We start from the raw sequence: 142,176 nt of genomic DNA, 5'->3' as shown, positions 1-142,176 counted from the left end.
TGTCAGCACTGGAGAGGAATCCTCAGGTCCGGCCCCGACTATACACAAGGTCTTAGGCCCCGGCATCGACGGGAGAGGAATCCCGCGAGGCCCCCGAGGAACTCGCATGGGAACTGGCCTTTCCTGAGGCCACCAGAGAGGGTCCCCGAGGTCCCCGTCATAACTCGAGAGCACCTGCCGCAACTCGAGAAAATCCAGGAAGTTTTGCCCTCCAGGTGAGATGAGGCCCATTTCCGATGAGGCTTCTCGAGGCTAATCACATCAAACCACTGGAACTCCCAAAGGGTCCTTCACACCCTTGCTGCAACTCAAGCAGTTCCGCGACATACCGGTCTCCACTCGAGAGGAAGCACGTGGGGTCCCGCACACATCCAGGGGAGCCCCGTTTCTGCCTCCTAGTTCGAGATGAGGGATCCTTTCCCTGTTTCATAGGGAAAGAATTCCCGGCGTTCCCATCGCATCTCAAGAGGAGTCGCTCTCCACAGGAAAGGCGAGAGGAACTCCAGGGTCGTGCCACCATTCCAAGAGTCCCCCAGATGTGTCAGTCCATTCCAGAGGAACCTGTTTTCCCTGCACTGCCTTGAGGTTCAAGCCGAGGATCGACTCCCACCACGTGTGCACGTGGGACAGCCCTGTGGGAAAGCCTCGTGGGAAAGCCTCGTGGGAAAGACTCGAGGGAAAACCATAGATCCTTTAATCTACGAGGCGGACTGCGTGACACTGCTGCTACCGCTCTGGAGGAAAGCGCAAGTGCATGCCCGCATTCGAGACGAGGACTGACTCCGCTGGTTAAACTCCAGAAGTACCCCAAGATCCATGTCAGCACTGGAGAGGAATCCTCAGGTTCCGGCCCCGACTCCACACAAGGTCTTAGTCCCCGGCATCGACGGGAGAGGAATCCCGAGAGGCCCCCGAGGAACTCGCATGGGGACTGGCCTTTCCTGAGGCCACCAGAGCGAGTCCCTGTGGTTCCCGTCGTAAGTCGAGAGCACCTGCCGGAACTCGAGAAATTCCTGGAGGATTTGCCCTAAAGGCGAGATGAGGCGCATTTCCGCTGAGGCTTCTCGAGGCTCATCACATCTAACCACTGGAACTTCCAAAGGGTCCTTCACACCCTTGTTGCAACTCAAGAAGTTCCCCGACATACCGGTCTCCACTCGAGAGGAAGCACGAGGGTCGCGCACACATCCAGGGGAGCCCGGTTTCCGCCTCCTAGCTCGAGATGAGGGATCCTTTCCCTGTTTCATAGGGAAAGAATTCCCGGCATTCCCGTCGCATCTCAAGAGGAGGCGCTCTCCACAGGAAAGGCGAGAGGAACTCCAGAGTCGTGCCACCATTCCAAGAATCCCCCAAACGTGTCAGTCCATTCCAGAGGAACCTGTTTTCCCTGCACTGCCTTGACGTTCAAGCTGATGATCGACTCCCACCACGTGTGCACGTGGGACAGGCCTGTGGCAAAGCCTCGTGGGAAAGCCTCGTGGGAAAGACTCGAGGGAAAACCATAGATCCTTTGATCCACGCGGCGGACTGCGTGACACTGCAGCTACCCCTCTGGAGGAAAGCGCAAGTGCATGCCCGCATTCGAGACGAGGACTGACTCCGCTGGTTAAACTCCAGAAGTACCCCAAGATCCATGTCAGCACTGGAGAGGAGTCCTCAGGTTCCGGCCCCGACTCCACACAAGGTCTTAGGCCCCGGCATCGACGGGAGAGGAATCCCGAGAGGACCCCGTGGAACTCGCATGGGGACTGGCCTTTCCTGAGGCCACCAGAGCGGGTCCCCGAGGTCCCCGTCGTAAGTCGAGAGCACCTGCCCCAACTCGTGAAAATCCAGGAGGTTTTGCCCTCCAGGCGAGATGAGGCCCATTTCCGCTGAGGCTTCTCGAGGCTAATCACATCTAACCACTGGAACTTCCAAAGGGTCCTTCACACCCTTGCTGCAACTCAAGAAGTTCCCCGACATACCCGTCTCCACTCGAGAGGAAGCACGAGGGTCCCGCCCACATCCAGGGGAGCCCCGTTTCCGCCTCCTAGCTCGAGATGAGGGATCTTTTCCCTGTTTCGTAGGGAAAGAATTCCCGGCGTTCCCGTCGCATCTCAAGAGTAGGCGCTCTCCACAGGAAAGGCGAGAAGAACTCCAGGATCGTGCCACCATTCCAAGAGTCCCCCAGATGTGTCAGTCCATTCCAGAGGAACCTGTTTTCCCTGCACTGCCTTGACGTTCAAGCCGAGGATCGACTCCAACCACGTGTGCACGTGGCACAGCCCTGTGGGAAAGCCTCGTGGGAAAGCCTCGTGGGAAAGACTCGAGGGAAAACCATTGATTCTTTTATCCAGCGGCGGACTGCGTGACACTGCTGCTACCGCTCTGGAGGAAAGCGCAAGTGCATGCCCGCATTCGAGACGAGGACTGACTCCCCTGGGGAGACTCCAGAAGTACCCCAAGATCCATGTCAGCACTGGAGAGGAATCCTCAGGTTCCGGCCCCGAATCCACACAAGGTCTTAGGCCCCGGCATCGACGGGAGAGGAATCCCGAGAGGCCCCTGAGGAACTCGCATGGGGACTGGCCTTTCCTGAGGCCACCAGAGCGAATCCCTGAGGTCCCCGTCGTAAGTCGAGAGCACCTGCCGCAACTCGAGAAATTCCAGGAGGTTTTGCCCTCCAGGCGAGATGAGGCCCATTTCCGCTGAGGCTTCTCGAGGCTAATCACATCTAACCACTGGAACTTCCAAAGGGTCCTTCACACCCTTGCTGTAACTCAAGAAGTTCCCCGACATACCCGTCTCCACTCGAGAGGAAGCACGAGGGTCGCGCACACATCCAGGGGAGCCCCGTTTCCGCCGCCTAGCTCGAGATGAGGGATCCTTTCCCTGTTTCGTAGGGAAAGAATTCCCGGCGTTCCCGTCGCATCTCAAGAGGAGGCGCTCTCCACAGGAAAGGCGAGAGGAACTCCAGGGTCGTGCCACCATTCCAAGAGTCCCCCAGATGTGTCAGTCCATTCCAGAGGAACCTGTTTTCCCTGCACTGCCTTGACGTTCAAGCCGAGGATCGACTCCCACCACGTGTGCACGTGGGACAGCCCTGTGGGAAAGCCTCGTGGGAAAGCCTCGAGGGAATGACTCGAGGGAAACCATAGATCCTTTGATCCACGCGGCGGACTGCGTGACACTGCTGCTACCGCTCTGGAGGAAAGCGCAAGGGCATTCCCGCCTTCGAGACGAGGACTGACTCCACTGGGGAGACTCCAGAAGTACCCCAAGATCCATGTCAGCACTGAAGAGGAGTCCTCAGGTTCCGGCCTCGACTCCACACAAGGTCTTAGGCCCCGGCATCGGCGGGAGAGGAATCCCGAGAGGCCCCCGAGGAACTCGCATGGGGACTGGCCTTTCCTGATGCCACCAGAGCCGGTCCCCGAGGTCCCCGTCGTAAGTCGAGAGCACCTGCCGCAACTCGTGAAAATCCAGGAGGTTTTGCCCTCCAGGCGAGATGAGGCCCATTTCCGCTGAGGCTTCTCGAGGCTAATCACATCTAACCACTGGAACTTCCAAAGGGTCCTTCACACCCTTGCTGCAACTCAAGAAGTTCCCCGACATACCCGTCTCCACTCGAGAGGAAGCACGAGGGTCCCGCACACATCCAGGGGAGCCCCGTTTCCGCCTCCTAGCTCGAGATGAGGGATCCTTTCCCTGTTTAGTAGGGAAAGAATTCCCGGCCTTCCCGTCGCATCTCAAGAGGAGGCGCTCTCCACAGGAAAGGCGAGAAGAACTCCAGGGTCGTGCCACCATTCCAAGAGTCCCCCAGATGTGTCAGTCCATTCCAGAGGAACCTGTTTTCCCTGCACTGCCTTGACGTTCAAGCCGAGGAACGACTCCAACAACGTGTGCACGTGGGACAGCCCTGTGGGAAAGCCTCGTGGGAAAGCTTCGTGGGAAAGACTCGAGGGAAAACCATAGATCCTTTGATCCACGCAGCGGACTGCGTGCCACTGCTGATACCGCTCTGGAGGAAAGCGCAAGTCCATGCGCGCATTCGAGACGAGGACTGACTCCCCTGGGGAGACTCCAGAAGTACCCCAAGATCCATGTCAGCACTGGAGAGGAATCCTCAGGTTCCGGCCCCGACTCCACACAAGGTCTTAGGCCACGGCATGGACGGGAGAGGAAACCCGAGAGGCCCCCGAGGAACTCGCATGGGGACTGGCCTTTCCTGAGGCCACCAGAGCGGGTCCCCGAGGTCCCCGTCTTAAGTCGAGAGAACCTGCCGCAACTCGAGAAAATGCAGGAGGTTTTGCCCTCCAGGCGAGATGAGGCCCATTTCCGCTGAGGCTTCTCGAGGCTAATCACATCTAACCACTGGAACTTCCAAAGGGTCCTTCACACCCTTGCTGCAACTCAAGAAGTTCCCCGACATACCCGTCTCCACTCGAGAGGAAGCACGAGGGTCCCGCACACATCCAGGGGAGCCCCGTTTCCGCCGCCTAGCTCGAGATGAGGGATCCTTTCCCTGTTTCGTAGGGAAAGAATTCCCGGCGTTCCCGTCGCCTCTCAAGAGGAGGCGCTCTCCACAGGAAAGGCGAGAGGAACTCCAGGGTCGTGCCACCATTCCAAGACGTCCCCCAGATGTGTCAGTCCATTCCAGAGGAACCTGTTTTCCCTGCACTGCCTTGACGTTCAACCCGAGGATCGACTCCCACCACGTGTGCACGTGGGACAGCCCTGTGGGAAAGCCTCGTGGGAAAGCCTCGTGGGAAAGTCTCGAGGGAAAAACATAGATCCTTTGATCCACGCGGTGGACTGCGTGACACTGCTGCTACCGCTTTGGAGGAAAGCGCAAGTGCATGCCTGCATTCGAGACGAGGACTGACTCCCCTGGGGAGACTCCAGAAGTACCCCAAGATCCATGTCAGCACTGGAGAGGAATCCTCAGGTTCCGGGCCGACTCCACACAAGGTCTTAGGCCCTGGCATCGACGGGAGAGGAATCCCGAGAGGCCCCGAGGAACTCGCATGTGGACTGGCCTTTCCTGAGGCCACCAGAGCGGGTACCCGAGGTCCCCGTCGTAAGTCGAGAGCACCTGCCGCAACTGGAGAAAATCCAGGAGGTTTTGCCCTCCAGGCGAGATGAGGCCCATTCCCGCTGAGGCTTCTCGAGGCTAATCACATCTAACCACTGGAACTTCCAAAGGGTCCTTCACACCATTGCTGCAACTAAAGAAGTTCCCCGACATACCCGTCTCCACTCGAGAGGAAGCACGAGGGTCCCGCACACATCCAGGGGAGCCCCGTTTCCGCCTCCTAGCTCGAGATGAGGGATCCTTTCCCTGTTTCGTAGGTAAAGAATTCCCGGCGTTCCCGTCGCATCTCAAGAGGAGGCGCTCTCCACAGGAAAGGCGAGAAGAACTCCAGGGTCGTGCCACCATTCCAAGAGTCCCCCAGATGTGTCAGTCCATTCCAGAGGAACCTGTTTTCCCTGCACTGCCTTGACGTTCAAGCCGAGGATCGACTCCAACCACGTGTGCACGTGGCACAGCCCTGTGGGAAAGCCTCGTGGGAAAGCCTCGTGGGAAAGACTCGAGGGGAAACGATAGATTCTTTTATCCAGCGGCGGACTGCGTGACACTGCTGCTACCGCTCTGGAGGAAAGCGCAAGTGTATGCCCGCATTCGAGACGAGGACTGACTCCGCTGGTTAAACTCCAGAAGTACCCCAAGATCCATGTCAGCACTGGAGAGGAATCCTCAGGTTCCGGCCCCGACTCCACACAAGGTCTTAGGCCCCGGCATCGACGTTAGAGGAATCCCGAGAGGCCCCCGAGGAACTCGCATGGGGACTGGCCTTTCCTGAGGCCACCAGAGCGGGTCCCTGAGGTCCCCGTCATAAGTCGAGAGCACCTGCCGCAACTCGAGAAAATCCAGGAGGTTTTGCCCTCCAGGCGAGATGAGGCCCATTTCCGCTGAGGCTTCTCGAGGCTAATCACATCTAACCACTGAAAATTCCAAAGGGTCCTTCACACCCTTGCTCCAACTCAAGAAGTTCTCCGACATACCCGTCTCCACTCGAGAGGAAGCACGAGGGTCCCGCAAACATCCAGGGGAGCCCCGTTTCTGCCTACTAGCTCGAGATGAGGGATCCTTTCCCTGTTTCGTAGGGAAAGAATTCCCGGCGTTCCCGTCGAATCTCAAGAGGAGGCGCTCTCCACAGGAAAGGCGAGAGGAACTCCAGGGTCGTGCCACCATTCCAAGAGTCCCCCAGATGTGTCAGTCCATTCCAGAGGAACCTGTTTTCCCTGCACTGCCTTGACGTTCAAGCCGAGGATCGACTCCCACCACGTGTGCAGTGGGACAGCCCTGTGGGAAAGCCTCGTGGGAAAGCCTCGTGGGAAAGAGTCGAGGGAAAACCATAGATCCTTTGATCCACGCGGCGGACTGCGTGACACTGCTGCTACCGCTCCGGAGGAAAGCGCAAGTGCATGCCCGCATTCGAGACGAGGACTGACTCCCCTGGGGAGACTCCAGAAGTACCCCAAGATCCATGTCAGCACTGGAGAGGAGTCCTCAGGTTCCGGCCTCGACTCCACACAAGGTCTTAGGCCCCGGCATCGACGGGAGAGGAATCCCGAGAGGCCCCCGAGGAACTCGCATGGGGACTGGCCTTTCCTGATGCCACCAGAGCGGGTCCCCGAGGTCCCCGTCGTAAGTCGAGAGCACCTGCCGCAACTCGTGAAAATCCAGGAGGTTTTGCCCTCCAGGCGAGATGAGGCCCATTTCCGCTGAGGCTTCTCGAGGCTAATCACATCTAACCACTGGAAATTCCAAAGGGTCCTTCACACCCTTGCTGCAACTTAAGAAGTTCCCCGACATACCCGTCTCCACTCGAGAGGAATCACGAGGGTCCCGCACACATCCAGGGAAGCCCCGTTTCTGCCTCCTAGCTCGAGATGAGGGATCCTTTCCCTGTTTCGTAGGGAAAGAATTCCCTTGTTCCCGTCGCATCTCAAGAGGAGGCGCTCTCCACAGGAAAGGCGAGAAGAACTCCAGGGTCGTGCCACCATTCCAAGAGTCCCCCAGATGTGTAAGTCCATTCCAGAGGAACCTGTTTTCCCTGCACTGCCTTGACGTTCAAGCCGAGGATCGACTCCAACAACGTGTGCACGTGGGACAGCCCTGTGGGAAAGCCTCGTGGGAAAGCTTCGTGGGAAAGACTCGAGGGAAAACCATAGATCCTTTGATCCACGCAGCGGACTGCGTGCCACTGCTGCTACCGCTCTGGAGGAAAGCGCAAGTCCATGCGCGCATTCGAGACGAGGACTGACTCCCCTGGGGAGACTCCAGAAGTACCCCAAGATCCATGTCAGCACTGGAGAGGAATCCTCAGATTCCGGCCCCGACTCCACACAAGGTCTTAGGCCCCAGCATCGACAGGAGAGGAATCCCGAGAGGCCCCCGAGGAACTCGCATGGGGACTGGCCTTTCCTGAGGCCTCCAGAGCGGGTTCCTGAGGTCCCTGTCGTAAGTCGAGAGCACCTGCCGCAACTCGAGAAAATCCAGGAGGTTTTGCCCTCCAGGCAAGATGAGGCCCATTTCCGCTGAGGCTTCTCGAGGCTAATCACATCTAACCACTGGAACTTCCAAAGGGTCCTCCACACCCTTGCTGCAACTCAAGCAGTTCCGCGACATACCCGTCTCCACTCGAGAGGAAGCACGTGGGGTCCCGCACACATCCAGGGGAGCCCCGTTTCCACCTCCTAGCTCGAGATGAGGGATCCTTTCCCTGTTTCGAAGGGAAAGAATTCCCGGCGTTCCCGTCGCATCTCAAGAGGAGGCGCTCTCCACAGGAAAGGCGAGAGGAACTCCAGGGTCGTGTCACCATTCCAAGAGTCCTCCAGATGTGTCAGTCCATTCCAGAGGAACCTGTTTTCCCTGCACTGCCTTGACGTTCAAGCCGAGGATCGACTCCCACCACGTGTGCACGTGGGACAGCCCTGTGGGAAAGCCTCGTGGGAAAGACTCGAGGGAAAACCATATATCCTTTGATCCACGCGGCGGAATGCGTGACACTGATGCTACCACTCTGGAGGAAAGCGCAAGTGCATGCCCGCATTCGAGACGAGGACTGACTCCCCTGGGGAGACTCCAGAAGTACCCCAAGATCCATTTCTGCACTGGAGAGGAATCCTCAGGTTCCGGCCCCGACTCCACACAAGGTCTTAGGCCCCGGCATCAACGGGAGAGGAATCCCGAGAGGCCCCCGAGGAACTCGCATGGGGACTGGCCTTTCCTGAGGCCACCAGAGCGGGTCCCCGAGGTCCCCGTCGTAAGTCGAGAGCACCTGCCGCAACTCGAGAAAATCCAGGATGTTTTGCCCTCCAGGCGACATGAGGCCCATTTCCGCTGAGGCTTCTCGAGGCTAATCACCTCTAACCACTGGAACTTCCAAAGGGTCCTTCACACCCTTGCTGCAACTCAAGAAGTTCCCCGACATACCCGTATCCACTCGAGAGGAAGCACGAGGGTCCCGCACACTTCCAGGGGAGCCCCGTTTCCGCCTCCTAGCTCGAGATGAGGGATCCTTTCCCTATTTCGTAGGGAAAGAATTCCCGGCGTTCCCGTCGCATCTCAAGAGGAGGCGCTCTCCACAGGAAAGGCGAGAGGAACTCCAGGGTCGTGCCACCATTCCAAGAGTCCCCCAGATGTGTCAGTCCATTCCAGAGGAACCTGATTTCCCTGCACTGCCTTGATGTTCAAGCCGAGGATCGACTCCCACCACGTGTGCACGTGGGACAGCCCTGTGGGAAAGCCTCGTGGGAAAGCCTCGTGGGAAAGACTCGAGGGAAAACCATAGATCCTTTGATCCACGCGGCGGACTGCGTGACATTGCTGCTACCGCTATGGAGGAAAGCGCAAGTGCATGCCCGCATTCCAGACGAGGACTGACTCCCCTGGGGAGACTCCAGAAGTAGCCCAAGATCCATTTCTGCACTGGAGAGGAATCCTCAGGTTCCGGCCCCGACTCCACACAAGGTCTTAGGCCCCGGCATCGACGGGAGAGTAATCCCGAGAGGCCCCCGAGGAACTCGCATGGGGACTGGCCTTTCCTGTGGCCACCAGAGCGGGTCCCTGAGGTCCCCGTCGTAAGTCGAGAGCACCTGCCGCAACTCGAGAAAATCCAGGAGGTTTTGCCCTCCAGGCGAGATGAGGCCCATTTCCGCTGAGGCTTCTCGAGGGTAATCACATCTAACCCCTGGAACATCCAAAGGGTCCTTCTCACCCTTGCTGCAACTCAAGAAGTTCCCCGACATACACGTCTCCACTCGAGAGAAAGCACGAGAGTCCCGCACACATCCAGGGGAGCCCCGTTTCCGCCTCCTAGCTCGAGATGAGGGATCCTTTCCCTGTTTCGTAGGGAAAGATTCCCGGCGTTCCCGTCGCATCTCAAGAGGAGGCGCTCTCCACAGGAAAGGCGAGAGGAACTCCAGGGTCGTGCCACCATTCCAAGAGTCCCCCAGATGTGTCAGTCCGTTACAGAGGAACCTGTTTTCCCTGCACTGCCTTGACGTTCAAGCCGAGGATCGACTCCCACCACGTGTGCACGTGGGACAGCCCTGTGGGAAAGCCTCGTGGGAGAGCCTCGTGGGAAAGACTCGTGGGAAAACCATAGATCCTTTGATCCACGCGGCGGACTGCGTGACACTGCTGCTACCGCTCGGGAGGAAAGTGCAAGTGCATGCACGCGTTCGAGACCAGGACTGACTCCCCTGGGGAGGCTCCAGAAGTTCCCCAAGGTCCATGTCAGCATGGGAGAGGAATCCTCAGGTTCCGGCCCCGACTCCACACAGGGTCTTAGGCCCTGTCATCGACGGGAGAGGAATCCCGAAAGGCCCCCGAGGAACTCGCATGGGGACTGGCCTTTCCTGAGGCCACCTGAGCGGGTCCCTGAGGTCCCCGTCGTAAGTCGAGAGCACCTGCCGCAACTCGAGAAAATCCAGGAAGTTTTGCCCTCCAGGCGAGATGAGGCCCATTTCCGCTGAGGCTTCTCGAGGCTAATCACATCTAACCGCTGGAACTTCCAAAGGGTCCTTCACACCCTTGCTGCAACTCAAGAAGCTCCCCGACATACACGTCTCCACTCGAGAGGAAGCACGAGGGTCCCACACATACAGGGGAGACTCGTTTCCGCCTCCTAGCTCGAGATGAGGGATCCTTTCCCTGTTTCGTAGGGAAAGAATTCCCGGCGTTCCCGTCGCATCTCAAGAGGAGGCGCTCTCCACAGGAAAGGCGAGAGGAACTCCAGGGTCGTGCCACCATTCCAAGAGTCCCCCAGATGGGTCTGTCCATTCCAGAGGAACCTGTTTTCCCTGCACTGCCTTGACGTTCAAGCCGAGGATCGACTCCCACCACGTGTGCACGTGGTACAGCCCTGTGGGAAAGCCTCGTGGGAAAGCCTCGTGGGAAAGACTAGAGGGAAAACCATAGATCCTTTGATCCACCCGGCGGACTGCGTGACACTGCTGCTACCGCTCTGTAGGAAAGCAAAAGTGCATGCCCGCATTCGAGACGAGGACTGACTCCCCTGGGGAGACTCCAGAAGTACCCCAAGATCCATGTCAGCACTGGAGAGGAATCCTCAGGTTCCGGCCCCGACTCCACACTAGGTCCTAGGCCCCGGCATCGACGGGAGAGGAATCCCGAGAGGCCCCCGAGGAACTCGCATGGGGACTGGCCTTTCCTGAGGCCACCAGAGCGGGTCCCTGAGGTCCCCGTCGTAAGTCGAGAGCACCTGCCCCAACTCGAGAAAATCCAGGATGTTTTGCCCTCCTGGCGAGGTGAGGCCCATTTCCGCTGAGGCTTCTCGAGGCTAATCACATCTAACCACTGGAACTTCCAAAGGGTCCTTCACACCCTTGCTGCAACTCAAGAAGTTCCCCGACATACCCGTCTCCACTCGAGAGGAAGCACGTGGGGTCCCGCACACATCCAGGGGAGCCCCGTTTCCGCCTCCTAGCTCGAGATGAGGGATCCTTTCCTTGTTTCGTAGGGAAAGAATTCCCGGCGTTCCCGTCGCATCTCAAGAGGAGGCGCTCTCCACAGGAAAGGCGAGAGGAACTCCAGGGTCGTGGCACCATTCCAAGAGTCCCCCAGATGTGTCAGTCCATTCCAGAGGAACCTGTTTTCCCTGCACTGCCTTGACGTTCAAGCCGAGGATCGACTCCCACCAAGTGTGCACGTGGGACAGCCCTGTGGGAAAGCCTCGTCGGAAAGCCTCGTGGGAAAGACTCGAGGGAAAACCATAGATCCTTTGATCCACGCGGCGGACTGCGTGACACTGCTGCTACTGCTCTGGAGGAAAGCGCAATTGCTTGCCCGCATTGGAGACGAGGATTGACTCCCCTCGGAAGACTCCAGAAGTACCCCAAGATCCATGTCAGCACTGGAGAGGAATCCTCAGGTTCCGGCCCCGACTCCACACAAGGTCTTAGGCCCCGGCATCGACGGGAGAGGAATCCCGAGAGGCCCCCGAGGAACTCGCATGGGGACTGGCCTTTCCTGAGGCCACCAGAACGGGTCCCTGAAGTCCCCGTCGTAAGTCGAGAGCACCTGCCGCAACTCGAGAAAATCCAGGAAGTTTTGCCCTCCAGGCGAGATGAGGCCCATGTCCGCTGAGGCTTCTCGAGGCTAATCACATCTAACCACTGGAACTTTCAAAGGGTCCTTCACACCCTTGCTGCAACTCAAGACGTTCCCCGACATACCCGTCTCCACTCGAGAGGAAGCACGAGGGTCCCGCACACATCCAGGGGAGCCCCGTTTCCGCCTCCTAGATCGAGATGAGGGATTTTTTCCCTGTATCTTAGGGAAAGAATTCCCGGCGTTCCCGTCGCAACTCAAGAGGAGGCGCTCTCCACAGGAAAGGCGAGAGGAACTCCAGGGTCATGGCACCATTCCAAGAGACCCCCAGATGTGTCAGTCCATTCCAGAGGAACCTGTTTTCCCTGCACTGCCTTGACGTTCAAGCCGAGGATCGACTCCCACCACGTGTGCACGTGGGACAGCCCTGTGGGAAAGCCTGGTGGGAAAGCCTGGTGGGAAAGACTCGAGGGAAAACCATAGATCCTTTGATCCACGCGGCGGACTGCGTGACACTGCTGCTACCGCTCTGGAGGAAAGCACAAGTGCATGCCCGCATTCGAGACGAGGACTGACTCCCCTGGGGAGACTCCAGAAGTACCCCAAGATCCATGTCAGCACTGGAGAGGAATCCTCAGGTTCCGGACCCGACTCCACACAAGGTCTTAGGCCCCGGCATCGACGGGAGAGGAATCCCGAGAGGCCCCCGAGGAACTCGCATGGGGACTGGCCTTTCCTGAGGCCACCAGAGCGGGTCCCTGAGTTCCCAGTCGTAAGTCGAGAGCACCTGCCGTAACTCGAGAAAATCCAGGAGGTTTTGCCCTCCAGGCGAGATGAGGCCCATTTCCGCTGAGGCTTCTCGAGGCTAATCACATCTAACCACTGGAACTTCCAAAAGGTCCTTCACACCCTTGCTGCAACTCAACAGGTTCCCCGACATACCCGTCTCCACTCGAGAGGAAGCACGAGTGTCCCGCACACATCCAGGGGAGCCCCGTTTCCGCCTCCTAGCTCGAGATGAGGGATCCTATCCCTGTTTCGTAGGGAAAGAATTCCCGGCGTTCCCGTCGCATCTCAAGAGGAGGCGCTCTCCACAGGAAAGTCGAGAGGAACTCCAGGGTCATGGCACCATTCCAAGAGACCCCCAGATGTGTCAGTCCATTCCAGAGGAACCTGTTTTCCCTACACTGCCTTGTCGTTCAAGCCGAGGATCGACTCCCACCACGTGTGCACGTGGGACAGCCCTGTGGGAAAGCCTCGTGGGAAAGCCTCGTGGGAAAGACTCGAGGGAAAACCATAGATCCTTTGATCCACGCGGCGGACTGCGTGACACTGCTGCTACCGCTCTGGAGGAAAGCGCAAGTGCATGCACGCATTCGAGACGAGGACTGACTCCCCTGGGGAGACTCAAGAAGTACCCCAAGATCCATGTCAGCACTGGAGAGGAAACCTCAGGTTCCGGCACCGACTCCACACAAGGTCTTAGGCCCCGGCATCGACGGGAGAGGAATCCCGAGAGGCCCCCGAGGAACTCGCATGGGGATTGGCCTTTCCTGAGGCCACCAGAGCGGGTCCCTGTGGTCCCCTTCGTAAGTCGAGAGCACCTGCTGCAACTCGAGAATATCCAGGAGGTTTTGCCCTCCAGGCGAGATGAGGCCCATTTCCGCTGAGGCTTCTCGAAGCCAATCACATCTAACCACTGGAACTACCAAAGGGTCCTTCACACCCTTGCTGCAACTCAAGAAGTTCCCGGAGATACCCGTCTCCACTCGAGAGGAAACACGAGGGTCCCGCACACATCCAGGGGAGCCCCGTTTCAGCTTCCTAGCTCGAGATGACGGATATTTTCCCTGTTTCGTAGGGAAAGATTCCCGGCGTTCCCGTCGCATCTCAAGAGGAGGCGCTCTCCACAGGAAAGGCGAGAGGAACTCCAGGGTCGTGCCACCATTCCAAGAGACCCTAGATGTGTCAGTCCATTCCAGAGGAACCTGTTTTCCCTGCACTGCCTTGACGTTCAAGCCGAGGATCGACTCCCACCACGTGTGCACGTGGGACAGCCCTGTGGGAAAGCCTCGTGGGAAAGCCTCGTGGGAAAGACTCGAGGGAAAACCATAGACCCTTTGATCCACGCGGCGGACTGCGTGACACTGCTGCTACCGCTCTGGTTGAAAGCGCAAGTGCATGCCCATATTCGAGACGAGGACTGACTCCCCTGGGGAGACTCCAGAAGTACCCCAAGATCCATGTCAGCACTGGAGAGGAATCCTCAGGTTCCGGCCCCGACTCCACACAAAGTCTTAGGCCCCGGCATCGACGGGAGAGGAATCCCGAGAGGTCCCCGAGGAACTCGCATGGGGACTGGCCTTTCCTGAGGCCACAAGAGCGGGTCCCTGAGGTCCCAGTCGTAAGTCGAGAGGACCTGCCGCAACTCGAGAAAATCCAGGAGGTTTTGCCCTCCAGGCGAGATGAGGCCCATTTCCGCTGAGGCTTCTCGAGGCTAATCACATCTAACCACTGGAACTTCCAAAGGGTCCTTCACACCCTTGCTGCAACTCAAGAAGTTCCCCGACATACCCGTCTCCACTCGAGAGGAAGCACGAGGGTCCCGCACACATCCAGGGGAGCCCCGTTTCCGCCTCTTAGCTCGAGATGACGGATCCTTTCCCTGTTTCGTAGGGAAAGATTCCCCGCGTTCCCGACGCATCGCAAGAGGAGGCGCTCTCCACAGGAAAGGCGAGAGGAACTCCAGGGTCGTGCCACCATTCCAAGAGTCCCCCAGATGTGTCAGTCCATTCCAGAGGAACCTGTTTTCCCTGCACTGCCTTGACGTTCAAGCCGAGGATCGAGTCCCACCACGTGTGCACGTGGGACAGCACTGTGGGAAAGCCTCGTGGGAAAGCCTCGTGGGAAAGACTCGAGGGAAAACCATAGATCCTTTGATCCACGCGGCGGACTGCGTGACACTGCTGCTACCGCTCTGGAGGAAAGCGCAAGTGCATGCCCGCATTCGAGACGAGGACTGACTCCCCTGGGGAGACTCCAGAAGTACCCCAAGATCCATGTCAGCACTCGAGAGGAATCCTCAGCTTCCGGCCCCGACTCCACACAAGGTCTTAGGCCCCGGCATCGACGGGAGAGGAATCCCGAGAGGCCCCCGAGGAACTCGCATGGGGACTGGCCTTTCCTGAGGCCACCAGAGCTGGTCCCTGAGGTCCCAGTCGTAAGTCGAGAGGACCTGCCGCAACTCGAGAAAATCCAGGAGGTTTTGCCCTCCAGGCGAGATGAGGCCCATTTCCGCTGAGTCTTCTCGAGGCTAATCACATCTAACCACTGGAACTTTCAAAGGGTCCTTCACACCCTTGCTGCAACTCAAGCAGTTCCGTGGCATACCCGTCTCCACTCGAGAGGAAGCCCGTGGGGTCCCGTACACATCCAGGGGAGCCCCGTTTCCGCCTCCTAGCTCGAGATGAGGGATCCTTTCCCTGTTTAGTAGGGAAAGAATTCCCGGCGTTCCCGTCGCATCTCAAGGGGAGGCGCTCTCCACAGGAAAGGCGAGAGGAACTCCAGGGTCGTGCCACCATTCCAAGAGTCCCCCAGATGTGTCACTCCATTACAGAGGAACCTGTTTTCCCTGCACTGCCTTGACGTTCGAGCCGAGAATCGAGTCCCACCACGTGTGCACGTGGGACAGCCCTGTGGGAAATCGTCGTGGGAAGCCTCGTGGGAAAGACTCGAGGGAAAACCATAGATCCCTTGATCCACGCGGCGGACTGCGTGACACTGCTGCTACCGCTCTGGAGGAAAGCGCAAGTGCATGCCCGCATTCGAGACGAGGACTGACTCCCCTGGGGAGACTCCAGAAGTACCCAAGATCCATGTCAGCACTGGAGAGGAATCCTCAGGATCCGGCCCCGACTCCACACAAAGTCTTAGGCCCCGGCATCGACGGGAGAGGAATCCCGAGAGGCCCCCGAGGAACTCGCATAGGGACTGGCCTTTCCTGAGGCCTCCAGAGCGGGTCCCTGATGTCCCAGTCGTAAGTCGAGAGCACCTGCCGCAACTCGAGAAAATCCAGGAGGTTTTGCCCTCCAGGCGAGATGAGGACAATTTCAGCTGAGGCTTCTTGAGGCTCATCACATCTAAACACTGGAACTTCCAAAGGGTCCTTCACACCCTTGTTGCAACTCAAGAAGTTCCCCGACATACCCGTCTCCACTCGAGAGGAATCACGAGGGTCGCGCACACATCCAGGGGAGCCCCGTTTCCGCCTCCTAGCTCGAGATGAGGGATCCTTTCCCTGTTTCATAGGGAAAGAATTCCCGGCATTCCCGTCGCATCTCAAGAGGAGGCGCTCTCCACAGGAAAGGCGAGAGGAACTCCAGGGTCGTGGCACCATTCCAAGAATCCCCCAGACGTGTCAGTCCATTCCAGAGGAACCTGTTTTCCATGCACTGCCTTGACGTTCAAGCCGAGGATCGACTCCCACCACGTGTGCATGTGGGACAGCCCTGTGGGAAAGCCTCGTGGGAAAGCCTCGTGAGAAAGACTCGAGGGAAAACCATAGATCCTTTGATCCACGCGGCGGACTGCGTGACACTGCTGCTACCGCTCTGGAGGAAAGCGCAAGTGCATGTCCGCATTCGAGACGAGGACTGACTCCCCTGGGGAGACTCCAGAAGTACCCCAGGATCCATGTCAGCACTGGAGAGGAATCCTCAGGTTCCGGCCCCGACTCCACACAAGGTCTTAGGCCCCGGCATCGACGGGAGAGGAATCCCGAGAGGCCCACGAGGAACTCGCATGGGGACTAGCCTTTCCTTAGGCCACCAGAGCGGGTCCCTGAGGTCCCCCTCGTAAGTCGAGAGAACCTGCCTCAACTCGAGAAAATCGAGGAGGTTTTGCCCTCCAGGCGAGATGAGGCCCATTTCTGCTGAGGCTTCTCGAGGCTAATCACATCTAACCACTGGAACTTCCAAAGGGTCCTTCACACCCTTGCTGCAACTCAAGCAGTTCCCCGACATACCCGTCTCCGCTCGAGCGGAAGCACGACGGTCCCGCACACATCCAGGGGAGCCCCGTTTCCGCCGACTAGCTCGAGATGAGTGATCCTTCCCCTGTTTCATAGGGAAAGAATTCCCGGCGTTCCCGTCGCATCTCAAGAGGAGGCGCTCTCCACAGGAAAGGCGAGAGGAACTCCAGGGTCGTGCCACCATTCCAAGAGTCCCCCAGATGTGTCAGTCCATTCCAGAGGAACCTGTTTTCCCTGCACTGCCTTGACGTTCAAGCCGAGGATCGACCCCCACCACGTGTGCACGTGGGACAGCCCTGTGGGAAAGCCTCGTGGGAAAGCCTCTTGGGAAAGACTCGAGGGAAAACCATAGATCCTTTGATCCACGCGGCGGACTGCGTGACACTGCTGCTACCGCTCTGGAGGAAAGCGCAAGTGCATGCCCGCATTCGAGACGAGGACTGACTCCCCTGGGGAGACTCAAGAAGTACCCCAAGATCCATGTCAGCACTGGAGAGGAAACCTCAGGTTCCGGCACCGACTCCACACAAGGTCTTAGGCCCCGGCATCGACGGGAGAGGAATCCCGAGAGGCCCCCGAGGAACTCGCATGGGGATTGGCCTTTCCTGAGGCCACCAGAGCGGGTCCCTGTGGTCCCCTTCGTAAGTCGAGAGCACCTGCTGCAACTCGAGAATATCCAGGAGGTTTTGCCCTCCAGGCGAGATGAGGCCCATTTCCGCTGAGGCTTCTCGAAGCCAATCACATCTAACCACTGGAACTACCAAAGGGTCCTTCACACCCTTGCTGCAACTCAAGAAGTTCCCGGAGATACCCGTCTCCACTCGAGAGGAAACACGAGGGTCCCGCACACATCCAGGGGAGCCCCGTTTCAGCTTCCTAGCTCGAGATGACGGATATTTTCCCTGTTTCGTAGGGAAAGATTCCCGGCGTTCCCGTCGCATCTCAAGAGGAGGCGCTCTCCACAGGAAAGGCGAGAGGAACTCCAGGGTCGTGCCACCATTCCAAGAGACCCTAGATGTGTCAGTCCATTCCAGAGGAACCTGTTTTCCCTGCACTGCCTTGACGTTCAAGCCGAGGATCGACTCCCACCACGTGTGCACGTGGGACAGCCCTGTGGGAAAGCCTCGTGGGAAAGCCTCGTGGGAAAGACTCGAGGGAAAACCATAGACCCTTTGATCCACGCGGCGGACTGCGTGACACTGCTGCTACCGCTCTGGTTGAAAGCGCAAGTGCATGCCCATATTCGAGACGAGGACTGACTCCCCTGGGGAGACTCCAGAAGTACCCCAAGATCCATGTCAGCACTGGAGAGGAATCCTCAGGTTCCGGCCCCGACTCCACACAAAGTCTTAGGCCCCGGCATCGACGGGAGAGGAATCCCGAGAGGTCCCCGAGGAACTCGCATGGGGACTGGCCTTTCCTGAGGCCACAAGAGCGGGTCCCTGAGGTCCCAGTCGTAAGTCGAGAGGACCTGCCGCAACTCGAGAAAATCCAGGAGGTTTTGCCCTCCAGGCGAGATGAGGCCCATTTCCGCTGAGGCTTCTCGAGGCTAATCACATCTAACCACTGGAACTTCCAAAGGGTCCTTCACACCCTTGCTGCAACTCAAGAAGTTCCCCGACATACCCGTCTCCACTCGAGAGGAAGCACGAGGGTCCCGCACACATCCAGGGGAGCCCCGTTTCCGCCTCTTAGCTCGAGATGACGGATCCTTTCCCTGTTTCGTAGGGAAAGATTCCCGGCGTTCCCGACGCATCGCAAGAGGAGGCGCTCTCCACAGGAAAGGCGAGAGGAACTCCAGGGTCGTGCCACCATTCCAAGAGTCCCCCAGATGTGTCAGTCCATTCCAGTGGAACCTGTTTTCCCTGCACTGCCTTGACGTTCAAGCCGAGGATCGAGTCCCACCACGTGTGCACGTGGGACAGCCCTGTGGGAAAGCCTCGTGGGAAAGCCTCGTGGGAAAGACTCGAGGGAAAACCATAGATCCTTTGATCCACGCGGCGGACTGCGTGACACTGCTGCTACCGCTCTGGAGGAAAGCGCAAGTGCATGCCCGCATTCGAGACGAGGACTGACTCCCCTGGGGAGACTCCAGAAGTACCCCAAGATCCATGTCAGCACTCGAGAGGAATCTTCAGCTTCCGGCCCCGACTCCACACAAGGTCTTAGGCCCCGGCATCGACGGGAGAGGAATCCCGAGAGGCCCCCGAGGAACTCGCATGGGGACTGGCCTTTCCTGAGGCCACCAGAGCTGGTCCCTGAGGTCCCAGTCGTAAGTCGAGAGGACCTGCCGCAACTCGAGAAAATCCAGGAGGTTTTGCCCTCCAGGCGAGATGAGGCCCATTTCCGCTGAGTCTTCTCGAGGCTAATCACATCTAACCACTGGAACTTTCAAAGGGTCCTTCACACCCTTGCTGCAACTCAAGCAGTTCCGTGGCATACCCGTCTCCACTCGAGAGGAAGCCCGTGGGGTCCCGTACACATCCAGGGGAGCCCCGTTTCCGCCTCCTAGCTCGAGATGAGGGATCCTTTCCCTGTTTAGTAGGGAAAGAATTCCCGGCGTTCCCGTCGCATCTCAAGAGGAGGCGCTCTCCACAGGAAAGGCGAGAGGAACTCCAGGGTCGTGCCACCATTCCAAGAGTCCCCCAGATGTGTCACTCCATTACAGAGGAACCTGTTTTCCCTGCACTGCCTTGACGTTCGAGCCGAGAATCGAGTCCCACCACGTGTGCACGTGGGACAGCCCTGTGGGAAATCGTCGTGGGAAGCCTCGTGGGAAAGACTCGAGGGAAAACCATAGATCCCTTGATCCACGCGGCGGACTGCGTGACACTGCTGCTACCGCTCTGGAGGAAAGCGCAAGTGCATGCCCGCATTCGAGACGAGGACTGACTCCCCTGGGGAGACTCCAGAAGTACCCAAGATCCATGTCAGCACTGGAGAGGAATCCTCAGGATCCGGCCCCGACTCCACACAAAGTCTTAGGCCCCGGCATCGACGGGAGAGGAATCCCGAGAGGCCCCCGAGGAACTCGCATAGGGACTGGCCTTTCCTGAGGCCTCCAGAGCGGGTCCCTGATGTCCCAGTCGTAAGTCGAGAGCACCTGCCGCAACTCGAGAAAATCCAGGAGGTTTTGCCCTCCAGGCGAGATGAGGACAATTTCAGCTGAGGCTTCTTGAGGCTCATCACATCTAAACACTGGAACTTCCAAAGGGTCTTTCACACCCTTGTTGCAACTCAAGAAGTTCCCCGACATACCCGTCTCCACTCGAGAGGAATCACGAGGGTCGCGCACACATCCAGGGGAGCCCCGTTTCCGCCTCCTAGCTCGAGATGAGGGATCCTTTCCCTGTTTCATAGGGAAAGAATTCCCGGCATTCCCGTCGCATCTCAAGAGGAGGCGCTCTCCACAGGAAAGGCGAGAGGAACTCCAGGGTCGTGGCACCATTCCATGAATCCCCCAGACGTGTCAGTCCATTCCAGAGGAACCTGTTTTCCATGCACTGCCTTGACGTTCAAGCCGAGGATCGACTCCCACCACGTGTGCATGTGGGACAGCCCTGTGGGAAAGCCTCGTGGGAAAGCCTCGTGAGAAAGACTCGAGGGAAAACCATAGATCCTTTGATCCACGCGGCGGACTGCGTGACACTGCTGCTACCGCTCTGGAGGAAAGCGCAAGTGCATGACCGCATTCGAGACGAGGACTGACTCCCCTGGGGAGACTCCAGAAGTACCCCAGGATCCATGTCAGCACTGGAGAGGAATCCTCAGGTTCCGGCCCCGACTCCACACAAGGTCTTAGGCCCCGGCATCGACGGGAGAGGAATCCCGAGAGGCCCACGAGGAACTCGCATGGGGACTAGCCTTTCCTTAGGCCACCAGAGCGGGTCCCTGAGGTCCCCCTCGTAAGTCGAGAGAACCTGCCTCAACTCGAGAAAATCGAGGAGGTTTTGCCCTCCAGGCGAGATGAGGCCCATTTCTGCTGAGGCTTCTCGAGGCTAATCACATCTAACCACTGGAACTTCCAAAGGGTCCTTCACACCCTTGCTGCAACTCAAGCAGTTCCCCGACATACCCGTCTCCGCTCGAGCGGAAGCACGACGGTCCCGCACACATCCAGGGGAGCCCCGTTTCCGCCGACTAGCTCGAGATGAGTGATCCTTCCCCTGTTTCATAGGGAAAGAATTCCCGGCGTTCCCGTCGCATCTCAAGAGGAGGCGCTCTCCACAGGAAAGGCGAGAGGAACTCCAGGGTCGTGCCACCATTCCAAGAGTCCCCCAGATGTGTCAGTCCATTCCAGAGGAACCTGTTTTCCCTGCACTGCCTTGACGTTCAAGCCGAGGATCGACCCCCACCACGTGTGCACGTGGGACAGCCCTGTGGGAAAGCCTCGTGGGAAAGCCTCTTGGGAAAGACTCGAGGGAAAACCATAGATCCTTTGATCCACGCGGCGGACTGCGTGACACTGCTGCTACCGCTCTGGAGGAAAGCGCAAGTGCATGCCCGCATTCGAGACGAGGACTGACTCCCCTGGGGAGACTCCAGAAGTACCCCAAGATCCATGTCAGCACTGGAGACGAATCCTCAGGTTCCGGCCCCGAATCCACACAAGGTCTTAGGCCCCGGCATCGATGGGAGAGGAATCCCGAGAGGCCCCCGAGGAACTCGCATGGGGACTGGCCTTTCCTGAGGCCACCAGAGCGGGTCCCTGAAGTCCCCGTCGTAAGTCGAGAGCACCTGCCGCATCTCGAGAAAATCCAGGAGGTTTTGCCCTCCAGGCGAGATGAGGCCCATTTCCGCTGAGGCTTCTCGAGGCTAATCACGTCTAACCACTGGAACTTCCAAAGGGTCCTTCACACCCTTGCTGCAACTCAAGAAGTTCCCCGACATACCCGTCTCCACTCGAGAGGAAGCACGTGGGGTCCCGCACACATCCAGGGGAGCCCCGTTTCCGCATCCTAGCTCGAGATGAGGGATCCTTTCCCTGTTTCGTAGGGAAAGAATTCCCGGCGTTCCCGTCGCATCTCAAGAGGAGGCACTCTCCACAGGAAAGGCGAGAGGAACTCCAGGGTCGTGCCACCATTCCAAGAGTCCCCCAGATGTGTCAGTCCATTCCAGAGGAACCTGTTTTCCCTGCACTGCCTTGACATTCAAGCCGAGGATCGACTCCCACCACGTGTGCACGTGGGACAGCCCTGTGGGAAAGCCTCGTGGGAAAGCCTCGTGGGAAAGACTCGAGGGAAAACCATAGATCCTTTGATCCACGCGGCGGACTGCGTGACACTGCTGCTACCGCTCTGGAGGAAAGCGCAAGTGCATGCCCGCATTCGAGACGAGGACTGACTCCCCTGAGGAGACTCCAGAAGTACCCCAAGTTCCATGTCAGCACTGGAGAGGAATTCTCAGGTTCCGGCCCGGACTTCACACAAGGTCTTAGCCCCCGGCATCGACGGGAGAGGAATCCCGAGAGGCCCCCGAGGAACTCGCATGGGGACTGGTCTTTCCTGAGGCCACCAGAGCGGGTCCCTGAGGACCCCGTCGTAAGTGGAGAGCACCTGCCGCAACTCGAGAAAATCCAGGAGGTTTTGCCCTCCAGGCGAGATGAGGCCCATTTCCGCTGAGGCTTCTCGAGGCCAATCACATCTAACCACTGGAACTTCCAAAGGGTCCTTCACACCCTTGCTGCAACTCAAGCAGTTCCGCGACATACCCGTCTCCACTCAAGAGGAAGCACGTGGGGTCCCGCACACATCCAGGGGAGCCCCGTTTCCTCCTCCTAGCTCGAGATGAGGGATCCTTTCCCTGTTTCTTAGGGAAAGAATTCCCAGCGTTCCCATCGCATCTCAAGAGGAGGCGCTCTCCACAGGAAAGGCGAGAGGAACTCCAGGGTCGTGCCACCATTCCAAGAGTCCCCCAGATGTATCAGTCCATTCCAGAGGAAACTGTTTTCCCTGCACTGCCTTGACGTTCAAGCCGAGGATCGACTCCCACCACGTGTGCACGTGGGACAGCCCTGTGGGAAAGCCTCGTGGGAAAGACTCGAGGGAAAACCATAGATCCTTTGATCCACGGGACAGACTGCGTGACACTGCTGCTACCGCTCTGGAGGAAAGCGCAAGAGCATGCCCGCATTCGAGACGAGGACTGACTCCCCTGGGGAAACTCCAGAAGTACCCCAAGATCCATGTCAGCACTGGAGAGGAATCCTCAGGTCCGGCCCCGACTATACACAAGGTCTTAGGCCCCGGCATCGACGGGAGAGGAATCCCGCGAGGCCCCCGAGGAACTCGCATGGGAACTGGCCTTTCCTGAGGCCACCAGAGAGGGTCCCCGAGGTCCCCGTCATAACTCGAGAGCACCTGCCGCAACTCGAGAAAATCCAGGAAGTTTTGCCCTCCAGGTGAGATGAGGCCCATTTCCGATGAGGCTTCTCGAGGCTAATCACATCAAACCACTGGAACTCCCAAAGGGTCCTTCACACCCTTGCTGCAACTCAAGCAGTTCCGCGACATACCGGTCTCCACTCGAGAGGAAGCACGTGGGGTCCCGCACACATCCAGGGGAGCCCCGTTTCTGCCTCCTAGTTCGAGATGAGGGATCCTTTCCCTGTTTCATAGGGAAAGAATTCCCGGCGTTCCCATCGCATCTCAAGAGGAGTCGCTCTCCACAGGAAAGGCGAGAGGAACTCCAGGGTCGTGCCACCATTCCAAGAGTCCCCCAGATGTGTCAGTCCATTCCAGAGGAACCTGTTTTCCCTGCACTGCCTTGAGGTTCAAGCCGAGGATCGACTCCCACCACGTGTGCACGTGGGACAGGCCTGTGGCAAAGCCTCGTGGGAAAGCCTCGTGGGAAAGACTCGAGGGAAAACCATAGATCCTTTGATCCACGCGGCGGACTGCGTGACACTGCAGCTACCCCTCTGGAGGAAAGCGCAAGTGCATGCCCGCATTCGAGACGAGGACTGACTCCGCTGGTTAAACTCCAGAAGTACCCCAAGATCCATGTCAGCACTGGAGAGGAGTCCTCAGGTTCCGGCCCCGACTCCACACAAGGTCTTAGGCCCCGGCATCGACGGGAGAGGAATCCCGAGAGGACCCCGTGGAACTCGCATGGGGACTGGCCTTTCCTGAGGCCACCAGAGCGGGTCCCCGAGGTCCCCGTCGTAAGTCGAGAGCACCTGCCCCAGCTCGTGAAAATCCAGGAGGTTTTGCCCTCCAGGCGAGATGAGGCCCATTTCCGCTGAGGCTTCTCGAGGCTAATCACATCTAACCACTGGAACTTCCAAAGGGTCCTTCACACCCTTGCTGCAACTCAAGAAGTTCCCCGACATACCCGTCTCCACTCGAGAGGAAGCACGAGGGTCCCGCCCACATCCAGGGGAGCCCCGTTTCCGCCTCCTAGCTCGAGATGAGGGATCTTTTCCCTGTTTCGTAGGGAAAGAATTCCCGGCGTTCCCGTCGCATCTCAAGAGTAGGCGCTCTCCACAGGAAAGGCGAGAAGAACTCCAGGATCGTGCCACCATTCCAAGAGTCCCCCAGATGTGTCAGTCCATTCCAGAGGAACCTGTTTTCCCTGCACTGCCTTGACGTTCAAGCCGAGGATCGACTCCAACCACGTGTGCACGTGGCACAGCCCTGTGGGAAAGCCTCGTGGGAAAGCCTCGTGGGAAAGACTCGAGGGAAAACCATTGATTCTTTTATCCAGCGGCGGACTGCGTGACACTGCTGCTACCGCTCTGGAGGAAAGCGCAAGTGCATGCCCGCATTCGAGACGAGGACTGACTCCCCTGGGGAGACTCCAGAAGTACCCCAAGATCCATGTCAGCACTGGAGAGGAATCCTCAGGTTCCGGCCCCGAATCCACACAAGGTCTTAGGCCCCGGCATCGACGGGAGAGGAATCCCGAGAGGCCCCTGAGGAACTCGCATGGGGACTGGCCTTTCCTGAGGCCACCAGAGCGAATCCCTGAGGTCCCCGTCGTAAGTCGAGAGCACCTGCCGCAACTCGAGAAATTCCAGGAGGTTTTGCCCTCCAGGCGAGATGAGGCCCATTTCCGCTGAGGCTTCTCGAGGCTAATCACATCTAACCACTGGAACTTCCAAAGGGTCCTTCACACCCTTGCTGCAACTCAAGAAGTTCCCCGACATACCCGTCTCCACTCGAGAGGAAGCACGAGGGTCGCGCACACATCCAGGGGAGCCCCGTTTCCGCCGCCTAGCTCGAGATGAGGGATCCTTTCCCTGTTTCGTAGGGAAAGAATTCCCGGCGTTCCCGTCGCATCTCAAGAGGAGGCGCTCTCCACAGGAAAGGCGAGAGGAACTCCAGGGTCGTGCCACCATTCCAAGAGTCCCCCAGATGTGTCAGTCCATTCCAGAGGAACCTGTTTTCCCTGCACTGCCTTGACGTTCAAGCCGAGGATCGACTCCCACCACGTGTGCACGTGGGACAGCCCTGTGGGAAAGCCTCGTGGGAAAGCCTCGAGGGAATGACTCGAGGGAAACCATAGATCCTTTGATCCACGCGGCGGACTGCGTGACACTGCTGCTACCGCTCTGGAGGAAAGCGCAAGGGCATTCCCGCCTTCGAGACGAGGACTGACTCCACTGGGGAGACTCCAGAAGTACCCCAAGATCCATGTCAGCACTGAAGAGGAGTCCTCAGGTTCCGGCCTCGACTCCACACAAGGTCTTAGGCCCCGGCATCGACGGGAGAGGAATCCCGAGAGGCCCCCGAGGAACTCGCATGGGGACTGGCCTTTCCTGATGCCACCAGAGCGGGTCCCCGAGGTCCCCGTCGTAAGTCGAGAGCACCTGCCGCAACTCGTGAAAATCCAGGAGGTTTTGCCCTCCAGGCGAGATGAGGCCCATTTCCGCTGAGGCTTCTCGAGGCTAATCACATCTAACCACTGGAACTTCCAAAGGGTCCTTCACACCCTTGCTGCAACTCAAGAAGTTCCCCGACATACCCGTCTCCACTCGAGAGGAAGCACGAGGGTCCCGCACACATCCAGGGGATCCCCGTTTCCGCCTCCTAGCTCGAGATGAGGGATCCTTTCCCTGTTTAGTAGGGAAAGAATTCCCGGCCTTCCCGTCGCATCTCAAGAGGAGGCGCTCTCCACAGGAAAGGCGAGAAGAACTCCAGGGTCGTGCCACCATTCCAAGAGTCCCCCAGATGTGTCAGTCCATTCCAGAGGAACCTGTTTTCCCTGCACTGCCTTGACGTTCAAGCCGAGGAACGACTCCAACAACGTGTGCACGTGGGACAGCCCTGTGGGAAAGCCTCGTGGGAAAGCTTCGTGGGAAAGACTCGAGGGAAAACCATAGATCCTTTGATCCACGCAGCGGACTGCGTGCCACTGCTGATACCGCTCTGGAGGAAAGCGCAAGTCCATGCGCGCATTCGAGACGAGGACTGACTCCCCTGGGGAGACTCCAGAAGTACCCCAAGATCCATGTCAGCACTGGAGAGGAATCCTCAGGTTCCGGCCCCGACTCCACACAAGGTCTTAGGCCACGGCATGGACGGGAGAGGAAACCCGAGAGGCCCCCGAGGAACTCGCATGGGGACTGGCCTTTCCTGAGGCCACCAGAGCGGGTCCCCGAGGTCCCCGTCTTAAGTCGAGAGAACCTGCCGCAACTCGAGAAAATGCAGGAGGTTTTGCCCTCCAGGCGAGATGAGGCCCATTTCCGCTGAGGCTTCTCGAGGCTAATCACATCTAACCACTGGAACTTCCAAAGGGTCCTTCACACCCTTGCTGCAACTCAAGAAGTTCCCCGACATACCCGTCTCCACTCGAGAGGAAGCACGAGGGTCCCGCACACATCCAGGGGAGCCCCGTTTCCGCCGCCTAGCTCGAGATGAGGGATCCTTTCCCTGTTTCGTAGGGAAAGAATTCCCGGCGTTCCCGTCGCCTCTCAAGAGGAGGCGCTCTCCACAGGAAAGGCGAGAGGAACTCCAGGGTCGTGCCACCATTCCAAGAGTCCCCCAGATGTGTCAGTCCATTCCAGAGGAACCTGTTTTCCCTGCACTGCCTTGACGTTCAACCCGAGGATCGACTCCCACCACGTGTGCACGTGGGACAGCCCTGTGGGAAAGGCTCGTGGGAAAGCCTCGTGGGAAAGTCTCGAGGGAAAAACATAGATCCTTTGATCCACGCGGTGGACTGCGTGACACTGCTGCTACCGCTTTGGAGGAAAGCGCAAGTGCATGCCTGCATTCGAGACGAGGACTGACTCCCCTGGGGAGACTCCAGAAGTACCCCAAGATCCATGTCAGCACTGGAGAGGAATCCTCAGGTTCCGGGCCGACTCCACACAAGGTCTTAGGCCCTGGCATCGACGGGAGAGGAATCCCGAGAGGCCCCGAGGAACTCGCATGTGGACTGGCCTTTCCTGAGGCCACCAGAGCGGGTACCCGAGGTCCCCGTCGTAAGTCGAGAGCACCTGCCGCAACTGGAGAAAATCCAGGAGGTTTTGCCCTCCAGGCGAGATGAGGCCCATTCCCGCTGAGGCTTCTCGAGGCTAATCACATCTAACCACTGGAACTTCCAAAGGGTCCTTCACACCATTGCTGCAACTAAAGAAGTTCCCCGACATACCCGTCTCCACTCGAGAGGAAGCACGAGGGTCCCGCACACATCCAGGGGAGCCCCGTTTCCGCCTCCTAGCTCGAGATGAGGGATCCTTTCCCTGTTTCGTAGGTAAAGAATTCCCGGCGTTCCCGTCGCATCTCAAGAGGAGGCGCTCTCCACAGGAAAGGCGAGAAGAACTCCAGGGTCGTGCCACCATTCCAAGAGTCCCCCAGATGTGTCAGTCCATTCCAGAGGAACCTGTTTTCCCTGCACTGCCTTGACGTTCAAGCCGAGGATCGACTCCAACCACGTGTGCACGTGGCACAGCCCTGTGGGAAAGCCTCGTGGGAAAGCCTCGTGGGAAAGACTCGAGGGGAAACGATAGATTCTTTTATCCAGCGGCGGACTGCGTGACACTGCTGCTACCGCTCTGGAGGAAAGCGCAAGTGTATGCCCGCATTCGAGACGAGGACTGACTCCGCTGGTTAAACTCCAGAAGTACCCCAAGATCCATGTCAGCACTGGAGAGGAATCCTCAGGTTCCGGCCCCGACTCCACACAAGGTCTTAGGCCCCGGCATCGACGTTAGAGGAATCCCGAGAGGCCCCCGAGGAACTCGCATGGGGACTGGCCTTTCCTGAGGCCACCAGAGCGGGTCCCTGAGGTCCCCGTCATAAGTCGAGAGCACCTGCCGCAACTCGAGAAAATCCAGGAGGTTTTGCCCTCCAGGCGAGATGAGTCCCATTTCCGCTGAGGCTTCTCGAGGCTAATCACATCTAACCACTGAAAATTCCAAAGGGTCCTTCACACCCTTGCTCCAACTCAAGAAGTTCTCCGACATACCCGTCTCCACTCGAGAGGAAGCACGAGGGTCCCGCAAACATCCAGGGGAGCCCCGTTTCTGCCTACTAGCTCGAGATGAGGGATCCTTTCCCTGTTTCGTAGGGAAAGAATTCCCGGCGTTCCCGTCGAATCTCAAGAGGAGGCGCTCTCCACAGGAAAGGCGAGAGGAACTCCAGGGTCGTGCCACCATTCCAAGAGTCCCCCAGATGTGTCAGTCCATTCCAGAGGAACCTGTTTTCCCTGCACTGCCTTGACGTTCAAGCCGAGGATCGACTCCCACCACGTGTGCAGTGGGACAGCCCTGTGGGAAAGCCTCGTGGGAAAGCCTCGTGGGAAAGACTCGAGGGAAAACCATAGATCCTTTGATCCACGCGGCGGACTGCGTGACACTGCTGCTACCGCTCCGGAGGAAAGCGCAAGTGCATGCCCGCATTCGAGACGAGGACTGACTCCCCTGGGGAGACTCCAGAAGTACCCCAAGATCCATGTCAGCACTGGAGAGGAGTCCTCAGGTTCCGGCCTCGACTCCACACTAGGTCTTAGGCCCCGGCATCGACGGGAGAGGAATCCCGAGAGGCCCCCGAGGAACTCGCATGGGGACTGGCCTTTCCTGATGCCACCAGAGCGGGTCCCCGAGGTCCCCGTCGTAAGTCGAGAGCACCTGCCGCAACTCGTGAAAATCCAGGAGGTTTTGCCCTCCAGGCGAGATGAGGCCCATTTCCGCTGAGGCTTCTCGAGGCTAATCACATCTAACCACTGGAAATTCCAAAGGGTCCTTCACACCCTTGCTGCAACTTAAGAAGTTCCCCGACATACCCGTCTCCACTCGAGAGGAATCACGAGGGTCCCGCACACATCCAGGGAAGCCCCGTTTCTGCCTCCTAGCTCGAGATGAGGGATCCTTTCCCTGTTTCGTAGGGAAAGAATTCCCTTGTTCCCGTCGCATCTCAAGAGGAGGCGCTCTCCACAGGAAAGGCGAGAAGAACTCCAGGGTCGTGCCACCATTCCAAGAGTCCCCCAGATGTGTAAGTCCATTCCAGAGGAACCTGTTTTCCCTGCACTGCCTTGACGTTCAAGCCGAGGATCGACTCCAACAACGTGTGCACGTGGGACAGCCCTGTGGGAAAGCCTCGTGGGAAAGCTTCGTGGGAAAGACTCGAGGGAAAACCATAGATCCTTTGATCCCCGCAGCGGACTGCGTGCCACTGCTGCTACCGCTCTGGAGGAAAGCGCAAGTCCATGCGCGCATTCGAGACGAGGACTGACTCCCCTGGGGAGACTCCAGAAGTACCCCAAGATCCATGTCAGCGCTGGAGAGGAATCCTCAGGTCCCGGCCCCGACTCCACACAAGGTCTTAGGCCACGGCATCGACGGGAGAGGAAACCCGAGAGGCCCTCGAGGAACTCGCATGGGGACTGGCCTTTCCAGAGGCCACCAGAGCGGGTCCCCGAGGTCCCCGTCGTAAGTCGAGAGAACCTGCCGCAACTCGAGAAAATGCAGGAGGTATTGCCCTCCAGGCGAGATGAGGCCCATTTCCGCTGAGGCTTCTCGAGGCTAATCACATCTAACCACTGGAACTTCCAAAGGGTCCTTCACACCCTTGCTGCAACTCAAGAAGTTCCCCGACATACCTGTCTCCACTCGAGAGGAAGCACGGGGGTCCCGCACACATCCAGGGGAGCCCCGTTTCCGCCGCCTAGCTCGAGATGAGGGATCCTTTCCCTGTTTCGTAGGGAAAGAATTCCCGGCGTTCCCGTCGCATCTCAAGAGGAGGCGCTCTCCACGGGAAAGGCGAGAGGAACTCCAGGGTCGTGCCACGATTCCAAGAGTCCCCCAGATGTGTCAGTCCATTCCAGAGGAACCTGTTTTCCCTGCACTGCCTTGACGTTCAAGCCGAGGATCGACTCCCACCACGTGTGCACGTGGGACAGCCCTGTGGGAAAGCCTCGTGGGAAAGCCTCGTGGGAAAAACTCGAGGGAAAACCATGGATCTTTGATCCACGCGGCGGACTGCGTGACACTGCTGCTACCTCTCTGGAGGAAAGCGCAAGTGCATGCCCGCATTCGAGACGAGGACTGACTCCCCTGGGGAGACTCCAGAAGTACCCCAAGATCCATGTCAGCACTGGAGAGGAATCCTCAGGTTCCGGCCCCGACTCCACACAAGGTTTTTGGCCCCGGCATCGACAGGAGAGGAATCCCGAGAGGCCCCCGAGGAACTCGCATGGGGACTGGCCTTTCCTGAGGCCACCAGAGCGGGTCCCTGAGGTCCCCGTCATAAGTCGAGAGCACCTGCCGCAACTCGAGAAAATCCAGGAGGTTTTGCCCTCCAGGCGAGATGAGGCCCATTTCCGCTGAGGCTTCTCGAGGCTAATCACATCTAACCACTGGAACTTCCAAAGGGTCCTTCACACCCTTGCTGCAACTCAAGAAGTTCTCCGACATACCCGTCTCCACTCTAGAGGAAGCACGAGGGTCCCGCACACATCCAGGGGAGCCCCGTTTCTGCCTACTAGCTCGAGATGAGGGATCCTTCCCCTGTTTCGTAGGGAAAGAATTCCCGGCGTTCCCGTCGCATCTCAAGAGAAGGCGCTCTCCACAGGAAAGGCGAGAGGAACTCCAGGGTCGTGCCACCATTCCAAGAGTCCCCCAGATGTGTCAGTCCATTCCAGAGGAACCTGTTTTCCCTGCACTGCCTTGACGTTCAAGCCGAGGATCGACTCCCAACACGTGTGCACGTGGGACAGCCCTGTGGGAAAGCCTCGTGGGAAAGCCTCGTGGGAAAGACTCGAGGGAAAACCATAGATCCTTTGATCCACGCGGCGGACTGCGTGACACTGCTGCTACCGCTCTGGAGGAAAGCGCAAGTGCATGCCCGCATTCGAGACGAGGACTGACTCCCCTGGGGAGACTCCAGAAGTACCCCAAGAACCATGTCAGCACTGGAGAGGAATCCTCAGGTTCCGGCCCCGAATCCACACAAGGTCTTAGGCCCCGGCATCGACGGGAGAGGAATCCCGAGAAGCCCCTGAGGAACTCGCATGGGGACTGGCCTTTCCTGAGGCCACCAGAGCGAATCCCTGAGGTCCCCGTCGTAAGTCGAGAGCACCTGCCGCAACTCGAGAAATTCCAGGAGGTTTTGCCCTCCAGGCGAGATGAGGCCCATTTCCGCTGAGGCTTCTCGAGGCTAATCACATCTAACCACTGGAACTTCCAAAGGGTCCTTCACACCCTTGCTGCAACTCAAGAAGTTCCCCGACATACCCGTCTCCACTCGAGAGGAAGCACGAGGGTCGTGCACACATCCAGGGGAGCCCCGTTTCCGCCGCCTAGCTCGAGATGAGGGATCCTTTCCCTGTTTCGTAGGGAAAGAATTCCCGGCGTTCCCGTCGCATCTCAAGAGGAGGCGCTCTCCACAGGAAAGGCGAGCGGAACTCCAGGGTCGTGCCACCATTCCAAGAGTCCCCCAGATGTGTCAGTCCATTCCAGAGGAACCTGTTTTCCCTGCACTGCCTTGACGTTCAAGCCGAGGATCGACTCCCACCACGTGTGCACGTGGGACAGCCCTGTGGGAAAGCCTCGTGGGAAAGCCTCGTGGGAAAGTCTCGAGGGAAAACCATAGATCCTTTGATCCACGCGGTGGACTGCGTGACAGTGCTGCTACCGCTTTGGAGGAAAGCGCAAGTGCATGCCTGCATTCGAGACGAGGATTGACTCCCCTGGGGAGACTCCAGAAGTAATCCAAGATCCATGTCAGCACTGGAGAGGAATCCTCAGGTTCCGGGCCGACTCCACACAAGGTCTTAGGCCCCGGCATCGACGGGAGAGGAATCCCGAGAGGCCCCGAGGAACTCGCATGTGGACTGGCCTTTCCTGAGGCCACCAGAGCGGGTACCCGAGGTCCCCGTCGTACGTCGAGAGCACCTGCCGCAACTGGAGAAAATCCAGGAGGTTTTGCCCTCCAGGCGAGATGAGGCCCATTCCCGCTGAGGCTTCTCGAGGCTAATCACATCTAACCACTGGAACTTCCAAAGGGTCCTTCACACCATTGCTGCAACTCAAGAAGTTCCCGGACATACCCGTCTCCACTCGAGAGGAAGCACGAGGGTCCCGCACACATCCAGGGGAGCCCCGTTTCCGCCTCCTAGCTCGAGATGAGGGATCCTTTCCCTGTTTCGTAGGTAAAGAATTCCCGGCGTTCCCGTCGCATCTCAAGAGGAGGCGCTCTCCACAGGAAAGGCGAGAAGAACTCCAGGGTCGTGCCACCATTCCAAGAGTCCCCCAGATGTGTCAGTCCATTCCAGAGGAACCTGTTTTCCCTGCACTGCCTTGACGTTCAAGCCGAGGATCGACTCCAACCACGTGTGCACGTGGCACAGCCCTGTGGGAAAGCCTCGTGGGAAAGCCTCGTGGGAAAGACTCGAGGGGAAACGATAGATTCTTTTATCCAGCGGCGGACTGCGTGACACTGCTGCTACCGCTCTGGAGGAAAGCGCAAGTGTATGCCCGCATTCGAGACGAGGACTGACTCCGCTGGTTAAACTCCAGAAGTACCCCAAGATCCATGTCAGCACTGGAGAGGAATCCTCAGGTTCCGGCCCCGACTCCACACAAGGTCTTAGGCCCCGGCATCGACGTTAGAGGAATCCCGAGAGGCCCCCGAGGAACTCGCATGGGGACTGGCCTTTCCTGAGGCCACCAGAGCGGGTCCCTGAGGTCCCCGTCATAAGTCGAGAGCACCTGCCGCAACTCGAGAAAATCCAGGAGGTTTTGCCCTCCAGGCGAGATGAGGCCCATTTCCGCTGAGGCTTCTCGAGGCTAATCACATCTAACCACTGAAAATTCCAAAGGGTCCTTCACACCCTTGCTCCAACTCAAGAAGTTCTCCGACATACCCGTCTCCACTCGAGAGGAAGCACGAGGGTCCCGCAAACATCCAGGGGAGCCCCGTTTCTGCCTACTAGCTCGAGATGAGGGATCCTTTCCCTGTTTCGTAGGGAAAGAATACCCGGCGTTCCCGTCGCATCTCAAGAGGAGGCGCTCTCCACAGGAAAGGCGAGAGGAACTCCAGGGTCGTGCCACCATTCCAAGAGTCCCCCAGATGTGTCAGTCCATTCCAGAGGAACCTGTTTTCCCTGCACTGCCTTGACGTTCAAGCCGAGGATCGACTCCCACCACGTGTGCACGTGGGACAGCCCTGTGGGAAAGCCTCGTGGGAAAGCCTCGTGGGAAAGACTCGAGGGAAAACCATAGATCCTTTGATCCACGCGGCGGACTGCGTGACACTGCTGCTACCGCTCCGGAGGAAAGCGCAAGTGCATGCCCGCATTCGAGACGAGGACTGACTCCCCTGGGGAGACTCCAGAAGTACCCCAAGATCCATGTCAGCACTGGAGAGGAGTCCTCAGGTTCCGGCCTCGACTCCACACAACGTCTTAGGCCCCGGCATCGACGGGAGAGGAATCCCGAGAGGCCCCCGAGGAACTCGCATGGGGACTGGCCTTTCCTAATGCCACCAGAGCGGGTCCCCGAGGTCCCCGTCGTAAGTCGAGAGCACCTGCCGCAACTCGTGAAAATCCAGGAGGTTTTGCCCTCCAGGCGAGATGAGGCCCATTTCCGCTGAGGCTTCTCGAGGCTAATCACATCTAACCACTGGAAATTCAAAGGGTCCTTCACACCCTTGCTGCAACTTAAGAAGTTCCCCGACATACCCGTCTCCACTCGAGAGGAATCACGAGGGTCCCGCACACATCCAGGGCAGCCCCGTTTCTGCCTCCTAGCTCGAGATGAGGGATCCTTTCCCTGTTTCGTAGGGAAAGAATTCCCGGCGTTCCCGTCGCATCTCAAGAGGAGGCGCTCTCCACAGGAAAGGCGAGAAGAACTCCAGGGTCGTGCCACCATTCCAAGAGTCCCCCAGATGTGTAAGTCCATTCCAGAGGAACCTGTTTTCCCTGCACTGCCTTGACGTTCAAGCCGAGGATCGACTCCAACAACGTGTGAACGTGGGACAGCCCTGTGGGAAAGCCTCGTGGGAAAGCTTCGTGGGAAAGACTCGAGGGAAAACCATAGATCCTTTGATCCACGCAGCGGACTGCGTGCCACTGCTGCTACCGCTCTGGAGGAAAGCGCAAGTCCATGCGCGCATTCGAGACGAGGACTGACTCCCCTGGGGAGACTCCAGAAGTACCCCAAGATCCATGTCAGCGCTGGAGAGGAATCCTCAGGTCCCGGCCCCGACTCCACACAAGGTCTTAGGCCACGGCATCGACGGGAGAGGAAACCCGAGAGGCCCCCGAGGAACTCGCATGGGGACTGGCCTTTCCAGAGGCCACCAGAGCGGGTCCCCGAGGTCCCCGTCGTAAGTCGAGAGAACCTGCCGCAACTCGAGAAAATGCAGGAGGTTTTGCCCTCCAGGCGAGATGAGGCCCATTTCCGCTGAGGCTTCTCGAGGCTAATCACATCTAACCACTGGAACTTCCAAAGGGTCCTTCACACCCTTGCTGCAACTCAAGAAGTTCCCCGACATACCTGTCTCCACTCGAGAGGAAGCACGGGGGTCCCGCACACATCCAGGGGAGCCCCGTTTCTGCCTCCTAGCTCGAGATGAGGGATCCTTTCCCTGTTTCGTAGGGAAAGAATTCCCGGCGTTCCCGTCGCATCTCAAGAGGAGGCGCTCTCCACGGGAAAGGCGAGAGGAACTCCAGGGTCGTGCCACGATTCCAAGAGTCCCCCAGATGTGTCAGTCCATTCCAGAGGAACCTGTTTTCCCTGCACTGCCTTGACGTTCAAGCCGAGGATCGACTCCCACCACGTGTGCACGTGGGACAGCCCTGTGGGAAAGCCTCGTGGGAAAGCCTCGTGGGAAAAACTCGAGGGAAAACCATGGATCTTTGATCCACGCGGCGGACTGCGTGACACTGCTGCTACCTCTCTGGAGGAAAGCGCAAGTGCATGCCCGCATTCGAGACGAGGACTGACTCCCCTGGGGAGACTCCAGAAGTACCCCAAGATCCATGTCAGCACTGGAGAGGAATCCTCAGGTTCCGGCCCCGACTCCACACAAGGTTTTTGGCCCCGGCATCGACAGGAGAGGAATCCCGAGAGGCCCCCGAGGAACTCGCATGGGGACTGGCCTTTCCTGAGGCCACCAGAGCGGGTCCCTGAGGTCCCCGTCATAAGTCGAGAGCACCTGCCGCAACTCGAGAAAATCCAGGAGGTTTTGCCCTCCAGGCGAGATGAGGCCCATTTCCGCTGAGGCTTCTCGAGGCTAATCACATCTAACCACTGGAACTTCCAAAGGGTCCTTCACACCCTTGCTGCAACTCAAGAAGTTCTCCGACATACCCGTCTCCACTCGAGAGGAAGCACGAGGGTCCCGCACACATCCAGGGGAGCCCCGTTTCTGCCTACTAGCTCGAGATGAGGGATCCTTTCCCTGTTTCGTAGGGAAAGAATTCCCGGCGTTCCCGTCGCATCTCAAGAGGAGGCGATCTCCACAGGAAAGGCGAGAGGAACTCCAGGGTCGTGCCACCATTCCAAGAGTCCCCCAGATGTGTCAGTCCATTCCAGAGGAACCTGTTTTCCCTGCACTGCCTTGACGTTCAAGCCGAGGATCGACTCCCACCACGTGTGCACGTGGGACAGCCCTGTGGGAAAGCCTCGTGGGAAAGCCTCGTGGGAAAGACTCGAGGGAAAACCATAGATCCTTTGATCCACGCGGCGGACTGCGTGACACTGCTGCTACCGCTCTGGAGGAAAGCGCAAGTGCATGCCCGCATTCGAGACGAGGACTGACTCCCCTGGGGAGACTCCAGAAGTACCACAAGATCCATTTCAGCACTGGAGAGGAATCCTCAGGTTCGGGCCCCGACTCCACACAAGGTCTTAGGCCCCGGCATCGACGGGAGAGGAATCCCGAGAGGCCCCCGAGGAACACCCATGGGGACTGGCCTTTCCTGAGGCCACCAGAGCGGGTCCCTGAGGTCCCCGTCATAAGTCGAGAGCACCTGCCGCAACTCGAGAAAATCCAGGAGGTTTTGCCCTCCAGGCGAGATGAGGCCCATTTCCGCTGAGGCTTCTCGAGGCTAATCACATTTAACCACTGAAAATTCCAAAGGGTCCTTCACACCCTTGCTCCAACTCAAGAAGTTCTCCGACATACCCGTCTCCACTCGAGAGGAAGCACATGGGGTCCCGCACACATCCAGGGGAGCCCCGTTTCCGCCTCCTAGCTCGAGATGAGGGATCCTTTCCCTATTTCGAAGGGAAAGAATTCCCGGCGTTCCCGTCGCATCTCAAGAGGAGGCGCTCTCAACGGGAAAGGCGAGAGGAACTCCAGGGTCGTGCCACCATTCCAAGAGTTCCCCAGATGTGTCAGTCCATTCCAGAGGAACCTGTTTTCCCTGCACCGCCTTGACGTTCAAGCCGAGGATCGACTCCCATCACGTGTGCACGTGGGACAGCCCTGTGGGAAAGCCTCGTGGGAAAGCCTCTTGGGAAAGACTCGAGGGAAAACCATAGATCCTTTGATCCAGGCGGCGGACTGGGTGACACAGCTGCTACCGCTCTGGAGGAAAGCGCAAGTGCATGCCCGCATTCGAGACGAGGACTGACTCCCCTGGGGAGACTCCAGAAGTACCCCAAGATCCATGTCAGCACTGGAGAGGAATCCTCAGGTTCCGGCCCCGACTCCACACAAGGTCTTAGGCCCCGGCTTCGACGGGAGAGGAATCCCGAGAGGCCCCCGAGGAACTCGCATGGGGACTGGCCTTTCCTGAGCCACTAGAGCGGGTCCCGAGGTACCCGTCGTAAGTCGTGAGCACCTGCCGCAACTCGAGAAAATCCAGGAGATCTTGCCCTCCAGGCGAGATGAGGCCCATTTCCGCTGAGGCTTCTCGAGGCTAATCACATCTAACCACTGGAACTTCCAAAGGGTCCTTCACATCCTTGCTGCAACTCAAGAAGTTCCCCGACATACACTTCTCCACTCGAGAGAAAGCACGAGGGTCCCGCACACATCCAGGGGAGCCCCGTTTCCGCCTCCTAGCTCGAGATGAGGGATCCTTTCCCTGTTTCGTAGGGAAAGAATTCCCGGCGTTCCCGTCGCATCTGAAGAGGAGGCGCTCTCCACAGGAAAGGCGAGAGGAACTCCAGGGTCGTGCCACCATTCCAAGAGTTCCCCAGATGTTTCAGTCCATTCCAGAGGAACCTGTTTTCCCCGCACTGCCTTGACGTTCAAGCCGAGGATCGACTCCCACCACGTGTGCACGTGGGACAGCCCTGTGGGAAAGCCTCGTGGGAAAGCCTCGAGGGAAAGACTCGAGGGAAAACCATAGATCCTTTGATCCACGCGGCGGACGGCGTGACACTGCTGCTACCGCTCTGGAGGAAAGCGCAAGGGTATGCCCGCATTCGAGAGGAGGAATGACTCCCCTGGGGAGACTCCGGAATACCCCAAGATCCATGTCAGCACTGGAGAGGAATCCTCAGGTTCCGGCCCCGACTCCACACAAGGTCCTAGTCCCCGGCATCGACGGGAGAGGAATCCCGAGAGGCCCCCGAGGAACTCGAATGGCGACTGGCCTTTCCTGAGGCCACCAGAGCGGGTCCCTGAGGTCCCCGTCGTAAGTCGAGAGCACCTGCCGCAACTCGAGAAATTCCAGGAGGTTTTGCCCTCCAGGCGAGATGAGGCCCATTTCCGCTGAGGCTTCTCGAGGCTAATCACATCTAAACACTGGAACTTCCAAAGGGTCCTTCACACCCTTGCTGCAACTCAAGAAGTTCCCCGACATACCCGTGTCCACTCGAGAGGAAGCACGAGGGTTCCGCACACATCCAGGGGAGCCCCGTTTCCGCCTGATAGCTCGAGATGAGGGATCCTTTCCCTGTTTCGTAGGGAAAGCATTCCCGGCGTTCCCGTCGCATCTCAAGAGGAGGCGCTTTCCACAGGAAAGGCGAGAGGAACTCCAGGGTCGTGCCACCATTCCAAGAGTCCCCCAGATGTGTCAGTCCATTCCAGAGGAACCTGTTTTCCCTGCACTGCCTTGACGTTCAAGCCGAGGATCGACTCCCACCACGTGTGCACGTGAGACAGCCCTGTGGGAAAGCCTCGTGGGAAAGCCTCGTGGGAAAGACTCGAGGGAAAACCATAGATCCTTTGATCCACGCGGCGGACTGTGTGACACTGCTGCTACCGCTCTGGAGGAAAGCGCAAGTGTATGCCCGCATTCGAGACGAGGACTGACTCCCCTGGGGAGACTCCAGAAGTACCCCAAGATCCATGTCAGCACTGGAGAGGAATCCTCAGGTTCCGGCCCCGACTCCACACAAGGTCTTAGGCCCCGGCATCGACGGGAGAGGAATCCCGAGAGGCCCGCGAGGAACTCGCATGGGGACTGGACTTTCCTGAGGCCACGAGAGCGGGTCCCTGAGGTCCCCGTCATAAGTCGGGAGCATCTGCCGCAACTCGAGAAAATCCAGGAGGTTTTGCCCTCCAGGCGAAATGAGGCCCATTTCAGCTGAGGTTTCTCGAGGCTAATCACATCTAACCACTGGAACTTCCAAATGGTCAATCACACCCTTGCTGCAACTCAAGAAGTTCCCCGCCATACCCGTCTCCTCTCGAGAGAAAGCACGAGGGTCGCCCACTCATCCAGGGGAGACCCGTTACCGCCGCCTAGCTCGAGATGAGGGATCCTTACCCTGTTTCGTAGGGAAAGAATTCCCGGCATTCCCGTCGCATCTCAAGAGGAGGCGCTCTCAACTGGAAAGGCCAGAGGAACTCCAGGGTCGTGCCACCATTCCAAGAGTCCCCCAGATGTGTCAGTCCATTCCAGAGGAACCTGTTTTCCCTTCACTGCCTTGACGTTCAAGCCGAGGATCGACTCCCACCACGTGTGCACGTGGGACATCCCTGGGGGAACGCCTCGTGGGAAAGCCTCGTGGGAAAGACTCGAGGGAAAACCATAGATCCTTTGATCCACGCTGCAGACTGCGTGACACTGCTCCAACCGCACTGGAGGGAAGCGCAAGTGCATGCCCGCATTCGAGACGAGGACTGACTCCCATGGGGAGACTCCAGAAGTACCCCAAGATCCATGTCAGCACTGGAGATGAATCCTCAGGTTCCGGCCCCGACTCCACACAAGGTCTTAGGCCCCGGCATCGAGGGGAGAGGAATCCCGAGAGGCCCCCGTGGAACTCGCGTGGGGACTGGCCTTTCCTGAGGCCACCAGAGCGGTCCCTGAGGTCCCCCTCGTTAGTCGAGAGCACCTGCCGCAACTCGAGAAAATCCAGGAGGTTTTGCCCTCCAGGCGAGATGAGGCCCATTTCGGCTGAGGCTTCTCGAGGCTAATCACATCTAACCACTGGAACTTCCAAAGGGTCCTTCACACCCTTGCTGCAACTGACGAAGTTCCCCGACATACCCATCTCCACTCGAGAGGAAGCACGTGGGTTCCCGCACACATCCAGGGGAGCCCCGTTTCCGCCTCCTAGCTCGAGATGAGGGATCCTTTCCCTGTTTCGTAGGGAAAGAATTCCCGGCGTTCCCGTCGCATCTCAAAAGGAGGCGCTCTCCAAAGGAAAGGCGAGAGGAACTCCAGGGTCGTGCCACCATTCCAAGAGTCCCCCAGATGTGTCAGTCCATTCCAGAGGAACCTGTTTTCCCTGCACTGCCTTGACGTTCATCCCGAGGATCGAGTCCCACCACGTGTGCACGTGTGACAGCCCTGTGGGAAAGCCTCGTGGGAAAGCCTCGTGGGAAAGCCTCGAGGGAAATCCATATATCCTTTGATCCACGCGGCGGACTGCGTGACAATGCTGCTACCGCTCTGGAGGAAAGCGCAAGTGCATGCCCGCATTCGAGACGAGGACTGACTCCCCTCGGGAGACTCCAGAAGTATCCCAAGATCCATGTCAGCACTGGAGAGGATTCCTCAGGTTCCGGCCCCGACTCCACACAAGGTCTTAGGCCCCGGCATCGACGGGAGAGGAATCCCGAGAGGCCCCCGAGGAACTCGCATGGGGACTGGCCTTTCCTGAGGCCTCCAGAGCGGGTCCCTGACGTCCCCGTCGTAAGTCGAGAGCACCTGCCGCAACTCGAGAAAATTCAGGAGGTTTTGCCCTCCAGGCGAGATGAGGCCCATTTCCGCTGATGCTTCTCGAGGCTAATCACATCTAACCACTGGAACTTCCAAAGGGTCCTTCACACCCTTGTTGCAAATCAAGCAGTTCAGCGACATACCCGTCTCCACTCGAGAGGAAGCACGAGGTTCCAGCAGACATCCAGGGGAGCCCCGTTTCCGCCTCCTAGCTCGAGATGAGGGATCCTTTCCCTGTTTCGTAGGGAAAGAATTCCCGGTGTTCCCGTCGCATCTCAAGAGGAGGCGCTCTCCACAGGAAAGGCGAGAGGAAATTGAGGGTCGTGCCACCATTCCAAGAGTCCCACAGATGGGTCAGTCCATTCCAGAGGAACCTGTTTTCCCTGCACTGCCTTGACTTTCAAGCCGAGGATCGACTCCCACCACGTGTGCACGTGGGACAGCCCTGTGGGAAAGCCTCGTGGGAAAGCCTCCTGGGAAAGACACGAGAAAAAACCATAGATTCTTTGATCCACGCGGTGGACTGCGTGACACTGCTGCTACCGCTCTTGAGGAAAGTGCAAGTGCATGCCCGCATTCGAGACGAGGACCGACTCCCCTGGGGAGACTGCAGAAGTACCCCAAGATCCATGTCAGCACTGGAGAGGAATCCTCAGGTTCCGGCCCCGACTCCACACAAGGTCTTAGACCCCGGCATCGACGGGAGTGGAATCCCGAGAGGCCCCCGAGGAACTCGCATGGGGACTGGCCTTCCTGAGGCCTCCAGAGCGGGTCCCTGAGGTCCCCGTCGTAAGTCGAGAGCACCTGCCGCAACTCGAGAAAATCCAGGAGGTTTTGCCCTCCAGGCGAGATGAGGCCCATTTCCGCTGAGGCTTCTCGAGGCTAATCACATCTAACCACTGGAACTTCCAAAGGGTCCTTCACACCCTTGCTGCAACTCAAGAAGTTCCCCGACATAACCATCTCCACTCGAGAGGAAGCACGTGTGTCCCGCACACATACAGGGGAGCCCCGTTTCCACCTCCAAGCTCGAGATGAGGGATCCTTTCCCTGTTTCATAGGGAAAGAATTCCCGGCGTTCCCGTCGCATCTCAAGAGCAGGCGCTCACCACAGGAAAGGCGAGAGGAACTCCAGGGTCGTGGCACCATTCCAAGAGATCCCCAGATGTACAGTCCATTCCAGAGGAACCTGTTTTCCCTGCACTGCCTTGACGTTCAAGCCGAAGATGGACTCCCACCAAGTGTACACGTGGGACAGCCCTGTGGGAAAGCCTCGTGAGTAAGCCTCGTGGGAAAGACTCGAGGGAAAACCATAGATCCTTTGATCCACGTGGCGGACTGCGTGACACTGCTGCTACTGCTCTGGAGGAAAGCGCAAGTGCATGCCCGCATTCGAAACGATGACTGTCTCCCCTGGGGAGACTCCAGAAGTACCCCAAGATCCATGTCAGCACAGGAGAGGAATCCTCAGGTTCCGGCCCCGACTCCACACAAGGTCTTAGGCCCCGGCATCCACGGAAGAGGAATCCCGAGAGGCCCCCGAGGAACTCGCATGGGGACTGGCCTTCCTGAGGCCTCCAGAGCGGGTCCCTGAGGTCCCCGTCGTAAGTCGAGAGCACCTGCCGCAACTCGAGAAAATCCAGGAGGTTTTGCCCTCCAGGCGAGATGAGGCCCATTTCCGCTGAGGCTTCTCGAGGCTAATCACATCTAACCACTGGAACTTCCAAAGGGTCCTTCACACCCTTGCTGCAACTCAAGAAGTTCCCCGACATACCCGTCTCCACTCGAGAGGAAGCACGTGGGTTCCCGCACACATCCAGGGGAGCCTCGTTTCCGCCTCGTAGCTCGAGATGAGGGATCCTTTCCCTGTTTCGGATGGAAAGAATTCCCGGCGTTCCCGTCGCATCTCAAGAGGAGGCACTCTCCACAGGAAAGGGGAGAGGAACTCCACGGTCGTGTCACCATTCCAAGAGACCCCCGGATGTGTCAGTCCATTCCAGAGGAACCTGTTTTCCCTGCACTGCCTTGACGTTCAACCCGAGGATCGAGTCCCACCACGTGTGCACGTGTGACAGCCCTGTGGGAAAGCCTCGTGGGAATGCCTCGAGGAAAAGCCTCGTGGGAAAGACTCGAGGGAAAAGCATAGATCCTTTGATCCACGCGGCGGACTGCGTGACAATGCTGCTACCGCTCTGGAGGAAAGCGCAAGTGCATGCCCGCATTCGAGACGAGGACTGACTCCCCTGGGGAGACTCCAGAAGTACCCCAAGATCCATGTCAGCACTGGAGAGGAATCCTCAGGTTCCGGCCCCGACTCCACACAAGGTCTTAGGCCCCGGCATCGACCAGAGAGGAATCCCGAGAGGCCCCCGAGGAACTCGCATGGGGACTGGCCTTTCCTGAGGCCACCAGAGCGGGTCCCTGAGGTCCCCGTCGTAAGTCGAGAGCATCTGCCGCAACTCGAGAAAATCCAGGAGGTTTTGCCCTCCAGGCGAGATGAGGCCCATTTCCGCTGAGGCTTCTCGAGGCTAATCACATCTAACCACTGGAACTTCCAAAGGGTCCTTCACACCCTTGCTGCAACTCAAGATGTTCCCCGACATAACAGTCTCCACTCGAGAGGAAGCACGTGGGGTCCCGCACACATCCAGGGGAGACCCGTTTCCGCCTCCTAGCTCGAGATGAGGGATCCTTTCCCTGTTTCGTAGGGAAAGAATTCCCGGCGTTCCCGTCGCATCTCAAGAGGAGGCGCTCTCCACAAGAAAGGCGAGAGGAACTCCAGGGTCGTGCCACCATTCCAAGAGTCCCCCAGATGTGTCAATCCATTCCAGAGGAATCTATTTTCCCTGCACTGCCTTGACGTTCAAGCCGAGGATCGACTCCCTCCACGTGTGCACGTGGGACTGCCCTGTGGGAAAGCCTCGTGGGAAAGCCTGGTGGGAAAGACTCGAGGGACAACCATAGATCCTTTGATCCACGCGGCGGACTGCGTGACACTGCTGCTACCACTCTGGAGGAAAGCGCAAGTGCATGCCCGCATTCGAGACGAGGACTGACTCCCCTGGGGAGACTCCAGAAGAACCCCAAGATCCATGTCAGCACTGGAGAGGATTCCTCAGGTTCCGGCCCCGACTCCACACAAGGTCTTAGGCCCCGGCATCGACGGGAGAGGAATCCCGAGAGGCCCCCGAGGAACTCGCATGGGGACTGGCCTTTCCTGAGGCCTCCAGAGCGGGTCCCTGAGGTCCCCGTCGTAAGTCGAGAGCACCTGCCGCAACTCGAGAAAATTCAGGAGGTTTTGCCCTCCAGGCGAGATGAGGCCCATTTCCGCCGAGGCTTCTCGAGGCTAATCACATCTAAACACTGGAACTTCCAAAGGGTCCTTCACACCCTTGTTGCAACTCAAGCAGTTCCGCGACATACCCGTCTCCGCTCGAGAGGAAGCACGAGGGTCCAGCACACATCCAGGGGAGCCCCGTTTCCGCCTCCTAGCTCGAGATGAGGGATCCTTTCCCTGTTTGTAGGGAAAGAATTCCCGGTGTTCCCGTCGCATCTCAAGAGGAGGCGCTCTCCACAGGAAAGGCGAGAGGAACTCCAGGGTCGTGCCACCATTCCAAGAGTCCCCCAGATGGGTCAGTCCATTCCAGAGGAACCTGTTTTCCCTGCACTGCCTTGACGTTCAAGCCGAGGATCGACTCCCACCACGTGTGCACGTGGGACAGCCCTGTGGGAAAGCCTCGTGGGAAAGCCTCGTGGGAAAGACACGAGGGAAAACCATAGATTCTTTGATCCACGCGGCGGACTGCGTGACACTACTGCTACCGCTCTGGAGGAAAGTGCAAGTGCATGCCCGCATTCGAGACGAGGACTGACTCCCCTGGGGAGACTCCAGAAGTACCCCAAGATCCATGTCAGCACTGGAGAGGATTCCTCAGGTTCCGGCCCCGACTCCACACAAGGTCTTAGGCCCCCGCATCGACGGGAGAGGAATCCCGAGAGGCCCCCGAGGAACTCGCATGGGGACTGGCCTTTCCTGAGGCCTCCAGAGCGGGTCCCTGAGGTCCCCGTCGTAAGTCGAGAGCACCTGCCGCAACTCGAGAAAATTCAGGAGGTTTTGCCCTCCAGGCGAGATGAGGCCCATTTCCGCTGATGCTTCTCGAGGCTAATCACATCTAACCACTGGAACTTCCAAAGGGTCCTTCACACCCTTGTTGCAACTCAAGCAGTTCCGCGACATACCCGTCTCCACTCGAGAGGAAGCACGAGGGTCCAGCACACATCCAGGGGAGCACCGTTTCCGCCTCCTAGCTCGAGATGAGGGATCCTTTCCCTGTTTCGTAGGGAAAGAATTCCCGGTGTTCCCGTCGCAACTCAAGAGGAGGCGCTCTCCACAGGAAAGGCGAGAGGAAATCCAGGGTCGTGCCACCATTCCAAGAGTCCCCCAGATGTGTCAGTCCATTCCAGAGGAACCTGTTTTCCCTGCACTGCCTTGACGTTCAAGCCGAGGATCGACTCCCACCACGTGTGCACGTGGGACAGCCCTGTGGGAAAGCCTCGTGGGAAAGCCTCGTGGGAAAGACTCGAGGGAAAAAAATAGATCTTTTGATCCACGCGGAGGACTGCGTGACACTGCTGCTACCACTCTGGAGGAAAGCGCAAGTGCATGCCCGCATTCGAGACGAGGACTGACTCCCCTGGGAAGACTCCAGAAGTACCCCAAGATCCATGTCAGCACTGGAGAGGAATCCTCAGGTTCCGGCCCCGACTCCACACAAGGTCTTAGGCCCCGGCATCGACGGGAGAGGAATCCCGAGAGGCCCCCGAGGAACTCGCATGGGGACTGGCCTTTCCTGAGGCCTCCAGAGCGGGTCCCTGAGGTCCCCGTCGTGAGTCGAGAGCACCTGCCGCAACTCGAGAAAATCCAGGAGGCTTTGCCCTCCAGGCGAGATGAGGCCCATTTCCGCTGAGGCTTCTCGAGGCTAATCACATCTAACCACTGGAACTTCCAAAGGGTCCTTCACACTCTTGCTGCAACTCAAGAAGTTCCCCGACATACCCGTCTCCACTCGAGAGGAAGCACGTGGGTTCCCGCACACATCCAGGGGAGCCTCGTATCCGCCTCCTAGCTCGAGATGAGGGATCCTTTCCCTGTTTCGGAGGGAAAGAATTCCCGGCGTTCCCCTCGCATCTCAAGAGGAGGCACTCTCCACAGGAAAGGCGAGAGAAACTCCACGGTCTTGTCACCATTCCAAGGGACCCCCAGATGTGTCAGTCCATTCCAGAGGAACCTGTTTTCCCTGCACTGCCTCGAGGTTTCTCGAGGCAAATCACATCTAACCACTGGAACTTCCAAAGGGTCCTTCACACCCTTGCTGCAACTCAAGAAGTTCCGCGACATACCCGACTCCAGTCTAGAGGAAGCACGTGGAGTCCCGCACACATCCAGGGGAGCCCCGTTTCCGCCTCCTAGCTCAAGATGAGGGATCCATTCCTTGTTTCGTAGGGAAAGAATTCCCGGCGTTCCCCTCGCATCTCAAGAGGAGGCGCTCTCCACAGGAAAGGCGATAGGAACTCCAGGGTCGTGCCACCATTCCCGGAGTCCCCCAGATGTGTCAGTCCATTCCAGAGGAACCTGTTTTCCCTGCACTGCCTTGACGTTCAAGCCGAGGATCGACTCCCACCACGTGTGCACGTGGGACAGCCCTGTGGGAAAGCCTCGTGGGAAAGCCTCGTGGGAAAGACTCGAGGGAAAACCATAGATCCTTTGATCCACGCGGCCGACTGCGTGACACTGCTGCTACCGCTCTGGAGGAAAGCGCAAGTGCATGCCCACATTCGAGACGAGGACTGACTCCCCTGGGGAGACTCCAGAAGTACCCCAAGATCCATGTCAGCACTGGAGAGGAATCCTCAGGTTCCGGCCCCTACTCCACACAAGGTCTTAGGCCCCGGCATCGAAGGGAGAGGAATCCCAAGAGGCCCCCGAGGAACTGGCATGGGGACTGGCCTTTCCTGAGGTCACCAGAGCGGGTCCCTGAGGTCCCCGTCGTAAGTCGAGAACACCTGCCGCAACTCGAAAAAATCCAGCAGGTTTTGCCCTCCAGGCGAGATGAGGCCCATTTCCGCTGAGGCTTCTCGAGGCTAATCACATCTAACCACTGGAACTTCCAAAGAGTCCTTCACACCCTTGCTGCGACTCAAGAAGTTCCCCGACATACCCGTCTCCACTCGAGAGGAAGCACGTGGGGTCCCGCACACATCCAGGGGAGCCCCGTTTCCGCCTCCTAGCTCGAGATGAGGGATCCTTTCCCTGTTTCGGAGGGAAAGAATTCCCGGCGTTCCCGTCGCATCTCAAGAGGAGGCGCTCTCCACAGGAAAGGGGAGAGGAACTCCAGGGTCGTGCCACCATTCCAAGAGACCCCCAGATGTGTCAGTCCATTCCAGAGGAACCTGTTTTCCCTGCACTGCCTTGACGTTCAAGCCGAGAATCGACTCCCACCACGTGTGCACATGGGACAGCCCTGTGGGAAAGCCTCGTGGGAAAGCCTCGTGGGAAAGACTCGAGGGAAAACCATAGATCCTTTGATCCACGCGGCGGACTGCGTGACACTTCTGCTACCGCTCTGGAGGAAAGCGCAAGTGCATGCCCACATTCGAGACGAGGACTGACTCCCCTGGGGAGACTCCAGAAGTACCCCAAGATCCATGTCAGCACTGGAGAGGAATCCTCAGGTTCCGGCCCCGACACCACACAAGGTCTTAGGCCCCGGCATCGACGGGAGAGGAATCCCGAGAGGCCCCCGAGAAACTCGCATGGGAATTGGCCTTTCCTGAGGCCACCAGAACGGGTCCCTGAGGTCCCTGTCGTAAGTTGAGAGCACCTGCCGCAACTCGAGAAAATCCAGGAGGTTTTGCCCTCCAGGCGAGATGAGGCCCATTTCCGCTGAGGCTTCTCGAGGCTAATCACATCTAACCACTGGAACTTCCAAAGGGTCCTTCACACCCTTGTTGCAACTCAGGAAGTTCCCCGACATACCCGTCTCCACTCGAGAGGAAGCACGTGGGGTCATGCACACATCCAGGGGAGCCCCGTTTCCGCCTCCTAGGTCGAGATGAGGGATCCTTTCCCTGTTTTGTAGCGAAAGAATTTCCGGCGTTCCCGTCGCATCTCAAGAGGAGGCGCTCTCCACAGGAAAGGCGAGAGGAACTCCAGGGTCGTGCCAGCATTCCAAGAGACACCCAGATGTGTCAGTCCATTACAGAGGAACCTGTTTTCCCTGCACTGCCTTGACGTTCAAGCCGAGGATCGACTCCCACCACGTGTGCACGTGGGACAGCCCTGTGGGAAAGCCTCGTGGGAAAGCCTCGTGGGAAAGACTCGAGGGAAAACCATAGATCCTTTGATCCACGCGGCGGACTGCGTGACACTGCTGCTACCGTTCTGGAGGAAAGCGCAAGTGCATGCCCACATTCGAGATGAGGACTGACTCCCCTGGGGAGACTCCAAAAGTACCCCAAGATCCATGTCAGCACTGGAGAGGAATCCTCAGGTTCCGGCCCCGACTCCACACAAGGTCTTAGGCCCCGGCATCGACGGGAGAGGAATCCCGAGAGGCCCCCGAGGAACTCGCATGGGGACTGGCCTCTCCTGAGGCCACCAGAGCGGGTCCCTGAGGTCCCCGTCGTAAGTCGAGAGGACCTGCCGCAACTCGAGAAAATCCAGGAGGTTTTGCCCTCCAGGCGAGATGAGGCCCATTTCCGCTGAGGCTTCTCGAGGCTAATCACATCTAACCACTGGAACTTTCAAAGGGTCCTTCACACCCTTGCTGCAACTCAAGAAGTTCCACGACATACCCGTCTCCACTCGAGAGGAAGCACGTGGGGTCATGCAAACATCCAGGGAAGCCCCGTTTCAGCCTCCTAACTCGAGATGAGGGATCCTTTCCCTGTTTCGTAGGGAAAGAATTCCCGGCGTTCCCGTCGCATCTCAAGAGGAGGCGCTCTCCACAGGAAAGGCGAGAGGAACTCCAGGGTCGTGCCAGCATTCCAAGAGACACCCAGATGTGTCAGTCCATTCCAGAGGAACCTGTTTTCCCTGCACTGCCTTGACGTTCAAGCCGACGATCGACTCCCACAACGTGTGCACGTGGGACAGCCCTGTGGGAAAGCCCCGTGGGAAAGCCTCGTGGGAAAGACTCGAGGGAAAACCATAGATCCTTTGATCCACGCGGCGGACTGCGTGACACTGCTGCTACCGCTCTGGAGGAAAGCACAAGTGCATGCCCGCATTCGAGACGAGGACTGACTCCCCTGGGGAGACTCCAGAAGTACCCCAAGATCCATGTCAGCACTGGAGAGGAATCCTCAGGTTCCGGCCCCGACTCCACACAAGGTCTTAGGCCCAGGCATCGACGGGAGAGGAATCCCGAGAGGCCCCCGAGGAACTCACATGGGGACTGGCCTTTCCTGAGGCCACCAGAGCGGGTCCCTGAGGTCCCAGTCGTAAGTCGAGAGCACCTGCCGCAACTCGAGAAAATCAAGGAGGTTTTGCCCTCCAGCCGAGATGAGGCCCAATTCCGCTGAGGCTTCTCGAGGCTAATCACATCTAACCACTGGAACTTCCAAAGGGTCCTTCACACCCTTGCTGCAACTCAAGCAGTTCCGCGACATACCCATCTCCACTCGAGAGGAAGCACATGGGGTCCCGCACACATCCAGGGGAGCCCCGTTTCCGCTTCCTAGCTCGAGATGAGGGATCCTTTCCCTGTTTCGTAGGGAAAGAATTCCCGGCGTTCCCGTCGCATCTCAAGAGGAGGCACTCTCCACAGGAAAGGCGAGAGGAACTCCAGGGTCGTGTCACCATTCCAAGAGACCCCCAGATGTGTCAGTCCATTACAGAGGAACCTGTTTTCCCTGCACTGCCTTGACGTTCAAGCCGAGGATCGACTCCCACCACGTGTGCACGTGGTACAGCCCTGTGGGAAAGCCTCGTGGGAAAGCCTCGTGGGAAAGACTCGAGGGAAAACCATAGATCCTTTGATCCACGCGGCGGACTGCGTGACACTGCTGCTACCGCTCTGGAGGAAAGCACAGGTGCATGCCCGCATTCGAGACGAGGACTGACTCCCCTGGGGAGACTCCAAAAGTACCCCAAGATCCATGTCAGCACTGGAGAGGAATCCTCAGGTTCCGGCCCCGACTCCACACAAGGTCTTAGGCCCCGGCATCCACGGGAGAGGAATCCCGAGAGGCCCCCGAGGAACTCGCATGGGGACTGGCCTTTCCTGAGGACACCAGAGCGGGTCCCTGAGGTCTCCGACGTAAGTCGAGAGCACCTGCCGCAACTCGAGAAAATCCAGGAGGTTTTGCCCTCCAGGCGAGATGAGGCCCATTTCCGCTGAGGCTTCTCGAGGCTAATCACATCTAACCACTGGAACTTACAAAGGGTCCTTCACACCCTTGCTGCAACTCAAGCAGTTCCGCGACATACCCGTCTCCACTCGAGAGGAAGCACGTGGGGTCCCGCACACATCCAGGGGAGCCCCGTTTCCGCCTCCAAGCTCGAGATGAGGGATCCTTTCCCTGTTTCGTAGGGAAAGAATTCCCGGCGTTCCCGTCGCATCTCAAGAGGAGGCGCTCTCCACAGGAAAGGCGAGAGGAACTCCAGGGTCGTGCCACCATTCCAAGAGTCCCCCAGATGTGTCAGTCCATTCCAGAGGAACCTGTTTTCCCTGCACTGCCTTGACGTTCAAGCCGAGGATCGACTCCCACCACGTGTGCACGTGGGACTGCCCTGTGGGAAAGCCTCGTGGGAAAGCCTCGTGGGAAAGACTCGAGGGAAAACCATAGATCCTTTGATCCACGCGGCGGACTGCGTGACACTGCTGCTACCGTTCTGGAGGAAAGCGCAAGTGCATGCCCACATTCGAGACGAGGACTGACTCCCCTGGGGAGACTCCAAAAGTACCCCAAGATCCATGTCAGCACTGGAGAGGAATCCTCAGGTTCCGGCCCCGACTCCACACTAGGTCTTAGGCCCCGGCATCGACGGGAGAGGAATCCCGAGAGGCCCCCGAGGAACTCGCATGGGGACTGGCCTCTCCTGAGGCCACCAGAGCGGGTCCCTGAGGTCCCCGTCGTAAGTCGAGAGGACCTGCCGCAACTCGAGAAAATCCAGGAGGTTTTGCCCTCCAGGCGAGATGAGGCCCATTTCCGCTGAGGCTTCTCGAGGCTAATCACATCTAACCACTGGAACTTTCAAAGGGTCCTTCACACCCTTGCTGCAACTCAAGAAGTTCCACGACATACACGTCTCCACTCGAGAGGAAGCACGTGGGGTCATGCAAACATCCAGGGGAACCCCGTTTCCGCCTCCTAACTCGAGATGAGGGATCCTTTCCCTGTTTCGTAGCGAAAGAATTCCCGGCGTTCCCGTCGCATCTCAAGAGGAGGCGCTCTCCACAGGAAAGGCGAGAGGAACTCCAGGGTCGTGCCAGCATTCCAAGAGACACCCAGATGTGTCAGTCCATTCCAGAGGAACCTGTTTTCCCTGCACTGCCTTGACGTTCAAGCCGACGATCGACTCCCAACACGTGTGCACGTGGGACAGCCCTGTGGGAAAGCCCCGTGGGAAAGCCTCGTGGGAAAGACTCGAGGGAAAACCATAGATCCTTTGATCCACGCGGCGGACTGCGTGACACTGCTGCTACCGCTCTGGAGGAAAGCACAAGTGCATGCCCGCATTCGAGACGAGGACTGACTCCCCTGGGGAGACTCCAGAAGTACCCCAAGATCCATGTCAGCACTGGAGAGGAATCCTCAGGTTCCGGCCCCGACTCCACACAAGGTCTTAGGCCCCGGCATCGACGGGAGAGGAATCCCGAGAGGCCCCCGAGAAACTCGCATGGGGACTGGCCTTTCCTGAGGCCACCAGAGCGGGTCCCTGTGGTCCCCGTCTTAAGTCGAGAGCACCTGCCGCAACTAGAGAAAATCCAGGAGGTTTTGCCCTCCAGGCGAGATGAGGCCCATTTCCGCTGAGGCTTCTCGAGGCTAATCACATCTAACCACTGGAACTTCCAAAGGGTCCTTCACACCCTTGCTGCAACTCAAGAAGTTCCCCGACATACCCGTCTCCACTCGAGAAGAAGCACGAGGGTCCCGCACACATCCAGAGGAGCTCCGTTTCCGCCTCCTAGCTCGAAATGAGGGATCCTTTCCCTGTTTCGTAGGGAAAGAATTCCCGGCGATCCCGTCGCATCTCAAGAGGTGGCGCTCTCCACAGGAAAGGCGAGAGGAACTCCAGGGTCGTGCCACCATTCCAAGAGTCCCCCAGGTGTGTCAGTCCATTCCAGAGGAACCTGTTTTCCCTGCACTGCCTTGACGTTCAAGCCGACGATCGACTCCCACCACGTGTGCACGTGGGACAGCCCTGTGGGAAAGCCTCGTGGGAAAGCCTCATGGGAAAGACTCGAGGGAAAACCATAGATCCTTTGATCCACGCGGCGGACTGCGTGACACTGCTGCTACCGCTCTGGAGGAAAGCGCAAGTGCATGCCCGCATTCGAGACGGGGACTGACTCCCCTGGGGAGACTCCAGAAGTACCCCAAGATCCATGTCAGCACTGGAGAGGAATCCTCAGGTTCCGGCCCCGACTCCACACAAGGTCTTAGGCCCAGGCATCGACGGGAGAGGAATCCCGAGAGGCCCCCGAGGAACTCACATGGGGACTGGCCTTTCCTGAGGCCACCAGAGCGGGTCCCTGAGGTCCCAGTCGTAAGTCGAGAGCATCTGCCGCAACTCGAGAAAATCAAGGAGGTTTTGCCCTCCAGCCGAGATGAGGCCCAATTCCGCTGAGGCTTCTCGAGGCTAATCACATCTAACCACTGGAACTTCCAAAGGGTCCTTCACACCCTTGCTGCAACTCAAGCAGTTCCGCGACATACCCATCTCCACTCGAGAGGAAGCACATGGGGTCCCGCACACATCCAGGGGAGCCCCGTTTCCGCTTCCTAGCTCGAGATGAGGGATCCTTTCCCTATTTCGTAGGGAAAGAATTCCCGGCGTTCCCGTCGCATCTCAAGAGGAGGCACTCTCCACAGGAAAGGCGAGAGGAACTCCAGGGTCGTGTCACCATTCCACGAGACCCCCAGATGTGTCAGTCCATTACAGAGGAACCTGTTTTCCCTGCACTGCCTTGACGTTCAAGCCGAGGATCGACTCCCACCACGTGTGCACGTGGTACAGCCCTGTGGGAAAGCCTCGTGGGAAAGCCTCGTGGGAAAGACTCGAGGGAAAACCATAGATCATTTGATCCACGCGGCCGACTGCGTGACACTGCTGCTACCGCTCTGGAGGAAAGCACAGGTGCATGCCCGCATTCGAGACGAGGACTGACTCCCCTGGGGAGACTCCAAAACTACCCCAAGATCCATGTCAGCACTGGAGAGGAATCCTCAGGTTCCGGCCGCGACTCCACACAAGGTCTTAGGCCCCGGCATCCACGGGAGAGGAATCCCGAGAGGCCCCCGAGGAACTCGCATGGGGACTGGCCTTTCCTGAGGACACCAGAGCGGGTCCCTGAGGTCTCCGACGTAAGTCGAGAGCACCTGCCGCAACTCGAGAAAATCCAGGATGTTTTGCCCTCCAGGCGAGATGAGGCCCATTTCTGCTGAGGCTTCTCGAGGCTAATCACATCTAACCACTGGAACTTCCAAAGGGTCCTTCACACCCTTGCTGCAACTCAAGCAGTTCCGCGACATACCCGTCTCCACTCGAGAGGAAGCACGTGGGGTCCCGCACACATGCAGAGGAGCCCCGTTTCCGCCTACTAGTTCGAGATGAGAGATCCTTTCCCTGTTTCATAGGGAAAGAATTCCCGGCGTTCCCGTCGCATCTCAAGAGGAGGCGCTCTCCACAGGAAAGGCGAGAGGAACTCCAGGGTCGTGCCACCATTCCAAGAGTTCCCCAGATGTGTCAGTCCATTCCAGAGGAACCTGTTTTCCCCGCACTGCCTTGACGTTCAAGCCGAGGATCGACTCCCACCACGTGTGCACGTGGGACAGCCCTGTGGGAAAGCCTCGTGGGAAAGCCTCGAGGGAAAGACTCGAGGGAAAACCATAGATCCTTTGATCCACGCGGCGGACTGCGTTACACTGCTGCTACCGCTCTGGAGGAAAGCGCAAGTGCATGCCCGCATTCGAGACGAGGACTGACTCCCCTGGGGTGACTCCAGAATTACCCCAAGATCCATGTCAGCACTGGAGAGGAATCCTCAGGTTCCGGCCCCGACTCCACACAAGGTCTTAGGCCCCGGCATCGACGGGAGAGGAATCCCGAGAGGCCCCCGAGGAACTCGCATGGGGACTGGCCTTTCCTGAGGCCACCAGAGCGGGTCCCTGAGGTCCCCGTCGTAAGTCGAGAGCACCTGCCGCAACTCGAGAAAATCCAGGAGGTTTTGCCCTCCAGGCGAGATGAGGCCCATTTCCGCTGAGGCACCTCGAGGCTAATCACGTCTAACCACTGGAACTTCCTAAGGGTCCTTCACTCCCTTGCTGCAACTCAAGAAGTTCCCCGACATACCCGTCTCCACTCGAGAGGAAGCACGAGGGTCCCGCACACATCCAGAGGAGCCCCGTTTCCGCCTCGTAGCTCGAAATGAGGGATCCTTTCCCTGTTTCGTAGGGAAAGAATTCCCGGCGTTCCCGTCGCATCTCAAGAGGAGGCGCTCTCCAAAGGAAAGGCGAGAGAAACTCCAGGGTCGTGTCACCATTCCAAGAGACCCCCAGATGTGTCAGACCATTCCAGAGGAACCTGTTTTCCCTGCGCTGCCTTGACGTTCAAGCCGAGGATCGACTCCCACCACGTGTGCACGTGGGACAGCCCTGTGGGAGAGCCTCGTGGGAAAGCCTCGTGGGAAAGACTCGACGGAAAACCATAGATCCTTTGATCCACGCGGTGGACTGCGTGACACTGCTGCTACCGCTCTGGAGGAAAGCACAAGTGCATGCCCGCATTCGAGACGAGGACTGACTCCCCTGGGGAGACTCCAGAAGTACCCCAAGATCCATGTCAGCACTGGAGAGGAGACCTCAGGTTTCGGCCCCGACTCCACACAAGGTCTTAGGCCCCGGCATCAGGCGAGAGGAATCCCGAGAGGCCCCCGAGGAACTCGCATGGGGACTGGCCTTTCCTGAGGCCACCAGAGCGGGTCTCTGAGGTCCCCGTCGTAAGTCGAGAGCACCTGCCGCAACTCGAGTAAATACAGGACGTTTTGCCCTCCAGGCGAGATGAGGCCCATTTCCGCTGAGGCTTCTCGAGGCTAATCACATCTAACCACTGGAACTTCCAAAGGGTCCTTCACACCCTTGCTGCAACTCAAGCAGTTCCGCGACATACCCGTCTCCACTCGAGAGGAAGTCCGTGGGGTGCCGCACACATCCAGGGGAGCCCCGTTTCCGCCTCCTAGTTCGAGATGAGGGATCCTATCCCTGTTTCGTAGGGAAAGAATTCCCGGCGTTCCCTTCGCATCTCAAGAGGAGGCGCTCTCCACAGGAAAGGCGAGAGGAACTCCAGGGTCGTGCCACCATTCGAAGAGTCCCCCAGATGTGTCAGTCCATTCCAGAGGAACCTGTTTTCCCTGCACTGCCTTGACGTTCAAGCCGAGGATCGACTCCCACCACGTGTGCACGTGGAACAGCCCTGTGGGAAAGCCTCCTGGGACAGCCTCGTGGGAAAGACTCGAGGGAAAACCATAGATCCTTTGATCCACGCGGCGAAATGCGTGACACTGCTGCTACCGCTCTGGAGGAAAGCGCAAGTGCATGCCCGCATTCGAGACGAGGACTGACTACCCTGGGGAGACTCCAGAAGTACCCCAAGATCCATGTCAGCACTGGAGAGGAATCCTCAGGTTCCGGCCCCGACTCCACACAAGGTCTTAGGCCCCGGCATCGACGGGAGAGGAATCCCGAGAGGCCCGCGAGGAACTCGCATGGGGACTGGCCTTTCCTGAGGCCAACAGAGCGGGTCCCTGAAGTCCCCGTCGTAAGTCGAGAGCACCTGCCGCAACTCGAGAAAATCCAGGAGGTGTTGCCCTCCAGGCAAGATGAGGCCCATTTCCGCTGAGGCTTCTCGAGGCTAATCACATCTAAACACTGGAACTTCCAAAGGGTCCTTCACACCCTTGCTGCAACTCAAGCAGTTCCGCGACATACCCGTCTCCACTCGAGAGGAAGACCGTGGGGTGCCGCACACATCCAGGGGAGCCCCGTTTCCGCCTCCTAGTTCGAGATGAGGGATCCTTTCCCTGTTTCGTAGGGAAAGAATTCCCGGCGTTCCCGTCGCATCTCAAGAGGAGGCACTCTCCACAGGAAAGGCGAGAGGAACTCCAGGGTCGTGTCACCATTCCAAGAGACCCCCAGATGTGTCAGTCCATTCCAGAGGAACCTGTTTTCCCCGCACTGCCTTGACGTTCAAGCCGAGGATCGACTCCCACCACGTGTGCACGTGGTACAGCCCTGTGGGAAAGCCTCGTGGGAAAGCCTCGTGGGAGAGACTCGAGGGAAAACCATAGATCCTTTGATCCACGCGGCGGACTGGGTGACACTGATGCTAAAGCTCTGGAGGAAAGCACAAGTGCATGCCCGCATTCGAGACGAGGACTGACTCCCCTGGGGAGACTCCAGAAGTACCCCAAGATCCATGTCAGCACTGGAGAGGAATCCTCAGGTTCCGGCCCCGACTCCACACAAGGTCTTAGGCCCCGGCATCGACGGGAGAGGAATCCCGAGAGGCCCGCGAGGAACTCGCATGGGGACTGGCCTTTCCTGAGGCCACCAGAGCGGGTCCCTGAGGTCCCGTCGTAAGTCGAGAGCACCTGCCGCAACTCGAGAAAATCCAGGAGGTTTTGCCCTCCAGGCGAGATGAGGCCCATTTCCGCTGAGGCTTCTCGAGGCTAATCACGTCTAACCACTGGAACTTCCTAAGGGTCCTTCACACCCTTGCTGCAACTCAAGAAGTTCCCCGACATACCCGTCTCCACTCGAGAGGAAGCACGTGGGTCCCGCACACATCCAGAGGAGCCCCGTCCGCCTCGTAGCTCGAAATGAGGGATCCTTTCCCTGTTTCGTAGGGAAAGAATTCCCGGCGTTCCCGTCGCATCTCAAGAGGAGGCGCTCTCCAAATGAAAGGCGAGAGAAACTCCAGGGTGGTGCCACCATTCCAAGAGACCCCAGATGTGTCAGTCTATTCCTGAGGAACCTCTTTTCCCTGTACTGCCTTGACGTTCAAGCCGAGGATCGACTCCCACCACGTGTGCACGTGGGACAGCCCTGTGGGAAAGCCTCGTGGGAAAGCCTCGTGGGAAAGACTCGAGGGAAAACCATAGATCCTTTGATCCACGCGGCGGACTGCGTGACACTGCTGCTACCGCTCTGGAGGAAAGCGCAAGTGCATGCCCGCATTCGAGACGAGGACTGACTCCACTGGGGAGACTCCAGAAGTACCCCAAGATCCATGTCAGCACTGGAGAGGAATCCTCAGGTTCCGGCCCCGACTCCACACAAGGTCTTAGGCCCCGGGATCGACGGGAGAGGAATCCCGATAGGCCCCCGAGGAACTCGCATGGGGACTGGCCTTTCCTGAGGCCACCAGAGCGGGTCTCTGAGGTCCCCGTCGTAAGTCGAGAGCACCTGCCGCAACTCGAATAAATCCAGGAGGTTTTGCCCTCCAGGCGAGATTAGGCCCATTTCCGCTGAGGCTTCTCGAGGCTAATCACATCTAACCACTGGAACTTCCAAAGGGTCCTTCTCACCCTTGCTGCAACTCAAGCAGTTCCGCGACATACCCGTCTCCACTCGAGAGGAAGACCGTGGGGTGCCGCACACATCCAGGGGAGCCCCGTTTCCGCCTCCAAGTTCGAGATGAGGGATCCTATCCCTGTTTCGTAGGGAAAGAATTCCCGGCGTTCCCTTCGCATCTCAAGAGAAGGCGCTCTCCACAGGAAAGGCGAGAGGAACTCCAGGGTCGTGCCACCATTCCAAAAGTCCCCCAGATGTGTCAGTCCATTCCAGAGGAACCTGTTTTCCCTGCACTGCCTTGACGTTCAAGCCGAGGATCGACTCCCACCACGTGTGCACGTGGAACAGCCCTGTGGGAAAGCCTCCTGGGACAGCCTCGTGGGAAAGACTCGAGGGAAAACCATAGATCCTTTGATCCACGCGGCGAACTGCGTGACACTGCTGCTACCGCTCTGGAGGAAAGCGAAAGTGCATGCTCGCATTCGAGACGAGGACTGACTACCCTGGGGAGACTCCAGAAGTACCCCAAGATCCATGTCAGCACTGGAGAGGAATCCTCAGGTTCCGGCCCCGACTCCCCACAAGGTCTTAAGCCCCGGCATCGACGGGAGAGGAATCCCGAGAGGCCCGCGAGGAACTCGCATGGGGACTGGCCTTTCCTGAGGCCACCAGAGCGGGTCCCTGAGGTCCCGTCGTAAGTCGAGAGCACCTGCCGCAACTCGAGAAAATCCAGGAGGTTTTGCCCTCCAGGCGAGATGAGGCCCATTTCCGCTGAGGCTTCTCGAGGCTAATCACGTCTAACCACTGGAATTTCCTAAGGTTCCTTCACACCCTTGCTGCAACTCAAGAAGTTCCCCGACATACCCGTCTCCACTCGAGAGGAAGCACGTGGGTCCCGCACACATCCAGAGGAGCCCCGTCCGCCTCGTAGCTCGAAATGAGGGATCCTTTCCCTGTTTCGTAGGGAAAGAATTCCCGGCGTTCCCGTCGCATCTCAAGAGGAGGCGCTCTCCAAAGGAAAGGCGAGAGAAACTCCAGGGTCGTGCCACCATTCCAAGAGACCCCAGATGTGTCAGTCTATTCCAGAGGAACCTCTTTTCCCTGTACTGCCTTGACGTTCAAGCCGAGGATCGACTCCCACCACGTGTGCACGTGGGACAGCCCTGTGGGAAAGCCTCGTGGGAAAGCCTCGTGGGAAAGACTCGAGGGAAAACCATAGATCCTTTGATCCACGCGGCGGACTGCGTGACACTGCTGCTACCGTTCTGGAGGAAAGCGCAAGTGCATGCCCACATTCGAGATGAGGACTGACTCCCCTGGGGAGACTCCAAAAGTACCCCAAGATCCATGTCAGCACTGGAGAGGAATCCTCAGGTTCCGGCCCCGACTCCACACAAGGTCTTAGGCCCCGGCATCGACGGGAGAGGAATCCCGAGAGGCCCCCGAGGAACTCGCATGGGGACTGGCCTCTCCTGAGGCCACCAGAGCGGGTCCCTGAGGTCCCCGTCGTAAGTCGAGAGGACCTACCGCAACTCGAGAAAATCCAGGAGGTTTTGCCCTCCAGGCGAGATGAGGCCCATTTCCGCTGAGGCTTCTCGAGGCTAATCACATCTAACCACTGGAACTTTCAAAGGGTCCTTCGCACCCTTGCTGCAACTCAAGAAGTTCCACGACATACCCGTCTCCACTCGAGAGGAAGCACGTGGGGTCATGCAAACATCCAGGGAAGCCCCGTTTCAGCCTCCTAACTCGAGATGAGGGATCCTTTCCCTGTTTCGTAGGGAAAGAATTCCCGGCGTTCCCGTCGCATCTCAAGAGGAGGCGCTCTCCACAGGAAAGGCGAGAGGAACTCCAGGGTCGTGCCAGCATTCCAAGAGACACCCAGATGTGTCAGTCCATTCCAGAGGAACCTGTTTTCCCTGCACTGCCTTGACGTTCAAGCCGACGATCGACTCCCACCACGTGTGCACGTGGGACAGCCCTGTGGGAAAGCCCCGTGGGAAAGCCTCGTGGGAAAGACTCGAGGGAAAACCATAGATCCTTTGATCCACGCGGCGGACTGCGTGACACTGCTGCTACCGCTCTGGAGGAAAGCACAAGTGCATGCCCGCATTCGAGACGAGGACTGACTCCCCTGGGGAGACTCCAGAAGTACCCCAAGATCCATGTCAGCACTGGAGAGGAATCCTCAGGTTCCGGCCCCGACTCCACACAAGGTCTTAGGCCCAGGCATCGACGGGAGAGGAATCCCGAGAGGCCCCCGAGGAACTCACATGGGGACTGGCCTTTCCTGAGGCCACCAGAGCGGGTCCCTGAGGTCCCAGTCGTAAGTCGAGAGCACCTGCCGCAACTCGAGAAAATCAAGGAGGTTTTGCCCTCCAGCCGAGATGAGGCCCAATTCCGCTGAGGCTTCTCGAGGCTAATCACATCTAACCACTGGAACTTCCAAAGGGTCCTTCACACCCTTGCTGCAACTCAAGCAGTTCCGCGACATACCCATCTCCACTCGAGAGGAAGCACATGGGGTCCCGCACACATCCAGGGGAGCCCCGTTTCCGCTTCCTAGCTCGAGATGAGGGATCCTTTCCCTGTTTCGTAGGGAAAGAATTCCCGGCGTTCCCGTCGCAACTCAAGAGGAGGCACTCTCCACAGGAAAGGCGAGAGGAACTCCAGGGTCGTGTCACCATTCCAAGAGACCCCCAGATGTGTCAGTCCATTACAGAGGAACCTGTTTTCCCTGCACTGCCTTGACGTTCAAGCCGAGGATCGACTCCCACCACGTGTGCACGTGGTACAGCCCTGTGGGAAAGCCTCGTGGGAAAGCCTCGTGGGAAAGACTCGAGGGAAAACCATAGATCCTTTGATCCACGCGGCGGACTGCGTGACACTGCTGCTACCGCTCTGGAGGAAAGCACAGGTGCATGCCCGCATTCGAGACGAGGACTGACTCCCCTGGGGAGACTCCAAAAGTACCCCAAGATCCATGTCAGCACTGGAGAGGAATCCTCAGGTTCCGGCCCCGACTCCACACAAGGTCTTAGGCCCCGGCATCCACGGGAGAGGAATCCCGAGAGGCCCCCGAGGAACTCGCATGGGGACTGGCCTTTCCTGAGGACACCAGAGCGGGTCCCTGAGGTCTCCGACGTAAGTCGAGAGCACCTGCCGCAACTCGAGAAAATCCAGGAGGTTTTGCCCTCCAGGCGAGATGAGGCCCATTTCCGCTGAGGCTTCTCGAGGCTAATCACATCTAACCACTGGAACTTCCAAAGGGTCCTTCACACCCTTGCTGCAACTCAAGCAGTTCCGCGACATACCCGTCTCCACTCGAGAGGAAGCACGTGGGGTCCCGCACACATCCAGGGGAGCCCCGTTTCCGCCTCCAAGCTCGAGATGAGGGATCCTTTCCCTGTTTCGTAGGGAAAGAATTCCCGGCGTTCCCGTCGCATCTCAAGAGGAGGCGCTCTCCACAGGAAAGGCGAGAGGAACTCCAGGGTCGTGCCACCATTCCAAGAGTCCCCCAGATGTGTCAGTCCATTCCAGAGGAACCTGTTTTCCCCGCACTGCCTTGACGTTCAAGCCGAGGATCGACTCCCACCACGTGTGCACGTGGGACTGCCCTGTGGGAAAGCCTCGTGGGAAAGCCTCGTGGGAAAGACTCGAGGGAAAACCATAGATCCTTTGATCCACGCGGCGGACTGCGTGACACTGCTGCTACCGTTCTGGAGGAAAGCGCAAGTGCATGCCCACATTCGAGACGAGGACTGACTCCCCTGGGGAGACTCCAAAAGTACCCCAAGATCCATGTCAGCACTGGAGAGGAATCCTCAGGTTCCGGCCCCGACTCCACACTAGGTCTTAGGCCCCGGCATCGACGGGAGAGGAATCCCGAGAGGCCCCCGAGGAACTCGCATGGGGACTGGCCTCTCCTGAGGCCACCAGAGCGGGTCCCTGAGGTCCCCGTCGTAAGTCGAGAGGACCTGCCGCAACTCGAGAAAATCCAGGAGGTTTTGCCCTCCAGGCGAGATGAGGCCCATTTCCGCTGAGGCTTCTCGAGGCTAATCACATCTAACCACTGGAACTTTCAAAGGGTCCTTCACACCCTTGCTGCAACTCAAGAAGTTCCACGACATACCCGTCTCCACTCGAGAGGAAGCACGTGGGGTCATGCAAACATCCAGGGGAACCCCGTTTCCGCCTCCTAACTCGAGATGAGGGATCCTTTCCCTGTTTCGTAGCGAAAGAATTCCCGGCGTTCCCGTCGCATCTCAAGAGGAGGCGCTCTCCACAGGAAAGGCGAGAGGAACTCCAGGGTCGTGCCAGCATTCCAAGAGACACCCAGATGTGTCAGTCCATTCCAGAGGAACCTGTTTTCCCTGCACTGCCTTGACGTTCAAGCCGACGATCGACTCCCACCACGTGTGCACGTGGGACAGCCCTGTGGGAAAGCCCCGTGGGAAAGCCTCGTGGGAAAGACTCGAGGGAAAACCATAGATCCTTTGATCCACGCGGCGGACTGCGTGACACTGCTGCTACCGCTCTGGAGGAAAGCACAAGTGCATGCCCGCATTCGAGACGAGGACTGACTCCCCTGGGGAGACTCCAGAAGTACCCCAAGATCCATGTCAGCACTGGAGAGGAATCCTCAGGTTCCGGCCCCGACTCCACACAAGGTCTTAGGCCCCGGCATCGACGGGAGAGGAATCCCGAGAGGCCCCCGAGAAACTCGCATGGGGACTGGCCTTTCCTGAGGCCACCAGAGCGGGTCCCTGTGGTCCCCGTCTTAAGTCGAGAGCACCTGCCGCAACTAGAGAAAATCCAGGAGGTTTTGCCCTCCAGGCGAGATGAGGCCCATTTCCGCTGAGGCTTCTCGAGGCTAATCACATCTAACCACTGGAACTTCCAAAGGGTCCTTCACACCCTTGCTGCAACTCAAGAAGTTCCCCGACATACCCGTCTCCACTCGAGAAGAAGCACGAGGGTCCCGCACACATCCAGAGGAGCTCCGTTTCCGCCTCCTAGCTCGAAATGAGGGATCCTTTCCCTGTTTCGTAGGGAAAGAATTCCCGGCGATCCCGTCGCATCTCAAGAGGTGGCGCTCTCCACAGGAAAGGCGAGAGGAACTCCAGGGTCGTGCCACCATTCCAAGAGTCCCCCAGGTGTGTCAGTCCATTCCAGAGGAACCTGTTTTCCCTTCACTGCCTTGACGTTCAAGCCGAGGATCGACTCCCACCACGTGTGCACGTGGGACAGCCCTGTGGGAGAGCCTCGTGGGAAAGCCTCATGGGAAAGACTCGAGGGAAAACCATAGATCCTTTGATCCACGCGGCGGACTGCGTGACACTGCTGCTACCGCTCTGGAGGAAAGCGCAAGTGCATGCCCGCATTCGAGACGGGGACTGACTCCCCTGGGGAGACTCCAGAAGTACCCCAAGATCCATGTCAGCACTGGAGAGGAATCCTCAGGTTCCGGCCCCGACTCCACACAAGGTCTTAGGCCCAGGCATCGACGGGAGAGGAATCCCGAGAGGCCCCCGAGGAACTCACATGGGGACTGGCCTTTCCTGAGGCCACCAGAGCGGGTCCCTGAGGTCCCAGTCGTAAGTCGAGAGCACCTGCCGCAACTCGAGAAAATCAAGGAGGTTTTGCCCTCCAGCCGAGATGAGGCCTAATTCCGCTGAGGCTTCTCGAGGCTAATCACATCTAACCACTGGAACTTCCAAAGGGTCCTTCACACCCTTGCTGCAACTCAAGCAGTTCCGCGACATACCCATCTCCACTCGAGAGGAAGCACATGGGGACCCGCACACATCCAGGGGAGCCCCGTTTCCGCTTCCTAGCTCGAGATGAGGGATCCTTTCCCTATTTCGTAGGGAAAGAATTCCCGGCGTTCCCGTCGCATCTCAAGAGGAGGCACTCTCCACAGGAAAGGCGAGAGGAACTCCAGGGTCGTGTCACCATTCCACGAGACCCCCAGATGTGTCAGTCCATTACAGAGGAACCTGTTTTCCCTGCACTGCCTTGACGTTCAAGCCGAGGATCGACTCCCACCACGTGTGCACGTGGTACAGCCCTGTGGGAAAGCCTCGTGGGAAAGCCTCGTGGGAAAGACTCGAGGGAAAACCATAGATCATTTGATCCACGCGGCCGACTGCGTGACACTGCTGCTACCGCTCTGGAGGAAAGCACAGGTGCATGCCCGCATTCGAGACGAGGACTGACTCCCCTGGGGAGACTCCAAAAGTACCCCAAGATCCATGTCAGCACTGGAGAGGAATCCTCAGGTTCCGGCCCCGACTCCACACAAGGTCTTAGGCCCCGGCATCCACGGGAGAGGAATCCCGAGAGGCCCCCGAGGAACTCGCATGGGGACTGGCCTTTCCTGAGGACACCAGAGCGGGTCCCTGAGGTCTCCGACGTAAGTCGAGAGCACCTGCCGCAACTCGAGAAAATCCAGGATGTTTTGCCCTCCAGGCGAGATGAGGCCCATTTCTGCTGAGGCTTCTCGAGGCTAATCACATCTAACCACTGGAACTTCCAAAGGGTCCTTCACACCCTTGCTGCAACTCAAGCAGTTCCGCGACATACCCGTCTCCACTCGAGAGGAAGCACGTGGGGTCCCGCACACATGCAGGGGAGCCCCGTTTCCGCCTACTAGTTCGAGATGAGAGATCCTTTCCCTGTTTCATAGGGAAAGAATTCCCGGCGTTCCCGTCGCATCTCAAGAGGAGGCGCTCTCCACAGGAAAGGCGAGAGGAACTCCAGGGTCGTGCCACCATTCCAAGAGTTCCCCAGATGTGTCAGTCCATTCCAGAGGAACCTGTTTTCCCCGCACTGCCTTGACGTTCAAGCCGAGGATCGACTCCCACCACGTGTGCACGTGGGACAGCCCTGTGGGAAAGCCTCGTGGGAAAGCCTCGAGGGAAAGACTCGAGGGAAAACCATAGATCCTTTGATCCACGCGGCGGACTGCGTTACACTGCTGCTACCGCTCTGGAGGAAAGCGCAAGTGCATGCCCGCATTCGAGACGAGGACTGACTCCCCTGGGGTGACTCCAGAATTACCCCAAGATCCATGTCAGCACTGGAGAGGAATCCTCAGGTTCCGGCCCCGACTCCACACAAGGTCTTAGGCCCCGGCATCGACGGGAGAGGAATCCCGAGAGGCCCCCGAGGAACTCGCATGGGGACTGGCCTTTCCTGAGGCCACCAGAGCGGGTCCCTGAGGTCCCCGTCGTAAGTCGAGAGCACCTGCCGCAACTCGAGAAAATCCAGGAGGTTTTGCCCTCCAGGCGAGATGAGGCCCATTTCCGCTGAGGCACCTCGAGGCTAATCACGTCTAACCACTGGAACTTCCTAAGGGTCCTTCACACCCTTGCTGCAACTCAAGAAGTTCCCCGACATACCCGTCTCCACTCGAGAGGAAGCACGAGGGTCCCGCACACATCCAGAGGAGCCCCGTTTCCGCCTCGTAGCTCGAAATGAGGGATCCTTTCCCTGTTTCGTAGGGAAAGAATTCCCGGCGTTCCCGTCGCATCTCAAGAGGAGGCGCTCTCCAAAGGAAAGGCGAGAGAAACTCCAGGGTCGTGTCACCATTCCAAGAGACCCCCAGATGTGTCAGACCATTCCAGAGGAACCTGTTTTCCCTGCACTGCCTTGACGTTCAAGCCGAGGATCGACTCCCACCACGTGTGCACGTGGGACAGCCCTGTGGGAGAGCCTCGTGGGAAAGCCTCGTGGGAAAGACTCGACGGAAAACCATAGATCCTTTGATCCACGCGGTGGACTGCGTGACACTGCTGCTACCGCTCTGGAGGAAAGCACAAGTGCATGCCCGCATTCGAGACGAGGACTGACTCCCCTGGGGAGACTCCAGAAGTACCCCAAGATCCATGTCAGCACTGGAGAGGAGACCTCAGGTTTCGGCCCCGACTCCACACAAGGTCTTAGGCCCCGGCATCAGGCGAGAGGAATCCCGAGAGGCCCCCGAGGAACTCGCATGGGGACTGGCCTTTCCTGAGGCCACCAGAGCGGGTCTCTGAGGTCCCCGTCGTAAGTCGAGAGCACCTGCCGCAACTCGAGTAAATACAGGACGTTTTGCCCTCCAGGCGAGATGAGGCCCATTTCCGCTGAGGCTTCTCGAGGCTAATCACATCTAACCACTGGAACTTCCAAAGGGTCCTTCACACTCTTGCTGCAACTCAAGAAGTTCCCCGACATACCCGTCTCCACTCGAGAGGAAGCACATGGGGTCCCGCACACATCCAGGGGAGCCCCGTTTCCGCCTCCTAGCTCGAGATGAGGGATCCTTTCCCTGTTTCGTAGGGAAAGAATTCCCGGCGTTCCCGTCGCATCTCAAGAGGAGGCACTCTCCACAGGAAAGGCGAGAGGAACTCCAGGGTCGTGTCACCATTCCAAGAGACCCCCAGATTTGTCAGTCCATTCCAGAGGAACCTGTTTTCCCTGCACTGCCTTGACGTTCAAGCCGAGGATCGACTCCCACCACGTGTGCACGTGGTACAGCCCTGTGGGAAAGCCTGGTGGGAAAGCCTCGTGGGAAAGACTCGAGGGAAAACCATAGATCCTTTGATCCACGAAGCGGACTGCGTGACACTGCTGCTAAAGCTCTGGAGGAAAGCACAAGTGCATGCCCGCATTCGAGACGAGGACAGACTCCCCTGGGGAGACTCCAGAAGTACCCCAAGATCCATGTCAGCACTGGAGAGGAATCCTCAGGTGTCGGCCCCGACTCCACACAAGGTCTTAGTCCCCGGGATCGAGGGAGAGGAATCCCGAGAGGCCCGCGAGGAACTCGCATGGGGACTGGCCTTTCCTGAGGCCACCAGAGCGGGTCCCTGAGGTCCCCGTCGCAAGTCGAGAGCACTTGCCGCAACTCGAGAAAATCCAGGAGGTTTTGCCCTCCAGGCGAGATGAGGCCCATTTCCGCTGAGGCTTCTCGAGGCTAATCACGTCTAACCACTGGAATTTCCTAAGGGTCCTTCACACCCTTGCTGCAACTCAAGAAGTTCCCCGACATACCCGTCTCCACTCGAGAGGAAGCACGTGGGTCCCGCACACATCCAGAGGAGCCCCGTCCGCCTCGTAGCTCGAAATGAGGTATCCTTTCCCTGTTTCGTAGGGAAAGAATTCCCGGCGTTCCCGTCGCATCTCAAGAGGAGGCGCTCTCCAAAGGAAAGGCGAGAGAAACTCCAGGGTCGTGCCACCATTCCAAGAGACCCCAGATGTGTCAGTCTATTCCAGAGGAACGTCTTTTCCCTGTACTGCCTTGACGTTCAAGCCGAGGATCGACTCCCACCACGTGTGCACGTGGGACAGCCCTGTGGGAAAGCCTCGTGGGAAAGCCTCGTGGGAAAGACTCGAGGGAAAACCATAGATCCTTTGATCCACGCGGCGGACTGCGTGACACTGCTGCTAAAGCTCTGGAGGAAAGCACAAGTGCATGCCCGCATTCGAGACGAGGACTGACTCCCCTGGGGAGACTCCAGAAGTACCCCAAGATCCATGTCAGCACTGGAGAGGAATCCTCAGGTTCCGGCCCCGACTCCACACAAGGTCTTAGGCCCCGGCATCGACGGGAGAGGAATCCCGAGAGGCCCGCGAGGAACTCGCATGGGGACTGGCCTTTCCTGAGGCCACCAGAGCGGGTCCCTGAGGTCCCGTCGTAAGTCGAGAGCACCTGCCGCAACTCGAGAAAATCCAGGAGGTTTTGCCCTCCAGGCGAGATGATGCCCATTTCCGCTGAGGCTTCTCGAGGCTAATCACGTCTAACCACTGGAACTTCCTAAGGGTCCTTTACACCCTTGCTGCAACTCAAGAAGTTCCGCGACATACCCGTCTCCACTCGAGAGGAAGCACGTGGGTCCCGCACACATCCAGAGGAGCCCCGTCCGCCTCGTAGCTCGAAATGAGGGATCCTTTCCCTGTTTCGTAGGGAAAGAATTCCCGGCGTTCCCGTCGCATCTCAAGAGGAGGCGCTCTCCAAAGGAAAGGCGAGAGAAACTCCAGGGTCGTGCCACCATTCCAAGAGACCCCAGATGTGTCAGTCTATTCCTGAGGAACCTCTTTTCCCTGTACTGCCTTGACGTTCAAGCCGAGGATCGACTCCCACGACGTGTGCACGTGGGACAGCCCTGTGGGAAAGCCTCGTGGGAAAGCCTCGTGGGAAAGACTCGAGGGAAAACCATAGATCCTTTGATCCACGCGGCGGACTGCGTGACACTGCTGCTACCGCTCTGGAGGAAAGCGCAAGTGCATGCCCGCATTCGAGACGAGGACTGACTCCACTGGGGAGACTCCAGAAGTACCCCAAAATCCATGTCAGCACTGGAGAGGAATCCTCAGGTTCCGGCCCCGACTCCACACAAGGTCTTAGGCCCCGGGATCGACGGGAGAGGAATCCCGATAGGCCCCCGAGGAACTCGCATGGGGACTGGCCTTTCCTGAGGCCACCAGAGCGGGTCCCTGAGGTCCCGTCCTAAGTCGAGAGCACCTGCCGCAACTCGAGAAAATCCAGGAGGTTTTGCCCTCCAGGCGAGATGAGGCCCATTTCCGCTGAGGCTTCTCGAGGCTAATCACATCTAAACACTGGAACTTCCAAAGGGTCCTTCACACTCTTGCTGCAACTCAAGAAGTTCCCCGACATACCCGTCTCCACTCGAGAGGAAGCACATGGGGTCCCGCACACATCCAGGGGAGCCCCGTTTCCGCCTCCTAGCTCGAGATGAGGGATCCTTTCCCTGTTTCGTAGGGAAAGAATTCCCGGCGTTCCCGTCGCATCTCAAGAGGAGGCACTCTCCACAGGAAAGGCGAGAGGAACTCCAGGGTCGTGTCACCATTCCAAGAGACCCCCAGATGTGTCAGTCCATTCCAGAGGAACCTGTTTTCCCTGCACTGCCTTGACGTTCAAGCCGAGGATCGACTCCCACCACGTGTGCACGTGGTACAGCCCTGTGGGAAAGCCTCGTGGGAAAGCCTCGTGGGAAAGACTCGAGGGAAAACCATAGATCCTTTGATCCACGAAGCGGACTGCGTGACACTGCTGCTAAAGCTCTGGAGGAAAGCACAAGTGCATGCCCGCATTCGAGACGAGGACAGACTCCCCTGGGGAGACTCCAGAAGTACCCCAAGATCCATGTCAGCACTGGAGAGGAATCCTCAGGTGTCGGCCCCGACTCCACACAAGGTCTTAGTCCCCGGGATCGAGGGAGAGGAATCCCGAGAGGCCCCCGAGGAACTCGCATGGGGACTGGCCTTTCCTGAGGCCACCAGAGCGGGTCCCTGAGGTCCCCGTCGCAAGTCGAGAGCACTTGCCGCAACTCGAGAAAATCCAGGAGGTTTTGCCCTCCAGGCGAGATGAGGCCCATTTCCGCTGAGGCTTCTCGAGGCTAATCACATCTAACCGCTGGAACTTCCAAAGGGTCCTTCACACCCTTGCTGCAACTCAAGCAGTTCCGCGACATACCCGTCTCCACTCGAGAGGAAGACCGTGGGGTGCCGCACACATACAGGGGAGCCCCGTTTCCGCCTCCTAGTTCGAGATGAGGGATCCTATCCCTGTTTCGTAGGGAAAGAATTCCCGGCGTTCCCTTCGCATCTCAAGAGGAGGCGCTCTCCACAGGAAAGGCGAGAGGAACTGCAGGGTCGTGCCACCATTCCAAAAGTCCCCCAGATGTGTCAGTCCATTCCAGAGGAACCTGTTTTCCCTGCACTGCCTTGACGTTCAAGCCGAGGATCGACTCCCACCACGTGTGCACGTGGAACAGCCCTGTGGGAAAGCCTCCTGGGACAGCCTCGTGGGAAAGACTCGAGGGAAAACCATAGATCCTTTGATCCACGCGGCGAACTGCGTGACACTGCTGCTACCGCTCTGGAGGAAAGCGCAAGTGCATGCCCGCATTCGAGACGAGGACTGACTCCCCTGGGGAGACTCCAGAAGTACCCCAAGATCCATGTCAGCACTGGAGAGGAATCCTCAGGTTCCGGCCCCGACTCCACACAAGGTCTTAGGCCCCGGCATCGACGGGAGAGGAATCCCGAGAGGCCCGCGAGGAACTCGCATGGGGACTGGCCTTTCCTGAGGCCACCAGAGCGGGTCCCTGAGGTCCCGTCGTAAGTCGAGAGCACCTGCCGCAACTCGAGAAAATCCAGGAGGTTTTGCCCTCCAGGCGAGATGAGGCCCATTTCCGCTGAGGCTTCTCGAGGCTAATCACGTCTAACCACTGGAATTTCCTAAGGGTCCTTCACACCCTTGCTGCAACTCAAGAAGTTCCCCGACATACCCGTCTCCACTCGAGAGGAAGCACGTGGGTCCCGCACACATCCAGAGGAGCCCCGTCCGCCTCGTAGCTCGAAATGAGGTATCCTTTTCCTGTTTCGTAGGGAAAGAATTCCCGGCGTTCCCGTCGCATCTCAAGAGGAGGCGCTCTCCAAAGGAAAGGCGAGAGAAACTCCAGGGTCGTGCCACATTTCCAAGAGACCCCAGATGTGTCAGTCTATTCCAGAGGAACGTCTTTTCCCTGTACTGCCTTGACGTTCAAGCCGAGGATCGACTCCCACCACGTGTGCACGTGGGACAGCCCTGTGGGAAAGCCTCGTGGGAAAGCCTCGTGGGAAAGACTCGAGGGAGAACCATAGATCCTTTTATCCACGTGGCGGACTGCGTGACACTGCTGCTACCGCTCTGGAGGAAAGCGCAAGTGCATGCCCGCATTCGAGACGAGGACTGACTCCCCTGGGGAGACTCCAGAAGTACCCCAAGAGCCATGTCAGCACTGGAGAGGAATTCTCAGGTTCCGGCCCCGACTCCACACAAGGTCTTAGGCCCCGGCATCGACGGGAGAGGAATCTGGAGAGGCCAGCGAGGAACTCGCATGGGGCCTGGCCTTTCCTGAGGCCAACAGAGCGGGTCCCTGAAGTCCCCGTCGTAAGTCGAGAGCACCTGCCGCAACTCGAGAAAATCCAGGAGGTTTTGCCCTCCAGGCGAGATGAGGCCCATTTCCGCTGAGGCTTCTCGAGGCTAATCACATCTAAACACTGGAACTTCCAAAGGGTCCTTCACACCCTTGCTGCAACTCAAGAAGTTCCCCGACATACCCGTCTCCACTCGAGAGGAAGCACATGGGGTCCCGCACACATCCAAGGGAGCCCCGTTTCCGCCTCCTAGCTCGAGATGAGGGATCCTTTCCCTGTTTCGTAGGGAAAGAATTCCCGGCGTTCCCGTCGCATCTCAAGATGAGGCACTCTCCACAGGAAAGGCGAGAGGAACTCCAGGGTCGTGTCATCATTCCAAGAGACCCCCAGATGTGTCAGTCCATTCCAGAGGAACCTTTTTTCCCTGCACTGCCTTGACGTTCAAGCCGAGGATCGACTCCCACCACGTGTGCACGTGGTACAGCCCTGTGGGAAAGCCTCGTGGGAAAGCCTCGTGGGAAAGACTCGAGGGAAAACCATAGATCCTTTGATCCACGCGGCGGACTGCGTGACACTGCTGCTAAAGCTCTGGAGGAAAGCACAAGTGCATGCCCGCATTCGAGACGAGGACTGACTCCCCTGGGGAGACTCCAGAAGTACCCCAAGATCCATGTCAGCACTGGAGAGGAATCCTCAGGTTCCGGCCCCGACTCCACACAAGGTCTTAGGCCCCGGCATCGACGGGAGAGGAATCCCGAGAGGCCCGCGAGGAACTCGCATGGGGACTGGCCTTTCCTGAGGCCACCAGAGCGGGTCCCTGAGGTCCCGTCGTAAGTCGAGAGCACCTGCCGCAACTCGAGAAAATCCAGGAGGTTTTGCCCTCCAGGCGAGATGAGGCCCATTTCCGCTGAGGCTTCTCGAGGCTAATCACGTCTAACCACTGGAACTTCCTAAGGGTCCTTTACACCCTTGCTGCAACTCAAGAAGTTCCGCGACATACCCGTCTCCACTCGAGAGGAAGCACGTGGGTCCCGCACACATCCAGAGGAGCCCCGTCCGCCTCGTAGCTCGAAATGAGGGATCCTTTCCCTGTTTCGTAGGGAAAGAATTCCCGGCGTTCCCGTCGCATCTCAAGAGGAGGCGCTCTCCAAAGGAAAGGCGAGAGAAACTCCAGGGTCGTGCCACCATTCCAAGAGACCCCAGATGTGTCAGTCTATTCCTGAGGAACCTCTTTTCCCTGTACTGCCTTGACGTTCAAGCCGAGGATCGACTCCCACGACGTGTGCACGTGGGACAGCCCTGTGGGAAAGCCTCGTGGGAAAGCCTCGTGGGAAAGACTCGAGGGAAACCATAGATCCTTTGATCCACGCGGCGGACTGCGTGACACTGCTGCTACCGCTCTGGAGGAAAGCACAAGTGCATGCCCGCATTCGAGACGAGGACTGACTCCACTGGGGAGACTCCAGAAGTACCCCAAAATCCATGTCAGCACTGGAGAGGAATCCTCAGGTTCCGGCCCCGACTCCACACAAGGTCTTAGGCCCCGAGATCGACGGGAGAGGAATCCCGATAGGCCCCCGAGGAACTCGCATGGGGACTGGCCTTTCCTGAGGCCACCAGAGCGGGTCCCTGAGGTCCCGTCCTAAGTCGAGAGCACCTGCCGCAACTCGAGAAAATCCAGGAGGTTTTGCCCTCCAGGCGAGATGAGGCCCATTTCCGCTGAGGCTTCTCGAGGCTTATCACATCTAACCACTGGAACTTCCAAAGGGTCCTTCACACCCTTGCTGCAACTCAAGCAGTTCCGCGACATTCCCGTCTCCACTCGAGAGGAAGCACGTGGGGTCCCGTACACATCCAGGGGAGCCCCGCTTTCGCCTCCTAGCTCGAGATGAGGGATCCTTTCCCTGTTTCGTAGGGAAAGAATTCCCGGCGTTCCCGTCGCATCTCAAGAGGAGGGTGTCTCCAAAGGAAAGGCGAGAGGAACTCCAGGGTCGTGCCACCATTCCAAGAGTCCCCCAAATGTGTCAGTCCATTCCAGAGGAACCTGTTTTCCCTGAACTGCCTTGACGTTCAAGCCGAGGATCGACTCCCACCACGTGTGCACGTGGAACAGCCCTGTGGGAAAGCCTCCTGGGACAGCCTCGTGGGAAAGACTCGAGGGAAAACCATAGATCCTTTGATCCACGCGGCGGAATTCGTGACACTGCTGCTACCGCTCTGGAGGATAGCACAAGTGCATTCCCGCATTCGAGACGAGGACTGACTCCCTTGGGGAGACTCCAGAAGTACCCCAAGATCCATGTCAGCACTGCAGAGGAATCCTCAGGTTCCGGCCCCGACTCCACACAAGGACTTAGGCCTCGGGATCGACGGCAGAGGAATCCCAAGAGGACCCCGAGGAACTCGCATGGGGACTGGCCTTTCCTGAGGCCACCAGAGCGGGTCCCTGAGGTCCCCGTCGTAAGTCGAGAGCACCTGCCGCAACTCGAGAAAATCCAGGAGGTTTTGCCCTCCAGGCGAGATGAGGCCCATTTCCGCTGAGGCTTCTCGAGGCTAATCACTTCTAAACACTGGAACTTCCAAAGGGTCCTTCACACCCTTGCTGCAACTCAAGAAGTTCCCCGACATACCCGTCTCCACTCGAGAGGAAGCACATGGGGTCCCGCACACATCCAGGGGAGCCCCGTTTCCGCCTCCTAGCTCGAGATGAGGGATCCTTTCCCTGTTTCGTAGGGAAAGAATTCCCGGTGTTCCCGTCGCATCTCAATAGGAGGCACTCTCCACAGGAAAGGCGAGAGGAACTCCAGGGTCGTGTCACCATTCCAAGAGACCCCCAGATGTGTCAGTCCATTCCAGAGGAACCTGTTTTCCCTGCACTGCCTTGACGTTCAAGCCGAGGATCGACTCCTACCAAGTGTGCACGTGGTAAAGCCCTGTGGGAAAGCCTCGTGGGAAAGCCTCGTGGGAAAGACTCGAGGGAAAACCATAGATCCTTTGACCCACGCGGCCGACTGCGTGACACTGCTGCTAAAGCTCTGGAGGAAAGCACAAGTGCATGCCCGCATTCGAGACGAGGACTGACTCCCCTGGGGAGACTCCAGAAATACCCCAAGATCCATGTCACCACTGGAGAGGAATCCTCAGGTTTCGGCCCCGACTCCACACAAGGTCTTAGTCCCCGGCATCGACGGGAGAGGAATCCCGAGAGGCCCCCGAGGAACTCGCATGGGCACTGGCCTTTCCTGAGGCCACCAGAGCGGGTCCCTGAGGTCCCCGTCGTAAGTCGAGAGCACCTGCCGCAACTCGAGAAAATCCAGGAGGTTTTGCCCTCCAGGCGAGATGAGGCCCATTTCCGCTGAGGCTTCTCTAGGCTAATCACATCTAACCGCTGGAACTCCCAAAGGGTCCTTCACACCCTTGCTGCAACTCATGCAGTTCCGCGACATACCCGTCTCCACTCGGGAGGAAACACGTGGGGTCCCGTACACATCCAGGGGAGCCCCGCTTCTGCCTCCTAGATCGAGATGAGGGATCCTTTCCCTGTTTCGTAGGGAAAGAATTCCCGGCGTTCCCGTCGCATCTCCAGAGGAGGCGCTCTCGACAGGAAAGGCGAGAAGAACTCCAGGGTCGTGCCACCATTCCAAGAGTCCCACAGATGTGTCAGTCCATTGCAGAGGAACCTGTTTTCCCTGCACTGCCTTGACGTTCAAGCCGAGGATCGACTCCCACCACGTGTGCATGTGGGACAGCCCTGTGGGAAAACCTCGTGGGAAAGCCTCGTGGGAAAGACTCGAGGGAAAACCATAGATCCTTTGATCCTGGCGGCGGGCTGCGTGATACTGCTGCTACCATTCTGGAGGAAAGCGCAAGTGCATGCCCGCATTCGAGACGAGGACTGACTCCCCTGGGGAGATTCCAGAAGTACCCCAAGATCCATGTCAGCACTGGAGAGGAATCCTCAGGTTCCGGCCCCGACTCCACACAAGGTCTTAGGCCCCGGCATCGACGGGAGAGGTATCCTGAGAGGCCGCGAGGAACTCGCATGGGGACTGGCCTTTCCTGAGGCCACCAGAGCGGGTCCCTGAGGTCCCGTCGTAAGTCGAGAGCACCTGCCGCAACTCGAGAAAATCCAGGAGGTTTTGCCCTCCAGGCGAGATGAGGCCCATTTCCGCTGAGGCTTCTCGAGGCTAATCACATCTAACCACTGGAACTTCCAAAAGGTCCTTCACACCCTTGTTGCAACTCAAGCAGTTCCGCGACATACCCGTCTCCACTCGAGAGGAAGCCCGTGGGGTGCCGCACACATCCAGGGGAGCCACGTTTCCGCCTCCTAGTTCTAGATGAGGGATCCTATCCCTGTTTCGTAGGGAAAGAATTCCCGGCGTTCCCTTCGCATCTCAAGAGGAGGCGCTCTCCACAGGAAAGGCGAGAGGAACTCCAGGGTCGTGCCACCATTCCAAGAGTCCCCCAGATGTGTCAGTCCATTTCAGAGGAACCTGTTTTCCCTGAACTGCCTTGACGTTCAAGCCGAGGATCGACTCCCACCACGTGTGCACGTGGAACAGCCCTGTGGGAAAGCCTCCTGGGACAGCCTCGTGGGAAAGACTCGAGGGAAAATCATAGATCCTTTGATCCATGCGGCGGAATTCGTGACACTGCTGCTACCGCTCTGGAGGATAGCACAAGTGCATTCCCGCATTCGAGACGAGGACTGACTCCCCTGGGGAGACTCCAGAAGTACCCCAAGATCCATGTCAGCACCTGAGAGGAATCCTCAGGTTCCGGCCCCGACTCCACACAAGGACTTAGGCCCCGGGATCGACTGGAGAGGAATCCCAAGAGGCCCCCGAGGAACTCGCATGGGGACTGGCCTTTCCTGAGGCCACCAGAGCGGGTCCCTGAGGTCCCCGTCGCAAGTCGAGAGCACCTGCCGCAACTCGAGAAAATCCAGGAGGTTTTGCCCTCCAGGCGAGATGAGGGCCATTTCCGCTGAGGCTTCTCGAGGCTAATCACATCTAACCACTGGAACTTCCAAAGGGTCCTTCACACCCTTGCTGCACCTCAAGAAGTTCCCCGACATACCCGTCTAAACTCGAGAGGAAGCACGAGGGTCCCGTACACATCGAGGGGAGCCCCGCTTTCGCCTCCTAGCTCGAGATGAGGGATGCTTTCCCTGTTTCGTAGGGAAAGAATTCCCGGCGTTCCCGTCGCATCTCAAGAGGAGGCGCTCTACACAGGAAAGGCGAGAGGAACTCCAGGGTCGTGCCACCATTCCAAGAGTCCCCCATATGTGTCAGTCCATTCCAGAGGAACCTGTTTTCCCTGCACTGCCTTGACGTTCAAGCCGAGGATCAACTCCCACCACGTGTGCAGGTGGGACAGCCCTGTGAGAAAACCTCGTGGGAAAGCCTCGTGGGAAAGACTCGAGGGAAAATCATAGATCCTTTGATCCACGCGGCAGACTGCGTGACACTGCTGCTACCACTCTCGAGGAAAGCACAAGTGCATGCCCGCATTCGAGACGAGGACTGACTCCCCTGGGGAGACTCCAGAAGTACCCCAAGATCCATGTCAGCACTGGAGAGGAATCCTCAGGTTCCGGCCCCGACTCCACACAAGGTCTTAGGCCCCGGCATCGACGGGAGAGGAATCCCGAGAGGCCCGCGAGGAACTCGCATGGGGACTTGCCTTTCCTGAGGCCACCAGAGCGGGTCCCTGAGGTCCCCGTCGTAAGTCGAGAGCACCTGCCGCAACTCGAGAAGATCCAGGAGGTTTTGCCCTCCAGGCGAGATGAGGCCCATTTCCGCTGAGGCTTCTCTAGGCTAATCACATCTAACCGCTGGAACTCCCAAAGGGTCCTTCACACCCTTGCTGCAACTCATGCAGTTCCGCGACATACCCGTCTCCACTCGAGAGGAAACACGTGGGGTCCCGTACACATCCAGGGGAGCCCCGCTTCCGCCTCCTAGATCGAGATGAGGGATCCTTTCCCTGTTTCGTAGGGAAAGAATTCCCGGCGTTCCCGTCGCATCTCAAGAGGAGGCGCTCTCGACAGGAAAGGCGAGAGGAACTCCAGGGTCGTGCCACCATTCCAAGAGTCCCACAGATGTGTCAGTCCATTGCAGAGGAACCTGTTTTCCCTGCACTGCCTTGACGTTCAAGCCGAGGATCGACTCCCACCACGTGTGCATGTGGGACAGCCCTGTGGGAAAACCTCGTGGGAAAGCCTCGTGGGAAAGACTCGAGGGAAAATCATAGATCATTTGATCCACGCGGCGGACTGCGTGATACTGCTGCTACCACTCTGGAGGAAAGCGCAAGTGCATGCCCGCATTCGAGACGAGGACTGACTCCCCTGGGGAGACTCCAGAAGTACCCCAAGATCCATGTCAGCACTGGAGAGGAATCCTCAGGTTCCGGCCCCGACTCCACACAAGGTCTTAGGCCCCGGCATCGACGGGAGAGGTATCCTGAGAGGCCCGCGAGGAACTCGCATGGGGACTGACCTTTCCTGAGGCCACCAGAGCGGGTCCCTGAGGTCCCGTCGTAAGTCGAGAGCACCTGCCGCAACTCGAGAAAATCCAGGAGGTTTTGCCCTCCAGGCGAGATGAGGCCCATTTCCGCTGAGGCTTCTCGAGGCTAATCACATCTAACCACTGGAACTTACCAAAGGTCCTTCACACCCTTGCTGCAACTCAAGCAGTTCCGCGACATACCCGTCTCCACTCGAGAGGAAGCCCGTGGGGTGCCGCACACATCCAGGGGAGCCCCGTTTCCGCCTCCTAGTTCGAGATGAGGGATCCTATCCCTGTTTCGTAGGGAAAGAATTCCCGGCGTTCCCTTCGCATCTCAAGAGGAGGCGCTCTCCACAGGAAAGGCGAGAGGAACTCCAGGGTCGTGCCAGCATTCCAAGAGTCCCCCAGATGTGTCAGTCCATTCCAGAGGAACCTGTTTTCCCTGAACTGCCTTGACGTTCAAGCCGAGGATCGACTCCCACCACGTGTGCACGTGGAACAGCCCTGTGGGAAAGCCTCCTGGGACAGCCTCGTGGGAAAGACTCGAGGGAAAATCATAGATCCTTTGATCCATGCGGCGGAATTCGTGACACTGCTTCTACCGCTCTGGAGGATAGCACAAGTGCATTCCCGCATTCGAGACGAGGACTGACTCCCCTGGGGAGACTCCAGAAGTACCCCAAGATCCATGTCAGCACTGGAGAGGAATCCTCAGGTTCCGGCCCCGACTCCACACAAGGACTTAGGCCCCGGGATCGACTGGAGAGGAATCCCAAGAGGCCCCCGAGGAACTCGCATGGGGACTGGCCTTTCCTGAGGCCACCAGAGCGGGTCCCTGACGTCCCCGTCGCAAGTCGAGAGCACCTGCCGCAACTCGAGAAAATCCAGGAGGTTTTGCCCTCCAGGCGAGATGAGGGCCATTTCCGCTGAGGCTTCTCGAGGCTAATCACATCTAACCACTGGAACTTCCAAAGGGTCCTTCACACCCTTGCTGCAACTCAAGAAGTTCCCCGACATAGCCGTCTAAACTCGAGAGGAAGCACGAGAGTCCCGCACACATCCAGAGGAGCCCCGTTTCCGCCTCGTAGTTCGAAATGAGGGATCCTTTCCCTGTTTCGTAGGGAAAGAATTCCCGGCGTTCCCGTCGCATCTCAAGAGGAGGCGCTCTCCACAGGAAAGGCGAGAGGAACTCCAGGGTCGTGCCACCATTCCAAGAGACCCCAGATGTGTCAGTCTATTCCAGAGGAACCTCTTTTCCCTGTACTGCCTTGACGTTCAAGCCGAGGATCGACTCTCACCACGTGTGCACGTGTGACAGCTTTGTGGGAAAGCCTCGTGGGAAAGCCTCGTGGGAAAGACTCGAGGGAAAACCATAGATCCTTTGATCCACGCGGCGGACTGCGTGACACTGCTGCTACCGCTCTGGAGGAAAGCACAACTGCATGCCCGCATTCGAGACGAGGACTGACTCCCCTGGGGAGACTCCAGAAGTACCCCAAGATCCATGTCAGCACTGGAGAGGAATCCTCAGGTTCCGGCCCCGACTCCACACAAGGTCTTAGGCCCCGGCATCGACGGGAGAGGAATCCCGAGAGGCCCCCGAGGAACTCGCATGGGGACTGGCCTTTCCTGAGGCCACCAGAGCGGGTCCCTGAGGTCCCCGTCGTAAGTCGAGAGCACCTGCCGCAACCCGAGAAAATCCAGGAGGTTTTGCCCTCCAGGCGAGATGAGGCCCATTTCCGCTGAGGCTTCTGGAGGCTAATCACATCTAACCACTGGAACTTCCAAAGGGTCCGTCACACCTTTGCTGCAACTCAAGAAGTTCCCCGACATACCCGTCTCCACTCGAGAGGAAGCACGTGGGGTCCGGCACACATCCAGGGGAGCCCCGTTCCCGCCTCCTAGCTCGAGATGAGGGATCCTTTCTGTCTTTCGTAGGGAAAGAATTCCCGGCGTTCCCGTCGCATCTCAAGAGGAGGCGCTCTCCACAGGAAAGGGGAGAGGAACTCCAGGGTCGTGCCACCATTCCAAGAGACCACCAGATGTGTCAGTCCATTCCAGAGGAACCTGTTTTCCCTGCACTGCCTTGACGTTCAAGCCGAGGATCGACTCCCACCACGTGTGCACGTGGGACAGCCCTGTGGGAAAGCCTCGTGGGAAAGACTCGTGGGAAAGACTCGAGGGAAAACCATAGATCCTTTGATCCACGCGGCGGACTGCGTGACACTGCTGCTACTGCTCTGGAGGAAAGCGCAAGTGCATGCCCGCATTCGAGACGAGGACTGACTCCCCTGGGGAGACTCCAGAAGTACCCCAAGATCCATGTCAGCACTGGAGAGGAATCCTCAGGTTCCGGCCCCGACTCCACACAAGGTCTTAGGCCCCGGCATCGACAGGAGAGGAATCCCGAGAGGCCCCCGAGGAACTAGCATGGGGACTGGCCTTTCCTGAGGCCACCGGAGCGGGTCCCTGAGGTCCCCGTCGTAAGTCGAGAGCACCTGCCGCAACTCGAGAAAATCCAGGAGGTTTTGTCCTCCAGGCGAGATGAGGCCCATTTCCGCTGAGGCTTCTCGAGGCTAATCACATCTAACCACTGGAACTCCAAAGGGTTCTTCAAACCCTTGCTGCAACTCAAGAAGTTCCCCGACATACCCGTCTCCACTCGAGAGGAAGCACGTGGGGTCCCGCACACATCCATGGGAACCCCGTTTCCGCCTCCTAGCTCGAGATGAGGGATCCTTTCCCTGTTTCGTAGGGAAAGAATTCCGGGCGTTCCCGTCGCATCTCAAGAGGAGGCGCTCTCCACAGGAAAGGGGAGAGGAACTCCAGGGTCGTGCCACCCTTCCAAGAGTCCCTCAGATGTGTCAGTCCATTCCAGAGGAACCTGTTTTCCCTGCACTGCCTTGACGTTCAAGCCAAGGATCGACTTCCACCACGTGTGCACGTGGGACAGCCCTGTGGGAAAGCCTCGTGGGAAAGACTCGAGGGAAAACCATAAATCCTTTGATCCACGCGGCGGACTGCGTGACACTGCTGCTACCGCTCTGTAGGAAAGCGCAAGTGCATGCCCGCATTCGAGACGAGGACTGACTCCCCTGGGGAGACTCCAGAAGTACCCCAAGATCCATGTCAGCACTGGAGAGGAATCCTCAGGTTCCGGCCGCGACTCCACACAAGGTCTTAGTCCCCGGCATTGACGGGAGAGGAATCCTGAGAGTCCCCCGAGGAACTCGCATGGGGACTGGCCTTTCCTGAGGCCACCAGAGCGGGTCCCTGAGGTCCCCGTCGTAAGTCGAGAGCACCTGCCGCAACTCGATAAAATCCAGGAGGTTTTGCCCTCCAGGCAAGATGAGGCCCATTTCCGCTGAGGCTTCTCGAGGCTAATCACGTCTAACCACTGGAACTTCCTAAGGGTCCTTCACACCCTTGCTGCAACTCAAGAAGTTCCCCGACATACCCGTCTCCACTCGAGAGGAAGCACGTGGGGTCCCGCACACATCCAGGGGAGCCCCGTTTCCGCCTCCTAGCTCGAGATGAGGGATCCTTTCCCTGTTTCTTAGGGAAAGAATTCCCGGCGTTCCCGTCGCATCTCAAGAGGAGGCGCTCTCCACAGGAAAGGCGACAGGAACTCCAGGGTCGTGCCACCATTTCAAGAGACCACCAGTTGTGTCAGTCCATTCCAGAGGAACCTGTTTTCCCTGCACTGCCTTGACGTTCAAGCCGAGGATCGACTCCCACCACGTATGCACCTGGGACAGCCCTGTGGGAAAGCCTCGTGGGAAAGCCTCGTGGGAAAGACTCGAGGGAAAACCATAGATCCTTTCATCCACGCGGCGGTCTGCCTGACACTGCTGCTACCGCTATGGAGGAAAGCGCAAGTGCATGCCCGCATTCGAGACGAGGACTGACTCCCCTGGGGAGACTCCAGAAGTACCCCAAGATCCATGTCAGCACTGGAGAGGAATACTCAGGTTTCGGCCCTCACTCCACACAAGGTCTTAGGCACCGGCATCGACGGGAGAGGAATCCCAAGAGGCCCCCGAGGAACTGGCATGGGGACTGGCCTTTCCTGAGGCCACCAGAGCGGGTCCCTGAGTTCCCCGTCGTAAGTCGAGAGCACCTGCCGCAACTCGAGAAAATCCAGGAGGTTTTGCCCTCCAGGCGAGATGAGGCCCATTTCCGGTGAGGCTTCTCAAGGCCAATCACGTCGAACCACTGGAACTTCCAAAGGGTCCTTCACACCCTAGCTGCAACGCAAGCAGTTACCCGACATACCCGTCTCCACTCGAAAGGAAGCACGTGGGGTGAGGCACACATCCAGGGGAGCCCCGTATCCGCCTCCTAGTTCGAGGTGAGGGATCCTATCCCTGTTTCGTAGGGAAATAATTCCCGGGGTTCCCATCGCATCTCAAGAGGAGGCCCTCTCCACAGGAAAGGCGAGAGGAACTCCAGGGTCGTGCCACCATTCCAAGAGTCCCCCAGATGTGTCAGTCCATTCCAGAGGAACCTGTTTTCCCTAAACTGCCTTGACGTTCAAGCCGAGGATCGACTCCCACCACGTGTGCACTTGGGATACCCCTGTGGGAAAACCGCGTGGGACAGCCTCGTGGGAAAGACTCGAGGGAAAAACATAGATCCTTTGATCCACGCGGCGGACTGCGTGACACTGCTGCTACCGCTCTGGAGGAAAGCGCAAGTGCATGCCCGCATTCGAGACGAGGACTGACTCCCCTGGGGAGACTCCAGAAGTACCCCAAGATCCATGTCAGCATTGGAGAGGAATCCTCAGGTTCCGGCCCCGACTCCACACAAGGTCTTAGGCCCCGGCATCGACGGGAGAGGAATCCCGAGAGGCCCCCGAGGAACTCGCATGGGGACTCGCCTTTCCTGAGGCCACCAGAGTGGGTCCCTGAGGTCCCCGTCATAAGTCGAGAGCACCTGTCGCAACTCAAGAAAATCCAGGAGGTTTTGCCCTCCAGGCGAGATGAGGCCCATTTCCGCTGAGGCTTCTCGAGGCTAATCACGTCTAACAACTGGAACTTCCTAAGGGTCCTTCACACCCTTGCTGCAACTCAAGAAGTTCCCCGACATACCCGTCTCCACTCGAGAGGAAGCACGTGGGGTCCCGCACACATCCAGGGGAACCCCGTTTCCGCCTCCTAGCTGGAGATGAGGGATCCTTTCCCTGTTTCTTAGGGAAAGAATTCCCGGCGTTCCCCTCGCATCTCAAGAGGAGGCCCTCTCCACAGGAAAGGCGAGAGGAACTCCAGGGTCGTGCCACAATTCCAAGAGACCACCAGATGTGTCAGTCCATTCCAGAGGAACCTGTTTTCCCTGCACTGCCTTGACGTTCAAGCCGAGGATCGACTCCCACCACGTGTGCACGTGGGACAGCCCTGTGGGAAAGCCTCGTGGGAAAGCCTCGTGGGAAAGACTCGAGGGAAAACCATAGATCCTTTGATCCACGTGGCGGACTGCGTGACACTGCTGCTACGGCTCTGGAGGAAAGCACAAGTGCATGCCCGCATTCGAGACGAGGACTGACTCCCCTGGGGAGACTCCAGAAGTACCCCAAGATCCATGTCAGCACTGGACTGGAATCCTCAGGTTCCGGCCCCGACTCCACACAAGGTCTTAGTCCCCGGCATCGACGGGAGAGGAATCCCGAGAGGCCCCCGAGGAACTCGCATGGGGCCTGGCCTTTCCTGAGGCCACCAGAGCGGGTCCCTGAGGTCCCCGTCGTAAGTCGAGAGCACCTGCCGCAAATCGAGAAAATCCAGGAGGTTTTGCCCTCCAGGCGAGATGAGGCCCATTTCCGCTGAGGCTTCTCGAGGCTAATCACATCTAACCACTGGAACTTCCTAAAGGTCCTTCACACCCTTGCTGCAACTCACAAGGTTCCCCGACATACCCGTCTCCACTCGAGAGGAAGCACGTGGGGTCCCGCACACATCCAGGGTAGCCCCGTTTCCGCCTCCTAGCTCGAGATGAGGGATCCTTTCCCTGTTTCTTAGGGAAAGAATTCCCGGCGTTCCCGTCGCATCTCAAGAGGAGGCGCTCTCCACAGGATAGGCGAGAGGAACTCCAGGGTCGTGCCACCATTCCAAGAGTCCCCCAGATGTGTCAGTCCATTCCAGAGGAACCTGTTTTCCCTGCACTGCCTTGACGTTCAAGCCGAGGATCGACTCCCACCACGTGTGCACGTGGGACAGCCCTGTGGGAAAGCCTCGAGGGAAAGCCTCGTGGGAAAGACGCGAGGGAAAACCAAAGATCCTTTGATCCACGCGGCGGACTGCGTGACACTGCTGCTACCGCTCTGGAGGAAAGCGCAAGTGCATGCCCGCATTCGAGACGAGGACTGACTCCCCTGGGGAGACTCCAGAAGTACCCCAAGACCCATGTCAGCACTGGAGAGGAATCCTCAGGTTCCGGCCCCGACTCCACACAAAGTCTTAGGCCCCGGCATCGACGGGAGAGGAATCCCGAGAGGCCCCAAGGAACTCGCATGGGGACTGGCCTATTCTGAGGCCACCAGAGCGGGTCCCTGAGGTCCCCGTCGTAAGTCGAGAGCACCTGCCGGAACTCGAGAAAATCCAGGAGGTTTTGCCCTCCAGGCGAGATGAGGCCCATTTCCGCTGAGGCTTCTCGAGGCTAATCACATCTAACCACTGGAACTTCCAAAGGGTCCTTCACACCCTAGCTGCAACGCAAGCAGTTACCCGACATACCCGTCTCCACTCGAAAGGAAGCACGTGGGGTGAGGCACACATCCAGGGGAGCCCCGTATCCGCCTCCTAGTTCGAGGTGAGGGATCCAATCCCTGTTTCGTAGGGAAATAATTCCCGGGGTTCCCATCGCATCTCAAGAGGAGGCCCTCTCCACAGGAAAGGCGAGAGGAACTCCAGGGTCGTGCCACCATTCCAAGAGTCCCCGGGATGTGTCAGTCCATTCCAGAGGAACCTGTTTTCCCTAAACTGCCTTGACGTTCAAGCCGAGGATCGACTCCCACCACGTGTGCACGTGGGACAGCCCTGTGGGAAAGCCTCGTGGGAAAGCCTCGTGGGAAAGACTCGAGGGAAAACCATAGATCCTTTGATCCACGCGGCGGACTGCGTGACACTGCTGCTACCGCTCTGGAGGAAAGCGCAAGTGCATGCCCGCATTCGAGACGAGGACTGACTCCCCTGGGGAGACTCCAGAAGTACCCCAAGATCCATGTCAGCACTGGAGAGGAAACCTCAGGTTCCGGCCCCGACTCCACACAAGGTCTTAGGCCCCGGCATCGACGGGAGAGGAATCCCGAGAGGCCCCCGAGGAACTCTCATGGGGACTGGCCTTTCCTGAGGCCACCAGAGCGGGTCCCTGAGGTCCCCGTCGTAAGTCGAGAGCACCTGCCGCAACTCGAGAAAATCCAGGAGGTGTTGCCCTCCAGGCGAGATGAGGCCCATTTCCGCTGAGGCTTCTCGAGGCCAATCACATCTAACTACTGGAACTTCCAAAGGGTCCTTCACACCCTTGCTGCAACTCAAGCAGTTCCGCGACATACCCATCTCCACTCTAGAGGAAGCACGTGGGGTCCCGCACACATCCAGGGGAGCCCCGTTTCCGCCTCCTAGCTCGAGATGAGGGATCCTTTCCCTGTTTCGTAGGGAAAGAATTCCCGGCGGTCCTGTCGCAACTCAAGAGGAGGCGCTCTCCACAGGAAAGGCGAGAGGAACTCCGGGATCGTGCCACCATTCCAAGAGTCCCCCAGATGTGTCAGTCCATTCCAGAGGAACCTGTTTTCCCTGCACTGCCTTGACGTTCAAGCCGAGGATCGACTCCCACCACGTGTGCACGTGTGACAGCCCTGTGGGAAAGCCTCGTGGGAAAGCCTCGTGGGAAAGACTCGAGGGAAAACCATAGATCCTTTGATCCACGCGGCGGACTGCATGACACTGCTGCTACCGCTCTGGAGGAAAGCGCAAGTGCATGCCCGCATTCGAGACGGGGACTGACTCCCCTGGGGAAACTCCAGAAGTACCCCAAGATCCATGTCAGCACTGGAGAGGAATCCTCAGGTTCCGGCCCGACTCCACACAAGGTCTTAGGCCCCGGCATCGACGGGAGAGGATTCCCGAGAGGCCCCCGAGGAACTCTCATGGGGACTGGCCTTTCCTGAGGCCACCAGAGCGGGTCCCTGAGGTCCCCGTCGTAAGTCGAGAGCACCTGCCGCAACTCGAGAAAATCCAGAAGTTTTTGCCCTCCAGGCGAGATGAGGCCCATTTCCGCTGAGGCTTCTCGAGGCCAATCACATCTAACTACTGGAACTTCCAAAGGGTCCTTCACACCCTTGCTGCAACTCAAGCAGTTCCGCGACATTCCCGTCTCCACTAGAGAGGAAGCACGTGGGTCCCGCACACATCAAGGGGAGACCCGTTTCCGCCTCCTAGTTCGAGATGAGGGATCCTTTCCCTGTTTCGTAGGGAAAGAATTCCCAGCGTTCCCGTCGTATCTCAAGAGGAGGCGCTCTCCACAGGAAAGGCGAGAGGAACTCCAGGGTCGTGCCACCATTCCAAGAGTCCCCCAGATGTGTCAGTCCATTCCAGAAGAACCTGTTTTCCCTGCACTGCCTTGATGTTCAAGCCGAGGATCGACTCCCACCACGTGTGCACGTGGGAGAGCCCTGTGGGAAAGCCTCGTGATAAAGCCTCGTGGGAAAGACTCGAGGGAAAACCATAGATCCTTTGATCCACGTGGAGGACTGCGTGACACTGCTGCTTCCGCTCTGGAGGAAAGCGCAAGTGCATGCCCGCATTCGAGACGAGGACTGACTCCCCTGGGGAGACTCCAGAAGTACCCCAAGATCCATGTCAGCATTGGAGAGGAATCCTCAGGTTCCGGCCCCGACTCCACACAAGGTCTTAGGCCCCGGCATCGACGGGAGAGGAATCCCGAGAGGCCCCCGAGGAACTCGCATGGGGACTCGCCTTTCCTGAGGCCACCAGAGTGGGTCCCTGAGGTCCCCGTCATAAGTCGAGAGCACCTGTCGCAACTCAAGAAAATCCAGGAGGTTTTGCCCTCCAGGCGAGATGAGGCCCATTTCCGCTGAGGCTTCTCGAGGCTAATCACGTCTAACAACTGGAACTTCCTAAGGGTCCTTCACACCCTTGCTGCAACTCAAGAAGTTCCCCGACATACCCGTCTCCACTCGAGAGGAAGCACGTGGGGTCCCGCACACATCCAGGGGAACCCCGTTTCCGCCTCCTAGCTGGAGATGAGGGATCCTTTCCCTGTTTCTTAGGGAAAGAATTCCCGGCGTTCCCCTCGCATCTCAAGAGGAGGCCCTCTCCACAGGAAAGGCGAGAGGAACTCCAGGGTCGTGCCACAATTCCAAGAGACCACCAGATGTGTCAGTCCATTCCAGAGGAACCTGTTTTCCCTGCACTGCCTTGACGTTCAAGCTGAGGATCGACTCCCACCACGTGTGCACGTGGGACAGCCCTGTGGGAAAGCCTCGTGGGAAAGCCTCGTGGGAAAGACTCGAGGGAAAACCATAGATCCTTTGATCCACGTGGCGGACTGCGTGACACTGCTGCTACGGCTCTGGAGGAAAGCACAAGTGCATGCCCGCATTCGAGACGAGGACTGACTCCCCTGGGGAGACTCCAGAAGTACCCCAAGATCCATGTCAGCACTGGACTGGAATCCTCAGGTTCCGGCCCCGACTCCACACAAGGTCTTAGTCCCCGGCATCGACGGGAGAGGAATCCCGAGAGGCCCCCGAGGAACTCGCATGGGGCCTGGCCTTTCCTGAGGCCACCAGAGCGGGTCCCTGAGGTCCCCGTCGTAAGTCGAGAGCACCTGCCGCAAATCGAGAAAATCCAGGAGGTTTTGCCCTCCAGGCGAGATGAGGCCCATTTCCGCTGAGGCTTCTCGAGGCTAATCACATCTAACCACTGGAACTTCCTAAAGGTCCTTCACACCCTTGCTGCAACTCACAAGGTTCCCCGACATACCCGTCTCCACTCGAGAGGAAGCACGTGGGGTCCCGCACACATCCAGGGTAGCCCCGTTTCCGCCTCCTAGCTCGAGATGAGGGATCCTTTCCCTGTTTCTTAGGGAAAGAATTCCCGGCGTTCCCGTCGCATCTCAAGAGGAGGCGCTCTCCACAGGATAGGCGAGAGGAACTCCAGGGTCGTGCCACCATTCCAAGAGTCCCCCAGATGTGTCAGTCCATTCCAGAGGAACCTGTTTTCCCTGCACTGCCTTGACGTTCAAGCCGAGGATCGACTCCCACCACGTGTGCACGTGGGACAGCCCTGTGGGAAAGCCTCGAGGGAAAGCCTCGTGGGAAAGACGCGAGGGAAAACCAAAGATCCTTTGATCCACGCGGCGGACTGCGTGACACTGCTGCTACCGCTCTAGAGGAAAGCGCAAGTGCATGCCCGCATTCGAGACGAGGACTGACTCCCCTGGGGAGACTCCAGAAGTACCCCAAGACCCATGTCAGCACTGGAGAGGAATCCTCAGGTTCCGGCCCCGACTCCACACAAAGTCTTAGGCCCCGGCATCGACGGGAGAGGAATCCCGAGAGGCCCCAAGGAACTCGCATGGGGACTGGCCTATTCTGAGGCCACCAGAGCGGGTCCCTGAGGTCCCCGTCGTAAGTCGAGAGCACCTGCCGGAACTCGAGAAAATCCAGGAGGTTTTGCCCTCCAGGCGAGATGAGGCCCATTTCCGCTGAGGCTTCTCGAGGCTAATCACATCTAACCACTGGAACTTCCAAAGGGTCCTTCACACCCTAGCTGCAACGCAAGCAGTTACCCGACATACCCGTCTCCACTCGAAAGGAAGCACGTGGGGTGAGGCACACATCCAGGGGAGCCCCGTATCCGCCTCCTAGTTCGAGGTGAGGGATCCAATCCCTGTTTCGTAGGGAAATAATTCCCGGGGTTCCCATCGCATCTCAAGAGGAGGCCCTCTCCACAGGAAAGGCGAGAGGAACTCCAGGGTCGTGCCACCATTCCAAGAGTCCCCGGGATGTGTCAGTCCATTCCAGAGGAACCTGTTTTCCCTAAACTGCCTTGACGTTCAAGCCGAGGATCGACTCCCACCACGTGTGCACGTGGGACAGCCCTGTGGGAAAGCCTCGTGGGAAAGCCTCGTGGGAAAGACTCGAGGGAAAACCATAGATCCTTTGATCCACGCGGCGGACTGCGTGACACTGCTGCTACCGCTCTGGAGGAAAGCGCAAGTGCATGCCCGCATTCGAGACGAGGACTGACTCCCCTGGGGAGACTCCAGAAGTACCCCAAGATCCATGTCAGCACTGGAGAGGAAACCTCAGGTTCCGGCCCCGACTCCACACAAGGTCTTAGGCCCCGGCATCGACGGGAGAGGAATCCCGAGAGGCCCCCGAGGAACTCTCATGGGGACTGGCCTTTCCTGAGGCCACCAGAGCGGGTCCCTGAGGTCCCCGTCGTAAGTCGAGAGCACCTGCCGCAACTCGAGAAAATCCAGGAGGTGTTGCCCTCCAGGCGAGATGAGGCCCATTTCCGCTGAGGCTTCTCGAGGCCAATCACATCTAACTACTGGAACTTCCAAAGGGTCCTTCACACCCTTGCTGCAACTCAAGCAGTTCCGCGACATACCCATCTCCACTCTAGAGGAAGCACGTGGGGTCCCGCACACATCCAGGGGAGCCCCGTTTCCGCCTCCTAGCTCGAGATGAGGGATCCTTTCCCTGTTTCGTAGGGAAAGAATTCCCGGCGGTCCTGTCGCAACTCAAGAGGAGGCGCTCTCCACAGGAAAGGCGAGAGGAACTCCGGGATCGTGCCACCATTCCAAGAGTCCCCCAGATGTGTCAGTCCATTCCAGAGGAACCTGTTTTCCCTGCACTGCCTTGACGTTCAAGCCGAGGATCGACTCCCACCACGTGTGCACGTGTGACAGCCCTGTGGGAAAGCCTCGTGGGAAAGCCTCGTGGGAAAGACTCGAGGGAAAACCATAGATCCTTTGATCCACGCGGCGGACTGCATGACACTGCTGCTACCGCTCTGGAGGAAAGCGCAAGTGCATGCCCGCATTCGAGACGGGGACTGACTCCCCTGGGGAAACTCCAGAAGTACCCCAAGATCCATGTCAGCACTGGAGAGGAATCCTCAGGTTCCGGCCCGACTCCACACAAGGTCTTAGGCCCCGGCATCGACGGGAGAGGATTCCCGAGAGGCCCCCGAGGAACTCTCATGGGGACTGGCCTTTCCTGAGGCCACCAGAGCGGGTCCCTGAGGTCCCCGTCGTAAGTCGAGAGCACCTGCCGCAACTCGAGAAAATCCAGAAGTTTTTGCCCTCCAGGCGAGATGAGGCCCATTTCCGCTGAGGCTTCTCGAGGCCAATCACATCTAACTACTGGAACTTCCAAAGGGTCCTTCACACCCTTGCTGCAACTCAAGCAGTTCCGCGACATTCCCGTCTCCACTAGAGAGGAAGCACGTGGGTCCCGCACACATCAAGGGGAGACCCGTTTCCGCCTCCTAGTTCGAGATGAGGGATCCTTTCCCTGTTTCGTAGGGAAAGAATTCCCAGCGTTCCCGTCGTATCTCAAGAGGAGGCGCTCTCCACAGGAAAGGCGAGAGGAACTCCAGGGTCGTGCCACCATTCCAAGAGTCCCCCAGATGTGTCAGTCCATTCCAGAAGAACCTGTTTTCCCTGCACTGCCTTGATGTTCAAGCCGAGGATCGACTCCCACCACGTGTGCACGTGGGAGAGCCCTGTGGGAAAGCCTCGTGATAAAGCCTCGTGGGAAAGACTCGAGGGAAAACCATAGATCCTTTGATCCACGTGGAGGACTGCGTGACACTGCTGCTTCCGCTCTGGATGAAAGGGCAAGTGCATGCCCGCATTCGAGACGAGGACTGACTCCCCTGGGGAGACTCCAGAAGTACCCCAAGATCCATGTCAGCACTGGAGAGGAATCCTCAGGTTCCGGCCCTGACTCCACTCAAGGTCTTAGGCCCCGGCATCGACGGGAGAGGAATCCCGAGAGGCTCCCGAGGAACTTGCATGGGGACTGGCCTTTTCTGCAGCCAGCAGAGCGTGTCCCTGAGGTCCCCGTCGTAAGTCGAGAGCACCTGCCGCAACTCGAGAAAATCCAGGAGGTTTTGCCCTCCAGGCGAGATGAGGCCCATTTCCGGTGAGGCTTCTCAAGGCCAATCACGTCGAACCACTGGAACTTCCAAAGGGTCCTTCACACCCTAGCTGCAACGCAAGCAGTTACCCGACATACCCGTCTCCACTCGAAAGGAAGCACGTGGGGTGAGGCACACATCCAGGGGAGCCCCGTATCCGCCTCCTAGTTCGAGGTGAGGGATCCTATCCCTGTTTCGTAGGGAAATAATTCCCGGGGTTCCCATCGCATCTCAAGAGGAGGCCCTCTCCACAGGAAAGGCGAGAGGAACTCCAGGGTCGTGCCACCATTCCAAGAGTCCCCCAGATGTGTCAGTCCATTCCAGAGGAACCTGTTTTCCCTAAACTGCCTTGACGTTCAAGCCGAGGATCGACTCCCACCACGTGTGCACTTGGGATACCCCTGTGGGAAAACCGCGTGGGACAGCCTCGTGGGAAAGACTCGAGGGAAAAACATAGATCCTTTGATCCACGCGGCGGACTGCGTGACACTGCTGCTACCGCTCTGGAGGAAAGCGCAAGTGCATGCCCGCATTCGAGACGAGGACTGACTCCCCTGGGGAGACTCCAGAAGTACCCCAAGATCCATGTCAGCATTGGAGAGGAATCCTCAGGTTCCGGCCCCGACTCCACACAAGGTCTTAGGCCCCGGCATCGACGGGAGAGGAATCCCGAGAGGCCCCCGAGGAACTCGCATGGGGACTCGCCTTTCCTGAGGCCACCAGAGTGGGTCCCTGAGGTCCCCGTCATAAGTCGAGAGCACCTGTCGCAACTCAAGAAAATCCAGGAGGTTTTGCCCTCCAGGCGAGATGAGGCCCATTTCCGCTGAGGCTTCTCGAGGCTAATCACGTCTAACAACTGGAACTTCCTAAGGGTCCTTCACACCCTTGCTGCAACTCAAGCAGTTCCCCGACATACCCGTCTCCACTCGAGAGGAAGCACGTGGGGTCCCGCACACATCCAGGGGAACCCCGTTTCCGCCTCCTAGCTGGAGATGAGGGATCCTTTCCCTGTTTCTTAGGGAAAGAATTCCCGGCGTTCCCCTCGCATCTCAAGAGGAGGCCCTCTCCACAGGAAAGGCGAGAGGAACTCCAGGGTCGTGCCACAATTCCAAGAGACCACCAGATGTGTCAGTCCATTCCAGAGGAACCTGTTTTCCCTGCACTGCCTTGACGTTCAAGCCGAGGATCGACTCCCACCACGTGTGCACGTGGGACAGCCCTGTGGGAAAGCCTCGTGGGAAAGCCTCGTGGGAAAGACTCGAGGGAAAACCATAGATCCTTTGATCCACGTGGCGGACTGCGTGACACTGCTGCTACGGCTCTGGAGGAAAGCACAAGTGCATGCCCGCATTCGAGACGAGGACTGACTCCCCTGGGGAGACTCCAGAAGTACCCCAAGATCCATGTCAGCACTGGACTGGAATCCTCAGGTTCCGGCCCCGACTCCACACAAGGTCTTAGTCCCCGGCATCGACGGGAGAGGAATCCCGAGAGGCCCCCGAGGAACTCGCATGGGGCCTGGCCTTTCCTGAGGCCACCAGAGCGGGTCCCTGAGGTCCCCGTCGTAAGTCGAGAGCACCTGCCGCAAATCGAGAAAATCCAGGAGGTTTTGCCCTCCAGGCGAGATGAGGCCCATTTCCGCTGAGGCTTCTCGAGGCTAATCACATCTAACCACTGGAACTTCCTAAAGGTCCTTCACACCCTTGCTGCAACTCACAAGGTTCCCCGACATACCCGTCTCCACTCGAGAGGAAGCACGTGGGGTCCCGCACACATCCAGGGTAGCCCCGTTTCCGCCTCCTAGCTCGAGATGAGGGATCCTTTCCCTGTTTCTTAGGGAAAGAATTCCCGGCGTTCCCGTCGCATCTCAAGAGGAGGCGCTCTCCACAGGATAGGCGAGAGGAACTCCAGGGTCGTGCCACCATTCCAAGAGTCCCCCAGATGTGTCAGTCCATTCCAGAGGAACCTGTTTTCCCTGCACTGCCTTGACGTTCAAGCCGAGGATCGACTCCCACCACGTGTGCACGTGGGACAGCCCTGTGGGAAAGCCTCGAGGGAAAGCCTCGTGGGAAAGACGCGAGGGAAAACCAAAGATCCTTTGATCCACGCGGCGGACTGCGTGACACTGCTGCTACCGCTCTGGAGGAAAGCGCAAGTGCATGCCCGCATTCGAGACGAGGACTGACTCCCCTGGGGAGACTCCAGAAGTACCCCAAGACCCATGTCAGCACTGGAGAGGAATCCTCAGGTTCCGGCCCCGACTCCACACAAAGTCTTAGGCCCCGGCATCGACGGGAGAGGAATCCCGAGAGGCCCCAAGGAACTCGCATGGGGACTGGCCTATTCTGAGGCCACCAGAGCGGGTCCCTGAGGTCCCCGTCGTAAGTCGAGAGCACCTGCCGGAACTCGAGAAAATCCAGGAGGTTTTGCCCTCCAGGCGAGATGAGGCCCATTTCCGCTGAGGCTTCTCGAGGCTAATCACATCTAACCACTGGAACTTCCAAAGGGTCCTTCACACCCTAGCTGCAACGCAAGCAGTTACCCGACATACCCGTCTCCACTCGAAAGGAAGCACGTGGGGTGAGGCACACATCCAGGGGAGCCCCGTATCCGCCTCCTAGTTCGAGGTGAGGGATCCAATCCCTGTTTCGTAGGGAAATAATTCCCGGGGTTCCCATCGCATCTCAAGAGGAGGCCCTCTCCACAGGAAAGGCGAGAGGAACTCCAGGGTCGTGCCACCATTCCAAGAGTCCCCGGGATGTGTCAGTCCATTCCAGAGGAACCTGTTTTCCCTAAACTGCCTTGACGTTCAAGCCGAGGATCGACTCCCACCACGTGTGCACGTGGGACAGCCCTGTGGGAAAGCCTCGTGGGAAAGCCTCGTGGGAAAGACTCGAGGGAAAACCATAGATCCTTTGATCCACGCGGCGGACTGCGTGACACTGCTGCTACCGCTCTGGAGGAAAGCGCAAGTGCATGCCCGCATTCGAGACGAGGACTGACTCCCCTGGGGAGACTCCAGAAGTACCCCAAGATCCATGTCAGCACTGGAGAGGAAACCTCAGGTTCCGGCCCCGACTCCACACAAGGTCTTAGGCCCCGGCATCGACGGGAGAGGAATCCCGAGAGGCCCCCGAGGAACTCTCATGGGGACTGGCCTTTCCTGAGGCCACCAGAGCGGGTCCCTGAGGTCCCCGTCGTAAGTCGAGAGCACCTGCCGCAACTCGAGAAAATCCAGGAGGTGTTGCCCTCCAGGCGAGATGAGGCCCATTTCCGCTGAGGCTTCTCGAGGCCAATCACATCTAACTACTGGAACTTCCAAAGGGTCCTTCACACCCTTGCTGCAACTCAAGCAGTTCCGCGACATACCCATCTCCACTCTAGAGGAAGCACGTGGGGTCCCGCACACATCCAGGGGAGCCCCGTTTCCGCCTCCTAGCTCGAGATGAGGGATCCTTTCCCTGTTTCGTAGGGAAAGAATTCCCGGCGGTCCTGTCGCAACTCAAGAGGAGGCGCTCTCCACAGGAAAGGCGAGAGGAACTCCGGGATCGTGCCACCATTCCAAGAGTCCCCCAGATGTGTCAGTCCATTCCAGAGGAACCTGTTTTCCCTGCACTGCCTTGACGTTCAAGCCGAGGATCGACTCCCACCACGTGTGCACGTGTGACAGCCCTGTGGGAAAGCCTCGTGGGAAAGCCTCGTGGGAAAGACTCGAGGGAAAACCATAGATCCTTTGATCCACGCGGCGGACTGCATGACACTGCTGCTACCGCTCTGGAGGAAAGCGCAAGTGCATGCCCGCATTCGAGACGGGGACTGACTCCCCTGGGGAAACTCCAGAAGTACCCCAAGATCCATGTCAGCACTGGAGAGGAATCCTCAGGTTCCGGCCCGACTCCACACAAGGTCTTAGGCCCCGGCATCGACGGGAGAGGATTCCCGAGAGGCCCCCGAGGAACTCTCATGGGGACTGGCCTTTCCTGAGGCCACCAGAGCGGGTCCCTGAGGTCCCCGTCGTAAGTCGAGAGCACCTGCCGCAACTCGAGAAAATCCAGAAGTTTTTGCCCTCCAGGCGAGATGAGGCCCATTTCCGCTGAGGCTTCTCGAGGCCAATCACATCTAACTACTGGAACTTCCAAAGGGTCCTTCACACCCTTGCTGCAACTCAAGCAGTTCCGCGACATTCCCGTCTCCACTAGAGAGGAAGCACGTGGGTCCCGCACACATCAAGGGGAGACCCGTTTCCGCCTCCTAGTTCGAGATGAGGGATCCTTTCCCTGTTTCGTAGGGAAAGAATTCCCAGCGTTCCCGTCGTATCTCAAGAGGAGGCGCTCTCCACAGGAAAGGCGAGAGGAACTCCAGGGTCGTGCCACCATTCCAAGAGTCCCCCAGATGTGTCAGTCCATTCCAGAAGAACCTGTTTTCCCTGCACTGCCTTGATGTTCAAGCCGAGGATCGACTCCCACCACGTGTGCACGTGGGAGAGCCCTGTGGGAAAGCCTCGTGATAAAGCCTCGTGGGAAAGACTCGAGGGAAAACCATAGATCCTTTGATCCACGTGGAGGACTGCGTGACACTGCTGCTTCCGCTCTGGAGGAAAGCGCAAGTGCATGCCCGCATTCGAGACGAGGACTGACTCCCCTGGGGAGACTCCAGAAGTACCCCAAGATCCATGTCAGCATTGGAGAGGAATCCTCAGGTTCCGGCCCCGACTCCACACAAGGTCTTAGGCCCCGGCATCGACGGGAGAGGAATCCCGAGAGGCCCCCGAGGAACTCGCATGGGGACTCGCCTTTCCTGAGGCCACCAGAGTGGGTCCCTGAGGTCCCCGTCATAAGTCGAGAGCACCTGTCGCAACTCAAGAAAATCCAGGAGGTTTTGCCCTCCAGGCGAGATGAGGCCCATTTCCGCTGAGGCTTCTCGAGGCTAATCACGTCTAACAACTGGAACTTCCTAAGGGTCCTTCACACCCTTGCTGCAACTCAAGAAGTTCCGCGACATACCCGTCTCCACTCGAGAGGAAGCACGTGGGGTCCCGCACACATCCAGGGGAACCCCGTTTCCGCCTCCTAGCTGGAGATGAGGGATCCTTTCCCTGTTTCTTAGGGAAAGAATTCCCGGCGTTCCCCTCGCATCTCAAGAGGAGGCCCTCTCCACAGGAAAGGCGAGAGGAACTCCAGGGTCGTGCCACAATTCCAAGAGACCACCAGATGTGTCAGTCCATTCCAGAGGAACCTGTTTTCCCTGCACTGCCTTGACGTTCAAGCCGAGGATCGACTCCCACCACGTGTGCACGTGGGACAGCCCTGTGGGAAAGCCTCGTGGGAAAGCCTCGTGGGAAAGACTCGAGGGAAAACCATAGATCCTTTGATCCACGTGGCGGACTGCGTGACACTGCTGCTACGGCTCTGGAGGAAAGCACAAGTGCATGCCCGCATTCGAGACGAGGACTGACTCCCCTGGGGAGACTCCAGAAGTACCCCAAGATCCATGTCAGCACTGGACTGGAATCCTCAGGGTCCGGCCCCGACTCCACACAAGGTCTTAGTCCCCGGCATCGACGGGAGAGGAATCCCGAGAGGCCCCCGAGGAACTCGCATGGGGCCTGGCCTTTCCTGAGGCCACCAGAGCGGGTCCCTGAGGTCCCCGTCGTAAGTCGAGAGCACCTGCCGCAAATCGAGAAAATCCAGGAGGTTTTGCCCTCCAGGCGAGATGAGGCCCATTTCCGCTGAGGCTTCTCGAGGCTAATCACATCTAACCACTGGAACTTCCTAAAGGTCCTTCACACCCTTGCTGCAACTCACAAGGTTCCCCGACATACCCGTCTCCACTCGAGAGGAAGCACGTGGGGTCCCGCACACATCCAGGGTAGCCCCGTTTCCGCCTCCTAGCTCGAGATGAGGGATCCTTTCCCTGTTTCTTAGGGAAAGAATTCCCGGCGTTCCCGTCGCATCTCAAGAGGAGGCGCTCTCCACAGGATAGGCGAGAGGAACTCCAGGGTCGTGCCACCATTCCAAGAGTCCCCCAGATGTGTCAGTCCATTCCAGAGGAACCTGTTTTCCCTGCACTGCCTTGACGTTCAAGCCGAGGATCGACTCCCACCACGTGTGCACGTGGGACAGCCCTGTGGGAAAGCCTCGAGGGAAAGCCTCGTGGGAAAGACGCGAGGGAAAACCAAAGATCCTTTGATCCACGCGGCGGACTGCGTGACACTGCTGCTACCGCTCTAGAGGAAAGCGCAAGTGCATGCCCGCATTCGAGACGAGGACTGACTCCCCTGGGGAGACTCCAGAAGTACCCCAAGACCCATGTCAGCACTGGAGAGGAATCCTCAGGTTCCGGCCCCGACTCCACACAAAGTCTTAGGCCCCGGCATCGACGGGAGAGGAATCCCGAGAGGCCCCAAGGAACTCGCATGGGGACTGGCCTATTCTGAGGCCACCAGAGCGGGTCCCTGAGGTCCCCGTCGTAAGTCGAGAGCACCTGCCGGAACTCGAGAAAATCCAGGAGGTTTTGCCCTCCAGGCGAGATGAGGCCCATTTCCGCTGAGGCTTCTCGAGGCTAATCACATCTAACCACTGGAACTTCCAAAGGGTCCTTCACACCCTAGCTGCAACGCAAGCAGTTACCCGACATACCCGTCTCCACTCGAAAGGAAGCACGTGGGGTGAGGCACACATCCAGGGGAGCCCCGTATCCGCCTCCTAGTTCGAGGTGAGGGATCCAATCCCTGTTTCGTAGGGAAATAATTCCCGGGGTTCCCATCGCATCTCAAGAGGAGGCCCTCTCCACAGGAAAGGCGAGAGGAACTCCAGGGTCGTGCCACCATTCCAAGAGTCCCCGGGATGTGTCAGTCCATTCCAGAGGAACCTGTTTTCCCTAAACTGCCTTGACGTTCAAGCCGAGGATCGACTCCCACCACGTGTGCACGTGGGACAGCCCTGTGGGAAAGCCTCGTGGGAAAGCCTCGTGGGAAAGACTCGAGGGAAAACCATAGATCCTTTGATCCACGCGGCGGACTGCGTGACACTGCTGCTACCGCTCTGGAGGAAAGCGCAAGTGCATGCCCGCATTCGAGACGAGGACTGACTCCCCTGGGGAGACTCCAGAAGTACCCCAAGATCCATGTCAGCACTGGAGAGGAAACCTCAGGTTCCGGCCCCGACTCCACACAAGGTCTTAGGCCCCGGCATCGACGGGAGAGGAATCCCGAGAGGCCCCCGAGGAACTCTCATGGGGACTGGCCTTTCCTGAGGCCACCAGAGCGGGTCCCTGAGGTCCCCGTCGTAAGTCGAGAGCACCTGCCGCAACTCGAGAAAATCCAGGAGGTGTTGCCCTCCAGGCGAGATGAGGCCCATTTCCGCTGAGGCTTCTCGAGGCCAATCACATCTAACTACTGGAACTTCCAAAGGGTCCTTCACACCCTTGCTGCAACTCAAGCAGTTCCGCGACATACCCATCTCCACTCTAGAGGAAGCACGTGGGGTCCCGCACACATCCAGGGGAGCCCCGTTTCCGCCTCCTAGCTCGAGATGAGGGATCCTTTCCCTGTTTCGTAGGGAAAGAATTCCCGGCGGTCCTGTCGCAACTCAAGAGGAGGCGCTCTCCACAGGAAAGGCGAGAGGAACTCCGGGATCGTGCCACCATTCCAAGAGTCCCCCAGATGTGTCAGTCCATTCCAGAGGAACCTGTTTTCCCTGCACTGCCTTGACGTTCAAGCCGAGGATCGACTCCCACCACGTGTGCACGTGTGACAGCCCTGTGGGAAAGCCTCGTGGGAAAGCCTCGTGGGAAAGACTCGAGGGAAAACCATAGATCCTTTGATCCACGCGGCGGACTGCATGACACTGCTGCTACCGCTCTGGAGGAAAGCGCAAGTGCATGCCCGCATTCGAGACGGGGACTGACTCCCCTGGGGAAACTCCAGAAGTACCCCAAGATCCATGTCAGCACTGGAGAGGAATCCTCAGGTTCCGGCCCGACTCCACACAAGGTCTTAGGCCCCGGCATCGACGGGAGAGGATTCCCGAGAGGCCCCCGAGGAACTCTCATGGGGACTGGCCTTTCCTGAGGCCACCAGAGCGGGTCCCTGAGGTCCCCGTCGTAAGTCGAGAGCACCTGCCGCAACTCGAGAAAATCCAGAAGTTTTTGCCCTCCAGGCGAGATGAGGCCCATTTCCGCTGAGGCTTCTCGAGGCCAATCACATCTAACTACTGGAACTTCCAAAGGGTCCTTCACACCCTTGCTGCAACTCAAGCAGTTCCGCGACATTCCCGTCTCCACTAGAGAGGAAGCACGTGGGTCCCGCACACATCAAGGGGAGACCCGTTTCCGCCTCCTAGTTCGAGATGAGGGATCCTTTCCCTGTTTCGTAGGGAAAGAATTCCCAGCGTTCCCGTCGTATCTCAAGAGGAGGCGCTCTCCACAGGAAAGGCGAGAGGAACTCCAGGGTCGTGCCACCATTCCAAGAGTCCCCCAGAGGTGTCAGTCCATTCCAGAAGAACCTGTTTTCCCTGCACTGCCTTGATGTTCAAGCCGAGGATCGACTCCCACCACGTGTGCACGTGGGAGAGCCCTGTGGGAAAGCCTCGTGATAAAGCCTCGTGGGAAAGACTCGAGGGAAAACCATAGATCCTTTGATCCACGTGGAGGACTGCGTGACACTGCTGCTTCCGCTCTGGATGAAAGGGCAAGTGCATGCCCGCATTCGAGACGAGGACTGACTCCCCTGGGGAGACTCCAGAAGTACCCCAAGATCCATGTCAGCACTGGAGAGGAATCCTCAGGTTCCGGCCCTGACTCCACTCAAGGTCTTAGGCCCCGGCATCGACGGGAGAGGAATCCCGAGAGGCTCCCGAGGAACTTGCATGGGGACTGGCCTTTTCTGCAGCCAGCAGAGCGTGTCCCCGAGGTCCCCGTCGTAAGTCGAGAGCACCTGCCGCAACTCGAGAAATTCCAGGAGGTTTCGCCCTCCAGGCGAGATGAGGCCCATTTCCGCTGAGGCTTCTCGAGGCTAATCACATCTAACCACTGGAACTTCCAAAGGGTCCTTCACACCCTTGCTGCAACTCAAGAAGTTCCCCGACATACCCGTCTCCACTCGAGAGGAAGCACGAGGGTCCCGCACACATCCAGGGGAGCCCCGTTTCCGCCTCCTAGCTCGAGATGAGGGATCCTTTCCTGTTTCGTAGGGAAAGAATTCCCGGAGTTCCCGTCGCATCTCAAGAGGAGACGCTCTCCACAGGAAAGGCGAGAGGAAGTCCGGGATCGTGCCACCATTCCAAGAGTCCCCCAGATGTGTCAGTCCATTCCAGAGGAACCTGTTTTCCCTGCACTGCCTTGACTTTCAAGCCGAGGATCGACTCCCACCCCGTGTGCACGTGGGACAGCCCTGTGGGAAAGCCTCGTGGGAAAGCCTCGTGGGAAAGACTCGAGGGAAAACCATAGATCCATTGATCCACGTGGCGGACTGCGTGACACTGCTGCTACCGCTCTGGAGGAAAGGGCAAGTGCATGCCCGCATTCGAGACGAGGACTGACTCCCCTGGGGAGACTCCAGAAGTACCCCAAGATCCATGTCAGCACTGGATAGGAATCCTCAGGTTCCGGCCACGACTCCACACAGGATCTTAGGCCCCAGCATCGACGGGAGAGGAATCCCGAGAGGCCCCCGAGGAACTCGCATGGGGACTGGCCTTTCCTGAGGCCACCAGAGCGGGTCCCTGAGGTCCCCGTCGTAAGTCGAGAGCATCTGCCGCAACTCGAGAAAATCCAGGAGGTTTTGCCCTCCAGGCGAGATGAGGCCCATTTCCCGCTGAGGCTTTTCGAGGCTAATCACATCTAACCACTGGAACTTCCAAAGGGTCAATCACACCCTTGCTGCAACTCAAGAAGTTCCCCGACATACCCGTCTCCTCTCGAGAGAAAGCACGAAGGTCGCGCACACATCCGGGGGAGACCCGTTTCCGCCTCCTTGCTCGAGATGAGGGATCCTTTCCCTGTTTCGTAGGGAAAGAATTCCCGGCGTTCCCGTCGCATCTCAAGAGGAGGCGCTTTCCACAGGAAAGGCGAGAGGAACTCCAGGGTCGTGCCACCATTCCAAGAGTCCCCCAGATGTGTCAGTCCATTCGAGAGGAAACTGTTTTCCCTGCACTGCCTTGACGTTCAAGCCGAGGATCGACTCCCACCACGTGTGCACGTGGGACAGCCCTGTGGGAAAGCCTCGTGGGAAAGACTCGTGGGAAAGTCTCGAAGGAAAACCACAGATCCTCTGATCCACGCGGCGGACTGCGTGACACTGCTGCTACCGCTCTGGAGGAAAGCGCAAGTGCATGCCCGCATTCGAGACGAGGACTGACTCCCCTGGGGAGACTCCAGAAGTAGCCCAAGATCCATGTCAGCACTGGAGAGGAATCCTCAGGTTTCGGCCCCGAATCCACACAAGGTCTTAGGCCCCGGCATCGACGGGAGAGGAATCCCGAGGGGCCCCAGAGGAACTCGCATGGGGACTGGCCTTTCCTGAGGCCTCCAGAGCGGGTCCCTGAGGTCCCCGTCGTAAGTCGAGAGCACCTGCCGCAACTCGAGAAAATCCAGGAGGTTTTGCCCTCCAGGCGAGATGAGGCCCATTTCCGCTGAGGCTTCTCGAGGCTAATCACATCTAAACACTGGAACTTCCAAAGGGTCCTTCACACTCTTGCTGCAACTCAAGAAGTTCCCCGACATACCCGTCTCCACTCGAGAGGAAGCACATGGGGTCCCGCACACATCCAGGGGAGCCCCGTTTCCGCCTCCTAGCTCGAGATGAGGGATCCTTTCCCTGTTTCGTAGGGAAAGAATTCCCGGCGTTCCCGTCGCATCTCAAGAGGAGGCACTCTCCACAGGAAAGGCGAGAGGAACTCCAGGGTCGTGTCACCATTCCAAGAGACCCCCAGATTTGTCAGTCCATTCCAGAGGAACCTGTTTTCCCTGCACTGCCTTGACGTTCAAGCCGAGGATCGACTCCCACCACGTGTGCACGTGGTACAGCCCTGTGGGAAAGCCTCGTGGGAAAGCCTCGTGGGAAAGACTCGAGGGAAAACCATAGATCCTTTGATCCACGAAGCGGACTGCGTGACACTGCTGCTAAAGCTCTGGAGGAAAGCACAAGTGCATGCCCGCATTCGAGACGAGGACAGACTCCCCTGGGGAGACTCCAGAAGTACCCCAAGATCCATGTCAGCACTGGAGAGGAATCCTCAGGTGTCGGCCCCGACTCCACACAAGGTCTTAGTCCCCGGGATCGAGGGAGAGGAATCCCGAGAGGCCCCCGAGGAACTCGCATGGGGACTGGCCTTTCCTGAGGCCACCAGAGCGGGTCCCTGAGGTCCCCGTCGCAAGTCGAGAGCACTTGCCGCAACTCGAGAAAATCCAGGAGGTTTTGCCCTCCAGGCGAGATGAGGCCCATTTCCGCTGAGGCTTCTCGAGGCTAATCACATCTAACCGCTGGAACTTCCAAAGGGTCCTTCACACCCTTGCTGCAACTCAAGCAGTTCCGCGACATACCCGTCTCCACTCGAGAGGAAGACCGTGGGGTGCCGCACACATCCAGGGGAGCCCCGTTTCCGCCTCCTAGTTCTAGATGAGGGATCCTATCCCTGTTTCGTAGGGAAAGAATTCCCGGCGTTCCCTTCGCATCTCAAGAGGAGGCGCTCTCCACAGGAAAGGCGAGAGGAACTCCAGGGTCGTGCCACCATTCCAAAAGTCCCCCAGATGTGTCAGTCCATTCCAGAGGAACCTGTTTTCCCTGCACTGCCTTGACGTTTAAGCCGAGGATCGACTCCCACCACGTGTGCACGTGGAACAGCCCTGTGGGAAAGCCTCCTGGGACAGCCTCGTGGGAAAGACTCGAGGGAAAACCATAGATCCTTTGATCCACGCGGCGAACTGCGTGACACTGCTGCTACCGCTCTGGAGGAAAGCGCAAGTGCATGCCCGCATTCGAGACGAGGACTGACTCCCCTGGGGAGACTCCAGAAGTACCCCAAGATCCATGTCAGCACTGGAGAGGAATCCTCAGGTTCCGGCCCCGACTCCACACAAGGTCTTAGGCCCCGGCATCGACGGGAGAGGAATCCCGAGAGGCCCGCGAGGAACTCGCATGGGGACTGGCCTTTCCTGAGGCCACCAGAGCGGGTCCCTGAGGTCCCGTCGTAAGTCGAGAGCACCTGCCGCAACTCGAGAAAATCCAGGAGGTTTTGCCCTCCAGGCGAGATGAGGCCCATTTCCGCTGAGGCTTCTCGAGGCTAATCACGTCTAACCACTGGAATTTCCTAAGGGTCCTTCACACCCTTGCTGCAACTCAAGAAGTTCCCCGACATACCCGTCTCCACTCGAGAGGAAGCACGTGGGTCCCGCACACATCCAGAGGAGCCCCGTCCGCCTCGTAGCTCGAAATGAGGTATCCTTTCCCTGTTTCGTAGGGAAAGAATTCCCGGCGTTCCCGTCGCATCTCAAGAGGAGGCGCTCTCCAAAGGAAAGGCGAGAGAAACTCCAGGGTCGTGCCACCATTCCAAGAGACCCCAGATGTGTCAGTCTATTCCAGAGGAATGTCTTTTCCCTGTACTGCCTTGACGTTCAAGCCGAGGATCGACTCCCACCACGTGTGCACGTGGGACAGCCCTGTGGGAAAGCCTCGTGGGAAAGCCTCGTGGGAAAGACTCGAGGGAAAACCATAGATCCTTTGATCCACGCGGCGGACTGCGTGACACTGCTGCTAAAGCTCTGGAGGAAAGCACAAGTGCATGCCCGCATTCGAGACGAGGACTGACTCCCCTGGGGAGACTCCAGAAGTACCCCAAGATCCATGTCAGCACTGGAGAGGAATCCTCAGGTTCCGGCCCCGACTCCACACAAGGTCTTAGGCCCCGGCATCGACGGGAGAGGAATCCCGAGAGGCCCGCGAGGAACTCGCATGGGGACTGGCCTTTCCTGAGGCCACCAGAGCGGGTCCCTGAGGTCCCGTCGTAAGTCGAGAGCACCTGCCGCAACTCGAGAAAATCCAGGAGGTTTTGCCCTCCAGGCGAGATGAGGCCCATTTCCGCTGAGGCTTCTCGAGGCTAATCACGTCTAACCACTGGAACTTCCTAAGGGTCCTTTACACCCTTGCTGCAACTCAAGAAGTTCCGCGACATACCCGTCTCCACTCGAGAGGAAGCACGTGGGTCCCGCACACATCCAGAGGATCCCCGTCCGCCTCGTAGCTCGAAATGAGGGATCCTTTCCCTGTTTCGTAGGGAAAGAATTCCCGGCGTTCCCGTCGCATCTCAAGAGGAGGCGCTCTCCAAAGGAAAGGCGAGAGAAACTCCAGGGTCGTGCCACCATTCCAAGAGACCCCAGATGTGTCAGTCTATTCCTGAGGAACCTCTTTTCCCTGTACTGCCTTGACGTTCAAGCCGAGGATCGACTCCCACGACGTGTGCACGTGGGACAGCCCTGTGGGAAAGCCTCGTGGGAAAGCCTCGTGGGAAAGACTCGAGGGAAAACCATAGATCCTTTGATCCACGCGGCGGACTGCGTGACACTGCTGCTACCGCTCTGGAGGAAAGCGCAAGTGCATGCCCGCATTCGAGACGAGGACTGACTCCACTGGGGAGACTCCAGAAGTACCCCAAAATCCATGTCAGCACTGGAGAGGAATCCTCAGTTTCCGGCCCCGACTCCACACAAGGTCTTAGGCCCCGGGATCGACGGGAGAGGAATCCCGATAGGCCCCCGAGGAACTCGCATGGGGACTGGCCTTTCCTGAGGCCACCAGAGCGGGTCCCTGAGATCCCGTCCTAAGTCGAGAGCACCTGCCGCAACTCGAGAAAATCCAGGAGGTTTTGCCCTCCAGGCGAGATGAGGCCCATTTCCGCTGAGGCTTCTCGAGGCTTATCACATCTAACCACTGGAACTTCCAAAGGGTCCTTCACACCCTTGCTGCAACTCAAGCAGTTCCGCGACATTCCCGTCTCCACTCGAGAGGAAGCACGTGGGGTCCCGTACACATCCAGGGGAGCCCCGCTTTCGCCTCCTAGCTCGAGATGAGGGATCCTTTCCCTGTTTCGTAGGGAAAGAATTCCCGGCGTTCCCGTCGCATCTCAAGAGGAGGGTGTCTCCAAAGGAAAGGCGAGAGGAACTCCAGGGTCGTGCCACCATTCCAAGAGTCCCCCAAATGTGTCAGTCCATTCCAGAGGAACCTGTTTTCCCTGAACTGCCTTGACGTTCAAGCCGAGGATCGACTCCCACCACGTGTGCACGTGGAACAGCCCTGTGGGAAAGCCTCCTGGGACAGCCTCGTGGGAAAGACTCGAGGGAAAACCATAGATCCTTTGATCCACGCGGCGGAATTCGTGACACTGCTGCTACCGCTCTGGAGGATAGCACAAGTGCATTCCCGCATTCGAGACGAGGACTGACTCCCCTGGGGTGACTCCAGAAGTACCCCAAGATCCATGTCAGCACTGCAGAGGAATCCTCAGGTTCCGGCCCCGACTCCACACAAGGACTTAGGCCTCGGGATCGACGGCAGAGGAATCCCAAGAGGACCCCGAGGAACTCGCATGGGGACTGGCCTTTCCTGAGGCCACCAGAGCGGGTCCCTGAGGTCCCCGTCGTAAGTCGAGAGCACCTGCCGCAACTCGAGAAAATCCAGGAGGTTTTGCCCTCCAGGCGAGATGAGGCCCATTTCCGCTGAGGCTTCTCGAGGCTAATCACATCTAAACACTGGAACTTCCAAAGGGTCCTTCACACCCTTGCTGCAACTCAAGAAGTTCCCCGACATACCCGTCTCCACTCGAGAGGAAGCACATGGGGTCCCGCACACATCCAGGGGAGCCCCGTTTCCGCCTCCTAGCTCGAGATGAGGGATCCTTTCCCTGTTTCGTAGGGAAAGAATTCCCGGCGTTCCCGTCGCATCTCCAGAGGAGGCGCTCTCGACAGGAAAGGCGAGAGGAACTCCAGGGTCGTGCCACCATTCCAAGAGTCCCACAGATGTGTCAGTCCATTGCAGAGGAACCTGTTTTCCCTGCACTGCCTTGACGTTCAAGCCGAGGATCGACTCCCACCACGTGTGCATGTGGGACAGCCCTGTGGGAAAACCTCGTGGGAAAGCCTCGTGGGAAAGACTCGAGGGAAAACCATAGATCCTTTGATCCTGGCGGCGGGCTGCGTGATACTGCTGCTACCATTCTGGAGGAAAGCGCAAGTGCATGCCCGCATTCGAGACGAGGACTGACTCCCCTGGGGAGATTCCAGAAGTACCCCAAGATCCATGTCAGCACTGGAGAGGAATCCTCAGGTTCCGGCCCCGACTCCACACAAGGTCTTAGGCCCCGGCATCGACGGGAGAGGTATCCTGAGAGGCCGCGAGGAACTCGCATGGGGACTGGCCTTTCCTGAGGCCACCAGAGCGGGTCCCTGAGGTCCCGTCGTAAGTCGAGAGCACCTGCCGCAACTCGAGAAAATCCAGGAGGTTTTGCCCTCCAGGCGAGATGAGGCCCATTTCCGCTGAGGCTTCTCGAGGCTAATCACATCTAACCACTGGAACTTCCAAAAGGTCCTTCACACCCTTGTTGCAACTCAAGCAGTTCCGCGACATACCCGTCTCCACTCGAGAGGAAGCCCGTGGGGTGCCGCACACATCCAGGGGAGCCACGTTTCCGCCTCCTAGTTCTAGATGAGGGATCCTATCCCTGTTTCGTAGGGAAAGAATTCCCGGCGTTCCCTTCGCATCTCAAGAGGAGGCGCTCTCCACAGGAAAGGCGAGAGGAACTCCAGGGTCGTGCCACCATTCCAAGAGTCCCCCAGATGTGTCAGTCCATTTCAGAGGAACCTGTTTTCCCTGAACTGCCTTGACGTTCAAGCCGAGGATCGACTCCCACCACGTGTGCACGTGGAACAGCCCTGTGGGAAAGCCTCCTGGGACAGCCTCGTGGGAAAGACTCGAGGGAAAATCATAGATCCTTTGATCCATGCGGCGGAATTCGTGACACTGCTGCTACCGCTCTGGAGGATAGCACAAGTGCATTCCCGCATTCGAGACGAGGACTGACTCCCCTGGGGAGACTCCAGAAGTACCCCAAGATCCATGTCAGCACCTGAGAGGAATCCTCAGGTTCCGGCCCCGACTCCACACAAGGACTTAGGCCCCGGGATCGACTGGAGAGGAATCCCAAGAGGCCCCCGAGGAACTCGCATGGGGACTGGCCTTTCCTGAGGCCACCAGAGCGGGTCCCTGAAGTCCCCGTCGCAAGTCGAGAGCACCTGCCGCAACTCGAGAAAATCCAGGAGGTTTTGCCCTCCAGGCGAGATGAGGGCCATTTCCGCTGAGGCTTCTCGAGGCTAATCACATCTAACCACTGGAACTTCCAAAGGGTCCTTCACACCCTTGCTGCACCTCAAGAAGTTCCCCGACATACCCGTCTAAACTCGAGAGGAAGCACGAGGGTCCCGTACACATCGAGGGGAGCCCCGCTTTCGCCTCCTAGCTCGAGATGAGGGATGCTTTCCCTGTTTCGTAGGGAAAGAATTCCCGGCGTTCCCGTCGCATCTCAAGAGGAGGCGCTCTCCACAGGAAAGGCGAGAGGAACTCCAGGGTCGTGCCACCATTCCAAGAGTCCCCCATATGTGTCAGTCCATTCCAGAGGAACCTGTTTTCCCTGCACTGCCTTGACGTTCAAGCCGAGGATCAACTCCCACCACGTGTGCAGGTGGGACAGCCCTGTGAGAAAACCTCGTGGGAAAGCCTCGTGGGAAAGACTCGAGGGAAAATCATAGATCCTTTGATCCACGCGGCAGACTGCGTGACACTGCTGCTACCACTCTCGAGGAAAGCACAAGTGCATGCCCGCATTCGAGACGAGGACTGACTCCCCTGGGGAGACTCCAGAAGTACCCCAAGATCCATGTCAGCACTGGAGAGGAATCCTCAGGTTCCGGCCCCGACTCCACACAAGGTCTTAGGCCCCGGCATCGACGGGAGAGGAATCCCGAGAGGCCCGCGAGGAACTCGCATGGGGACTTGCCTTTCCTGAGGCCACCAGAGCGGGTCCCTGAGGTCCCCGTCGTAAGTCGAGAGCACCTGCCGCAACTCGAGAAGATCCAGGAGGTTTTGCCCTCCAGGCGAGATGAGGCCCATTTCCGCTGAGGCTTCTCTAGGCTAATCACATCTAACCGCTGGAACTCCCAAAGGGTCCTTCACACCCTTGCTGCAACTCATGCAGTTCCGCGACATACCCGTCTCCACTCGAGAGGAAACACGTGGGGTCCCGTACACATCCAGGGGAGCCCCGCTTCCGCCTCCTAGATCGAGATGAGGGATCCTTTCCCTGTTTCGTAGGGAAAGAATTCCCGGCGTTCCCGTCGCATCTCAAGAGGAGGCGCTCTCGACAGGAAAGGCGAGAGGAACTCCAGGGTCGTGCCACCATTCCAAGAGTCCCACAGATGTGTCAGTCCATTGCAGAGGAACCTGTTTTCCCTGCACTGCCTTGACGTTCAAGCCGAGGATCGACTCCCACCACGTGTGCATGTGGGACAGCCCTGTGGGAAAACCTCGTGGGAAAGCCTCGTGGGAAAGACTCGAGGGAAAATCATAGATCCTTTGATCCACGCGGCGGACTGCGTGATACTGCTGCTACCACTCTGGAGGAAAGCGCAAGTGCATGCCCGCATTCGAGACGAGGACTGACTCCCCTGGGGAGACTCCAGAAGTACCCCAAGATCCATGTCAGCACTGGAGAGGAATCCTCAGGTTCCGGCCCCGACTCCACACAAGGTCTTAGGCCCCGGCATCGACGGGAGAGGTATCCTGAGAGGCCCGCGAGGAACTCGCATGGGGACTGGCCTTTCCTGAGGCCACCAGAGCGGGTCCCTGAGGTCCCGTCGTAAGTCGAGAGCACCTGCCGCAACTCGAGAAAATCCAGGAGGTTTTGCCCTCCAGGCGAGATGAGGCCCATTTCCGCTGAGGCTTCTCGAGGCTAATCACATCTAACCACTGGAACTTCCAAAAGGTCCTTCACACCCTTGCTGCAACTCAAGCAGTTCCGCGACATACCCGTCTCCACTCGAGAGGAAGCCCGTGGGGTGCCGCACACATCCAGGGGAGCCCCGTTTCCGCCTCCTAGTTCGAGATGAGGGATCCTATCCCTGTTTCGTAGGGAAAGAATTCCCGGCGTTCCCTTCGCATCTCAAGAGGAGGCGCTCTCCACAGGAAAGGCGAGAGGAACTCCAGGGTCGTGCCAGCATTCCAAGAGTCCCCCAGATGTGTCAGTCCATTCCAGAGGAACCTGTTTTCCCTGAACTGCCTTGACGTTCAAGCCGAGGATCGACTCCCACCACGTGTGCACGTGGAACAGCCCTGTGGGAAAGCCTCCTGGGACAGCCTCGTGGGAAAGACTCGAGGGAAAATCATAGATCCTTTGATCCATGCGGCGGAATTCGTGACACTGCTTCTACCGCTCTGGAGGATAGCACAAGTGCATTCCCGCATTCGAGACGAGGACTGACTCCCCTGGGGAGACTCCAGAAGTACCCCAAGATCCATGTCAGCACTGGAGAGGAATCCTCAGGTTCCGGCCCCGAATCCACACAAGGACTTAGGCCCCGGGATCGACTGGAGAGGAATCCCAAGAGGCCCCCGAGGAACTCGCATGGGGACTGGCCTTTCCTGAGGCCACCAGAGCGGGTCCCTGACGTCCCCGTCGCAAGTCGAGAGCACCTGCCGCAACTCGAGAAAATCCAGGAGGTTTTGCCCTCCAGGCGAGATGAGGGCCATTTCCGCTGAGGCTTCTCGAGGCTAATCACATCTAACCACTGGAACTTCCAAAGGGTCCTTCACACCCTTGCTGCAACTCAAGAAGTTCCCCGACATAGCCGTCTAAACTCGAGAGGAAGCACGAGAGTCCCGCACACATCCAGAGGAGCCCCGTTTCCGCCTCGTAGTTCGAAATGAGGGATCCTTTCCCTGTTTCGTAGGGAAAGAATTCCCGGCGTTCCCGTCGCATCTCAAGAGGAGGCGCTCTCCACAGGAAAGGCGAGAGGAACTCCAGGGTCGTGCCACCATTCCAAGAGACCCCAGATGTGTCAGTCTATTCCAGAGGAACCTCTTTTCCCTGTACTGCCTTGACGTTCAAGCCGAGGATCGACTCTCACCACGTGTGCACGTGTGACAGCTTTGTGGGAAAGCCTCGTGGGAAAGCCTCGTGGGAAAGACTCGAGGGAAAACCATAGATCCTTTGATCCACGCGGCGGACTGCGTGACACTGCTGCTACCGCTCTGGAGGAAAGCACAAGTGCATGCCCGCATTCGAGACGAGGACTGACTCCCCTGGGGAGACTCCAGAAGTACCCCAAGATCCATGTCAGCACTGGAGAGGAATCCTCAGGTTCCGGCCCCGACTCCACACAAGGTCTTAGGCCCCGGCATCGACGGGAGAGGAATCCCGAGAGGCCCCCGAGGAACTCGCATGGGGACTGGCCTTTCCTGAGGCCACCAGAGCGGGTCCCTGAGGTCCCCGTCGTAAGTCGAGAGCACCTGCCGCAACCCGAGAAAATCCAGGAGGTTTTGCCCTCCAGGCGAGATGAGGCCCATTTCCGCTGAGGCTTCTCGAGGCTAATCACATCTAACCACTGGAACTTCCAAAGGGTCCGTCACACCTTTGCTGCAACTCAAGAAGTTCCCCGACATACCCGTCTCCACTCGAGAGGAAGCACGTGGGGTCCCGCACACATCCAGGGGAGCCCCGTTTCCGCCTGCTAGCTCGAGATGAGGGATCCTTTCCCTGTTTCGTAGGGAAAGAATTCCCGGCGTTCACGTCGCATCTCAAGAAGAGGCGCTCTCCACAGGAAAGGCGAGAGGAACTCCAGGGTCGTGCCACCATTCCAAGAGTCCCCCAGATGTGTCAGTCCATTCCAGAGGAACCTGTTTTCCCTGCACTGCCTTGACGTTCAAGCCGAGGATCGACTCCCACCACGTGTGCACGTGGGACAGCCCTGTGGGAAAGCCTCGTGGGAAAGCCTCGTGGGAAAGACTCGAGGGAAAACCATAGATCCTTTGATCCACGCGGTGGACTGCGTGACACTGCTGCTACCGCTCTGGAGGAAAGCGCAAGTGCATGCCCGCATTCGAGACGAGGACTGACTCCCCTGGGGAGACTCCAGAAGTACCCCAAGATCCATGTCAGCACTGGAGAGGAATCCTCAGGTTCTCGCCCCGAATCCACACAAGGTCTTAGGCCCCGGCATCGACGGGAGAGGAATCCCGAGAGGCCCCCGAGGAACTCGCATGGGGACTGGCCTTTCCTGAGGCCACCAGAGCGGGTCCCTGAGGTCCCCGTCGTAAGTCGAGAGCACCTGCCGCAACTCGAGAAAATCCAGGAGGTTTTGCCCTCCAGGCGAGATGAGGCCCATTTCCGCTGAGGCTTCTGGAGGCTAATCACATCTAACCACTGGAACTTCCAAAGGGTCCTTCACACCCTTGCTGCAACTCAAGAAGTTCCCCGACATACCCGTCTCCACTCGAGAGGAAACACGTGGGGTCCCGCACACATCCAGGGGAGCCCCGTTTCCGCCTCCTAGCTCGAGATGAGGGATCCTTTCCCTGTTTTGTAGGGAAAGAATTCCCGGCGTTCCCGTCGCATCTCAAGAGGAGGCGCTCTCCACAGGAATGGCGAGAGGAACTCCAGGGTCGTGCCACCATTCCAAGAGTCCCCCAGATGTGTCAGTCCATTCCAGAGGAACCTGTTTTCCCTGCACTGCCTTGACGTTCAAGCCGAGGATCGACTCCCACCACGTGTGCACGTGGGACAGCCCTGTGGGAAAGCCTCGTGGGAAAGCCTCGTGGGAAAGACTCGAGGGAAAACCATAAATCCTTTGATCCACGCGGTGGACTGCGTGACACGGCTGCTACCGCTCTGGAGGTAAGCGCAAGTGCATGCCCGCATTCGAGACGAGGACTGACTCCCCTGGGGAGACTCCAGAAGTACCCCAAGATCCATGTCAGCACTGGAGAGGAATCCTCAGGTTCCGGCCCCGACTCCACACAAGGTCTTAGGCCCCGGCATCGACGGGAGAGGAATCCCGAGAGGCCCCCGAGGAACTCGCATGGGGACTGGCCTTTCCTGAGGCCACCAGAGCGGGTCCCTGAGGTCCCCGTCGTAAGTCGAGAGCACCTGCCGCAACTCGAGAAAATCCAGGAGGTTTTGCCCTCCAGGCGAGATGAGGCCCATTTCCGCTGAGGCTTCTCGAGGCTAATCACTTCTAACCACTGGAACTTCCAAAGGGTCCTTCACACCCTTGCTGCAACTCAAGAAGTTCCCCGACATACCCGTCTCCACTCGAGAGGAAGCACGAGGGTCCCGCACACATCCAGGGGAGCCCCGTTTCCGCCTCCTAGCTCGAGATGAGGGATCCTTTCCCTGTTTCGTAGGGAAAGAATTCCCGGCGTTCCCGTCGCATCTCAAGAGGAGGCGCTCTCCACAGGAAAGGCGAGAGGAACTCCAGGGTCGTGCCACCATTCCAAGAGTCCCCCAGATGTGTCAGTCCATTCCAGAGGAACCTGTTTTCCCTGCACTGCCTTGACGTTCAAGCTGAGGATCGACTCCCACCACGTGTGCACGTGGGACAGCCCTGTGGGAAAGCCTCGTGGGAAAGCCTCGTGGGAAAGACTCGAGGGAAAACCATAGATCCTTTGATCCACGCGGCGGATTGCGTGACACTGCTGCTACCGCTCTGGAGGAAAGCGCAAGTGCATGCCCGCATTCGAGACGAGGACTGACTCCCCTGGGGAGACTCCAGAAGTACCCCAAGATCCATGTCAGCACTGGAGAGGAATCCTCAGGTTCCGGCCCCGACTCCACACAAGGTCTTAGGCCCCGGCATCGACGGGAGAGGAATCCCGAGAGGCCCCCGAGGAACTCGCATGGGGACTGACCTTTCCTGAGGCCACCAGAGCGGGTCCCTGAGGTCCCCGTCGTAAGTCGAGAGCACCTGCCGCAACTCGAGAAAATCCAGGAGGTTTTGCCCTCCAGGCGAGATGAGGCCCATTTCCGCTGAGGCTACTCGAGGCTAATCACGTCTAACCACTGGAACTTCCAAAGGGTCCTTCACACCCTTGCTGCAACTCAAGAAGTTCCCCGACATACCCGTCTCCACTCGAGAGGAAGCACGTGGGGTCCCGCACACATCCAGGGGAGCCCCGTTTCCGCCTCCTAGCTCGAGATGAGGGATCCTTTCCCTGTTTCGTAGGGAAAGAATTCCCGGCGTTCCCGTCGCATCTCAAGAGGAGGCGCTCTCCACAGGAAAGGCGAGAGGAACTCCAGGGTCTTGCCACCATTCCAAGAGTCTCCCAGATGTGTCAGTCCATTCCAGAGGAACCTGTTTTCCCTGCACTGCCTTGACGTTCAAGCCGAGGATCGAATCCCACCACGTGTGCACGTGGGACAGCCCTGTGGGAAAGCCTCGTGGGAAAGACTCGTGGGAAAGACTCGAGGGAAAACCATAGATCCTTTGATCCACGCGGCGGACTGCGTGACACTGCTGCTACCGCCCTGGAGGAAAGCGCAAGTGCATGCCCGCATTCGAGACGAGGACTGACTCCCCTGGGGAGACTCCAGAAGTACCCCAAGATCCATGTCAGCACTGGAGAGGAATCCTCAGGTTCCGGCCCCGACTCCACACAAGGTCTTAGGCCCCGGCATCGACGGGAGAGGAATCCCGAGAGGCCCCCGAGGAACTCGCATGAGGACTGGCCTTTCCTGAGGCCACCAGAGCGGGTCCCTGAGGTCCCCTTCGTAAGTCGAGAGCACCTGCAGCAACTCGAGAAAATCCAGGAGGTTTTGCCCTCCAGGCGAGATGAGGCCCATTTCCGATGAGGCTTCTCGAGGCTAATCACATCTAACCACTGGAACTTCCAAAGGGTCCTTCACACCCTTGCTGCAACTCAAGAAGTTCCCCGACATACCCGTCTCCACTCGAGAGGAAGCACGTGGGGTCCCGCACACATCCAGGGGAGCCCCGTTTCCGCCTCCTAGCTCGAGATGAGGGATCCTTTCCCTGTTTCGTAGGGAAAGAATTCCCGGCGTTCCCGTCGCATCTCAAGAGGAGGCGCTCTCCACAGGAAAGGCGAGAGGAACTCCAGGGTCTTGCCACCATTCCCAGAGTCCCCCAGATGAGTCAGTCCATTCCAGAGGAACCTGTTTTCCCTGCACTGCCTTGACGTTCAAGCCGAGGATCGACTCCCACCACGTGTGCACGTGGGACAGCCCTGTGGGAAAGCCTCGTGGGAAAGACTCGTGGGAAAGACTCGAGGGAAAACCATAGATCCTTTGATCCACGCGGCGGAATGCGTGACACTGCTGCTACCGCCCTGGAGGAAAGCGCAAGTGCATGCCCGCATTCGAGACGAGGACTGACTCCCCTGGGGAGACTCCAGAAGTACCCCAAGATCCATGTCAGCACTGGAGAGGAATCCTCAGGTTCCGGCCCCGACTCCACACAAGGTCTTAGGCCCCGGCATCGACGGGAGAGGAATCCCGAGAGGCCCCCAGGAACTCGCATGGGGACTGGCCTTTCCTGAGGCCACCAGAGCGTGTCCCTGAGGTCCCCGTCGTAAGTCGAGAGCACCTGCCGCAACTCGAGAAAATCCAGGAGGTTTTGCCCTCCAGGCGAGATGAGGCCCATTTCCGCTGAGGCTTCTCGAGGCTAATCACGTCTAACCACTGGAACTTCCAAAGGGTCCTTCACACCCTTGCTGCAACTCAAGAAGTTCCCCGACATACCCGTCTCCACTCGAGAGGAAGCACGTGGGGTCCCGCACACATCCAGGGGAGCCCCGTTTCCGCCTGCTAGCTCGAGATGAGGGATCCTTTCCCTGTTTCGTAGGGAAAGAATTCCCGGCGTTCCCGTCGCATCTCAAGAAGAGGCGCTCTCCACAGGAAAGGCGAGAGGAACTCCAGGGTCGTGCCACCATTCCAAGAGTCCCCCAGATGTGTCATTCCATTCCAGAGGAACCTGTTTTCCCTGCACTGCCTTGACGTTCAAGCCGAGGATCGACTCCCACCACGTGTGCACGTGGGACAGCCCTGTGGGAAAGCCTCGTGGGAAAGCCTCGTGGGAAAGACTCGAGGGAAAACCATAGATCCTTTGATCCACGCGGCGGACTGCGTGACACTGCTGATACCGCTCTGGAGGAAACGCAAGTGCATGCCCGCATTCGAGACGAGGACTGACTCCCCTGGGGAGACTCCAGAAGTACCCCAAGATCCATGTCAGCACTGGAGAGGAATCCTCAGGTTCCGGCCCCGACTCCACACAAGGTCTTAGGCCCCGGCATCGACGGGAGAGGAATCCCGAGAGGCCCCCAGGAACTCGCATGGGGACTGGCCTTTCCTGAGGCCACCAGAGCGTGTCCCTGAGGTCCCCGTCGTAAGTCGAGAGCACCTGCCGCAACTCGAGAAAATCCAGGAGGTTTTGCCCTCCAGGCGAGATGAGGCCCATTTCCGCTGAGGCTTCTCGAGGCTAATCACGTCTAACCACTGGAACTTCCAAAGGGTCCTTCACACCCTTGCTGCAACTCAAGAAGTTCCCCGACATACCCGTCTCCACTCGAGAGGAAGCACGTGGGGTCCCGCACACATCCAGGGGAGCCCCGTTTCCGCCTGCTAGCTCGAGATGAGGGATCCTTTCCCTGTTTCGTAGGGAAAGAATTCCCGGCGTTCACGTCGCATCTCAAGAAGAGGCGCTCTCCACAGGAAAGGCGAGAGGAACTCCAGGGTCGTGCCACCATTCCAAGAGTCCCCCAGATGTGTCAGTCCATTCCAGAGGAACCTGTTTTCCCTGCACTGCCTTGACGTTCAAGCCGAGGATCGACTCCCACCACGTGTGCACGTGGGACAGCCCTGTGGGAAAGCCTCGTGGGAAAGCCTCGTGGGAAAGACTCGAGGGAAAACCATAGATCCTTTGATCCACGCGGCGGACTGCGTGACACTGCTGCTACCGCTCTGGAGGAAAGCGCAAGTGCATGCCCGCATTCGAGACGAGGACTGACTCCCCTGGGGAGACTCCAGAAGTACCCCAAGATCCATGTCAGCACTGGAGAGGAATCCTCAGGTTCCGGCCCCGACTCCACACAAGGTCTTAGGCCCCGGCATCGACGGGAGAGGAATCCCGAGAGGCCCCCGAGGAACTCGCATGGGGACTGGCCTTTCCTGAGGCCACCAGAGCGGGTCCCTGAGGTCCCCGTCGTAAGTCGAGAGCACCTGCCGCAACTCGAGAAAATCCAGGAGGTTTTGCCCTCCAGGCGAGATGAGGCCCATTTCCGCTGAGGCTTCTCGAGGCTAATCACTTCTAACCACTGGAACTTCCAAAGGGTCCTTCACACCCTTGCTGCAACTCAAGAAGTTCCCCGACATACCCGTCTCCACTCGAGAGGAAGCACGAGGGTCCCGCACACATCCAGGGGAGCCCCGTTTCCGCCTCCTAGCTCGAGATGAGGGATCCTTTCCCTGTTTCGTAGGGAAAGAATTCCCGGCGTTCCCGTCGCATCTCAAGAGGAGGCGCTCTCCACAGGAAAGGCGAGAGGAACTCCAGGGTCGTGCCACCATTCCAAGAGTCCCCCAGATGTGTCAGTCCATTCCAGAGGAACCTGTTTTCCCTGCACTGCCTTGACTTTCAAGCTGAGGATCGACTCCCACCACGTGTGCACGTGGGACAGCCCTGTGGGAAAGCCTCGTGGGAAAGCCTCATGGGAAAGACTCGAGGGAAAACCATAGATCCTTTGATCCACGCGGCGGATTGCGTGACACTGCTGCTACCGCTCTGGAGGAAAGCGCAAGTGCATGCCCGCATTCGAGACGAGGACTGACTCCCCTGGGGAGACTCCAGAAGTACCCCAAGATCCATGTCAGCACTGGAGAGGAATCCTCAGGTTCCGGCCCCGACTCCACACAAGGTCTTAGGCCCCGGCATCGACGGGAGAGGAATCCCGAGAGGCCCCGAGGAACTCGCATGGGGACTGACCTTTCCTGAGGCCACCAGAGCGGGTCCCTGAGGTCCCCGTCGTAAGTCGAGAGCACCTGCCGCAACTCGAGAAAATCCAGGAGGTTTTGCCCTCCAGGCGAGATGAGGCCCATTTCCGCTGAGGCTACTCGAGGCTAATCACGTCTAACCACTGGAACTTCCAAAGGGTCCTTCACACCCTTGCTGCAACTCAAGAAGTTCCCCGACATACCCGTCTCCACTCGAGAGGAAGCACGTGGGGTCCCGCACACATCCAGGGGAGCCCCGTTTCCGCCTCCGAGCTCGAGATGAGGGATCCTTTCCCTGTTTCATAGGGAAAGAATTCCCGGCGTTCCCGTCGCATCTCAAAAGGAGGCGCTCTCCACAGGAAAGGCGAGAGGAACTCCAGGGTCTTGCCACCATTCCAAGAGTCTCCCAGATGTGTCAGTCCATTCCAGAGGAACCTGTTTTCCCTGCACTGCCTTGACGTTCAAGCCGAGGATCGAATCCCACCACGTGTGCACGTGGGACAGCCCTGTGGGAAAGCCTCGTGGGAAAGACTCGTGGGAAAGACTCGAGGGAAAACCATAGATCCTTTGATCCACGCGGCGGACTGCGTGACACTGCTGCTACCGCCCTGGAGGAAAGCGCAAGTGCATGCCCGCATTCGAGACGAGGACTGACTCCCCTGGGGAGACTCCAGAAGTACCCCAAGATCCATGTCAGCACTGGAGAGGAATCCTCAGGTTCCGGCCCCGACTCCACACAAGGTCTTAGGCCCCGGCATCGACGGGAGAGGAATCCCGAGAGGCCCCCGAGGAACTCGCATGAGGACTGGCCTTTCCTGAGGCCACCAGAGCGGGTCCCTGAGGTCCCCTTCGTAAGTCGAGAGCACCTGCAGCAACTCGAGAAAATCCAGGAGGTTTTGCCCTCCAGGCGAGATGAGGCCCATTTCCGATGAGGCTTCTCGAGGCTAATCACATCTAACCACTGGAACATCCAAAGGGTCCTTCTCACCCTTGCTGCAGCTCAAGATGTTCCCCGACATACCCGTCTCCACACGAGAGGAAGCACGAGGGTCCCGCACACATCCAGGGGAGCCCCGTTTCCGCCTCCTAGCTCGAGATGAGGGATCCTTTCCCTGTTTCGTAGTGAAAGAATTCCCGGCGTTCCCGTCGCATCTCAAGAGGAGGCGCTCTCCACAGGAAAGGCGAGAGGAACTCCAGGGTCGTGCCACCATTCCAAGAGTCCCCCAGATGTGTCAGCCCATTCCAGAGGAACCTGTTTTCCCTGCACTGCCTTGACGTTCAAGCTGAGGATCGACTCCCACCACGTGTGCACGTGGGACAGCCCTGTGGGAAAGCCTCGTGGGAAAGCCTCGTGGGAAAGACTCGAGGGAAAACCATAGATCCTTTGATCCACGCGGCGGATTCCGTGACACTGCTGCTACCGCTCTGGAGGAAAGCGCAAGTGCATGCCCGCATTCGAGACGAGGACTGACTCCCCTAGGGAGACTCCAGAAGTACCCCAAGATCCATGTCAGCACTGGAGAGGAATCCTCAGGTTCCGGCCCCGACTCCACACAAGGTCTTAGGCCCCGGCATCGACGGGAGAGGAATCCCGAGAGGTTCCCGAGCAACTCGCATGGGGACTGGCCTTTCCTGAGGCCACCAGAGCGGGTCCCTGAGGTCCCTGTCGTAAGTCGAGAGCACCTGCCGCAACTCGAGAAAATCCAGGAGGTTTTGCCCTCCAGACGAGATGAGGCACATTTCCGCTGAGGCTTCTCGAGGCTAATCACGTCTAACCACTGGAACTTCCAAATTGTCCTTCACACCCTTGGTGCAACTCAAGAATTTCCCCGACATACCCGTCTCCACTCGAGAGGAAGCACGTGGGGTCCCGCACACATCCAGGGGAGCCCCGTTTCCGCCTCCTAGCTCGAGATGAGGGATCCTTTCCCTGTTTCGTAGGGAAAGAATTCCCGGGGTTCCCGTCACATCTCAAGAGGAGGCGCTCTCCACTGGAAAGGCGAGAGGAACTCCAGGGTCGTGCCACCATTCCAAGAGTCCCCCAGATGTGTCAGTCCATTCCAGAGGAACCTGTTTTCCCTGCACTGCCTTGACGTTCAAGCCGAGGATCGACTCCCACCACGTGTGCACGTGGGACAGCCCTGTGGGAAAGCCTCGTGGGAAAGCCTCGTGGGACAGACTCGAGGGAAAACCATAGATCCTTTGATCCTCGCGGCGGACTGCGTGACACTGCTGCTACCGCCCTGGAGGAAAGCGCAAGTGCATGCCCGCATTCGAGACGAGGACTGACTCCCCTGGGGAGACTCCAGAAGTACCCCAAGATCCATGTCAGCACTGGAGAGGAATCCTCAGGTTCCGGCCCCGACTCCACACAAGGTCTTAGGCCCCGGCATCGACCAGAGAGGAATCCCGAGAGGCCCCCGAGGAACTCGCATGGGGACTGGCCTTTCGTGAGGCCACCAGAGCGGGTCCCTGAGGTCCCCGTCGTAAGTCGAGAGCACCTGCCGCAACTCGAGAAAATCCAGTAGGTTTTGCCCTCCAGGCGAGATGAGGCCCATTTCCGCTGAGGCTTCTCGAGGCTAATCACATCTAACCATTGGAACTTCCAAAGGGTCCTTCACACCCTTGCTGCAACTCAAGCAGTTCCGCGACCTACCCGTCTCCACTCGAGAGGAAGCACGAGGGTCCCGCACACATCCAGGGGAGCCCCGTTTCCGCCTCCTAGCTCGAGATGAGGGATCCTTTCCCTGTTTCGTAGGGAAAGAATTCCCGGCGTTCCCGTCGCATCTCAAGAGGAGGCGCTCACCACAGGAAGGTGAGAGGAACACCAGGGTCGTGCCACCATTCCAAGAGTCCCCCAGATGGGTCAGTCCATTCCAGAGGAACCTGTTTTCCCTGGACTGCCTTGACGTTCAAGCCGAGGATGGACTCCCACCACGTGTGCACGTGGGACATCCCTGTGGGAAAGCCTCGTGGGAAAGCCTCGTGGGAAAGACTCGAGGGAAAACCATAGATCCTTTGATCCACGCGACGGACTGCGTGACACTGCTGCTACCGCTCTGGAGGAAAGCGCAAGTGCATGCCTGCATTCGAGACGGGGACTGACTCCCCTGGGGAGACTCCAGAAGTACCCCAAGATCCATGTCAGCACTGGAGAGGAATCCTCAGGTTCCGGCCCCGACTCCACACAAGGTCTTAGGCACGGGCATCCACGGGAGAGGAATCCCGAGAGGCCCCCGAGGAACTCGCATGGGGACTGGGCTTTCCTGAGGCCACCAGAGCGGGTCCCTGAGGTCCCAGTCGTAAGTCGAGAGCACCTGCCGCAACTCGAGAAAATCCAGGAGGATTTGCCCTCCAGCCGAGATGAGGCCCAATTCCGCTGTGGCTTCTCGAGGCTAATCACATCTAACCACTGGAACTTTCAAATGGTCCTTCACACCCTTGCTGCAACTCAAGAAGTTCCCCGACATACCCGTCTCCACTAGAGAGGAAGCACGAGGGTCCCGCACACATCCAGGGGAGCCCCGTTTCCACCTCCTAGCTCGAGATGAGGGATCCTTTCCCTGTTTCGTAGGGAAAGAATTCCCGGCGTTCCCGTCGCATCTCAAGAGGAGGCGCTCTCCACAGGAAAGGGGAGAGGAACTCCAGGGTCGTGCCACCATTCCAAGAGACCCCCAGATGTGTCAGTCCATTCCAGAGGAAATTTTTTTCCCTGCACTGCCTTGACGTTCAAGCCGAGGATCGACTCCCTCCACGTGTGCACGTGGGACAGCCCTGTGGGAAAGCCTCGTGGGAAAGCCTCGTGGAAAGACTCGAGGGAAAACCATAGATCTTTTGATCCACGCGGCGGACTGCGTGACACTGCTGCCACCGCTCTGGAGGAAAGCGCAAGTGCATGCCCGCATTCGAGACGAGGACTGACTCCCCTGGGGAGACTCCAGAAGTACCCCAAGATCCATGTCAGCACTGGAGAGGAATCCTCAGGTTCCGGCCCCGACTCCACACAAGGTCTTAGGCCCCGGCATCGACGGGAGAGGAATCCCGAGAGGCCCCCGAGGAACTCACATGGGGACTGGCCTTTCCTGAGGCCACCAGAGCGGGTCCCTGAGGTCCCCGTCGTAAGTCGAGAGCACCTGCCGCAACTCGAGAAAATCCAGGAGGTTTTGCCCTCCAGGCGAGATGAGGCCCTTTTCCGCTGAGGCTTCTCGAGGCTAATCACATCTAACCACTGGAACTTCCAAAGGGTCCTTCACACCCTTGCTGCAACTCAAGAAGTTCCACGACATAACCGTCTCCACTCGAGAGGAAGCACGTGGGGTCCCGCACACATCCAGGGGAGCCCCGTTTCCGCCTCCTAGATCGAGATGAGGGATCCTTTCCCTGTTTCATAGGGAAAGAATTCCCGGCGTTCCCGTCGCATCTCAAGAGGAGGCGCTCTCCACAGGAAGGTGAGAGGAACACCAGGGTCGTGCCACCATTCCAAGAGTCCCCCAGATGGGTCAGTCCATTCCAGAGGAACCTGTTTTCCCTGGACTGCCTTGACGTTCAAGCCGAGGATGGACTCCCACCACGTGTGCACGTGGGACATCCCTGTGGGAAAGCCTCGTGGGAAAGCCTCGTGGGAAAGACTCGAGGGAAAACCATAGATCCTTTGATCCACGCGACGGACTGCGTGACACTGCTGCTACCGCTCTGGAGGAAAGCGCAAGTGCATGCCTGCATTCGAGACGGGGACTGACTCCCCTGGGGAGACTCCAGAAGTACCCCAAGATCCATGTCAGCACTGGAGAGGAATCCTCAGGTTCCGGCCCCGACTCCACACAAGGTCTTAGGCACGGGCATCCACGGGAGAGGAATCCCGAGAGGCCCCCGAGGAACTCGCATGGGGACTGGGCTTTCCTGAGGCCACCAGAGCGGGTCCCTGAGGTCCCAGTCGTAAGTCGAGAGCACCTGCCGCAACTCGAGAAAATCCAGGAGGATTTGCCCTCCAGCCGAGATGAGGCCCAATTCCGCTGTGGCTTCTCGAGGCTAATCACATCTAACCACTGGAACTTTCAAATGGTCCTTCACACCCTTGCTGCAACTCAAGAAGTTCCCCGACATACCCGTCTCCACTAGAGAGGAAGCACGAGGGTCCCGCACACATCCAGGGGAGCCCCGTTTCCGCCTCCTAGCTCGAGATGAGGGATCCTTTCCCTGTTTCGTAGGGAAAGAATTCCCGGCGTTCCCGTCGCATCTCAAGAGGAGGCGCTCTCCACAGGAAAGGGGAGAGGAACTCCAGGGTCGTGCCACCATTCCAAGAGACCCCCAGATGTGTCAGTCCATTCCAGAGGAAATTTTTTTCCCTGCACTGCCTTGACGTTCAAGCCGAGGATCGACTCCCTCCACGTGTGCACGTGGGACAGCCCTGTGGGAAAGCCTCGTGGGAAAGCCTCGTGGAAAGACTCGAGGGAAAACCATAGATCTTTTGATCCACGCGGCGGACTGCGTGACACTGCTGCCACCGCTCTGGAGGAAAGCGCAAGTGCATGCCCGCATTCGAGACGAGGACTGACTCCCCTGGGGAGACTCCAGAAGTACCCCAAGATCCATGTCAGCACTGGAGAGGAATCCTCAGGTTCCGGCCCCGACTCCACACAAGGTCTTAGGCCCCGGCATCGACGGGAGAGGAATCCCGAGAGGCCCCCGAGGAACTCACATGGGGACTGGCCTTTCCTGAGGCCACCAGAGCGGGTCCCTGAGGTCCCCGTCGTAAGTCGAGAGCACCTGCCGCAACTCGAGAAAATCCAGGAGGTTTTGCCCTCCAGGCGAGATGATGCCCTTTTCCGCTGAGGCTTCTCGAGGCTAATCACATCTAACCACTGGAACTTCCAAAGGGTCCTTCACACCCTTGCTGCAACTCAAGAAGTTCCACGACATAACCGTCTCCACTCGAGAGGAAGCACGTGGGGTCCCGCACACATCCAGGGGAGCCCGATTTCCGCCTCCTAGCTCGAGATGAGGGATCCTTTCCCTGTTTCGTAGGGAAAGAATTCCCGGCGTTCCCGTCGCATCTCAAGAGGAGGCGCTCTCCACAGGAAGGTGAGAGGAACACCAGGGTCGTGCCACCATTCCAAGAGTCCCCCAGATGGGTCAGTCCATTCCAGAGGAACCTGTTTTCCCTGGACTGCCTTGACGTTCAAGCCGAGGATGGACTCCCACCACGTGTGCACGTGGGACATCCCTGTGGGAAAGCCTCGTGGGAAAGCCTCGTGGGAAAGACTCGAGGGAAAACCATAGATCCTTTGATCCACGCGGCGGACTGCGTGACACTGCTGCTACCGCTCTGGAGGAAAGCGCAAGTGCATGCCCGCATTCGAGACGAGGACTGACTCCAGTGGGGAGACTCCAGAAGTACCCCAAGATCCATGTCAGCACTGGAGAGGAATCCTCAGGTTTCGGCCCCGACTCCACACAAGGTCTTAGGCCCCGGCATCCACGGAAGAGGAATCCCGAGAGGCCCCCGAGGAACTCGCATGGGGACTGGCCTTTCCTGAGGCCACCAGAGCGGGTCCCTGAGGTCCCCGTTGTAAGTCGAGAGCACCTACCGCAACTCGAGAAAATCCAGGAGGTTTTGCCCTCCAGGCGAGATGAGGCACATTTCCGCTGAGGCTTCTCGAGGCTAATCACATCTAACCACTGGAACTTCCAAAGGGTCCTTCACACCCTTGCTGCAACTCAAGCAGTTCCGCGACATACCCGTCTCCACTCGAGAGGAAGCACGTGGGGTCCCGAACACATCCAGGGGAGCCCCGTTTCCGCCTGCTAGCTCGAGATGAGGGATCCTTTCCCTGTTTCGTAGGGAAAGAATTCCCGGCGTTCCCGTCGCATCTCAAGAGGAGGCGCTCTCCACAGGAAAGGCGAGAGGAACACCAGGGTCGTGCCACCATTCCAAGAGTCCCCCAGATGTGTCAGTCCATTCCAGAGGAACCTGTTTTCCCCGCACTGCCTTGACGTTCAAGCCGAGGATCGACTCCCACCACGTGTGCACGTGGGACAGCCCTGTGGGAAAGCCTCATGGGAAAGCCTCGTGGGAAAGACTCGAGGGAAAGCCATAGATATTTTGATCCACGCGGCGGACTGCGTGACACTGCTTCTACCGCTCTGGAGGAAAGCGCAAGTGCATGCCCGCATTCGAGACGAGGACTGACTCCCCTGGGGAGACTCCAGAAGTACCCCAAGATCCATGTCAGCACTGGAGAGGAATCCTCAGGTTCCGGCCCCGACTCCACACAAGGATTTAGGCCCCGGCATCCACGGGAGAGGAACCCCGAGAGGCCCCCGAGGAACACACATGTGGACTGGCCTTTCCTGAGGCCACCAGAGCGGGTCCCTGAGGTCCCCGTCGTAAGTCGAGAGCACCTGCCGCAACTCGAGAAAATCCAGGAGGTTTTGCCCTCCAGGCGAGATGAGGCCCATTTCCGCTGAGGCTTCTCGAGGCTAATCACTTCTAACCACTGGAACTTCCAAAGGGTCCTTCACACCCTTGCTGCAACTCAAGAAGTTCCCCGACATACCCGTCTCCACTCGAGAGGAAGCACGAGGGTCCCGCACACATCCAGGGGAGCCCCGTTTCCGCCTCCTAGCTCGAGATGAGGGATCCTTTCCCTGTTTCGTAGGGAAAGAATTCCCGGCGTTCCCGTCGCATCTCAAGAGGAGGCGCTCTCCACAGGAAAGGCGAGAGGAACTCCAGGGTCGTGCCACCATTCCAAGAGTCCCCCAGATGTGTCAGTCCATTCCAGAGGAACCTGTTTTCCCTGCACTGCCTTGACGTTCAAGCTGAGGATCGACTCCCACCACGTGTGCACGTGGGACAGCCCTGTGGGAAAGCCTCGTGGGAAAGCCTCGTGGGAAAGACTCGAGGGAAAACCATAGATCCTTTGATCCACGCGGCGGATTGCGTGACACTGCTGCTACCGCTCTGGAGGAAAGCGCAAGTGCATGCCCGCATTCGAGACGAGGACTGACTCCCCTGGGGAGACTCCAGAAGTACCCCAAGATCCATGTCAGCACTGGAGAGGAATCCTCAGGTTCCGGCCCCGACTCCACACAAGGTCTTAGGCCCCGGCATCGACGGGAGAGGAATCCCGAGAGGCCCCCGAGGAACTCGCATGGGGACTGACCTTTCCTGAGGCCACCAGAGCGGGTCCCTGAGGTCCCCGTCGTAAGTCGAGAGCACCTGCCGCAACTCGAGAAAATCCAGGAGGTTTTGCCCTCCAGGCGAGATGAGGCCCATTTCCGCTGAGGCTACTCGAGGCTAATCACGTCTAACCACTGGAACTTCCAAAGGGTCCTTCACACCCTTGCTGCAACTCAAGAAGTTCCCCGACATACCCGTCTCCACTCGAGAGGAAGCACGTGGGGTCCCGCACACATCCAGGGGAGCCCCGTTTCCGCCTCCTAGCTCGAGATGAGGGATCCTTTCCCTGTTTCGTAGGGAAAGAATTCCCGGCGTTCCCGTCGCATCTCAAGAGGAGGCGCTCTCCACAGGAAAGGCGAGAGGAACTCCAGGGTCTTGCCACCATTCCAAGAGTCTCCCAGATGTGTCAGTCCATTCCAGAGGAACCTGTTTTCCCTGCACTGCCTTGACGTTCAAGCCGAGGATCGAATCCCACCACGTGTGCACGTGGGACAGCCCTGTGGGAAAGCCTCGTGGGAAAGACTCGTGGGAAAGACTCGAGGGAAAACCATAGATCCTTTGATCCACGCGGCGGACTGCGTGACACTGCTGCTACCGCCCTGGAGGAAAGCGCAAGTGCATGCCCGCATTCGAGACGAGGACTGACTCCCCTGGGGAGACTCCAGAAGTACCCCAAGATCCATGTCAGCACTGGAGAGGAATCCTCAGGTTCCGGCCCCGACTCCACACAAGGTCTTAGGCCCCGGCATCGACGGGAGAGGAATCCCGAGAGGCCCCCGAGGAACTCGCATGAGGACTGGCCTTTCCTGAGGCCACCAGAGCGGGTCCCTGAGGTCCCCTTCGTAAGTCGAGAGCACCTGCAGCAACTCGAGAAAATCCAGGAGGTTTTGCCCTCCAGGCGAGATGAGGCCCATTTCCGATGAGGCTTCTCGAGGCTAATCACATCTAACCACTGGAACTTCCAAAGGGTCCTTCACACCCTTGCTGCAACTCAAGAAGTTCCCCGACATACCCGTCTCCACTCGAGAGGAAGCACGTGGGGTCCCGCACACATCCAGGGGAGCCCCGTTTCCGCCTCCTAGCTCGAGATGAGGGATCCTTTCCCTGTTTCGTAGGGAAAGAATTCCCGGCGTTCCCGTCGCATCTCAAGAGGAGGCGCTCTCCACAGGAAAGGCGAGAGGAACTCCAGGGTCTTGCCACCATTCCCAGAGTCCCCCAGATGAGTCAGTCCATTCCAGAGGAACCTGTTTTCCCTGCACTGCCTTGACGTTCAAGCCGAGGATCGACTCCCACCACGTGTGCACGTGGGACAGCCCTGTGGGAAAGCCTCGTGGGAAAGACTCGTGGGAAAGACTCGAGGGAAAACCATAGATCCTTTGATCCACGCGGCGGAATGCGTGACACTGCTGCTACCGCCCTGGAGGAAAGCGCAAGTGCATGCCCGCATTCGAGACGAGGACTGACTCCCCTGGGGAGACTCCAGAAGTACCCCAAGATCCATGTCAGCACTGGAGAGGAATCCTCAGGTTCCGGCCCCGACTCCACACAAGGTCTTAGGCCCCGGCATCGACGGGAGAGGAATCCCGAGAGGCCCCCAGGAACTCGCATGGGGACTGGCCTTTCCTGAGGCCACCAGAGCGTGTCCCTGAGGTCCCCGTCGTAAGTCGAGAGCACCTGCCGCAACTCGAGAAAATCCAGGAGGTTTTGCCCTCCAGGCGAGATGAGGCCCATTTCCGCTGAGGCTTCTCGAGGCTAATCACGTCTAACCACTGGAACTTCCAAAGGGTCCTTCACACCCTTGCTGCAACTCAAGAAGTTCCCCGACATACCCGTCTCCACTCGAGAGGAAGCACGTGGGGTCCCGCACACATCCAGGGGAGCCCCGTTTCCGCCTCCTAGCTCGAGATGAGGGATCCTTTCCCTGTTTCGTAGGGAAAGAATTCCCGGCGTTCCCGTCGCATCTCAAGAAGAGGCGCTCTCCACAGGAAAGGCGAGAGGAACTCCAGGGTCGTGCCACCATTCCAAGAGTCCCCCAGATGTGTCATTCCATTCCAGAGGAACCTGTTTTCCCTGCACTGCCTTGACGTTCAAGCCGAGGATCGACTCCCACCACGTGTGCACGTGGGACAGCCCTGTGGGAAAGCCTCGTGGGAAAGCCTCGTGGGAAAGACTCGAGGGAAAACCATAGATCCTTTGATCCACGCGGCGGACTGCGTGACACTGCTGATACCGCTCTGGAGGAAACGCAAGTGCATGCCCGCATTCGAGACGAGGACTGACTCCCCTGGGGAGACTCCAGAAGTACCCCAAGATCCATGTCAGCACTGGAGAGGAATCCTCAGGTTCCGGCCCCGACTCCACACAAGGTCTTAGGCCCCGGCATCGACGGGAGAGGAATCCCGAGAGGCCCCCAGGAACTCGCATGGGGACTGGCCTTTCCTGAGGCCACCAGAGCGTGTCCCTGAGGTCCCCGTCGTAAGTCGAGAGCACCTGCCGCAACTCGAGAAAATCCAGGAGGTTTTGCCCTCCAGGCGAGATGAGGCCCATTTCCGCTGAGGCTTCTCGAGGCTAATCACGTCTAACCACTGGAACTTCCAAAGGGTCCTTCACACCCTTGCTGCAACTCAAGAAGTTCCCCGACATACCCGTCTCCACTCGAGAGGAAGCACGTGGGGTCCCGCACACATCCAGGGGAGCCCCGTTTCCGCCTGCTAGCTCGAGATGAGGGATCCTTTCCCTGTTTCGTAGGGAAAGAATTCCCGGCGTTCACGTCGCATCTCAAGAAGAGGCGCTCTCCACAGGAAAGGCGAGAGGAACTCCAGGGTCGTGCCACCATTCCAAGAGTCCCCCAGATGTGTCAGTCCATTCCAGAGGAACCTGTTTTCCCTGCACTGCCTTGACGTTCAAGCCGAGGATCGACTCCCACCACGTGTGCACGTGGGACAGCCCTGTGGGAAAGCCTCGTGGGAAAGCCTCGTGGGAAAGACTCGAGGGAAAACCATAGATCCTTTGATCCACGCGGCGGACTGCGTGACACTGCTGCTACCGCTCTGGAGGAAAGCGCAAGTGCATGCCCGCATTCGAGACGAGGACTGACTCCCCTGGGGAGACTCCAGAAGTACCCCAAGATCCATGTCAGCACTGGAGAGGAATCCTCAGGTTCTCGCCCCGAATCCACACAAGGTCTTAGGCCCCGGCATCGACGGGAGAGGAATCCCGAGAGGCCCCCGAGGAACTCGCATGGGGACTGGCCTTTCCTGAGGCCACCAGAGCGGGTCCCTGAGGTCCCCGTCGTAAGTCGAGAGCACCTGCCGCAACTCGAGAAAATCCAGGAGGTTTTGCCCTCCAGGCGAGATGAGGCCCATTTCCGCTGAGGCTTCTGGAGGCTAATCACATCTAACCACTGGAACTTCCAAAGGGTCCTTCACACCCTTGCTGCAACTCAAGAAGTTCCCCGACATACCCGTCTCCACTCGAGAGGAAACACGTGGGGTCCCGCACACATCCAGGGGAGCCCCGTTTCCGCCTCCTAGCTCGAGATGAGGGATCCTTTCCCTGTTTCGTAGGGAAAGAATTCCCGGCGTTCCCGTCGCATCTCAAGAGGAGGCGCTCTCCACAGGAATGGCGAGAGGAACTCAAGGGTCGTGCCACCATTCCAAGAGTCCCCCAGATGTGTCAGTCCATTCCAGAGGAACCTGTTTTCCCTGCACTGCCTTGACGTTCAAGCCGAGGATCGACTCCCACCACGTGTGCACGTGGGACAGCCCTGTGGGAAAGCCTCGTGGGAAAGCCTCGTGGGAAAGACTCGAGGGAAAACCATAAATCCTTTGATCCACGCGGTGGACTGCGTGACACGGCTGCTACCGCTCTGGAGGTAAGCGCAAGTGCATGCCCGCATTCGAGACGAGGACTGACTCCCCTGGGGAGACTCCAGAAGTACCCCAAGATCCATGTCAGCACTGGAGAGGAATCCTCAGGTTCCGGCCCCGACTCCACACAAGGTCTTAGGCCCCGGCATCGACGGGAGAGGAATCCCGAGAGGCCCCCGAGGAACTCGCATGGGGACTGGCCTTTCCTGAGGCCACCAGAGCGGGTCCCTGAGGTCCCCGTCGTAAGTCGAGAGCACCTGCCGCAACTCGAGAAAATCCAGGAGGTTTTGCCCTCCAGGCGAGATGAGGCCCATTTCCGCTGAGGCTTCTCGAGGCTAATCACTTCTAACCACTGGAACTTCCAAAGGGTCCTTCACACCCTTGCTGCAACTCAAGAAGTTCCCCGACATACCCGTCTCCACTCGAGAGGAAGCACGAGGGTCCCGCACACATCCAGGGGAGCCCCGTTTCCGCCTCCTAGCTCGAGATGAGGGATCCTTTCCCTGTTTCGTAGGGAAAGAATTCCCGGCGTTCCCGTCGCATCTCAAGAGGAGGCGCTCTCCACAGGAAAGGCGAGAGGAACTCCAGGGTCGTGCCACCATTCCAAGAGTCCCCCAGATGTGTCAGTCCATTCCAGAGGAACCTGTTTTCCCTGCACTGCCTTGACTTTCAAGCTGAGGATCGACTCCCACCACGTGTGCACGTGGGACAGCCCTGTGGGAAAGCCTCGTGGGAAAGCCTCATGGGAAAGACTCGAGGGAAAACCATAGATCCTTTGATCCACGCGGCGGATTGCGTGACACTGCTGCTACCGCTCTGGAGGAAAGCGCAAGTGCATGCCCGCATTCGAGACGAGGACTGACTCCCCTGGGGAGACTCCAGAAGTACCCCAAGATCCATGTCAGCACTGGAGAGGAATCCTCAGGTTCCGGCCCCGACTCCACACAAGGTCTTAGGCCCCGGCATCGACGGGAGAGGAATCCCGAGAGGCCCCGAGGAACTCGCATGGGGACTGACCTTTCCTGAGGCCACCAGAGCGGGTCCCTGAGGTCCCCGTCGTAAGTCGAGAGCACCTGCCGCAACTCGAGAAAATCCAGGAGGTTTTGCCCTCCAGGCGAGATGAGGCCCATTTCCGCTGAGGCTACTCGAGGCTAATCACGTCTAACCACTGGAACTTCCAAAGGGTCCTTCACACCCTTGCTGCAACTCAAGAAGTTCCCCGACATACCCGTCTCCACTCGAGAGGAAGCACGTGGGGTCCCGCACACATCCAGGGGAGCCCCGTTTCCGCCTCCTAGCTCGAGATGAGGGATCCTTTCCCTGTTTCGTAGGGAAAGAATTCCCGGCGTTCCCGTCGCATCTCAAGAGGAGGCGCTCTCCACAGGAAAGGCGAGAGGAACTCCAGGGTCTTGCCACCATTCCAAGAGTCTCCCAGATGTGTCAGTCCATTCCAGAGGAACCTGTTTTCCCTGCACTGCCTTGACGTTCAAGCCGAGGATCGAATCCCACCACGTGTGCACGTGGGACAGCCCTGTGGGAAAGCCTCGTGGGAAAGACTCGTGGGAAAGACTCGAGGGAAAACCATAGATCCTTTGATCCACGCGGCGGACTGCGTGACACTGCTGCTACCGCCCTGGAGGAAAGCGCAAGTGCATGCCCGCATTCGAGACGAGGACTGACTCCCCTGGGGAGACTCCAGAAGTACCCCAAGATCCATGTCAGCACTGGAGAGGAATCCTCAGGTTCCGGCCCCGACTCCACACAAGGTCTTAGGCCCCGGCATCGACGGGAGAGGAATCCCGAGAGGCCCCCGAGGAACTCGCATGAGGACTGGCCTTTCCTGAGGCCACCAGAGCGGGTCCCTGAGGTCCCCTTCGTAAGTCGAGAGCACCTGCAGCAACTCGAGAAAATCCAGGAGGTTTTGCCCTCCAGGCGAGATGAGGCCCATTTCCGATGAGGCTTCTCGAGGCTAATCACATCTAACCACTGGAACATCCAAAGGGTCCTTCTCACCCTTGCTGCAGCTCAAGATGTTCCCCGACATACCCGTCTCCACACGAGAGGAAGCACGAGGGTCCCGCACACATCCAGGGGAGCCCCGTTTCCGCCTCCTAGCTCGAGATGAGGGATCCTTTCCCTGTTTCGTAGTGAAAGAATTCCCGGCGTTCCCGTCGCATCTCAAGAGGAGGCGCTCTCCACAGGAAAGGCGAGAGGAACTCCAGGGTCGTGCCACCATTCCAAGAGTCCCCCAGATGTGTCAGCCCATTCCAGAGGAACCTGTTTTCCCTGCACTGCCTTGACGTTCAAGCTGAGGATCGACTCCCACCACGTGTGCACGTGGGACAGCCCTGTGGGAAAGCCTCGTGGGAAAGCCTCGTGGGAAAGACTCGAGGGAAAACCATAGATCCTTTGATCCACGCGGCGGATTCCGTGACACTGCTGCTACCGCTCTGGAGGAAAGCGCAAGTGCATGCCCGCATTCGAGACGAGGACTGACTCCCCTAGGGAGACTCCAGAAGTACCCCAAGATCCATGTCAGCACTGGAGAGGAATCCTCAGGTTCCGGCCCCGACTCCACACAAGGTCTTAGGCCCCGGCATCGACGGGAGAGGAATCCCGAGAGGTTCCCGAGCAACTCGCATGGGGACTGGCCTTTCCTGAGGCCACCAGAGCGGGTCCCTGAGGTCCCTGTCGTAAGTCGAGAGCACCTGCCGCAACTCGAGAAAATCCAGGAGGTTTTGCCCTCCAGACGAGATGAGGCACATTTCCGCTGAGGCTTCTCGAGGCTAATCACGTCTAACCACTGGAACTTCCAAAGGGTCCTTCACACCCTTGGTGCAACTCAAGAATTTCCCCGACATACCCGTCTCCACTCGAGAGGAAGCACGTGGGGTCCCGCACACATCCAGGGGAGCCCCGTTTCCGCCTCCTAGCTCGAGATGAGGGATCCTTTCCCTGTTTCGTAGGGAAAGAATTCCCGGGGTTCCCGTCACATCTCAAGAGGAGGCGCTCTCCACTGGAAAGGCGAGAGGAACTCCAGGGTCGTGCCACCATTCCAAGAGTCCCCCAGATGTGTCAGTCCATTCCAGAGGAACCTGTTTTCCCTGCACTGCCTTGACGTTCAAGCCGAGGATCGACTCCCACCACGTGTGCACGTGGGACAGCCCTGTGGGAAAGCCTCGTGGGAAAGCCTCGTGGGACAGACTCGAGGGAAAACCATAGATCCTTTGATCCTCGCGGCGGACTGCGTGACACTGCTGCTACCGCCCTGGAGGAAAGCGCAAGTGCATGCCCGCATTCGAGACGAGGACTGACTCCCCTGGGGAGACTCCAGAAGTACCCCAAGATCCATGTCAGCACTGGAGAGGAATCCTCAGGTTCCGGCCCCGACTCCACACAAGGTCTTAGGCCCCGGCATCGACCAGAGAGGAATCCCGAGAGGCCCCCGAGGAACTCGCATGGGGACTGGCCTTTCGTGAGGCCACCAGAGCGGGTCCCTGAGGTCCCCGTCGTAAGTCGAGAGCACCTGCCGCAACTCGAGAAAATCCAGTAGGTTTTGCCCTCCAGGCGAGATGAGGCCCATTTCCGCTGAGGCTTCTCGAGGCTAATCACATCTAACCATTGGAACTTCCAAAGGGTCCTTCACACCCTTGCTGCAACTCAAGCAGTTCCGCGACCTACCCGTCTCCACTCGAGAGGAAGCACGAGGGTCCCGCACACATCCAGGGGAGCCCCGTTTCCGCCTCCTAGCTCGAGATGAGGGATCCTTTCCCTGTTTCGTAGGGAAAGAATTCCCGGCGTTCCCGTCGCATCTCAAGAGGAGGCGCTCTCCACAGGAAAGGCGAGAGGAACTCCAGGGTCGTGCCACCATTCCAAGAGTCCCCCAGATGTGTCAGTCCATTCCAGAGGAACCTGTTTTCCCTGCACTGACTTGAGTTCAAGCCGAGGATCGACTCCCACCACGTGTGCACGTGGGACAGCCCTGTGGGAAAGCCTCGTGGGAAAGCCTCGTGGGAAACACTCGAGGGAAACCATAGATCCTTTGATCCACGCGGCGGACTGCGTGACACTGCTGCTACCGCTCTGGAGGAAAGCGCAAGTGCATGCCCGCATTCGAGACGAGGACTGACTCCCCTGGGGAGACTCCAGAAGTACCCCAAGATCCATGTCAGCACTGGAGAGGAATCCTCAGGTTCCGGCCCCGACTCCACACAAGGTCTTAGGCCCCGGCATCGACGGGAGAGGAATCCCGAGAGGCCCCCGAGGAACTCGCATGGGGACTGGCCTTTCCTGAGGCCACCAGAGCGGGTCCCTGAGGTCCCCGTTGTAAGTCGAGAGCACCTGCCGCAACTCGAGAAATTCCACGAGGTTTTGCCCTCCAGGCGAGCTGAGGCACATTTCCGCTGAGGCTTCTCGAGGCTAATCACGTCTAACCACTGGAACTTCCAAAGGGTCCTTCACACCCTTGCTGCAACTCAAGAAGTTCCCCGACATACCCGTTTCCACTCGAGAGGAAGCACGTGGGGTCCCGCACACATCCAGGGGAGCCCCGTTTCCGCCTCCTAGCTCGAGATGAGGGATCCTTTCCCTGTTTCGTAGGGAAAGAATTCCCGGCGTTCCCGTCGCATCTCAAGAGGAGGCGCTCTCCACAGGAAAGGCGAGAGGAACTCCACGGTCGTGCCACCATTCCAAGACTCCCCCGGATGTGTCAGTCCATTCCAGAGGAACCTGTTTTCCTTGCACTGCCTTGACGTTCAAGCCGAGGATCGACTCCCACCACGTGTGCACGTGGGACAGCCCTGTGGGAAAGCCTCGTGGGAAAGCCTCGTGGGAAAGACTCGAGGGAAAACCATAGATCCTTTGATCCACGCGGCGGACTGCGTGACACTGCTGCTACCGCTCTGGAGGAAAGCGCAAGTGCATGCCCGCATTCGAGACGAGGACTGACTCCCCTGGGGAGACTCCAGAAGTACCCCAAGATCCATGTCAGCACTGGAGAGCAATCCTCAGGTTCCAGCCCTAACTGAAAACAAGGTCTTAAGCCCCGGCATCGACGGGAGAGGAATCCCGAGAGGCCCACGAGGAACTCGCATGGGGACTGGCCTTTCCTGAGGCCACCAGAGCGGGTCCCTGAGGTCCCCGTCGTAAGTCGAGAGCACCTGCCACAACTCGAGAAAATCCAGGAGGTTTTGCCCTCCTGGCGAGATGAGGCCCATTCCCGCTGAGGCTTCTCGAGGCTAATCACATCTAACCACTGGAACATCGAAAGGGTCCTTCTCACCCTTGCTGCAACTCAAAAGTTTCCCGACATACCCGTCTCCACTCGAGAGGAAGCACGAGGGTCCCGCACACATCCAGGGGAGCCCCGTTTCCGCCTCCTAGCTCGAGATGAGGGATCCTTTCCCTGTTTCGTAGGGAAAGAATTCCCGGCGTTCCCGTCGCATCTCGAGAGGAGGCGCTCTCCACAGGAAAGGCGAGAGGAACTCCAGGGTCGTGCCACCATTCCAAGAGTCCCCCAGATGTGTCAGCCCATTCCAGAGGAACCTGTTTTCCCTGCACTGCCTTGACGTTCAAGCCGAGGATCGACTCCCACCACGTGTGCACGTGGGACAGCCCTGTGGGAAAGCCTCGTGGGAAAGCCTCGTGGGAAAGACTCGATGGAAAACCATAGATCCTTTGATCCAGGCGGCGGACTGCGTGACACTGCTGCTACCGCTCTGGAGGAAAGCGCAAGTGCATGCCCGCATTCGAGACGAGGACTGACTCCCCTGGGGAGACTCCAGAAGTACCCCAAGATCCATGTCAGCACTGGAGAGGAATCCTCAGGTTCCGGCCCCGACTCCACACAAGGTCTTAGGCCCCGGCATCGACCAGAGAGGAATCCCGAGAGGCCCCCGAGGAACTCGCATGGGGACTGGCCTTTCGTGAGGCCACCAGAGCGGGTCCCTGAGGTCCCCGTCGTAAGTCGAGAGCACCTGCCGCAACTCGAGAAAATCCAGTAGGTTTTGCCCTCCAGGCGAGATGAGGCCCATTTCCGCTGAGGCTTCTCGAGGCTAATCACATCTAACCATTGGAACTTCCAAAGGGTCCTTCACACCCTTGCTGCAACTCAAGCAGTTCCGCGACCTACCCGTCTCCACTCGAGAGGAAGCACGAGGGTCCCGCACACATCCAGGGGAGCCCCGTTTCCGCCTCCTAGCTCGAGATGAGGGATCCTTTCCCTGTTTCGTAGGGAAAGAATTCCCGGCGTTCCCGTCGCATCTCAAGAGGAGGCGCTCTCCACAGGAAAGGCGAGAGGAACTCCAGGGTCGTGCCACCATTCCAAGAGTCCCCCAGATGTGTCAGTCCATTCCAGAGGAACCTGTTTTCCCTGCACTGACTTGAGTTCAAGCCGAGGATCGACTCCCACCACGTGTGCACGTGGGACAGCCCTGTGGGAAAGCCTCGTGGGAAAGCCTCGTGGGAAACACTCGAGGGAAACCATAGATCCTTTGATCCACGCGGCGGACTGCGTGACACTGCTGCTACCGCTCTGGAGGAAAGCGCAAGTGCATGCCCGCATTCGAGACGAGGACTGACTCCCCTGGGGAGACTCCAGAAGTACCCCAAGATCCATGTCAGCACTGGAGAGGAATCCTCAGGTTCCGGCCCCGACTCCACACAAGGTCTTAGGCCCCGGCATCGACGGGAGAGGAATCCCGAGAGGCCCCCGAGGAACTCGCATGGGGACTGGCCTTTCCTGAGGCCACCAGAGCGGGTCCCTGAGGTCCCCGTTGTAAGTCGAGAGCACCTGCCGCAACTCGAGAAATTCCACGAGGTTTTGCCCTCCAGGCGAGCTGAGGCACATTTCCGCTGAGGCTTCTCGAGGCTAATCACGTCTAACCACTGGAACTTCCAAAGGGTCCTTCACACCCTTGCTGCAACTCAAGAAGTTCCCCGACATACCCGTCTCCACTCGAGAGGAAGCACGTGGGGTCCCGCACACATCCAGGGGAGCCCCGTTTCCGCCTCCTAGCTCGAGATGAGGGATCCTTTCCCTGTTTCGTAGGGAAAGAATTCCCGGCGTTCCCGTCGCATCTCAAGAGGAGGCGCTCTCCACAGGAAAGGCGAGAGGAACTCCACGGTCGTGCCACCATTCCAAGACTCCCCCGGATGTGTCAGTCCATTCCAGAGGAACCTGTTTTCCTTGCACTGCCTTGACGTTCAAGCCGAGGATCGACTCCCACCACGTGTGCACGTGGGACAGCCCTGTGGGAAAGCCTCGTGGGAAAGCCTCGTGGGAAAGACTCGAGGGAAAACCATAGATCCTTTGATCCACGCGGCGGACTGCGTGACACTGCTGCTACCGCTCTGGAGGAAAGCGCAAGTGCATGCCCGCATTCGAGACGAGGACTGACTCCCCTGGGGAGACTCCAGAAGTACCCCAAGATCCATGTCAGCACTGGAGAGCAATCCTCAGGTTCCAGCCCTAACTGCACACAAGGTCTTAAGCCCCGGCATCGACGGGAGAGGAATCCCGAGAGGCCCACGAGGAACTCGCATGGGGACTGGCCTTTCCTGAGGCCACCAGAGCGGGTCCCTGAGGTCCCCGTCGTAAGTCGAGAGCACCTGCCACAACTCGAGAAAATCCAGGAGGTTTTGCCCTCCTGGCGAGATGAGGCCCATTCCCGCTGAGGCTTCTCGAGGCTAATCACATCTAACCACTGGAACATCGAAAGGGTCCTTCTCACCCTTGCTGCAACTCAAAAGTTTCCCGACATACCCGTCTCCACTCGAGAGGAAGCACGAGGGTCCCGCACACATCCAGGGGAGCCCCGTTTCCGCCTCCTAGCTCGAGATGAGGGATCCTTTCCCTGTTTCGTAGGGAAAGAATTCCCGGCGTTCCCGTCGCATCTCGAGAGGAGGCGCTCTCCACAGGAAAGGCGAGAGGAACTCCAGGGTCGTGCCACCATTCCAAGAGTCCCCCAGATGTGTCAGCCCATTCCAGAGGAACCTGTTTTCCCTGCACTGCCTTGACGTTCAAGCCGAGGATCGACTCCCACCACGTGTGCACGTGGGACAGCCCTGTGGGAAAGCCTCGTGGGAAAGCCTCGTGGGAAAGACTCGAGGGAAAACCATAGATCCTTTGATCCAGGCGGCGGACTGCGTGACACTGCTGCTACCGCTCTGGAGGAAAGCGCAAGTGCATGCCCGCATTCGAGACGAGGACTGACTCCCCTGGGGAGACTCCAGAAGTACCCCAAGATCCATGTCAGCACTGGAGAGGAATCCTCAGATTCCGGCCCCGACTCCACACAAGGTCTTAGGCCCCGGCATCGACGGGAGAGGAATCCCGAGAGGCACCCCAGGAACTCGCATGAGGACTGGCCTTTCCTGAGGCCACCAGAGCGGGTCCCTGAGGTCCCCGTCGTAAGTCGAGAGCACCTGCCGCAACTCGAGAAAATCCAGGAGGTTTTGCCCTCCAGGCGAGATGAGGCCCATTTCCGCTGAGGCTTCTCGAGGCTAATCACGTCTAACCACTGGAACTTCCAAAGGGTCCTTCACACCCTTGCTGCAACTCAAGATGTTCCCCGACATACCCGTCTCTACTCGAGAGGAAGCACGTGGGGTCCCGCACACATCCAGTGGAGCCCCGTTTCCGCCTCCTAGTAGGAGATGTGGGATCCTTTCCCTGTTTCGTAGGGAAAGAATTCCCGGCGTTCCCGTCGCATCTCAAGAGGAGGCGCTCTCCACAGGAAAGGCGAGAGGAACTCCAGGCTCGTGCCACCATTCCAAGAGTCCCCCAGATGTGTCAGTCCATTCCAGAGGAACCTGTTTTCCCTGCACTGCCTTGACGTTCAAGCCGAGGATCGACTCCCACCACGTGTGCACGTGGGACAGCCCTGTGGGAAAGCCTCGTGGGAAAGCCTCGTGGGAAAGACTCGAGGGAAAACCATAGATCCTTTGATCCACGCGGTGGACTGCATGACACTGCTGCTACCGCTCTGGAGGAAAGCGCAAGTGCATGCCCGCATTCGAGACGAGGACTGACTCCCCTGGGGAGACTCCAGAAGTACCCCAAGATCCATGTCAGCACTGGAGAGGAATCCTCAGGTTGCGGCCCCGACTCCACACAAGGTCTTCGGCCCCGGCATCGACGGGAGAGGAATCCCGAGACACCCCCGAGGAACTCGCATGGGTACTGGCCTTTCCTGAGGCCACCAGAGCGGGTCCCTGAGGTCCCCGTCGTAAGTCGAGAGCACCTGCTGCAACTCGAGAAAATCCAGGAGGTTTTGCCCTCCAGGCGAGATGAGGCCCATTTCCGCTGAGGCTTCTCGAGGCTAATCACGTCTAACCACTGGAACTTCCAAAGGGCCCTTCACACCCTTGCTGCAACTCAAGAAGTTCCCCGACATACCCGTCTCCACTCGAGAAGAAGCACGTGGGGTCCACCACACATCCAGGGGAGCCCCGTTTCCGCCTCCTAGCTCGAGATGAGGGATCCTTTCCCTGTTTCGTAGGGAAAGAATTCCCGGTTTTCCCGTCGCATCTCAAGAGGAGGCGATCTCCACAGGAAAGGCGAGAGGAACTCCAGGGTCGTGCCACCATTCCAAGAGTCCCCCAGATGTGTCAGTCCATTCCAGAGGAACCTGTTTTCCCTGCACTGCCTTGAGTTCAAGCCGTGATCGACTCCCACCACGTGTGCACGTGGGACAGCCCTGTGGGAAAGCCTCGTGGGAAAGCCTCGTGGGAAAGACTCGAGGGAAAACCATAGATCCTTTGATCCACGCGGCGGACTGCGTGACACTGCTGCTACCGCTCTGGAGGAAAGCGCAAGTGCATGCCCGCATTCGTGACGAGGACTGACTCCCCTGGGGAGACTCCAGAAGTACCCCAAGATCCATGTCAGCACTGGAGAGGAATCCTCAGGTTCCGGCCCCGACTCCACACAAGGTCTTAGGCCCCGGCATCGACGGGAGAGGAATCCCGAGAGGCCCCCGAGGAACTCGCATGGGGCTGGCCTTTCCTGTGGCCACCAGAGCGGGTCCCTGAGGTCCCCGTCGTAAGTCGAGAGCACCTGCCGCAACTCGAGAAAATCCAGGAGGTTTTGCCCTCCAGGCGAGATGAGGCCCATTTACGCTGAGGCTTCTCGAGGCTAATCAAATCTAACCACTGGAACTTCCAAAGTGTCCTTCACACCCTTGCTGCAACTCAAGAAGTTTCCCGACATACCGGTCTCCACTCGAGAGGAAGCAAGAGGGTCCCGCACACATCCAGGGGAGCCCCGTTTCCGCCTCCTAGCTCGAGATGAGGGATCCTGTCCCTGTTTCGTAGGGAAAGAATTCCCGGCGTTCCCGTCGCATCTCAAGTGGAGGCGCTCTCCACAGGAAAGACGAGAGGAACTCCAGGGTCGTGCCACCATTCCAAGAGTCACCCAGATGTGTCAGTCCATTCCAGAGGAACCTGTTTTCCCTGCACTGCCTTGACGTTCAAGCCGAGGATCGACTCCCACCACGTGTGCACGTGGGACAGCCCTGTGGGAAAGCCTCGTGGGAAAGCCTCGTGGGAAAGACTCGAGGGAAAACCATAGATCCTTTGATCCACGCGGTGGACTGCATGACACTGCTGCTACCGCTCTGGAGGAAAGCGCAAGTGCATGCCCGCATTCGAGACGAGGACTGACTCCCCTGGGGAGACTCCAGAAGTACCCCAAGATCCATGTCAGCACTGGAGAGGAATCCTCAGGTTCCGGCCCCGACTCCACACAAGGTCTTAGGCCCCGGCATCGACGGGAGAGGAATCCCGAGAGGCCCCCGAGGAACTCGCATGGGGACTGGCCTTTCCTGAGGCCACCAGAGCGGGTCCCTGACGTCCCCGTCGTAAGTCGAGAGCACCTGCCGCAACTCGAGAAAATCCAGGAGGTTTTGCCCTCCAGGCGAGATGAGGCCCATTTCCGCTGAGGCTTCTCGCAGCTAATCTCGTCTAACCACTGAAACTTCCAAAGGGTCCTTCACACCCTTGCTGCAACTCAAGAAGTTCCCCGACATACCCGTCTCCACTCGAGAGGAAGCACGTGGGGTCCCGCACACATCCAGGGGAGCCCCGTTTCCGCCTCCTAGCTCGAGATGAGGGATCCAATCCCTGTTTCATAGGGAAAGAATTCCCGGCGTTCCCGTCGCATCTCAAGAGGAGGCGCTCTCCACAGGAAAGGCGAGAGGAACTCCAGGGTCGTGCCACCATTCCAAGAGTCCCCCAGATGTGTCAGTCCATTCCAGAGGAACCTGTTTTCCCTGCACTGCCTTGACGTTCAAGCCGAGGATCGACTCCCACCACGTGTGCACGTGGGACAGCCCTGTGGGAAAGCCTGGTGGGAAAGCCTCGTGGGAAAGACTCGAGCGAAAACCATAGATCCTTTGATCCACGCGGCGGACTGCGTGACACTGCTGCTACCGCCCTGGAGGAAAGCGCAAGTGCATGCCCGCATTCGAGACGAGGACTGACTCCCCTGGGGAGACTCCAGAAGTACCCCAAGATCCATGTCAGCACTGGAGAGGAATCCTCAGGTTCCGGCCCCGACTCCACACAAGGTCTTAGGCCCCGGCATCAACGGGAGAGGAATCCCGAGAGGCCCCCGAGGAACTCGCATGGGGACTGGCCTTTCCTGAGGCCACCAGAGCGGGTCCCTGAGGTCCCCGTCGTAAGTCGAGAGCACCTGCCGCAACTCGAGAAAATCCAGGAGGTTTTGCCCTCCAGGCGAGATGAGGCCCATTTCCGCTGAGGCTTCTCGAGGCTAATCACATCTAACCACTGGAACATCCAAAGGGTCCTTCTCACCCTTGCTGCAACTCAAGAAGTTCCCCGACATACACGTCTCCACTCGAGAGGAAGCACGAGGGTCCCGCACACATCCAGGGGAGCCCCGTTTCCGCCTCCTAGCTCGAGATGAGGGATCCTTTCCTGTTTCTTAGGAAAAGAATTCCCGGCATTCCCGTCGCATCTCAAGAGGAGGCGCTCTCCACAGGAAAGGCGAGAGGAACTCCACGGTCGTTCCACAATTCCAAGAGTCCCCAGATGAGTCAGTCCATTCCAGAGGAACCTGTTTTCCCTGCACTGCCTTGACGTTCAAGCTGAGGATCGACTCCCACCACGTGTGCACGTGGGACAGCCCTGTGGGAAAGCCTCGTGGGAAAGCCTCGTGGGAAAGACTCGAGGGAAAACCATAGATCCATTGATCCACGCGGCGGACTGCGTGCCACTGCTGCTACCGCTCTGGAGGAAAGCGCAAGTGCATGCCCGCATTCGAGACGAGGACTGACTCCCCTGGGGAGACTCCAGAAGTACCCCAAGATCCATGTCAGCACTGGAGAGGAATCCTCAGGTTCCGGCCCCGACTCCACACAAGGTCTTAGGCCCCGGCATCGACGGGAGAGGAATCCCGAGAGGCCCCCGAGGAACTCGCATGGGGACTGGCCTTTCCTGAGGCCACCAGAGCGGGTCCCTGAGGTCCCCGTCGTAAGTCGAGAGCACCTGCCACAACTCGAGAAAATCCAGGAGGTTTTGCCCTCCAGGCGAGATGAGGCCCATTTCCGCTGAGGCTTCTCGAGGCTAATCACGTCTAACCACTGGAACTTCCAAAGGGTCCTTCACACCCTTGCTGCAACTCAAGAAGTTCCCCGACATACCCGTCTCCACTCGAGAGGAAGCACGTGGGGTCCCGCACACATCCAGGGGAGCCCCGTTTCCGCCTCCTAGCTCGAGATGAGGGATCCTTTCCCTGTTTCGTAGGGAAAGAATTCCCGGCGTTCCCGTCGCATCTCAAGAGGAGGCGCTCTCCACAGGAAAGGCGAGAGGAACTCCAGGGTCGTGCCACCATTCCAAGAGTCCCCGGGATGTGTCAGTCCATTCCAGAGGAACCTGTTTTCCCTGCACTGCCTTGACGTTCAAGCCGAGGATCGACTCACACCACGTGTGCACGTGGGACAGCCCTGTGGGAAAGCCTCGTGGGAAAGCCTCGTGGGAAAGACTCGAGGGAAAACCATAGATCCTTTGATCCACGCGGCGGACTGCGTGACACTGCTGCTACCGCTCTGGAGGAAAGCGCAAGTGCATGCCCGCATTCGAGACGAGGACTGACTCCCCTGGGGAGACTCCAGAAGTACCCCAAGATCCATGTCAGCACTGGAGAGCAATCCACAGGTTCCGGCCCCGACTCCACACAAGGTCTTAGGCCCCGGCATCGACGGGAGAGGAATCCCGAGAGGACCCCGAGGAACTCGCATGGGGACTGGCCTTTCCTGAGGCCTCCAGAGCGGGTCCCTGAGGTCCCCGTCGTAAGTCGAGAGCACCTGCCGCAACTCGAGAAAATCCAGGAGGTTTTGCCCTCCAGGCGAGATGAGGCCCATTTCCGCTGAGGCTTCTCGAGGCTAATCACGTCTAACCACTGGAACTTCCAAAGGGTCCTTCACACCCTTGCTGCAACTCAAGAAGTTCCCCGACATACCCGTCTAAACTCGAGAGGAAGCACGACGGTCCCGCACACATCCAGAGGAGCCCCGTTTCCGCCTCGTAGCTCGAAATGACGGATCCTTTCCCTGTTTCGTAGGGAAAGAATTCCCGGCGTTCCCGTCGCATCTCAAGAGGAGGCGCTCTCCACAGGAAAGGCGAGAGGAACTCCAGGGTCGTGCCACCATTCCAAGAGTCCCCCAGATGTGTCAGTCCATTCCAGAGGAACCTGTTCTCCCCGCACTGCCTTGACGTTCAAGCCGAGGATCGACTCCCACCACGTGTGCACGTGGGACAGCCCTGTGGGAAAGCCTGGTGGGAAAGCCTCGTGGGAAAACTTGAGGGAAAACCATAGATCCTTTGATCCACGCGGCGGACTGCGTGACACTGCTGATACCGCTCTGGAGGAAAGCGCAAGTGCATGCCCGCATTCGAGACGAGGACTGACTCCCCTGGGGAGACTCCAGAAGTACCCCAAGATCCATGTCAGCACTGGAGTGGAATCCTCAGGTTCCGGCCCCGACTCCACACAAGGTCTTAGGCCCCGGCATCGACGGGAGAGGAATCCCGAGTGGCCCCCGAGGAACTCGCATGGGGACTGGCCTTTCCTGAGTCTACCAGAGCGGGACCCTGCGGTCCCCGTTGTAAGTCGAGAGCACCTGCCGCAACTCGAGAAAATCCAGGAGTTTTTGCCCTCCAGGCGAGATGAGGCCCATTTCCGCTGAGGCTTCTCGAGGCTAATCACATCTAACCCCTGGAACTTCCTAAGGGTCCTTCACACCCTTGCTGCAACTCAAGAAGTTCCCCGACATACTCGTCTCCACTCGAGAGGAAGCACGTGGGGTCCCGCACACATCCAGGGGAGCCCCGTTTCCGCCTCCTAGCTCGAGATGAGTGATCCTTTCCCTGTTTCGTAGGGAAAGAATTCCCGGCGTTCCCGTCGCATCTCAAGAGAAGGCGCTCTCCACAGGAAAGGCGAGAGGAACTCCAGGGTCCTGCCACCATTCCAAGAGTCCCCCAGATGTGTCAGTCC

Source organism: Ovis canadensis, chromosome 13 (genome assembly GCF_042477335.2).
Source record: "Ovis canadensis isolate MfBH-ARS-UI-01 breed Bighorn chromosome 13, ARS-UI_OviCan_v2, whole genome shotgun sequence".
Taxonomy (NCBI): domain Eukaryota; kingdom Metazoa; phylum Chordata; class Mammalia; order Artiodactyla; family Bovidae; genus Ovis; species Ovis canadensis.
This window is presented reverse-complemented; position numbering follows the sequence as displayed.